The 144,179-nt window shown below is 55.2% G+C and overlaps 1 long non-coding RNA gene across 1 annotated transcript; it reads left to right on the forward strand.

Annotated features, from left to right (window-relative positions):
• Nucleotides 1–17,976: 17,976 nt before the first annotated feature.
• LOC148133989 (uncharacterized) lies at nucleotides 17,977–85,075 on the forward strand. The gene is made up of 4 exons (XR_015755967.1): nucleotides 17,977–18,087; nucleotides 24,651–24,745; nucleotides 25,649–25,756; nucleotides 85,009–85,075. It is a non-coding gene; the product is annotated as an uncharacterized LOC148133989 (long non-coding RNA).
• Nucleotides 85,076–144,179: the final 59,104 nt, after the last annotated feature.

A 144,179-nucleotide genomic window follows, 5' to 3' on the forward strand; every position in this document is an offset into this window, starting at 1 on the left:
GACACTATGGGACAATTTCCCACGGCGAATCCACCCTAACCTGCACATCCCTGGGCACTATGGGACAATTTCCCATGGCCAATCCACCCTAACCTACATATCCCTGGGCACTATGGGACACTTCCCCATGGCCAATCCACCCTAACCTGCACATCCCTGGGCACTATGGACAATTTCCCATGGCCAATCCACCCTAACCTGCACATCCCTGGGCACTATGGGACAATTTCCCATGGCCAATCCACCCTAACCTGCAAATCCCTGGGCACTATGGGACACTTCCCCATGGCCAATCCACCCTAACCTGCACATCCCTGGGCACTATGGACAATTTCCCATGGCCAATCCCACCCTAACCTGCACATCCCTGGGCACTATGGGACAATTTCCCATGGCCAATCCACCCTAACCTGCACATCCCTGGGCACTATGGGACAATTTCCCATGGCCAATCCACCCTAACCTGCACATCCCTGGGCACTATGGGACAATTTCCCATGGCCAATCCACCCTAACCTGCACATCCCTGGGCACTATGGGACAATTCCCCATGGCCAATCCACCCTAACCTGCACATCCCTGGGCACTATGGGACAATTTCCCATGGCCAATCCACCCTAACCTGCACATCCCTGGGCACTGTGGGACAATTTCCCATGGCCAATCCACCCTAACCTGCACATCCCTGGGCACTATGGGACAATTCCCCATGGCCAATCCCACCCTAACCTGCACATCCCTGGGCACTATGGGACAATTTCCCATGGCCAATCCCACCCTAACCTGCACATCCCTGGGCACTATGGGACAATTTCCCATGGCCAATCCACCCTAACCTGCACATCCCTGGGCACTATGGGACAATTCCCCATGGCCAATCCCACCCTAACCTGCACATCCCTGGGCACTATGGGACAATTTCCCATGGCCAATCCACCCTAACCTGCACATCCCTGGGCACTATGGGACAATTTCCCATGGCCAATCCCACCCTAACCTGCACATCCCTGGGCACTATGGGACAATTCCCCATGGCCAATCCCACCCTAACCTGCACATCCCTGGGCACTATGGGACAATTTCCCATGGCCAATCCCACCCTAACCTGCACATCCCTGGGCACTATGGGACAATTCCCCAAGGCCAATCCCACACTAACCTGCACATCCCTGGGCACTATGGGACAATTTCCCATGGCCAATCCACCCTAACCTGCACATCCCCGGGCACTATGGGACAATTTCCCATGGCCAATCCACCCTAACCTGCACATCCCTGGGCACTATGGGACAATTTCCCATGGCCAATCCACCCTAACCTGCACATCCCTGGGCACTACGGGACAATTCCCCATGGCCAATCCCACCCTAACCTGCACATCCCTGGGCACTATGGGACAATTTCCCATGGCCAATCCCACCCTAACCTGCACATCCCTGGGCACTATGGGACAATTTCCCATGGCCAATCCCACCCTAACCTGCACATCCCTGGGCACTATGGGACAATTTCCCATGGCCAATCCCACCCTAACCTGCACATCCCTGGGCACTATGGGACAATTTCCCATGGCCAATCCCACCCTAACCTGCACATCCCTGGGCACTATGGGACAATTTCCCATGGCCAATCCCACCCTAACCTGCACATCCCTGGGCACTATGGGACAATTTCCCATGGCCAATCCCACCCTAACCTGCACATCCCTGGGCACTATGGGACAATTTCCCATGGCCAATCCCACCCTAACCTGCACATCTTTGGACTGTGGGAGGAATCCCTTGCAGACTCAGGGGGGGGGGAAGGACAATGTCCATACTCCACACAGACAGTCGGCCGAGAGTGGGATCGAACCCGGGTCCTTGGTGCTGGGAGGCAGAAGTGCTAACCACTGAGCCACCGTGCCACCCAATGTCTTGGGCAGTTTTCGACATACAGAACAGCAATATCCATGCGCCAGCCCACATTAATCTGGGTCAGCGCCTCACATTCTCACTCTCTCTCTCTCTCTCTTTCTGTCTTTCTCTAATGCAGGATTGGCCATTTATTATCCAAATGACATATACCTTCCAAACACAGGACATGCTCTATTACATCGTGGACTACACTGCAGGTAAGACAGAGGACAGTCACATTGCCACGGCACAACGGGCAGTGTCAGAATTTCAAACCTCACAAAGACTCAAAACTTCAGATATTTCCTCGAGAGAGAGAAACAGGACAGTCAGTGTACAGATATCTCCCTGAGAGAGAGAGGGGACTGAGAGACACCAGTCAGTGTACAGATATCTCCCTGAGAGAGAGAGGGGACTGAGAGACACCAGTCAGTGTACAGATATCTCCCTGAGAGAGAGAGAGAGGGGACTGAGAGACACCAGTCAGTGTACAGATATCTCCCTGAGAGAGAGGGGACTGAGAGACACCAGTCAGTGTACAGATATCTCCCTGACAGAGAGGGGACTGAGAGACACCAGTCAGTGTACAGATATCTCCCTGAGAGAGAGGGGACTGAGAGACACCAGTCAGTGTACAGATATCTCCCTGAGAGAGAGAGGAGACTGAGAGACACCAGTCAGTGTACAGATATCTCCCTGAGAGAGAGGGGACTGAGAGACACCAGTCAGTGTACAGATATCTCCCTGAGAGAGAGAGGAGACTGAGAGACAGCAGTCAGTGTACAGATATCTCCCTGAGAGAGAGAGAGAGGGGACTGAGAAACACCAGTCAGTGTACAGATATCTCCCTGAGAGAGAGAGAGGGGACTGAGAGACACCAGTCAGTGTACAGATATCTCCCTGAGAGAGAGAGAGAGGGGACTGAGAGACACCAGTCAGTGTACAGATATCTCCCTGAGAGAGAGAGAGGGGGGACTGAGAGACACCAGTCAGTGTACAGATATCTCCCTGAGAGAGAGAGAGAGGGGACTGAGAGACACCAGTCAGTGTACAGATATCTCACTGAGAGAGAGAGAGGGGACTGAGAGACAGCAGTCAGTGCACAGATATCTCCCTGAGAGAGAGAGAGGGGGGACTGAGAGACACCAGTCAGTGTACAGATATCTCCCTGAGAGAGAGAGAGAGGGGACTGAGAGACACCAGTCAGTGTACAGATATCTCACTGAGAGAGAGAGAGGGGACTGAGAGACAGCAGTCAGTGCACAGATATCTCCCTGAGAGAGAGAGGGAGGACTGAGAGACACCAGTCAGTGTACAGATATCTCCCTGAGAGAGAGAGAGGGGACTGAGAGACACCAGTCAGTGTACAGATATCTCCCTGAGAGAGAGAGGGGACTGAGGGACACCAGTCAGTGTACAGATATCTCCCTGAGAGAGACAGAGAGGGGACTGAGAGACACCAGTCAGTGTACAGATATCTCCCTGAGAGAAAGAGAGAGAGGGGACTGAGAGACACCAGTCAGTGTACAGATATCTCCCTGAGAGAGAGAGAGAGGGGACTGAGAGACACCAGTCAGTGTACAGATATCTCCCTGAGAGAGAGAGAGAGGGGACTGAGAGACACCAGTCAGTGTACAGATATCTCCCTGAGAGAGAGAGAGGGGGGACTGAGAGACACCAGTCAGTGTACAGATATCTCCCTGAGAGAGAGAGAGAGGGGACTGAGAGACACCAGTCAGTGTACAGATATCTCCCTGAGAGAGAGAGAGGGGACTGAGAGACAGCAGTCAGTGCACAGATATCTCCCTGAGAGAGAGAGGGGGGACTGAGAGACACCAGTCAGTGTACAGATATCTCCCTGAGAGAGGAGAGAGGGGACTGAGAGACACCAGTCAGTGTACAGATATCTCCCTGAGAGAGAGAGAGGGAACTGAGAAACACTAGTCAGTGTACAGATATCTCCCTGAGTGAGAGAGAGGGGACTGAGAGACACCAGTCAGTGTACAGATATCTCCCTGAGAGAGAGAGAGGGGACTGAGAGACACCAGTCAGTGTACAGATATCTCCCTGAGAGAGAGAGTGGGGACTGAGAGACACCAGTCAGTGTACAGATATCTCCCTGAGAGAGAGAGAGGGGACTGAGAGACACCAGTCAGTGTACAGATATCTCCCTGAGAGAGACAGAGAGGGGACTGAGAGACACCAGTCAGTGTACAGATATCTCACTGAGAGAGAGAGAGGGGACTGAGAGACAGCAGTCAGTGCACAGATATCTCCCTGAGAGAGAGAGGGAGGACTGAGAGACACCAGTCAGTGTACAGATATCTCCCTGAGAGAGAGAGAGAGGGGACTGAGAGACACCAGTCAGTGTACAGATATCTCCCTGAGAGAGAGAGAGGGGGGTCTGAGAGACACCAGTCAGTGTACAGATATCTCCCTGAGAGAGAGAGAGAGGGGACTGAGAGACACCAGTCAGTGTACAGATATCTCCCTGAGAGAGAGAGAGGGGACTGAGAGACAGCAGTCAGTGCACAGATATCTCCCTGAGAGAGAGAGGGGGGACTGAGAGACACCAGTCAGTGTACAGATATCTCCCTGAGAGAGGAGAGAGGGGACTGAGAGACACCAGTCAGTGTACAGATATCTCCCTGAGAGAGAGAGAGGGAACTGAGAAACACTAGTCAGTGTACAGATATCTCCCTGAGTGAGAGAGAGGGGACTGAGAGACACCAGTCAGTGTACAGATATCTCCCTGAGAGAGAGAGAGGGGACTGAGAGACACCAGTCAGTGTACAGATATCTCCCTGAGAGAGAGAGTGGGGACTGAGAGACACCAGTCAGTGTACAGATATCTCCCTGAGAGAGAGAGAGGGGACTGAGAGACACCAGTCAGTGTACAGATATCTCCCTGAGAGAGACAGAGAGGGGACTGAGAGACACCAGTCAGTGTACAGATATCTCCCTGAGAGAGAGAGAGAGGGGACTGAGAAGCACCAGTCAGTGTACAGATATCTCCCTGAGAGAGACAGAGAGGGGACTGAGAGACACCAGTCAGTGTACAGATATCTCCCTGAGAGAGGGGGGACTGAGAGACACCAGTCAGTGTACAGATATCTCCCTGAGAGAGGAGAGAGGGGACTGAGAGACACCAGTCAGTGTACAGATATCTCCCTGAGAGAGAGAGAGGGAACTGAGAGACACTAGTCAGTGTACAGATATCTCCCTGAGTGAGAGAGAGGGGACTGAGAGACACCAGTCAGTGTACAGATATCTCCCTGAGAGAGAGAGAGGGGACTGAGAGACACCAGTCAGTGTACAGATATCTCCCTGAGAGAGAGAGGGGGGAACTGAGAGACACCAGTCAGTGTACAGATATCTCCCTGAGAGAGAGAGAGGGGACTGAGAGTCACCAGTCAGTGTACAGATATCTCCCTGAGAGAGAGAGGGGACTGAGAGACACCAGTCAGTGTACAGATATCTCCCTGAGAGAGAGAGAGAGAGGGGACTGAGAGACACCAGTCAGTGTACAGATATCTCCCTGAGAGAGAGAGAGGGGGGACTGAGAGACACCAGTCAGTGTACAGATATCTCCCTGAGAGAGAGAGAGGGGACTGAGAGACACCAGTCAGTGTACAGATATCTCCCTGAGTGAGAGAGAGGGGACTGAGAGACACCAGTCAGTGTACAGATATCTCGCTGAGAGAGAGAGAGGGGACTGAGAGACAGCAGTCAGTGCACAGATATCTCCCTGAGAGAGAGAGGGGGGACTGAGAGACACCAGTCAGTGTACAGATATCTCCCTGAGAGAGGAGAGAGGGGACTGAGAGACACCAGTCAGTGTACAGATATCTCCCTGAGAGAGAGAGAGGGAACTGAGAAACACTAGTCAGTGTACAGATATCTCCCTGAGTGAGAGAGAGGGGACTGAGAGACACCAGTCAGTGTACAGATATCTCCCTGTGAGAGAGAGAGGGGACTGAGAGACACCAGTCAGTGTACAGATATCTCCCTGAGAGAGAGAGTGGGGACTGAGAGACACCAGTCAGTGTACAGATATCTCCCTGAGAGAGAGAGAGGGGACTGAGAGACACCAGTCAGTGTACAGATATCTCCCTGAGAGAGACAGAGAGGGGACTGAGAGACACCAGTCAGTGTACAGATATCTCGCTGAGAGAGAGAGAGGGGACTGAGAGACACCAGTCAGTGTACAGATATCTCCCTGAGAGAGACAGAGAGGGGACTGAGAGACACCAGTCAGTGTACAGATATCTCCCTGAGAGAGGGGGGACTGAGAGACACCAGTCAGTGTACAGATATCTCCCTGAGAGAGGAGAGAGGGGACTGAGAGACACCAGTCAGTGTACAGATATCTCCCTGAGAGAGAGAGAGGGAACTGAGAGACACTAGTCAGTGTACAGATATCTCCCTGAGTGAGAGAGAGGGGACTGAGAGACACCAGTCAGTGTACAGATATCTCCCTGAGAGAGAGAGAGGGGACTGAGAGACACCAGTCAGTGTACAGATATCTCCCTGAGAGAGAGAGGGGGGAACTGAGAGAGACCAGTCAGTGTACAGATATCTCCCTGAGAGAGAGAGAGGGGACTGAGAGTCACCAGTCAGTGTACAGATATCTCCCTGAGAGAGAGAGGGGGGAACTGAGAGACACCAGTCAGTGTACAGATATCTCACTGAGAGAGAGAGGGGACTGAGAGACACCAGTCAGTGTACAGATATCGCCCTGAGAGAGAGAGAGGGGACTGAGAGACACCAGTCAGTGTACAGATATCTCCCTGAGAGAGAGAGAGGGAACTGAGAGACACTAGTCAGTGTACAGATATCTCCCTGAGTGAGAGAGAGGGGACTGAGAGACACCAGTCAGTGTACAGATATCTCCCTGAGAGAGAGAGAGGGGACTGAGAGACACCAGTCAGTGTACAGATATCTCCCTGAGAGAGAGAGGGGGGAACTGAGAGACACCAGTCAGTGTACAGATATCTCCCTGAGAGAGGAGAGAGGGGACTGAGAGACACCAGTCAGTGTACAGATATCTCCCTGAGAGAGAGAGAGAGAACTGAGAAACACTAGTCAGTGTACAGATATCTCCCTGAGTGAGAGAGAGGGGACTGAGAGACACCAGTCAGTGTACAGATATATCCCTGAGAGAGAGAGAGGGGACTGAGAGACACCAGTCAGTGCACAGATATCTCCCTGAGAGAGAGAGGGGGGACTGAGAGACACCAGTCAGTGTACAGATATCTCCCTGAGAGAGACAGAGAGGGGACTGAGAGACACCAGTCAGTGTACAGATATCTCCCTGAGAGAGAGAGAGAGGGGACTGAGAAACACCAGTCAGTGTACAGATATCTCCCTGAGAGAGACAGAGAGGGGACTGAGAGACACCAGTCAGTGTACAGATATCTCCCTGAGAGAGGGGGGACTGAGAGACACCAGTCAGTGTACAGATATCTCCCTGAGAGAGGAGAGAGGGGACTGAGAGACACCAGTCAGTGTACAGATATCTCCCTGAGAGAGAGAGAGGGAACTGAGAGACACTAGTCAGTGTACAGATATCTCCCTGAGTGAGAGAGAGGGGACTGAGAGACACCAGTCAGTGTACAGATATCTCCCTGAGAGAGAGAGAGGGGACTGAGAGACACCAGTCAGTGTACAGATATCTCCCTGAGAGAGAGAGGGGGGAACTGAGAGACACCAGTCAGTGTACAGATATCTCCCTGAGTGAGAGAGAGGGGACTGAGAGACACCAGTCAGTGTACAGATATCTCCCTGAGAGAGAGAGAGGGGACTGAGAGACACCAGTCAGTGTACAGATATCTCCCTGAGAGAGAGAGTGGGGACTGAGAGACACCAGTCAGTGTACAGATATCTCCCTGAGAGAGAGAGAGGGGACTGAGAGACACCAGTCAGTGTACAGATATCTCCCTGAGAGAGACAGAGAGGGGACTGAGAGACACCAGTCAGTGTACAGATATCTCGCTGAGAGAGAGAGAGGGGACTGAGAGACACCAGTCAGTGTACAGATATCTCCCTGAGAGAGACAGAGAGGGGACTGAGAGACACCAGTCAGTGTACAGATATCTCCCTGAGAGAGGGGGGACTGAGAGACACCAGTCAGTGTACAGATATCTCCCTGAGAGAGGAGAGAGGGGACTGAGAGACACCAGTCAGTGTACAGATATCTCCCTGAGAGAGAGAGAGGGAACTGAGAGACACTAGTCAGTGTACAGATATCTCCCTGAGTGAGAGAGAGGGGACTGAGAGACACCAGTCAGTGTACAGATATCTCCCTGAGAGAGAGAGAGGGGACTGAGAGACACCAGTCAGTGTACAGATATCTCCCTGAGAGAGAGAGGGGGGAACTGAGAGACACCAGTCAGTGTACAGATATCTCCCTGAGAGAGAGAGAGGGGACTGAGAGTCACCAGTCAGTGTACAGATATCTCCCTGAGAGAGAGAGGGGGGAACTGAGAGACACCAGTCAGTGTACAGATATCTCACTGAGAGAGAGAGGGGACTGAGAGACACCAGTCAGTGTACAGATATCGCCCTGAGAGAGAGAGAGGGGACTGAGAGACACCAGTCAGTGTACAGATATCTCCCTGAGAGAGAGAGAGGGAACTGAGAGACACTAGTCAGTGTACAGATATCTCCCTGAGTGAGAGAGAGGGGACTGAGAGACACCAGTCAGTGTACAGATATCTCCCTGAGAGAGAGAGAGGGGACTGAGAGACACCAGTCAGTGTACAGATATCTCCCTGAGAGAGAGAGGGGGGAACTGAGAGACACCAGTCAGTGTACAGATATCTCCCTGAGAGAGGAGAGAGGGGACTGAGAGACACCAGTCAGTGTACAGATATCTCCCTGAGAGAGAGAGAGGGAACTGAGAAACACTAGTCAGTGTACAGATATCTCCCTGAGTGAGAGAGAGGGGACTGAGAGACACCAGTCAGTGTACAGATATCTCCCTGAGAGAGAGAGAGGGGACTGAGAGACACCAGTCAGTGCACAGATATCTCCCTGAGAGAGAGAGGGGGGACTGAGAGACACCAGTCAGTGTACAGATATCTCCCTGAGAGAGGAGAGAGGGGACTGAGAGACACCAGTCAGTGTACAGATATCTCCCTGAGAGAGAGAAAGGGAACTGAGAAACACTAGTCAGTGTACAGATATCTCCCTGAGTGAGAGAGAGGGGACTGAGAGACACCAGTCAGTGTACAGATATCTCCCTGAGAGAGAGAGAGGGGACTGAGAGACACCAGTCAGTGTACAGATATCTCCCTGAGAGAGGGGGAACTGAGAGACACCAGTCAGTGTACAGATATCTCCCTGAGAGAGAGAGTGGGGACTGAGAGACACCAGTCAGTGTACAGATATCTCCCTGAGAGAGAGAGAGGGGACTGAGAGACACCAGTCAGTGTACAGATATCTCCCTAAGAGAGACAGAGAGGGGACTGAGAGACACCAGTCAGTGTACAGATATCTCGCTGAGAGAGAGAGAGGGGACTGAGAGACACCAGTCAGTGTACAGATATCTCTCTGAGAGAGACAGAGAGGGGACTGAGAGACACCAGTCAGTGTACAGATATCTCCCTGAGAGAGGGGGGACTGAGAGACACCAGTCAGTGTACAGATATCTCCCTGAGAGAGGAGAGAGGGGACTGAGAGACACCAGTCAGTGTACAGATATCTCCCTGAGAGAGAGAGAGGAAACTGAGAGACACTAGTCAGTGTACAGATATCTCCCTGAGTGAGAGAGAGGGGACTGAGAGACACCAGTCAGTGTACAGATATCTCCCTGAGAGAGAGAGAGGGGACTGAGAGACACCAGTCAGTGTACAGATATCTCCCTGAGAGAGAGAGGGGGGAACTGAGAGACACCAGTCAGTGTACAGATATCTCCCTGAGAGAGAGAGAGGGGACTGAGAGTCACCAGTCAGTGTACAGATATCTCCCTGAGAGAGAGAGGGGGGAACTGAGAGACACCAGTCAGTGTACAGATATCTCACTGAGAGAGAGAGGGGACTGAGAGACACCAGTCAGTGTACAGATATCGCCCTGAGAGAGAGAGAGGGGACTGAGAGACACCAGTCAGTGTACAGATATCTCCCTGAGAGAGAGAGAGAGAGAGAGAGAGGGGACTGAGAGACACCAGTCAGTGTACAGATATCTCCCTGAGAGAGAGAGGGGACTGAGAGACACCAGTCAGTGTACACATATCTCCCTGAGAGAGAGAGAGCGGACTGAGAGACACCAGTCAGTGTACAGATATCTCCCTGAGAGCGAGCGAGAGGGGACTGAGATACACCAGTCAGTGTACAGATATCTCCCTGAGAGAGAGAGAGAGAGGGGACTGAGAGACACCAGTCAGTGTACAGATATCCCCCTGACAGAGAGAGAGAGAGGGGACTGAGAGACACCAGTCAGTGTACAGATATCTCCCTGAGAGAGAGAGAGAGGGGACTGAGAGACACCAGTCAGTGTACAGATATCTCCCTGAGAGAGAGAGGGGACTGACAGACATCAGTCTGTGTGCAGATATCTCCCTGAGAGAGAGGGGAGACTGAGAGACACCAGTCAGTGTACAGATATCTCCCTGAGAGAGAAGGGACTGAGAGACACCAGTCAGTGTACAGATATCACCCTGAGAGAGAGAGAGGGGGGACTGAGAGATACCAGTCAGTGAACAGATATCTCCCTGAGAGAGGGGGGACAGAGACACCAGTCAGTGTACAGATATCACCCTGAGAGAGAGAGGGGACTGAGAGACACCAGTCAGTGCACAGATATCTCCCTGAGAGAGAGAGGGGACAGAGAGACACCAGTCAGTGTACAGATATCTCCCTGAGAGAGAGAGGGGGGAACTGAGAGACACCAGTCAGTGTACAGATATCTCACTGAGAGAGAGAGGGGACTGAGAGACACCAGTCAGTGTACAGATATCGCCCTGAGAGAGAGAGAGGGGACTGAGAGACACCAGTCAGTGTACAGATATCTCCCTGAGAGAGAGAGAGGGAACTGAGAGACACTAGTCAGTGTACAGATATCTCCCTGAGTGAGAGAGAGGGGACTGAGAGACACCAGTCAGTGTACAGATATCTCCCTGAGAGAGAGAGAGGGGACTGAGAGACACCAGTCAGTGTACAGATATCTCCCTGAGAGAGAGAGGGGGGAACTGAGAGACACCAGTCAGTGTACAGATATCTCCCTGAGAGAGGAGAGAGGGGACTGAGAGACACCAGTCAGTGTACAGATATCTCCCTGAGAGAGAGAGAGAGAACTGAGAAACACTAGTCAGTGTACAGATATCTCCCTGAGTGAGAGAGAGGGGACTGAGAGACACCAGTCAGTGTACAGATATATCCCTGAGAGAGAGAGAGGGGACTGAGAGACACCAGTCAGTGCACAGATATCTCCCTGAGAGAGAGAGGGGGGACTGAGAGACACCAGTCAGTGTACAGATATCTCCCTGAGAGAGACAGAGAGGGGACTGAGAGACACCAGTCAGTGTACAGATATCTCCCTGAGAGAGAGAGAGAGGGGACTGAGAAACACCAGTCAGTGTACAGATATCTCCCTGAGAGAGACAGAGAGGGGACTGAGAGACACCAGTCAGTGTACAGATATCTCCCTGAGAGAGGGGGGACTGAGAGACACCAGTCAGTGTACAGATATCTCCCTGAGAGAGGAGAGAGGGGACTGAGAGACACCAGTCAGTGTACAGATATCTCCCTGAGAGAGAGAGAGGGAACTGAGAGACACTAGTCAGTGTACAGATATCTCCCTGAGTGAGAGAGAGGGGACTGAGAGACACCAGTCAGTGTACAGATATCTCCCTGAGAGAGAGAGAGGGGACTGAGAGACACCAGTCAGTGTACAGATATCTCCCTGAGAGAGAGAGGGGGGAACTGAGAGACACCAGTCAGTGTACAGATATCTCCCTGAGTGAGAGAGAGGGGACTGAGAGACACCAGTCAGTGTACAGATATCTCCCTGAGAGAGAGAGAGGGGACTGAGAGACACCAGTCAGTGTACAGATATCTCCCTGAGAGAGAGAGTGGGGACTGAGAGACACCAGTCAGTGTACAGATATCTCCCTGAGAGAGAGAGAGGGGACTGAGAGACACCAGTCAGTGTACAGATATCTCCCTGAGAGAGACAGAGAGGGGACTGAGAGACACCAGTCAGTGTACAGATATCTCGCTGAGAGAGAGAGAGGGGACTGAGAGACACCAGTCAGTGTACAGATATCTCCCTGAGAGAGACAGAGAGGGGACTGAGAGACACCAGTCAGTGTACAGATATCTCCCTGAGAGAGGGGGGACTGAGAGACACCAGTCAGTGTACAGATATCTCCCTGAGAGAGGAGAGAGGGGACTGAGAGACACCAGTCAGTGTACAGATATCTCCCTGAGAGAGAGAGAGGGAACTGAGAGACACTAGTCAGTGTACAGATATCTCCCTGAGTGAGAGAGAGGGGACTGAGAGACACCAGTCAGTGTACAGATATCTCCCTGAGAGAGAGAGAGGGGACTGAGAGACACCAGTCAGTGTACAGATATCTCCCTGAGAGAGAGAGGGGGGAACTGAGAGACACCAGTCAGTGTACAGATATCTCCCTGAGAGAGAGAGAGGGGACTGAGAGTCACCAGTCAGTGTACAGATATCTCCCTGAGAGAGAGAGGGGGGAACTGAGAGACACCAGTCAGTGTACAGATATCTCACTGAGAGAGAGAGGGGACTGAGAGACACCAGTCAGTGTACAGATATCGCCCTGAGAGAGAGAGAGGGGACTGAGAGACACCAGTCAGTGTACAGATATCTCCCTGAGAGAGAGAGAGGGAACTGAGAGACACTAGTCAGTGTACAGATATCTCCCTGAGTGAGAGAGAGGGGACTGAGAGACACCAGTCAGTGTACAGATATCTCCCTGAGAGAGAGAGAGGGGACTGAGAGACACCAGTCAGTGTACAGATATCTCCCTGAGAGAGAGAGGGGGGAACTGAGAGACACCAGTCAGTGTACAGATATCTCCCTGAGAGAGGAGAGAGGGGACTGAGAGACACCAGTCAGTGTACAGATATCTCCCTGAGAGAGAGAGAGGGAACTGAGAAACACTAGTCAGTGTACAGATATCTCCCTGAGTGAGAGAGAGGGGACTGAGAGACACCAGTCAGTGTACAGATATCTCCCTGAGAGAGAGAGAGGGGACTGAGAGACACCAGTCAGTGCACAGATATCTCCCTGAGAGAGAGAGGGGGGACTGAGAGACACCAGTCAGTGTACAGATATCTCCCTGAGAGAGGAGAGAGGGGACTGAGAGACACCAGTCAGTGTACAGATATCTCCCTGAGAGAGAGAAAGGGAACTGAGAAACACTAGTCAGTGTACAGATATCTCCCTGAGTGAGAGAGAGGGGACTGAGAGACACCAGTCAGTGTACAGATATCTCCCTGAGAGAGAGAGAGGGGACTGAGAGACACCAGTCAGTGTACAGATATCTCCCTGAGAGAGGGGGAACTGAGAGACACCAGTCAGTGTACAGATATCTCCCTGAGAGAGAGAGTGGGGACTGAGAGACACCAGTCAGTGTACAGATATCTCCCTGAGAGAGAGAGAGGGGACTGAGAGACACCAGTCAGTGTACAGATATCTCCCTGAGAGAGACAGAGAGGGGACTGAGAGACACCAGTCAGTGTACAGATATCTCGCTGAGAGAGAGAGAGGTGACTGAGAGACACCAGTCAGTGTACAGATATCTCCCTGAGAGAGACAGAGAGGGGACTGAGAGACACCAGTCAGTGTACAGATATCTCCCTGAGAGAGGGGGGACTGAGAGACACCAGTCAGTGTACAGATATCTCCCTGAGAGAGGAGAGAGGGGACTGAGAGACACCAGTCAGTGTACAGATATCTCCCTGAGAGAGAGAGAGGAAACTGAGAGACACTAGTCAGTGTACAGATATCTCCCTGAGTGAGAGAGAGGGGACTGAGAGACACCAGTCAGTGTACAGATATCTCCCTGAGAGAGAGAGAGGGGACTGAGAGACACCAGTCAGTGTACAGATATCTCCCTGAGAGAGAGAGGGGGGAACTGAGAGACACCAGTCAGTGTACAGATATCTCCCTGAGAGAGAGAGAGGGGACTGAGAGTCACCAGTCAGTGTACAGATATCTCCCTGAGAGAGAGAGGGGGGAACTGAGAGACACCAGTCAGTGTACAGATATCTCACTGAGAGAGAGAGGGGACTGAGAGACACCAGTCAGTGTACAGATATCGCCCTGAGAGAGAGAGAGGGGACTGAGAGACACCAGTCAGTGTACAGATATCTCCCTGAGAGAGAGAGAGAGAGAGAGAGAGGGGACTGAGAGACACCAGTCAGTGTACAGATATCTCCCTGAGAGAGAGAGGGGACTGAGAGACACCAGTCAGTGTACACATATCTCCCTGAGAGAGAGAGAGCGGACTGAGAGACACCAGTCAGTGTACAGATATCTCCCTGAGAGCGAGCGAGAGGGGACTGAGATACACCAGTCAGTGTACAGATATCTCCCTGAGAGAGAGAGGGGACTGAGAGACACCAGTCAGTGTACAGATATCCCCCTGACAGAGAGAGAGAGAGGGGACTGAGAGACACCAGTCAGTGTACAGATATCTCCCTGAGAGAGAGAGGGGACTGACAGACATCAGTCTGTGTGCAGATATCTCCCTGAGAGAGAGGGGAGACTGAGAGACACCAGTCAGTGTACAGATATCTCCCTGAGAGAGAAGGGACTGAGAGACACCAGTCAGTGTACAGATATCACCCTGAGAGAGAGAGAGGGGGGACTGAGAGATACCAGTCAGTGAACAGATATCTCCCTGAGAGAGGGGGGACAGAGACACCAGTCAGTGTACAGATATCACCCTGAGAGAGAGAGGGGACTGAGAGACACCAGTCAGTGCACAGATATCTCCCTGAGAGAGAGAGGGGACAGAGAGACACCAGTCAGTGCACAGATATCTCCCTGAGAGAGAGGGGGGACTGAGAGACACCAGTCAGTGTACAGATAATCTCCCTGAGACAGAGAGAGAGAGGGGACTGAGAGACACCAGTCAGTGTACAGATATCTCCCTGAGAGAGAGAGAGGGGGGACAGAGAGACACCAGTCAGTGTACAGATATCTCCCTGAGAGAGAGAGAGGGGGGACTGAGAGAAACCAGTCAGTGTACAGATATCTCCCTGAGAGAGAGAGGGGACTGAGAGACATCAGTCAGTGTACAGATATCTCCCTGACAGAGAGAGAGAGAGGGGACGGAGAGACACCAGTCAGTGTACAGATATCTCCCTGAGAGAGAGAAGGGACTGAGAGACACCAGTCAGGGTACAGATATCTCCCTGAGAGAGAGAGAGAGAGGGGGGACTGAGAGACACCAGTCAGTGTACAGATATCACCCTGAGAGAGAGAGGGGACTGAGAGACACCAGTCAGTGCACAGATATCTCCCTGAGAGAGAGAGGGGACAGAGAGACACCAGTCAGTGCACAGATATCTCCCTGAGAGAGAGGGGGTCTGAGAGACACCAGTCAGTGTACAGATATCTCGCTGAGAGAGAGAGGGGACTGAGAGACACCAGTCAGTGTACAGATATCTCCCTGTGAGAGAGGGGACTGAGAGACACCAGTCAGTGTACAGATATCTCCCTGAGAGAGAGAGGGGACTGAGAGGCACCAGTCAGTGTACAGATATCTCCCTGAGAGAGAGAGAAGGGACTGAGAGACACCAGTCAGTGTACAGATATCTCCCTGAGAGAGAGGGGGGACTGAGAGACACCAGTCAGTGTACAGATATCTCCCTGAGAGAGAGAGGGGACTGAGAGACACCAGTTAGTGTGCAGATATCTCCCTGAGAGAGAGAGGGGGGACTGAGAGACACCAGTCAGTGTACAGATATCTCCCTGAGAGAGAGAGAGGGGACTGAGAGACACCAGTCAGTGTACAGATATCTCCCTGAGAGAGAGAGGGGACTGAGAGACACCAGTCAGTGTACAGATATCTCCCTGAGAGAGAGAGAGGGGACTGAGAGACACCAGTCAGTGTTCAGATATCTCCCTGAGAGAGAGGGGGGGGAACTGAGAGACACCAGTCAGTGTACAGATATCTCACTGAGAGAGAGAGGGGACTGAGAGACACCAGTCAGTGTACAGATATCGCCCTGAGAGAGAGAGAGGGGACTGAGAGACACCAGTCAGTGTACAGATATCTCCCTGAGAGAGAGAGGGGACTGAGAGACACCAGTCAGTGTACAGATATCTCCCTGAGAGAGAGAGGGGACTGAGAGACACCAGTCAGTGTACAGATATCTCCCTGAGACAGAGAGAGGGGACTGAGAGACACCAGTCAGTGTACAGATATCTCCCTGAGAGAGAGAGAGAGAGGGGACTGAGAGACACCAGTCAGTGTACAGATATCTCCCTGAGAGAGAGAGAGAGGGGACTGAGAGACACCAGTCAGTGTACAGATATCTCCCTGAGAGAGAGAGAGCGGACTGAGAGACACCAGTCAGTGTACAGATATCTCCCTGAGAGCGAGCGAGAGGGGACTGAGATACACCAGTCAGTGTACAGATATCTCCCTGAGAGAGAGAGGGGACTGAGAGACACCAGTCAGTGTACAGATATCCCCCTGACAGAGAGAGAGAGAGGGGACTGAGAGACACCAGTCAGTGTACAGATATCTCCCTGAGAGAGAGAGGGGACTGAGAGACACCAGTTAGTGTACAGATATCTCCCTGAGAGAGAGGGGAGACTGAGAGACACCAGTCAGTGTACAGATATCTCCCTGAGAGAGAAGGGACTGAGAGACACCAGTCAGTGTTCAGATATCTCCCTGAGAGAGAGAGAGGGGGGACAGAGAGATACCAGTCAGTGAACAGATATCTCCCTGAGAGAGGGGGGACTGAGAGACACCAGTCAGTGTACAGATATCTCCCTGAGAGAGAGAGGGGACTGAGAGACACCAGTCAGTGTACAGATATCTCCCTGATTGAGAGGGGGGACTGAGAGACACCAGTCAGTGAACAGATATCTCCCTGAGAGAGAGAGAGAGAGGGGACTGAGAGACACCAGTCAGTGTACAGATATCTCCCTGAGAGAGGAGAGAGGGGACTGAGAGACACCAGTCAGTGTACAGATATCTCCCTGAGAGAGAGAGAGGGGACTGAGAGACACCAGTCAGTGTACAGATATCTCCCTGAGAGAGAGAGGGGGGAACTGAGAGACACCAGTCAGTGTACAGATATCTCCCTGAGAGAGAGAGGGGACTGAGAGGCACCAGTCAGTGTACAGATATCTCCCTGAGAGAGAGAGAAGGGACTGAGAGACACCAGTCAGTGTACAGATATCTCCCTGAGAGAGAGGGGGGACTGAGAGACACCAGTCAGTGTACAGATATCTCCCTGAGAGAGAGAGGGGACTGAGAGACACCAGTCAGTGTACAGATATCTCCCTGAGAGAGAGAGGGGACTGAGAGACACCAGTCAGTGTACAGATATCTCCCTGAGACAGAGAGAGGGGACTGAGAGACACCAGTCAGTGTACAGATATCTCCCTGAGAGAGAGAGGGGACTGAGAGACACCAGTCAGTGTACAGATATCTCCCTGAGAGAAAGAGAGAGAGGGGACTGAGAGACACCAGTCAGTGTACAGATATCTCCCTGAGAGAGAGAGAGGGGACTGAGAGACACCAGTCAGTGTACAGATATCTCCCTGAGAGAGAGAGAGAGGGGACTGAGAGACACCAGTCAATGTACAGATATCTCCCTGAGAGAGAGAGGGGACTGAGAGACACCAGTCAGTGTACAGATATCTCCCTGAGAGCGAGAGAGAGGGGACTGAGAGACACCAGTCAGTGTACAGATATCTCCCTGAGAGAGAGGGGACTGAGAGACACCAGTCACTGTACAGATATCTCGCTGTGAGAGAGGGGACTGAGAGACCCCAGTCAGTGTACCGATATCTCCACCCGAGTGGGGGATGTGATTATCTGTGGGTATGTTTTCTGTGATTAGGTGGGGACCTGCACACTCTAACCAAAGACATTCATTTGTTGGAAGTGGAGGCTCGGTTTTATGCAGCAGAGATCATCCTGGGATTGGAGTATATTCACAAACACTCCATCGTGTACAGGGACCTCAAGGTAAAGGGGCCTTCACTGTCTTCCATTGGATACAGAGGGCCATGGTGGGATTACACTGGGTACGCAGGGTCAGTGCTGAGGGAGGGGGCACTGTCGGAGGGTCCATGCTGAGGGAGTGGGCACTGTCGGAGGGTCCGTGCTGAGGGAGTGGGCACTGTCGGAGGGTCAGTGCTGACGGAGGGGGCACTGTCGCAGGGTCAGTGCTGAGGGAGTGGGCACTGTCGCAGGGTCAGTGCTGAGGGAGTGGGCACTGTCGCAGGGTCAGTGCTGAGGGAGAGGGCACTGTCGGAGGGTCAGTGCTGAGGGAGTGGGCACTGTCGCATGATCAGTGCTGAGGGAGTGGGCACTGTCGCAGGGTCAGTGCTGAGGGAGAGGGCACTGTCGGAGGGTCAGTGCTGAGGGAGTGGGCACTGTCGCAGGGTCAGTGCTGAGGGAGTGGGCACTGTCGGAGGGTCGGTGCTGAGGGAGTGGGCACTGTCCGAGGGTCAGTGCTGAGGGAGAGGACACTGTCGGAGGGTCGGTGCTGAGGGAGTGGGCACTGTCCGAGGGTCAGTGCTGACGGAGGGGGCACTGTCGCAGGGTCAGTGCTGAGGGAGTGGGCACTGTCGGAGGGTCAGTGCTGAGGGAGTGGGCACTGTCGGAGGGTCGGTGCTGAGGGAGTGGGCACTGTCCGAGGGTCAGTGCTGACGGAGGGGGCACTGTCGCAGGGTCAGTGCTGAGGGAGTGGGCACTGTCGGAGGGTCAGTGCGGAGGGAGTGGGCACTGTCCGAGGGTCAGTGCTGACGGAGGGGGCACTGTCGGAGGTTCAGTGCTGAGGGAGTGGGCACTGTCGGAGGGTCAGTGCTGAGGGAGAGGGCACTGTCGGAGGGTCAGTGCTGAGGGAGTGGGCCCTGTCGGGGGGTCAGTGCTGAGGGAGTGGGCACTGTCGGGGGGTCAGTGCTGAGGGCGTGGGCACTGTCGGAGGGTCAGTGCTGAGGGAGTGGGCACTGTCGGAGGGTCAGTGCTGAGGGAGTGGGCCCTGTCGGGGGGTCAGTGCTGAGGGAGTGGGCACTGTCGGGGGGTCAGTGCTGAGGGAGTGGGCACTGACGGGGGGTCAGTGCTGAGGGAGTGGGCACTGTCGGAGGGTCAGTGCTGAGGGAGTGGGCACTGTCGGAGGGTCAGTGCTGTGGGAGTGGGTCTGTCGGAGGGTCAGTGCTGAGGGAGTGGGCACTGTCGGAGGGTCAGTGCTGAGGGAGTGGGCCCTATCGGAGGGTCAGTGCTGAGGGAGGGGGCCCTGTCGGAGGGTCAGTGCTGAGGGAGTGGGCCCTGTCGGAGGGTCAGTGCTGAGGGAGTGGGCACTGTCGGAGGGTCAGTGCTGAGGGAGTGGGCACTGTCCGGGGGTCAGTGCTGAGGGAGTGGGCACTGTCGGGGGGTCAGTGCTGAGGGAGTGGGTCTGTCGGAGGGTCAGTGCTGAGGGAGTGGGCACTGTCGGAGGGTCAGTGCTGAGGGAGTGGGCACTGTCCGGGGGTCAGTGCTGAGGGAGTGGGCACTGTCGGGGGGTCAGTGCTGAGGGAGTGGGTCTGTCGGAGGGTCAGTGCTGAGGGAGTGGGCACTGTCGGAGGGTCAGTGTTAAGTTAGGGGCACTGTCGGAGGGTCAGTGCTGTGGGAGTGGGTCTGTCGGAGGGTCAGTGCTGAGGGAGTGGGCACTGTCGGGGGGTCAGTGCTGAGGGAGTGGGCTCTGTCCGGGGGTCAGTGCTGAGGGAGTGGGCACTGTCGGGGGGTCAGTGCTGAGGGAGTGGGCACTGTCGGGGGGTCAGTGCTGAGGGAGTGGGCACTGTCGGGGGGTCAGTGCTGAGGGAGTGGGCACTGTCGGGGGGTCAGTGCTGAGGGAGTGGGCACTGTCGGGGGGTCAGTGCTGAGGGAGTGGGCTCTGTCCGGGGGTCAGTGCTGAGGGAGTGGGCACTGTCGGGGGGTCAGTGCTGAGGGAGTGGGCACTGTCGGGGGGTCAGTGCTGAGGGAGGGGGCCTGTCGGAGGGTCAGTGCTGAGGGAGTGGGCCCTGTCGGGGGGTCAGTGCTGAGGGAGTGGGCACTGTCGGAGGGTCAGTGCTGAGGGAGTGGGCACTGTCGGAGGGTCAGTGCTGAGGGAGTGGGCCCTATCGGGGGGTCAATGCTGAGGGAGTGGGCACAGTCGGAGGGTCAGTGCTGAGGGAGTGGGACCTGTCGGAGGGTCAGTGCTGAGGGAGTGGGCCCTGTCGGGGGGTCAGTGCTGAGGGAGTGGGCACTGTCAGAGGGTCTGTGCTGAGGGAGCGGGCACTGTCGGAGGGTCAGAGCTGAGGGAGTGGGCACTGTCGGAGGGTCAGTGCTGAGGGAGGGGTCACTGTCGGAGGGTCAGTGCTGAGGGAGTGGGCCCTGTCGGGGGGTCAGTGCTGAGGGAGTGGGCACTGTCGGAGGGTAAGTGCTGAGGGAGTGGGCCCTGTCGGAGATTCAGTGCTGAGGGAGTGGGCACTGTCGGAGGGTCAGTGCTGAGGGAGTGGGCACTGTCGGAGGGTCAGTGCGGAGGGAGTGGGCACTGTCGGAGGGTCAGTGCTGAGGGAGTCGGTCTGTCGGAGGGTCAGTGCTGAGGGAGCGGGCACTGTGGGAGGGTCAGTGCTGAGGGAGTGGGTCTGTCGGAGGGTCAGTGCTGAGGGAGAGGGCACTGTCGGAGGGTCAGTGCTGAGGGAGTGGGCACTGTCAGAGGGTCAGTGCTGAGGGAGTGGGCACTGTCGGAGGGTCAGTGCTGAGGGAGTGGGTCTGTTGGAGGGTCAGTGCTGAGGGAGTGTGCACTGTCGGAGGGTCAGTGCTGAGGGAGTGGGCCCTGTCGGAGGGTGAGTGCTGAGGGAGTGGGCACTGTCGGAGGGTCAGTGCTGAGGGAGTGGGTCTGTTGGAGGGTCAGTGCTGAGGGAGTGGGCACTGTCGGAGGGTCAGTGCTGAGGGAGTGGGTCTGTCGGAGGGTCAGTGCTGAGGGAGTGGGCCCTGTCGGAGGGTCAGTGCTGAGGGAGTGGGCACTGTCGGAGGGTCAGTGCTGAGGGAGTGGGCCCTGTCGGAGGGTCAGTGCTGAGGGAGTGGGTCTGTCGGAGGGTCAGCGCTGAGGGAGTGGGCCCTGTCGGAGGGTCAGTGCTGAGGGAGTGGGCACTGTCGGAGGGTCAGTGCTGAGGGAGTGGGCACTGTCGGAGGGTCAGTGCGGAGGGAGTGGGCACTGTTGGAGGGTCAGTGCTGAGGGAGTCGGTCTGTCGGAGGGTCAGTGCTGAGGGAGCGGGCACTGTGGGAGGGTCAGTGCTGAGGGAGTGGGTCTGTCGGAGGGTCAGTGCTGAGGGAGAGGGCACTGTCGGAGGGTCAGTGCTGAGGGAGTGGGCACTGTCGGAGGGTCAGTGCTGAGGGAGTGGGTCTGTTGGAGGGTCAGTGCTGAGGGAGTGTGCACTGTCGGAGGGTCAGTGCTGAGGGAGTGGGCCCTGTCGGAGGGTGAGTGCTGAGGGAGTGGGCACTGTCGGAGGGTCAGTGCTGAGGGAGTGGGTCTGTTGGAGGGTCAGTGCTGAGGGAGTGGGCACTGTCGGAGGGTCAGTGCTGAGGGAGTGGGTCTGTCGGAGGGTCAGTGCTGAGGGAGTGGGCACTGTCGGAGGGTCAGTGCTGAGGGAGTGGGCCCTGTCGGAGGGTCAGTGCTGAGGGAGTGGGTCTGTCGGAGGGTCAGCGCTGAGGGAGTGGGCCCTGTCGGAGGGTCAGTGCTGAGGGAGTGGGCCCTGTCGGAGGGTCAGTGCTGAGGGAGTGGGCCCTGTCGGAGGGTCAGTGCTGAGGGGGTGGGCACTGTCGGAGGGTCAGTGCTGAGGGAGTGGGCCCTATCGGGGGGTCAATGCTGAGGGAGTGGGCACTGTCGGAGGGTCAGTGCTGAGGGAGTGGGCACTGTCGGGGGGTCAGTGCTGAGGGGGTGGGCACTGTCGGAGGGTCAGTGCTGAGGGAGTGGGCACTGTCCGAGGGTCAGTGCTGAGGGAGTGGGCCCTGTCGGGGGGTCAGTGCTGAGGGAGTGGGCCCTAACGGAGGGTCAGTGCTGAGGGAGTGGGCCCTGTCGGAGGGTCAGTGCTGAGGGAGTGGGCACTGTCGGAGGGTCAGTGCTGAGGGAGTGGGCACTGTCGGAGGGTCAGTGCTGAGGGGGTGGGCACTGTCGGAGGGTCAGTGCTGAGGGAGTGGGCCCTATCGGGGGGTCAATGCTGAGGGAGTGGGCACTGTCGGAGTGTGTGACAGTGATGTCCTCCTGCTGTTCCCTGAGGGAGTGGGACCTGTCGGAGGGTCAGTGCTGAGGGAGTGGGCCCTGTCGGGGGGTCAGTGCTGAGGGAGTGGGCACTGTCAGAGGGTCTGTGCTGAGGGAGCGGGCACTGTCGGAGGGTCAGTGCTGAGGGAGTGGGCACTGTCAGAGGGTCAGTGCTGAGGGAGGGGTCACTGTCGGAGGGTCAGTGCTGAGGGAGTGGGCCCTGTCGGGGGGTCAGTGCTGAGGGAGTGGGCACTGTCGGAGGGTCAGTGCTGAGGGAGTGGGCCCTGTCGGAGGGTCAGTGCTGAGGGAGTGGGCACTGTCGGAGGGTCAGTGCTGAGGGAGTGGGCACTGTCGGAGGGTCAGTGCGGAGGGAGTGGGCACTGTCGGAGGGTCAGTGCTGAGGGAGTCGGTCTGTCGGAGGGTCAGTGCTGAGGGAGCGGGCACTGTGGGAGGGTCAGTGCTGAGGGAGTGGGTCTGTCGGAGGGTCAGTGCTGAGGGAGAGGGCACTGTCGGAGGGTCAGTGCTGAGGGAGTGGGCACTGTCAGAGGGTCAGTGCTGAGGGAGTGGGCACTGTCGGAGGGTCAGTGCTGAGGGAGTGGGTCTGTTGGAGGGTCAGTGCTGAGGGAGTGTGCACTGTCGGAGGGTCAGTGCTGAGGGAGTGGGCCCTGTCGGAGGGTGAGTGCTGAGGGAGTGGGCACTGTCGGAGGGTCAGTGCTGAGGGAGTGGGTCTGTTGGAGGGTCAGTGCTGATGGAGTGGGCACTGTCGGAGGGTCAGTGCTGAGGGAGTGGGTCTGTCGGAGGGTCAGTGCTGAGGGAGTGGGCCCTGTCGGAGGGTCAGTGCTGAGGGAGTGGGCACTGTCGGAGGGTCAGTGCTGAGGGAGTGGGCCCTGTCGGAGGGTCAGTGCTGAGGGAGTGGGTCTGTCGGAGGGTCAGCGCTGAGGGAGTGGGCCCTGTCGGAGGGTCAGTGCTGAGGGAGTGGGCACTGTCGGAGGGTCAGTGCTGAGGGAGTGGGCACTGTCGGAGGGTCAGTGCGGAGGGAGTGGGCACTGTCGGAGGGTCAGTGCTGAGGGAGTCGGTCTGTCGGAGAGTCAGTGCTGAGGGAGCGGGCACTGTGGGAGGGTCAGTGCTGAGGGAGTGGGTCTGTCGGAGGGTCAGTGCTGAGGGAGAGGGCACTGTCGGAGGGTCAGTGCTGAGGGAGTGGGCACTGTCGGAGGGTCAGTGCTGAGGGAGTGGGTCTGTTGGAGGGTCAGTGCTGAGGGAGTGTGCACTGTCGGAGGGTCAGTGCTGAGGGAGTGGGCCCTGTCGGAGGGTGAGTGCTGAGGGAGTGGGCACTGTCGGAGGGTCAGTGCTGAGGGAGTGGGTCTGTTGGAGGGTCAGTGCTGAGGGAGTGGGCACTGTCGGAGGGTCAGTGCTGAGGGAGTGGGTCTGTCGGAGGGTCAGTGCTGAGGGAGTGGGCACTGTCGGAGGGTCAGTGCTGAGGGAGTGGGCCCTGTCGGAGGGTCAGTGCTGAGGGAGTGGGTCTGTCGGAGGGTCAGCGCTGAGGGAGTGGGCCCTGTCGGAGGGTCAGTGCTGAGGGAGTGGGCCCTGTCGGAGGGTCAGTGCTGAGGGAGGGGGCCCTGTCGGAGGGTCAGTGCTGAGGGGGTGGGCACTGTCGGAGGGTCAGTGCTGAGGGAGTGGGCCCTATCGGGGGGTCAATGCTGAGGGAGTGGGCACTGTCGGAGGGTCAGTGCTGAGGGAGTGGGCACTGTCGGGGGGTCAGTGCTGAGGGGGTGGGCACTGTCGGAGGGTCAGTGCTGAGGGAGTGGGCACTGTCCGAGGGTCAGTGCTGAGGGAGTGGGCCCTGTCGGGGGGTCAGTGCTGAGGGAGTGGGCCCTAACGGAGGGTCAGTGCTGAGGGAGTGGGCCCTGTCGGAGGGTCAGTGCTGAGGGAGTGGGCCCTGTCGGAGGGTCAGTGCTGAGGGAGTGGGCACTGTCGGAGGGTCAGTGCTGAGGGGGTGGGCACTGTCGGAGGGTCAGTGCTGAGGGAGTGGGCCCTATCGGGGGGTCAATGCTGAGGGAGTGGGCACTGTCGGAGGGTCAGTGCTGAGGGGGTGGGCACTGTTGGAGGGTCAGTGCTGAGGGAGGGGGCCCTGTCGGAGGGTCAGTGCTGAGGGAGTGGGCACTGTCGGAGGGTCAGTGCTGAGGGGGTGGGCACTGTTGGAGGGTCAGTGCTGAGGGAGGGGGCCCTGTCGGAGGGTCAGTGCTGTGGGAGTGGGCACTGTCGGAGTGTGTGACAGTGATGTCCTCCTGCTGTTCCCTGGGTACAGCCCTCCAACGTGGCCCTGACCAGGAGCGGCCATGTTAGAATCGCCACCACACACCTGGCATGTGACTTCACCGCAACACCGCCCACCGCCACCGTGTGAGTACAGGGGCCGGGCGGGAAACCCCTCCACACCGCCCCACCCCCACCCCCACAGGACAGGGGCCGGGCGGGAAACCCCTCCACACTGCCCCACCCCCACCCCCACAGGACAGGGGCCGGGCGGGAAACCCCTCCACACTGCCCCACCCCCACCCCCACAGGACAGGGGCCGGGCGGGAAACCCCTCCACACTGCCCCACCCCCACCCCCACAGGACAGGGGCCGGGCGGGAAACCCCTCCACACTGCCCCACCCCCACCCCCACAGGACAGGGGCCGGGCGGGAAACCCCTCCACACTGCCCCACCCCCACCCCCACAGGACAGGGGCCGGGCGGGAAACCCCTCCACACTGCCCCACCCCCACCCCCACAGGACAGGGGCCGGGCGGGAAACCCCTCCACACCGCCCCACCCCCACCCCCACAGGACAGGGGCCGGGCGGGAAACCCCTCCTCACTGCCCCACCCCCACCCCCACAGCACAGGGGCCGGGCGGGAAACCCCTCCACACTGCCCCACCCCCACCCCCACAGGACAGGGGCCGGGCGGGAAACCCCTCCACACTGCCCCACCCCCACCCCCACAGGACAGGGGCCGGGCGGGAAACCCCTCCACACTGCCCCACCCCCACAGGACAGGGGCCGGGCGGGAAACCCCTCCACACCGCCCCACCCCCACCCCCACAGGACAGGGGCCGGGCGGGAAACCCCTCCACACCGCCCCACCCCCACCCCCACAGGACAGGGGCCGGGCGGGAAACCCCTCCACACCTGGTGGGGGTGTGCGGTGGGCGTCCTGTCTGTTGCAGTGAGAAGGGAATTGTATGGCGTGTAGTTTCGGGGGGGGGGGGGGGGGGGGGCGCGACCGCGGTGCTGACCTTTACCCTTTGACCTGGCTGCAGAGGTACGCGTGGATACGTGGCCCCTGAGGTTCTCGAGAAGGGGACGGCCTACACCAGCAGCGCTGATTGGTTCTCCCTGGGCTGCCTTATCTACCATCTCATTGAAGGGTAACTTACCCCACTCCCCGTTACCCCCCCCCCCCCCCCCCCCCCACACTCACATTCCCCACGGACTGGCCTCCCGATATCCCAGAGCACGGTCTGTTACCCCCCTCATAACCCCACTCTCCCCCGTCAGTCCCCACCCCTTTTAATATCCCACCCAGTCTAATCCCACTCTCCCCCCTCACTCCCCACTCCTTTTAATATCCCACCCAGTCTAATCCCACTCTCCCCCCTCACTCCCCACCCCTTTTAATATCCCACCCAGTCTAATCCCACTCTCCCCCCTCACTCCCCACCCCTTTTAATATCCCACCCAGTCTAACCCCACTCTCCCCCCTCACTCCCCACGCCCTTTAATATCCCACCCAGTCTAATCCCACTCTCCCCCTCACTCCCCACCCCCTTTAATATCCCACCCAGTCTAATCCCACTCTCCCCCCTCACTCCCCACGCCCTTTAATATCCCACCCAGTCTAATCCCACTCTCCCCACTCACTCCCCACGCCCTTTAATATCCCACCCAGTCTAATCCCACTCTCCCCCCTCACTCCCCACGCCCTTTAATATCCCACCCAGTCTAACCCCACTCTCCCCCCTCACTCCCCACCCCTTTTAATATCCCACCCAGTCTAATCCCACTCTCCCCCCTCACTCCCCACGCCCTTTAATATCCCACCCAGTCTAATCCCACTCTCCCCCTCACTCCCTGCTCCCTTTAATATCCCACCCAGTCTAATCCCACTCTCCCCCTCACTCCCCGCTCCCTTTAATATCCCACCCAGTCTAATCCGACTCTCCCCCCTCAGTCCCCACTCCCTTTAATATCCCACCCAGTCTAATCCCACTCTCCCCCCTCACTCCCCGCTCCCTTTAATATCCCACCCAGTCTAATCCTACTCTCCCCCCTCACTCCCCGCTCCCTTTAATATCCCACCCAGTCTAATCCCACTCTCCCCCTCACTCCCCGCTCCCTTTAAAATCCCACCCAGTCTAATCCCACTCTCCCCCTCACTCCCCACTCCCTTTAATATCCCACCCAGTCTAATCCCACTCTCCCCCTCACTCCCCACTCCCTTTAATATCCCACCCAGTCTAATCCCACTCTCCCCCCTCACTCCCCACTCCCTTTAATATCCCACCCAGTCTAATCCCACTCTCCCCCCTCACTCCCCACGCCCTTTAATATCCCACCCAGTCTAATCCCACTCTCCCCCCTCACTCCCCACCCCCTTTAATATCCCACCCAGTCTAACCCCACTCTCCCCCCTCACTCCCCGCTCCCTTTAATATCCCACCCAGTGTAATCCTACTCTCCCACCTCACTCCCCACTCCTTTCAATATCCCACCCAGTCTAATCCCACTCTCCCCCCTCACTCCCCACGCCCTTTAATATCCCACCCAGTCTAATCCCACTCTCCCCCCTCACTCCCCACGCCCTTTAATATCCCACCCAGTCTAATCCCACTCTCCCCCCTCACTCCCCAACCCCTTTAATATCCCACCCAGTCTAATCCCACTCTCCCCCCTCACTCCCCACCCCCTTTAATACCCCACCCAGTCTAATCCCACTCTCCCCCCTCACTCCCCAAGCCCTTTAATATCGCACCCAGTCTAATCCCACTCTCCACCCTCACTCCCCGCTCCCTTTAATATCCCACCCAGTCTAATCCCACTCTCCCCCCTCACTCCCCGCTCCCTTTAATATCCCACCCAGTCTAATCCCACTCTCCCCCCTCGCTCCCCGCTCCCTTTAATATCCCACCCAGTCTAATCCCACTCTCTCCCCTCACTCCCCGCTCCCTTTAATATCCCACCCAGTCTAATCCCACTCTCTCCCCTCACTCCCCGCTCCCTTTAATATCCCACCCAGTCTAATCCCACTCTCCCCCCTCACTCCCCGCTCCCTTTAATACCCCACCCAGTCTAATCCCACTCTCCCCCCTCACTCCCCGCTCCCTTTAATATCACACCCAGTCTAATCCCACTCTCCCCCTCACTCCCCGCTCCCTTTAATATCCCACCCAGTCTAATCCCACTCTCCCCCCTCGCTCCCCGCTCCCTTTAATATCCCACCCAGTCTAATCCCACTCTCTCCCCTCGCTCCCCGCTCCCTTTAATATCCCACCCAGTCTAACCCCACTCTCCCCCCTCACTCCCCACCCCTTTTAATATCCCACCCAGTCTAATCCCACTCTCCCCCCTCACTCCCCACGCCCTTTAATATCCCACCCAGTCTAATCCCACTCTCCCCCTCACTCCCTGCTCCCTTTAATATCCCACCCAGTCTAATCCCACTCTCCCCCTCACTCCCCGCTCCCTTTAATATCCCACCCAGTCTAATCCGACTCTCCCCCCTCACTCCCCACTCCCTTTAATATCCCACCCAGTCTAATCCCACTCTCCCCCCTCACTCCCCGCTCCCTTTAATATCCCACCCAGTCTAATCCCACTCTCCCCCCTCACTCCCCGCTCCCTTTAATATCCCACCCAGTCTAATCCCACTCTCCCCCTCACTCCCCGCTCCCTTTAATATCCCACCCAGTCTAATCCCACTCTCCCCCTCACTCCCCACTCCCTTTAATATCCCACCCAGTCTAATCCCACTCTCCCCCTCACTCCCCACTCCCTTTAATATCCCACCCAGTCTAATCCCACTCTCCCCCCTCACTCCCCACTCCCTTTAATATCCCACCCAGTCTAATCCCACTCTCCCCCCTCACTCCCCACGCCCTTTAATATCCCACCCAGTCTAATCCCACTCTCCCCCCTCACTCCCCACCCCCTTTAATATCCCACCCAGTCTAACCCCACTCTCCCCCCTCACTCCCCGCTCCCTTTAATATCCCACCCAGTGTAATCCTACTCTCCCCCCTCACTCCCCACTCCTTTCAATATCCCACCCAGTCTAATCCCACTCTCCCCCCTCACTCCCCACGCCCTTTAATATCCCACCCAGTCTAATCCCACTCTCCCACCTCACTCCCACGCCCTTTAATATCCCACCCAGTCTAATCCCACTCTCCCCCCTCACTCCCCACCCCCTTTAATATCCCACCCAGTCTAATCCCACTCTCCCCCCTCACTCCCCACCCCCTTTAATACCCCACCCAGTCTAATCCCACTCTCCCCCCTCACTCCCCACGCCCTTTAATATCCCACCCAGTCTAATCCCACTCTCCCCCCTCACTCCCCACGCCCTTTAATATCCCACCCAGTCTAATCCCACTCTCCCCCCTCACTCCCCGCTCCCTTTAATATCCCACCCTGCCTAATCCCACTATCCCCCCTCACTCCCTGCTCCCTTTAATATCCCACCCAGTCTAATCCCACTCTCCCCCCTCACTCCCCGCTCCCTTTAATACCCCACCCAGTCTAATCCCACTCTCCCCCCTCACTCCCCGCTCCCTTTAATATCCCACCCAGTCTAATCCCACTCTCCCCCCTCACTCCCCGCTCCCTTTAATATCCCACCCAGTCTAATCCCACTCTCCCCCCTCGCTCCCCGCTCCCTTTAATATCCCACCCAGTCTAATCCCACTCTCTCCCCTCACTCCCCGCTCCCTTTAATATCCCACCCAGTCTAATCCCACTCTCCCCCCTCACTCCCCGCTCCCTTTAATACCCCACCCAGTCTAATCCCACTCTCCCCCCTCACTCCCCGCTCCCTTTAATACCCCACCCAGTCTAATCCTACTCTCCCCCACACTCCCCGCTCCCTTTAATACCCCATCCAGTCTAATCCCACTCTCCCCCTCACTCCCCGCTCCCTTTAATACCCCACCCAGTCTAATCCCACTCTCCCCCTCACTCCCCACGCCCTTTAATACCCCACCCAGTCTAATCCCACTCTCCCCCTCACTCCCCGCTCCCTTTAATATCCCACCCAGTCTAATCCCACTCTCCCCCCTCACTCCCCACTCCCTTTAATATCCCACCCAGTCTAATCCCACTCACCCCCTCACTCCCCATTCCCTTTAATATCCCACCCAGTCAAATATCACTCTCCCCTCACTCCCCGCTCCCTTTAATATCCCACCCAGTCTAATCCCACTCTCCCCCTCGCTCCCCGCTCCCTTTAATATCCCACCCAGTCTAATCCTACTCTCCCCCCTCCCTCCCCGCTCCCTTTAATATCCCACCCAGTCTAATCCCACTCTCCCCCCTCACTCCCCGCTCCCTTTAATATCCCACCCAGTCTAATCCCACTCTCCCCCGTCACTCCCCACTCCCTTTAATATCCCACCCAGTCTAATCCCACACTCCCACGTCACTCCCCACTCCCTTTAATATCCCACCTAGTCTAATCCCACTCTCCCCCCTCGCTCCCCGCTCCCTTTAATATCCCACCCAGTCTAATCCCACTCTCCCCCCTCACTCCCCACTCCCTTTAATGTCCCACCCAGTCTGATCCTACTCTCCCCCCTCACTCCCCACTCCCTTTAATATCCCACCCAGTCTAATCCCACTCTCCCCCCTCGCTCCCCGCTCCCTTTAATATCCCACCCAGTCTAATCTCACTCTCCCCCCTCACTCCCCGCTCCCTTTAATATCCCACCCAGTCTAATCCCACTCTCCCCCCTCACTCCTCGCTCCCTTTAATATCCCACCCAGTCTAATCCTACTCTCCCCCCTCACTCCCCACCCCCTTTAATATCCCACCCAGTCTAATCCCACTCTCCCCCGTCACTCCCCACTCCCTTTAATATCCCACCCAGTCTAATCCCACTCTCCCCCTCACTCCCCACTCCCTTTAATATCCCTCCCAGTCTAATCCCACTCTCCCCCCTCACTCCCCACCCCCTTTAATATCCCAACCAGTCTAATCCCACTCTCCCCCCTCACTCCCCACCCCCTTTAATATCCCACCCAGTCTAATCCCACTCTCCCCCTCACTCCCCGCACCCTTTAATATCCCACCCAGTCTAATCCCTCTCCCCCCTCACTCCCCACCCCCTTTAATATCCCACCCAGTCTAATCCCACTCTCCCCCCTCACTCCCCGCTCCCTTTAATATCCCACCCAGTCTAATCCCACTCTCCCCCCTCACTCCCCACCCCTTTTAATATCCCATCCAGTCAAATCCCACTCTCCCCCTCACTCCCCGCTCCCTTTAATATCCCTCCCAGTCTAATCCCACTCTCCCCCGTCACTCCCCACTCCCTTTAATATCCCTCCCAGTCTAATCCCACTCTCCCCCTCACTCCCCGCTCCCTTTAATATCCCTCCCAGTCTAGTCCCAATCTCCCCCTCACTCCCCACTCCCTTTAATATCCCTCCCAGTCTAATCCCACTCTCCTCCCTCACTCCCCACCCCTTTTAATATCCCATCCAGTCAAATCCCACTCTCCCCCTCACTCCCCGCTTCCTTTAATATCCCACCCAGTCTAATCCCACTCTCCCCCTCACTCCCCGCTCCCTTTAATATCCCACCCAGTCTAATCCCACTCTCCCCCCTCACTCCCCGCTCCCTTTAATATCCCACCCAGTCTAATCCCACTCCCCCACCCTCACTCCCCGCTCCCTTTAATATCCCACCCAGTCTAATCCCTCTCCCCCCTCACTCCCCACTCCCTTTAATATCCCACCCTGTCTAATCCCACTCATCCCCTCACTCCCCACTCCCTTTAATATCCCACCCTGTCTAATCCCACTCTCCCCCCTCACTCCCCACGCCCTTTAATATCCCACCCAGTCTAACCCCACTCTCCCCCCTCACTCCCTGCTCCCTTTAATATCCCACCCAGTGTAATCCTACTCTCCCCCCTCACTCCCCACTCCTTTCAATATCCCACCCAGTCTAATCCCACTCTCCCCCCTCACTCCCCACGCCCTTTAATATCCCGCCCAGTCTAATCCCACTCTCCCCCCTCACTCCCCACGCCCTTTAATATCCCACCCAGTCTAATCCCACTCTCCCCCCTCACTCCCCAGCCCCTTTAATATCCCACCCAGTCTAATCCCACTCTCCCCCCCTCACTCCACACCCCCCTTAATACCCCACCCAGTCTAATCCCACTCTCCCCCCTCACTCCCCACGCCCTTTAATATCCCACCCAGTCTAATCCCACTCTCCCCCCTCACTCCCCGCTCCCTTTAATATCCCACCCAGTCTAATCCCACTCTCCCCCCTCACTCCTCACGACCTTTAATATCCCACCCAGTCTAATCCTACTCTCCCCCCTCACTCCCCTCCCCCTTTAATATCCCACCCAGTCTAATCCCACTCTCCCCCCTCACTCCCCACTCCCTTTAATATCCCACCCAGTCTAATCCCACTCTCCCCCCCTCACTCCCCTCCCCCTTTAATATCCCACCCTGTCTAATCCCACTCTCCCCCCTCACTCCCCATTCCCTTTAATATCCCACCCAGTCTAATCCCACTCTCCCCCTCACTCCTCGCTCCCTTTAATATCCCACCCAGTCTAATCCCACTCTCCCCCCTCACTCCCCGCTCCCTTTAATACCCCACCCAGTCTAATCCCACTCTCCCCCCTCACTCCCCGCTCCCTTTAATATCCCACCCAGTCTAATCCCACTCTCCCCCCTCACTCCCCGCTCCCTTTAATATCCCACCCAGTCTAATCCCACTCTCCCCCCTCGCTCCCCGCTCCCTTTGTTTCCCACCCAGTCTAATCCCACTCTCTCCCCTCACTCCCCGCTCCCTTTAATATCCCACCCAGTCTAATCCCACTCTCCCCCCTCACTCCCCGCTCCCTTTAATACCCCACCCAGTCTAATCCCACTCTCCCCCCTCACTCCCCGCTCCCTTTCATCTCACACCCAGTCTAATCCCACTCTCCCCCCTCGCTCCCCGCTCCCTTTAATATCCCACCCAGTCTAATCCCACTCTCCCCCCTCGCTCCCCGCTCCCTTTAATATCCCACCCAGTCTAATCCCACTCTCTCCCCTCGCTCCCCGCTCCCTTTAATATCCCACCCAGTCTAATCCCACTATCCCCCCTCACACCCCACTCCCTTTAATATCCCACCCAGTCTAATCCCACTCTCCCCCCTCACTCCCCGCTCCCTTTAATATCCCACCCAGTCTACTCCCACTCTCCCCCCTCACTCCCCGCTCCCTTTAATATCCCACCCAGTCTAATCCCACTCTCCCCCCTCATTCCCCGCTCCCTTTAATATCCCACCCAGTCTAATCCCACTCTCCCCCCTCATTCCCCGCTCCCTTTAATATCCCACCCAGTCTAATCCTACTCTCCCCCCTCACTCCCCTCTCCCTTTAATATCCCACCCAGTCTAATCCTACTCTCCCCCCTCACTCCCCGCTCCCTTTAATATCCCACCCAGTCTAACCCCACTATCCCCCCTCACTCCCTACTCCCTTTAATAAACCACCCAGTCTAATCCCACTCTCCCCCCTCACTCCCCACTCCCTTTAATATCCCACCCAGTCTAATCCCACTCTCCCCCCTCATTCCCCGCTCCCTTTAATATCCCACCCAGTGTAACCCTACTCTCCCCCCTCACTCCCCACTCCTTTCAATATCCCACCCAGTCTAATCCCACTCTCCCCCTCACTCCCCACTCCCTTTAATATCCCACCCAGTCTAATCCCACTCTCCCCCCTCATTCCCCGCTCCCTTTAATATCCCACCCAGTCTAATCCCACTCTCCCCCTCACTCCCCACTCCCTTTAATATCCCACCCAGTCTAATCCCACTCTACCCCCTCACTCCCCGCTCCCTTTAATATCCCACCCAGTCTAATCCCACTCTCCCCCTCACTCCCCACTCCCTTTAATATCCCACCCAGTCTAATCCCACTCTCCCCCCTCATTCCCCGCTCCCTTTAATATCCCACCCAGTGTAATCCTACTCTCCCCCCTCACACCCCACTCCTTTCAATATCCCACCCAGTCTAATCCCACACTCCCCCTCACTCCCCACTCCCTTTAATATCCCACCCAGTCTAATCCCACTCTCCCCCCTCACTCCCCGCTCCCTTTAATATCCCACCCAGTCTAATCCCACTCTCCCCCCTCACTCCCCACTCCCTTTAATATCCCACCCAGTCTAATCCCACTCTCCCGCCTCACTCCCCACTCCCTTTAATATCCCACCCTGTCTAATCCCACTCTCCGTCTCACTCCCCACTCCCTTTAATATCCCACCCTGTCTAATCCCACTCTCCCGCCTCACTCCCCACGCCCTTTAATATCCCACCCAGTCTAATCCCACTCTCCCGCCTCACTCCCCGCTCCCTTTAATATCCCACCCAGTCTACTCCCACTCTCCCCCCTCACTCCCCTCTCCCTTTAATATCCCACCCAGTCTAATCCCACTCTCACCCCTCACTCCCCACTCCCTTTAATATCCCACCCAGTCTACTCCCACTCTCCCCCCTCACTCCCCTCTCCCTTTAATATCCCACCCAGTCTAATCCCACTCTCCCCCCTCACTCCCCGCTCCCTTTAATATCCCACCCAGTCTAATCCCACTCTCCTCCTCACTCCCCACTCCCTTTATTATCCCACCCAGTTTAATCCCACTCTCCCCCCTCACTCCCCGCTCCCTTTAATATCCCACCCAGTCTAATCCCACTCTCCCCCCTCACTCCCCGCTCCCTTTAATATCCCACCCAGTCTAATCCCACTCTCCCCCCTCACTCCCCGCTCCCTTTAATATCCCACCCAGTCTAATCCCACTCTCCCCCCTCACTCCCCACTCCCTTTAATATCCCTCCCAGTCTAATCCCACTCTCCCCCCTCACTCCCCACCCCCTTTAATATCCCAACCAGTCTAATCCCACTCTCCCCCCTCACTCCCCACCCCCTTTAATATCCCACCCAGTCTAATCCCACTCTCCCCCTCACTCCCCGCACCCTTTAATATCCCACCCAGTCTAATCCCTCTCCCCCCTCACTCCCCACCCCCTTTAATATCCCACCCAGTCTAATCCCACTCTCCCCCCTCACTCCCCGCTCCCTTTAATATCCCACCCAGTCTAATCCCACTCTCCCCCCTCACTCCCCACCCCTTTTAATATCCCATCCAGTCAAATCCCACTCTCCCCCTCACTCCCCGCTCCCTTTAATATCCCTCCCAGTCTAATCCCACTCTCCCCCGTCACTCCCCACTCCCTTTAATATCCCTCCCAGTCTCATCCCACTCTCCCCCTCACTCCCCGCTCCCTTTAATATCCCTCCCAGTCTAATCCCACTCTCCCCCTCACTCCCCACTCCCTTTAATATCCCTCCCAGTCTAATCCCACTCTCCTCCCTCACTCCCCAACCCTTTTAATATCCCATCCAGTCAAATCCCACTCTCCCCCTCACTCCCCGCTTCCTTTAATATCCCACACAGTCTAATCCCACTCTCCCCCTCACTCCCCGCTCCCTTTAATATCCCACCCAGTCTAATCCCACTCTCCCCCCTCACTCCCCGCTCCCTTTAATATCCCACCCAGTCTAATCCCACTCCCCCACCCTCACTCCCCGCTCCCTTTAATATCCCACCCAGTCTAATCCCTCTCCCCCCTCACTCCCCACTCCCTTTAATATCCCACCCTGTCTAATCCCACTCATCCCCTCACTCCCCACTCCCTTTAATATCCCACCCTGTCTAATCCCACTCTCCCCCCTCACTCCCCACGCCCTTTAATATCCCACCCAGTCTAACCCCACTCTCCCCCCTCACTCCCTGCTCCCTTTAATATCCCACCCAGTGTAATCCTACTCTCCCCCCTCACTCCCCACTCCTTTCAATATCCCACCCAGTCTAATCCCACTCTCCCCCCTCACTCCCCACGCCCTTTAATATCCCGCCCAGTCTAATCCCACTCTCCCCCCTCACTCCCCACGCCCTTTAATATCCCACCCAGTCTAATCCCACTCTCCCCCCTCACTCCCCAGCCCCTTTAATATCCCACCCAGTCTAATCCCACTCTCCCCCCCTCACTCCCCACCCCCCTTAATACCCCACCCAGTCTAATCCCACTCTCCCCCCTCACTCCCCACGCCCTTTAATATCCCACCCAGTCTAATCCCACTCTCCCCCCTCACTCCCCGCTCCCTTTAATATCCCACCCAGTCTAATCCCACTCTCCCCCCTCACTCCTCACGACCTTTAATATCCCACCCAGTCTAATCCTACTCTCCCCCCTCACTCCCCTCCCCCTTTAATATCCCACCCAGTCTAATCCCACTCTCCCCCCTCACTCCCCACTCCCTTTAATATCCCACCCAGTCTAATCCCACTCTCCCCCCCTCACTCCCCTCCCCCTTTAATATCCCACCCTGTCTAATCCCACTCTCCCCCCTCACTCCCCATTCCCTTTAATATCCCACCCAGTCTAATCCCACTCTCCCCCTCACTCCTCGCTCCCTTTAATATCCCACCCAGTCTAATCCCACTCTCCCCCCTCACTCCCCGCTCCCTTTAATACCCCACCCAGTCTAATCCCACTCTCCCCCCTCACTCCCCGCTCCCTTTAATATCCCACCCAGTCTAATCCCACTCTCCCCCCTCACTCCCCGCTCCCTTTAATATCCCACCCAGTCTAATCCCACTCTCCCCCCTCGCTCCCCGCTCCCTTTAATATCCCACCCAGTCTAATCCCACTCTCTCCCCTCACTCCCCGCTCCCTTTAATATCCCACCCAGTCTAATCCCACTCTCCCCCCTCACTCCCCGCTCCCTTTAATACCCCACCCAGTCTAATCCCACTCTCCCCCCTCACTCCCCGCTCCCTTTCATCTCACACCCAGTCTAATCCCACTCTCCCCCCTCGCTCCCCGCTCCCTTTAATATCCCACCCAGTCTAATCCCACTCTCCCCCCTCGCTCCCCGCTCCCTTTAATATCCCACCCAGTCTAATCCCACTCTCTCCCCTCGCTCCCCGCTCCCTTTAATATCCCACCCAGTCTAATCCCACTATCCCCCCTCACACCCCACTCCCTTTAATATCCCACCCAGTCTAATCCCACTCTCCCCCCTCACTCCCCGCTCCCTTTAATATCCCACCCAGTCTACTCCCACTCTCCCCCCTCACTCCCCGCTCCCTTTAATATCCCACCCAGTCTAATCCCACTCTCCCCCCTCATTCCCCGCTCCCTTTAATATCCCACCCAGTCTAATCCCACTCTCCCCCCTCATTCCCCGCTCCCTTTAATATCCCACCCAGTCTAATCCTACTCTCCCCCCTCACTCCCCGCTCCCTTTAATATCCCACCCAGTCTAATCCTACTCTCCCCCCTCACTCCCCGCTCCCTTTAATATCCCACCCAGTCTAACCCCACTATCCCCCCTCACTCCCTACTCCCTTTAATAAACCACCCAGTCTAATCCCACTCTCCCCCCTCACTCCCCACTCCCTTTAATATCCCACCCAGTCTAATCCCACTCTCCCCCCTCATTCCCCGCTCCCTTTAATATCCCACCCAGTGTAATCCTACTCTCCCCCCTCACTCCCCACTCCTTTCAATATCCCACCCAGTCTAATCCCACTCTCCCCCTCACTCCCCACTCCCTTTAATATCCCACCCAGTCTAATCCCACTCTCCCCCCTCATTCCCCGCTCCCTTTAATATCCCACCCAGTCTAATCCCACTCTCCCCCTCACTCCCCACTCCCTTTAATATCCCACCCAGTCTAATCCCACTCTCCTCCCTCACTCCCCGCTCCCTTTAATATCCCACCCAGTCTAATCCCACTCTCCCCCTCACTCCCCACTCCCTTTAATATCCCACCCAGTCTAATCCCACTCTCCCCCCTCATTCCCCGCTCCCTTTAATATCCCACCCAGTGTAATCCTACTCTCCCCCCTCACTCCCCACTCGTTTCAATATCCCACCCAGTCTAATCCCACTCTCCCCCTCACTCCCCACTCCCTTTAATATCCCACCCAGTCTAATCCCACTCTCCCCCCTCACTCCCCGCTCCCTTTAATATCCCACCCAGTCTAATCCCACTCTCCCCCCTCACTCCCCACTCCCTTTAATATCCCACCCAGTCTAATCCCACTCTCCCACCTCACTCCCCACTCCCTTTAATATCCCACCCTGTCTAATCCCACTCTCCGTCTCACTCCCCACTCCCTTTAATATCCCACCCTGTCTAATCCCACTCTCCCGCCTCACTCCCCGCTCCATTTAATATCCCACCCAGTCTAATCCCACTCTCCCGCCTCACTCCCCGCTCCCTTTAATATCCCACCCAGTCTACTCCCACTCTCCCCCCTCACTCCCCTCTCCCTTTAATATCCCACCCAGTCTAATCCCACTCTCACCCCTCACTCCCCACTCCCTTTAATATCCCACCCAGTCTACTCCCACTCTCCCCCCTCACTCCCCTCTCCCTTTAATATCCCACCCAGTCTAATCCCACTCTCCCCCCTCACTCCCCGCTCCCTTTAATATCCCACCCAGTCTAATCCCACTCTCCTCCTCACTCCCCACTCCCTTTATTATCCCACCCAGTTTAATCCCACTCTCCCCCCTCACTCCCCGCTCCCTTTAATATCCCACCCAGTCTAATCCCACTCTCCCCCCTCACTCCCCGCTCCCTTTAATATCCCACCCAGTCTAATCCCACTCTCCCCCCTCACTCCCCGCTCCCTTTAATATCCCTCCCAGTCTAATCCCACTCTCCCCCTCACTCCCCACTCCCTTTAATATCCCTCCCAGTCTAATCCCACTCTCCTCCCTCACTCCCCAACCCTTTTAATATCCCATCCAGTCAAATCCCACTCTCCCCCTCACTCCCCGCTTCCTTTAATATCCCACACAGTCTAATCCCACTCTCCCCCTCACTCCCCGCTCCCTTTAATATCCCACCCAGTCTAATCCCACTCTCCCCCCTCACTCCCCGCTCCCTTTAATATCCCACCCAGTCTAATCCCACTCCCCCACCCTCACTCCCCGCTCCCTTTAATATCCCACCCAGTCTAATCCCTCTCCCCCCTCACTCCCCACTCCCTTTAATATCCCACCCTGTCTAATCCCACTCATCCCCTCACTCCCCACTCCCTTTAATATCCCACCCTGTCTAATCCCACTCTCCCCCCTCACTCCCCACGCCCTTTAATATCCCACCCAGTCTAACCCCACTCTCCCCCCTCACTCCCTGCTCCCTTTAATATCCCACCCAGTGTAATCCTACTCTCCCCCCTCACTCCCCACTCCTTTCAATATCCCACCCAGTCTAATCCCACTCTCCCCCCTCACTCCCCACGCCCTTTAATATCCCGCCCAGTCTAATCCCACTCTCCCCCCTCACTCCCCACGCCCTTTAATATCCCACCCAGTCTAATCCCACTCTCCCCCCTCACTCCCCAGCCCCTTTAATATCCCACCCAGTCTAATCCCACTCTCCCCCCCTCACTCCCCACCCCCCTTAATACCCCACCCAGTCTAATCCCACTCTCCCCCCTCACTCCCCACGCCCTTTAATATCCCACCCAGTCTAATCCCACTCTCCCCCCTCACTCCCCGCTCCCTTTAATATCCCACCCAGTCTAATCCCACTCTCCCCCCTCACTCCTCACGACCTTTAATATCCCACCCAGTCTAATCCTACTCTCCCCATTCACTCCCCTCCCCCTTTAATATCCCACCCAGTCTAATCCCACTCTCCCCCCTCACTCCCCACTCCCTTTAATATCCCACCCAGTCTAATCCCACTCTCCCCCCCTCACTCCCCTCCCCCTTTAATATCCCACCCTGTCTAATCCCACTCTCCCCCCTCACTCCCCATTCCCTTTAATATCCCACCCAGTCTAATCCCACTCTCCCCCTCACTCCTCGCTCCCTTTAATATCCCACCCAGTCTAATCCCACTCTCCCCCCTCACTCCCCGCTCCCTTTAATACCCCACCCAGTCTAATCCCACTCTCCCCCCTCACTCCCCGCTCCCTTTAATATCCCACCCAGTCTAATCCCACTCTCCCCCCTCACTCCCCGCTCCCTTTAATATCCCACCCAGTCTAATCCCACTCTCCCCCCTCGCTCCCCGCTCCCTTTAATATCCCACTCAGTCTAATCCCACTCTCTCCCCTCACTCCCCGCTCCCTTTAATATCCCACCCAGTCTAATCCCACTCTCCCCCCTCACTCCCCGCTCCCTTTAATACCCCACCCAGTCTAATCCCACTCTCCCCCCTCACTCCCCGCTCCCTTTCATCTCACACCCAGTCTAATCCCACTCTCCCCCCTCGCTCCCCGCTCCCTTTAATATCCCACCCAGTCTAATCCCACTCTCCCCCCTCGCTCCCCGCTCCCTTTAATATCCCACCCAGTCTAATCCCACTCTCTCCCCTCGCTCCCCGCTCCCTTTAATATCCCACCCAGTCTAATCCCACTATCCCCCCTCACACCCCACTCCCTTTAATATCCCACCCAGTCTAATCCCACTCTCCCCCCTCACTCCCCGCTCCCTTTAATATCCCACCCAGTCTACTCCCACTCTCCCCCCTCACTCCCCGCTCCCTTTAATATCCCACCCAGTCTAATCCCACTCTCCCCCCTCATTCCCCGCTCCCTTTAATATCCCACCCAGTCTAATCCCACTCTCCCCCCTCATTCCCCGCTCCCTTTAATATCCCACCCAGTCTAATCCTACTCTCCCCCCTCACTCCCCGCTCCCTTTAATATCCCACCCAGTCTAATCCTACTCTCCCCCCTCACTCCCCGCTCCCTTTAATATCCCACCCAGTCTAACCCCACTATCCCCCCTCACTCCCTACTCCCTTTAATAAACCACCCAGTCTAATCCCACTCTCCCCCCTCACTCCCCACTCCCTTTAATATCCCACCCAGTCTAATCCCACTCTCCCCCCTCATTCCCCGCTCCCTTTAATATCCCACCCAGTGTAATCCTACTCTCCCCCCTCACTCCCCACTCCTTTCAATATCCCACCCAGTCTAATCCCACTCTCCCCCTCACTCCCCACTCCCTTTAATATCCCACCCAGTCTAATCCCACTCTCCCCCCTCATTCCCCGCTCCCTTTAATATCCCACCCAGTCTAATCCCACTCTCCCCCTCACTCCCCACTCCCTTTAATATCCCACCCAGTCTAATCCCACTCTCCTCCCTCACTCCCCGCTCCCTTTAATATCCCACCCAGTCTAATCCCACTCTCCCCCTCACTCCCCACTCCCTTTAATATCCCACCCAGTCTAATCCCACTCTCCCCCCTCATTCCCCGCTCCCTTTAATATCCCACCCAGTGTAATCCTACTCTCCCCCCTCACTCCCCACTCGTTTCAATATCCCACCCAGTCTAATCCCACTCTCCCCCTCACTCCCCACTCCCTTTAATATCCCACCCAGTCTAATCCCACTCTCCCCCCTCACTCCCCGCTCCCTTTAATATCCCACCCAGTCTAATCCCACTCTCCCCCCTCACTCCCCACTCCCTTTAATATCCCACCCAGTCTAATCCCACTCTCCCACCTCACTCCCCACTCCCTTTAATATCCCACCCTGTCTAATCCCACTCTCCGTCTCACTCCCCACTCCCTTTAATATCCCACCCTGTCTAATCCCACTCTCCCGCCTCACTCCCCGCTCCATTTAATATCCCACCCAGTCTAATCCCACTCTCCCGCCTCACTCCCCGCTCCCTTTAATATCCCACCCAGTCTACTCCCACTCTCCCCCCTCACTCCCCTCTCCCTTTAATATCCCACCCAGTCTAATCCCACTCTCACCCCTCACTCCCCACTCCCTTTAATATCCCACCCAGTCTACTCCCACTCTCCCCCCTCACTCCCCTCTCCCTTTAATATCCCACCCAGTCTAATCCCACTCTCCCCCCTCACTCCCCGCTCCCTTTAATATCCCACCCAGTCTAATCCCACTCTCCTCCTCACTCCCCACTCCCTTTATTATCCCACCCAGTTTAATCCCACTCTCCCCCCTCACTCCCCGCTCCCTTTAATATCCCACCCAGTCTAATCCCACTCTCCCCCCTCACTCCCCGCTCCCTTTAATATCCCACCCAGTCTAATCCCACTCTCCCCCCTCACTCCCCGCTCCCTTTAATATCCCACCCAGTCTAATCCCACTCTCCCCCCTCACTCCCCGCTCCCTTTAATATCCCACCCAGTCTAATCCCACTCTCCCCCCTCACTCCCCACTCCGTTTAATATCCCACCCAGTCTAATCCCACTCACCCCCTCACTCCCCATTCCCTTTAATACCCCACCCAGTCTAATCCCACTCTCCCCCTCACTCCCCGCTCCCTTTAATACCCCATCCAGTCTAATCCCACTCTCCCCCTCACTCCCCGCTCCCTTTAATACCCCACCCAGTCTAATCCCACTCTCCCCCTCACTCCCCGCTCCCTTTAATACCCCACCCAGTCTAATCCCACTCTCCCCCTGACTCCCCGCTCCCTTTAATATCCCACCCAGTCTAATCCCACTCTCCCCCCTCACTCCCCACTCCCTTTAATATCCCACCCAGTCTAATCCCACTCACCCCCTCACTCCCCATTCCCTTTAATATCCCACCCAGTCTAATATCACTCTCCCCTCACTCCCCGCTCCCTTTAATATCCCACCCAGTCTAATCCCACTCTCCCCCGTCACTCCCCACTCCCTTTAATATCCCACCCAGTCTAATCCCACTCTTCCCCCTCGCTCCCCACTCCCTTTAATATCCCACCCAGTCTAATCCCACTCTCCCCCCTCGCTCCCCGCTCCCTTTAATATCCCACCCAGTCTAATCCTACTCTCCCCCCTCCCTCCCCGCTCCCTTTCATATCCCACCCAGTCTAATCCCACTCTCCCCCCTCACTCCCCGCTCCCTTTAATATCCCACCCAGTCTAATCCCACTCTCCCCCGTCACTCCCCACTCCCTTTAATATCCCACCCAGTCTAATCCCACACTCCCCCGTCACTCCCCACTCCCTTTAATATCCCACCTAGTCTAATCCCACTCTCCCCCCTCGCTCCCCGCTCCCTTTAATATCCCACCCAGTCTAATCCCACTCTCCCCCCTCACTCCCCGCTCCCTTTAATATCCCACCCAGTCTGATCCTACTCTCCCCCCTCACTCCCCACTCCCTTTAATATCCCACCCAGTCTAATCCCACTCTCCCCCCTCGCTCCCCGCTCCCTTTAATATCCCACCCAGTCTAATCTCACTCTCCCCCCTCACTCCCCGCTCCCTTTAATATCCCACCCAGTCTAATCCTACTCTCCCCCCTCACTCCTCGCTCCCTTTAATATCCCACCCAGTCTAATCCTACTCTCCCCCCTCACTCCCCACCCCCTTTAATATCCCACCCAGTCTAATCCCACTCTCCCCCGTCACTCCCCACTCCCTTTAATATCCCACCCAGTCTAATCCCACTCTCCCCCTCACTCCCCACTCCCTTTAATATCCCTCCCAGTCTAATCCCTCTCCCCCCTCACTCCCCACCCCCTTTAATATCCCACCCAGTCTAATCCCACTCTCCCCCCTCACTCCCCGCTCCCTTTAATATCCCACCCAGTCTAATCCCACTCTCCCCCCTCACTCCCCACCCCTTTTAATATCCCACCCAGTCTAATCCCACTCTCCCCCCTCACTCCCCGCTCCCTTTAATATCCCACCCAGTCTAATCCCACTCTCCCCCCTCACTCCCCACTCCCTTTAATATCCCACCCAGTCTAATCCCACTCTCCCACCTCACTCCCCACTCCCTTTAATATCCCACCCTGTCTAATCCCACTCTCCGTCTCACTCCCCACTCCCTTTAATATCCCACCCTGTCTAATCCCACTCTCCCGCCTCACTCCCCGCTCCATTTAATATCCCACCCAGTCTAATCCCACTCTCCCGCCTCACTCCCCGCTCCCTTTAATATCCCACCCAGTCTACTCCCACTCTCCCCCCTCACTCCCCTCTCCCTTTAATATCCCACCCAGTCTAATCCCACTCTCACCCCTCACTCCCCACTCCCTTTAATATCCCACCCAGTCTACTCCCACTCTCCCCCCTCACTCCCCTCTCCCTTTAATATCCCACCCAGTCTAATCCCACTCTCCCCCCTCACTCCCCGCTCCCTTTAATATCCCACCCAGTCTAATCCCACTCTCCTCCTCACTCCCCACTCCCTTTATTATCCCACCCAGTTTAATCCCACTCTCCCCCCTCACTCCCCGCTCCCTTTAATATCCCACCCAGTCTAATCCCACTCTCCCCCCTCACTCCCCGCTCCCTTTAATATCCCACCCAGTCTAATCCCACTCTCCCCCCTCACTCCCCGCTCCCTTTAATATCCCACCCAGTCTAATCCCACTCTCCCCCCTCACTCCCCGCTCCCTTTAATATCCCACCCAGTCTAATCCCACTCTCCCCCCTCACTCCCCACTCCGTTTAATATCCCACCCAGTCTAATCCCACTCACCCCCTCACTCCCCATTCCCTTTAATACCCCACCCAGTCTAATCCCACTCTCCCCCTCACTCCCCGCTCCCTTTAATACCCCATCCAGTCTAATCCCACTCTCCCCCTCACTCCCCGCTCCCTTTAATACCCCACCCAGTCTAATCCCACTCTCCCCCTCACTCCCCGCTCCCTTTAATACCCCACCCAGTCTAATCCCACTCTCCCCCTCACTCCCCGCTCCCTTTAATATCCCACCCAGTCTAATCCTACTCTCCCCCCTCACTCCCCTCCCCCTTTAATATCCCACCCAGTCTAATCCCACTCTCCCCCCTCACTCCCCACTCCCTTTAATATCCCACCCAGTCTAATCCCACTCTCCCCCCCTCACTCCCCTCCCCCTTTAATATCCCACCCTGTCTAATCCCACTCTCCCCCCTCACTCCCCATTCCCTTTAATATCCCACCCAGTCTAATCCCACTCTCCCCCTCACTCCTCGCTCCCTTTAATATCCCACCCAGTCTAATCCCACTCTCCCCCCTCACTCCCCGCTCCCTTTAATACCCCACCCAGTCTAATCCCACTCTCCCCCCTCACTCCCCGCTCCCTTTAATATCCCACCCAGTCTAATCCCACTCTCCCCCCTCACTCCCCGCTCCCTTTAATATCCCACCCAGTCTAATCCCACTCTCCCCCCTCGCTCCCCGCTCCCTTTAATATCCCACCCAGTCTAATCCCACTCTCTCCCCTCACTCCCCGCTCCCTTTAATATCCCACCCAGTCTAATCCCACTCTCCCCCCTCACTCCCCGCTCCCTTTAATACCCCACCCAGTCTAATCCCACTCTCCCCCCTCACTCCCCGCTCCCTTTCATCTCACACCCAGTCTAATCCCACTCTCCCCCCTCGCTCCCCGCTCCCTTTAATATCCCACCCAGTCTAATCCCACTCTCCCCCCTCGCTCCCCGCTCCCTTTAATATCCCACCCAGTCTAATCCCACTCTCTCCCCTCGCTCCCCGCTCCCTTTAATATCCCACCCAGTCTAATCCCACTATCCCCCCTCACACCCCACTCCCTTTAATATCCCACCCAGTCTAATCCCACTCTCCCCCCTCACTCCCCGCTCCCTTTAATATCCCACCCAGTCTACTCCCACTCTCCCCCCTCACTCCCCGCTCCCTTTAATATCCCACCCAGTCTAATCCCACTCTCCCCCCTCATTCCCCGCTCCCTTTAATATCCCACCCAGTCTAATCCCACTCTCCCCCCTCATTCCCCGCTCCCTTTAATATCCCACCCAGTCTAATCCTACTCTCCCCCCTCACTCCCCGCTCCCTTTAATATCCCACCCAGTCTAATCCTACTCTCCCCCCTCACTCCCCGCTCCCTTTAATATCCCACCCAGTCTAACCCCACTATCCCCCCTCACTCCCTACTCCCTTTAATAAACCACCCAGTCTAATCCCACTCTCCCCCCTCACTCCCCACTCCCTTTAATATCCCACCCAGTCTAATCCCACTCTCCCCCCTCATTCCCCGCTCCCTTTAATATCCCACCCAGTGTAATCCTACTCTCCCCCCTCACTCCCCACTCCTTTCAATATCCCACCCAGTCTAATCCCACTCTCCCCCTCACTCCCCACTCCCTTTAATATCCCACCCAGTCTAATCCCACTCTCCCCCCTCATTCCCCGCTCCCTTTAATATCCCACCCAGTCTAATCCCACTCTCCCCCTCACTCCCCACTCCCTTTAATATCCCACCCAGTCTAATCCCACTCTCCTCCCTCACTCCCCGCTCCCTTTAATATCCCACCCAGTCTAATCCCACTCTCCCCCTCACTCCCCACTCCCTTTAATATCCCACCCAGTCTAATCCCACTCTCCCCCCTCATTCCCCGCTCCCTTTAATATCCCACCCAGTGTAATCCTACTCTCCCCCCTCACTCCCCACTCGTTTCAATATCCCACCCAGTCTAATCCCACTCTCCCCCTCACTCCCCACTCCCTTTAATATCCCACCCAGTCTAATCCCACTCTCCCCCCTCACTCCCCGCTCCCTTTAATATCCCACCCAGTCTAATCCCACTCTCCCCCCTCACTCCCCACTCCCTTTAATATCCCACCCAGTCTAATCCCACTCTCCCACCTCACTCCCCACTCCCTTTAATATCCCACCCTGTCTAATCCCACTCTCCGTCTCACTCCCCACTCCCTTTAATATCCCACCCTGTCTAATCCCACTCTCCCGCCTCACTCCCCGCTCCATTTAATATCCCACCCAGTCTAATCCCACTCTCCCGCCTCACTCCCCGCTCCCTTTAATATCCCACCCAGTCTACTCCCACTCTCCCCCCTCACTCCCCTCTCCCTTTAATATCCCACCCAGTCTAATCCCACTCTCACCCCTCACTCCCCACTCCCTTTAATATCCCACCCAGTCTACTCCCACTCTCCCCCCTCACTCCCCTCTCCCTTTAATATCCCACCCAGTCTAATCCCACTCTCCCCCCTCACTCCCCGCTCCCTTTAATATCCCACCCAGTCTAATCCCACTCTCCTCCTCACTCCCCACTCCCTTTATTATCCCACCCAGTTTAATCCCACTCTCCCCCCTCACTCCCCGCTCCCTTTAATATCCCACCCAGTCTAATCCCACTCTCCCCCCTCACTCCCCGCTCCCTTTAATATCCCACCCAGTCTAATCCCACTCTCCCCCCTCACTCCCCGCTCCCTTTAATATCCCACCCAGTCTAATCCCACTCTCCCCCCTCACTCCCCGCTCCCTTTAATATCCCACCCAGTCTAATCCCACTCTCCCCCCTCACTCCCCACTCCGTTTAATATCCCACCCAGTCTAATCCCACTCACCCCCTCACTCCCCATTCCCTTTAATACCCCACCCAGTCTAATCCCACTCTCCCCCTCACTCCCCGCTCCCTTTAATACCCCATCCAGTCTAATCCCACTCTCCCCCTCACTCCCCGCTCCCTTTAATACCCCACCCAGTCTAATCCCACTCTCCCCCTCACTCCCCGCTCCCTTTAATACCCCACCCAGTCTAATCCCACTCTCCCCCTGACTCCCCGCTCCCTTTAATATCCCACCCAGTCTAATCCCACTCTCCCCCCTCACTCCCCACTCCCTTTAATATCCCACCCAGTCTAATCCCACTCACCCCCTCACTCCCCATTCCCTTTAATATCCCACCCAGTCTAATATCACTCTCCCCTCACTCCCCGCTCCCTTTAATATCCCACCCAGTCTAATCCCACTCTCCCCGTCACTCCCCACTCCCTTTAATATCCCACCCAGTCTAATCCCACTCTTCCCCCTCGCTCCCCACTCCCTTTAATATCCCACCCAGTCTAATCCCACTCTCCCCCCTCGCTCCCCGCTCCCTTTAATATCCCACCCAGTCTAATCCTACTCTCCCCCCTCCCTCCCCGCTCCCTTTCATATCCCACCCAGTCTAATCCCACTCTCCCCCCTCACTCCCCGCTCCCTTTAATATCCCACCCAGTCTAATCCCACTCTCCCCCGTCACTCCCCACTCCCTTTAATATCCCACCCAGTCTAATCCCACACTCCCCCGTCACTCCCCACTCCCTTTAATATCCCACCTAGTCTAATCCCACTCTCCCCCCTCGCTCCCCGCTCCCTTTAATATCCCACCCAGTCTAATCCCACTCTCCCCCCTCACTCCCCGCTCCCTTTAATATCCCACCCAGTCTGATCCTACTCTCCCCCCTCACTCCCCACTCCCTTTAATATCCCACCCAGTCTAATCCCACTCTCCCCCCTCGCTCCCCGCTCCCTTTAATATCCCACCCAGTCTAATCTCACTCTCCCCCCTCACTCCCCGCTCCCTTTAATATCCCACCCAGTCTAATCCTACTCTCCCCCCTCACTCCTCGCTCCCTTTAATATCCCACCCAGTCTAATCCTACTCTCCCCCCTCACTCCCCACCCCCTTTAATATCCCACCCAGTCTAATCCCACTCTCCCCCGTCACTCCCCACTCCCTTTAATATCCCACCCAGTCTAATCCCACTCTCCCCCTCACTCCCCACTCCCTTTAATATCCCTCCCAGTCTAATCCCTCTCCCCCCTCACTCCCCACCCCCTTTAATATCCCACCCAGTCTAATCCCACTCTCCCCCCTCACTCCCCGCTCCCTTTAATATCCCACCCAGTCTAATCCCACTCTCCCCCCTCACTCCCCACCCCTTTTAATATCCCACCCAGTCTAATCCCACTCTCCCCCCTCACTCCCCGCTCCCTTTAATATCCCACCCAGTCTAATCCCACTCTCCCCCCTCACTCCCCACTCCCTTTAATATCCCACCCAGTCTAATCCCACTCTCCCACCTCACTCCCCACTCCCTTTAATATCCCACCCTGTCTAATCCCACTCTCCGTCTCACTCCCCACTCCCTTTAATATCCCACCCTGTCTAATCCCACTCTCCCGCCTCACTCCCCGCTCCATTTAATATCCCACCCAGTCTAATCCCACTCTCCCGCCTCACTCCCCGCTCCCTTTAATATCCCACCCAGTCTACTCCCACTCTCCCCCCTCACTCCCCTCTCCCTTTAATATCCCACCCAGTCTAATCCCACTCTCACCCCTCACTCCCCACTCCCTTTAATATCCCACCCAGTCTACTCCCACTCTCCCCCCTCACTCCCCTCTCCCTTTAATATCCCACCCAGTCTAATCCCACTCTCCCCCCTCACTCCCCGCTCCCTTTAATATCCCACCCAGTCTAATCCCACTCTCCTCCTCACTCCCCACTCCCTTTATTATCCCACCCAGTTTAATCCCACTCTCCCCCCTCACTCCCCGCTCCCTTTAATATCCCACCCAGTCTAATCCCACTCTCCCCCCTCACTCCCCGCTCCCTTTAATATCCCACCCAGTCTAATCCCACTCTCCCCCCTCACTCCCCGCTCCCTTTAATATCCCACCCAGTCTAATCCCACTCTCCCCCCTCACTCCCCGCTCCCTTTAATATCCCACCCAGTCTAATCCCACTCTCCCCCCTCACTCCCCACTCCGTTTAATATCCCACCCAGTCTAATCCCACTCACCCCCTCACTCCCCATTCCCTTTAATACCCCACCCAGTCTAATCCCACTCTCCCCCTCACTCCCCGCTCCCTTTAATACCCCATCCAGTCTAATCCCACTCTCCCCCTCACTCCCCGCTCCCTTTAATACCCCACCCAGTCTAATCCCACTCTCCCCCTCACTCCCCGCTCCCTTTAATACCCCACCCAGTCTAATCCCACTCTCCCCCTCACTCCCCGCTCCCTTTAATATCCCACCCAGTCTAATCCCACTCTCCCCCCTCACTCCCCACTCCCTTTAATATCCCACCCAGTCTAATCCCACTCACCCCCTCACTCCCCATTCCCTTTAATATCCCACCCAGTCTAATATCACTCTCCCCTCACTCCCCGCTCCCTTTAATATCCCACCCAGTCTAATCCCACTCTCCCCCGTCACTCCCCACTCCCTTTAATATCCCACCCAGTCTAATCCCACTCTTCCCCCTCGCTCCCCACTCCCTTTAATATCCCACCCAGTCTAATCCCACTCTCCCCCCTCGCTCCCCGCTCCCTTTAATATCCCACCCAGTCTAATCCTACTCTCCCCCCTCCCTCCCCGCTCCCTTTCATATCCCACCCAGTCTAATCCCACTCTCCCCCCTCACTCCCCGCTCCCTTTAATATCCCACCCAGTCGAATCCCACTCTCCCCCGTCACTCCCCACTCCCTTTAATATCCCACCCAGTCTAATCCCACACTCCCCCGTCACTCCCCACTCCCTTTAATATCCCACCTAGTCTAATCCCACTCTCCCCCCTCGCTCCCCGCTCCCTTTAATATCCCACCCAGTCTAATCCCACTCTCCCCCCTCACTCCCCGCTCCCTTTAATATCCCACCCAGTCTGATCCTACTCTCCCCCCTCACTCCCCACTCCCTTTAATATCCCACCCAGTCTAATCCCACTCTCCCCCCTCGCTCCCCGCTCCCTTTAATATCCCACCCAGTCTAATCTCACTCTCCCCCCTCACTCCCCGCTCCCTTTAATATCCCACCCAGTCTAATCCTACTCTCCCCCCTCACTCCTCGCTCCCTTTAATATCCCACCCAGTCTAATCCTACTCTCCCCCCTCACTCCCCACCCCCTTTAATATCCCACCCAGTCTAATCCCACTCTCCCCCGTCACTCCCCACTCCCTTTAATATCCCACCCAGTCTAATCCCACTCTCCCCCTCACTCCCCACTCCCTTTAATATCCCTCCCAGTCTAATCCCTCTCCCCCCTCACTCCCCACCCCCTTTAATATCCCACCCAGTCTAATCCCACTCTCCCCCCTCACTCCCCGCTCCCTTTAATATCCCACCCAGTCTAATCCCACTCTCCCCCCTCACTCCCCACCCCTTTTAATATCCCACCCAGTCTAATCCCACTCTCCCCCCTCACTCCCCGCTCCCTTTAATATCCCACCCAGTCTAATCCCACTCTCCTCCTCACTCCCCACTCCCTTTAATATCCCACCCAGTCTAATCCCACTCTCCCCCCTCACTCCCCGCTCCCTTTAATATCCCACCCAGTCTAATCCCACTCTCCCCCCTCACTCCCCGCTCCCTTTAATATCCCACCCAGTCTAATCCCACTCTCCCCCCTCACTCCCCACTCCCTTTAATATCCCACCCAGTCTAATCCCACTCTCCCCCCTCACTCCCCACTCCCTTTAATATCCCACCCAGTCTAATCCCACTCTCCCCCTCACTCCCCACTCCCTTTAATATCCCACCCAGTCTAATCCCACTCACCCCCTCACTCCCCATTCCCTTTAATACCCCACCCAGTCTAATCCCACTCTCCCCCTCACTCCCCGCTCCCTTTAATACCCCATCCAGTCTAATCCCACTCTCCCCCTCACTCCCCGCTGCCTTTAATACCCCACCCAGTCTAATCCCACTCTCCCCCTCACTCCCCGCTCCCTTTAATACCCCACCCAGTCTAATCCCACTCTCCCCCTCACTCCCCGCTCCCTTTAATATCCCACCCTGTCTAATCCCACTCTCCCCCCTCACTCCCCACTCCCTTTAATATCCCACCCAGTCTAATCCCACACTCCCCCTCACTCCCCATTCCCTTTAATATCCCACCCAGTCTAATATCACTCTCCCCTCACTCCCCGCTCCCTTTAATATCCCACCCAGTCTAATCCCACTCTCCCCGTCACTCCCCACTCCCTTTAATATCCCACCCAGTCTAATCCCACTCTTCCCCCTCGCTCCCCACTCCCTTTAATATCCCACCCAGTCTAATCCCACTCTCCCCCCTCGCTCCCCGCTCCCTTTAATATCCCACCCAGTCTAATCCTACTCTCCCCCCTCCCTCCCCGCTCCATTTAATATCCCACCCAGTCTAATCCCACTCTCCCCCCTCACTCCCCGCTCCCTTTAATATCCCACCCAGTCTAAGCCCACTCTCCCCCGTCACTCCCCACTCCCTTTAATATCCCACCCAGTCTAATCCCACACTCCCCCGTCACTCCCCACTCCCTTTAATATCCCACCTAGTCTAATCCCACTCTCCCCCCTCGCTCCCCGCTCCCTTTAATATCCCACCCAGTCTAATCCCACTCTCCCCCCTCACTCCCCGCTCCCTTTAATATCCCACCCAGTCTGATCCTACTCTCCCCGCTCACTCCCCACGCCCTTTAATATCCCACCCAGTCTAATCCCACTCTCCCCCCTCGCTCCCCGCTCCCTTTAATATCCCACCCAGCCTAATCCCACTCTCCCCCCTCACTCCCCGCTCCCTTTAATATCCCACCCAGTCTAATCCTACACTCCCCCCTCACTCCTCGCTCCCTTTAATATCCCACCCAGTCTAATCCTACTCTCCCCCCTCACTCCCCACCCCCTTTAATATCCCACCCAGTCTAATCCCACTCTCCCCCGTCACTCCCCGCTCCCTTTAATATCCCACCCAGTCTAATCCCACTCTCCCCCTCACTCCCCACTCCCTTTAATATCCCTCCCAGTCTAATCCCACTCTCCCCCCTCACTCCCCACCCCCTTTAATATCCCAACCAGTCTAATCCCACTCTCCCCCCTCACTCCCCGCTCCCTTTAATATCCCAGCCAGTCTAATCCCACTCTCCCCCTCACTCCCCGCTCCCTTTAATATCCCACCCAGTCTAATCCCTCTCCCGCCCTCACTCCTCACTCCCTTTAATATCCCACGCAGTCTAATCCCCCTCTCCCCCTCACTCCCCGCTGCCTTTAATATCCCACCCAGTCTAATCCCACTCTCCCCCCTCACTCCCCACTCCCTTTAATATCCCACCCAGTCTAATCCCACTCTCCCCCTCACTCCGCGCTCCCTTTAATATCCCACCCAGTCTAATCCCACTCCCCCCCCCCCTCACTCCCCGCTCCCTTTAATATCCCACCCAGTCTAATCCCTCTCCCCCCCTCACTCCCCGCTCCCTTTAATATCCCACCCAGTCTAATCCCTCTCCCCCCCTCACTCCCCACTCCCTTTAATATCCCACCCAGTCTAATCTCTCTCCCCCCATCACTCCCCGCTCCCTTTAATATCCCACCCAGTCTAATCCCACTCTCCCCCCTCGCTCCCCGCTCCCTTTAATATCCCACCCAATCTAATCCCACTCTCCCCCCTCACTCCCCACTCCCTTTAATATCCCACCCAGTCTAATCCCACTCTCCCCCTCACTCCCCACTCCCTTTAATATCCCACCCAGTCTAATCCCACTCTCCCCCTCACTCCCCACTCCCTTTAATATCCCACCCAGTCTAATCCCACTCCCCGCCTCACTCCCCACTCCCTTTAATATCCCACCCAGTCTAATCCCACTCTACCCCCTCACTCCCCGCTCCCTTTAATATCCCACCCAGTCTAATCCCACTCTCCCCCCTCGCTCCCCGCTCCCTTTAATATCCCACCCAGTCTAATCTCACTCTACCCCCTCACTCCCCGCTCCCTTTAATATCCCACCCAGTCTAATCCTACTCTCCCCCCTCACTCCTCGCTCCCTTTAATATCCCACCCAGTCTAATCCCACTCTTCCCCCTCGCTCCCCACTCCCTTTAATATCCCACCCAGTCTAATCCCACTCTCCCCCCTCGCTCCCCTTAATATCCCACCCAGTCTAATCCTACTCTCCCCCCTCCCTCCCCGCTCCCTTTAATATCCCACCCAGTCTAATCCCACTCTCCCCCCTCACTCCCCGCTCCCTTTAATATCCCACCCAGTCTAATCCCACTCTCCCCCGTCACTCGCCACTCCCTTTAATATCCCACCTAGTCTAATCCCACTCTCCCCCCTCGCTCCCCGCTCCCTTTAATATCCCACCCAGTCTAATTCCACTCTCCCCCCTCACTCCCCGCTCCCTTTAATATCCCACCCAGTCTAATCCCACTCTCCCCCCTCACTCCCCGCTCCCTTTAATATCCCACCCAGTCTAATCCCACTCTCCCCCCTCACTCCCCACTCCGTTTAATATCCCACCCAGTCTAATCCCACTCACCCCCTCACTCCCCATTCCCTTTAATACCCCACCCAGTCTAATCCCACTCTCCCCCTCACTCCCCGCTCCCTTTAATACCCCATCCAGTCTAATCCCACTCTCCCCCTCACTCCCCGCTCCCTTTAATACCCCACCCAGTCTAATCCCACTCTCCCCCTCACTCCCCGCTCCCTTTAATACCCCACCCAGTCTAATCCCACTCTCCCCCTCACTCCCCGCTCCCTTTAATATCCCACCCAGTCTAATCCCACTCTCCCCCCTCACTCCCCACTCCCTTTAATATCCCACCCAGTCTAATCCCACTCACCCCCTCACTCCCCATTCCCTTTAATATCCCACCCAGTCTAATATCACTCTCCCCTCACTCCCCGCTCCCTTTAATATCCCACCCAGTCTAATCCCACTCTCCCCCGTCACTCCCCACTCCCTTTAATATCCCACCCAGTCTAATCCCACTCTTCCCCCTCGCTCCCCACTCCCTTTAATATCCCACCCAGTCTAATCCCACTCTCCCCCCTCGCTCCCCGCTCCCTTTAATATCCCACCCAGTCTAATCCTACTCTCCCCCCTCCCTCCCCGCTCCCTTTCATATCCCACCCAGTCTAATCCCACTCTCCCCCCTCACTCCCCGCTCCCTTTAATATCCCACCCAGTCGAATCCCACTCTCCCCCGTCACTCCCCACTCCCTTTAATATCCCACCCAGTCTAATCCCACACTCCCCCGTCACTCCCCACTCCCTTTAATATCCCACCTAGTCTAATCCCACTCTCCCCCCTCGCTCCCCGCTCCCTTTAATATCCCACCCAGTCTAATCCCACTCTCCCCCCTCACTCCCCGCTCCCTTTAATATCCCACCCAGTCTGATCCTACTCTCCCCCCTCACTCCCCACTCCCTTTAATATCCCACCCAGTCTAATCCCACTCTCCCCCCTCGCTCCCCGCTCCCTTTAATATCCCACCCAGTCTAATCTCACTCTCCCCCCTCACTCCCCGCTCCCTTTAATATCCCACCCAGTCTAATCCTACTCTCCCCCCTCACTCCTCGCTCCCTTTAATATCCCACCCAGTCTAATCCTACTCTCCCCCCTCACTCCCCACCCCCTTTAATATCCCACCCAGTCTAATCCCACTCTCCCCCGTCACTCCCCACTCCCTTTAATATCCCACCCAGTCTAATCCCACTCTCCCCCTCACTCCCCACTCCCTTTAATATCCCTCCCAGTCTAATCCCTCTCCCCCCTCACTCCCCACCCCCTTTAATATCCCACCCAGTCTAATCCCACTCTCCCCCCTCACTCCCCGCTCCCTTTAATATCCCACCCAGTCTAATCCCACTCTCCCCCCTCACTCCCCACCCCTTTTAATATCCCACCCAGTCTAATCCCACTCTCCCCCCTCACTCCCCGCTCCCTTTAATATCCCACCCAGTCTAATCCCACTCTCCTCCTCACTCCCCACTCCCTTTAATATCCCACCCAGTCTAATCCCACTCTCCCCCCTCACTCCCCGCTCCCTTTAATATCCCACCCAGTCTAATCCCACTCTCCCCCCTCACTCCCCGCTCCCTTTAATATCCCACCCAGTCTAATCCCACTCTCCCCCCTCACTCCCCACTCCCTTTAATATCCCACCCAGTCTAATCCCACTCTCCCCCCTCACTCCCCACTCCCTTTAATATCCCACCCAGTCTAATCCCACTCTCCCCCTCACTCCCCACTCCCTTTAATATCCCACCCAGTCTAATCCCACTCACCCCCTCACTCCCCATTCCCTTTAATACCCCACCCAGTCTAATCCCACTCTCCCCCTCACTCCCCGCTCCCTTTAATACCCCATCCAGTCTAATCCCACTCTCCCCCTCACTCCCCGCTGCCTTTAATACCCCACCCAGTCTAATCCCACTCTCCCCCTCACTCCCCGCTCCCTTTAATACCCCACCCAGTCTAATCCCACTCTCCCCCTCACTCCCCGCTCCCTTTAATATCCCACCCTGTCTAATCCCACTCTCCCCCCTCACTCCCCACTCCCTTTAATATCCCACCCAGTCTAATCCCACACTCCCCCTCACTCCCCATTCCCTTTAATATCCCACCCAGTCTAATATCACTCTCCCCTCACTCCCCGCTCCCTTTAATATCCCACCCAGTCTAATCCCACTCTCCCCGTCACTCCCCACTCCCTTTAATATCCCACCCAGTCTAATCCCACTCTTCCCCCTCGCTCCCCACTCCCTTTAATATCCCACCCAGTCTAATCCCACTCTCCCCCCTCGCTCCCCGCTCCCTTTAATATCCCACCCAGTCTAATCCTACTCTCCCCCCTCCCTCCCCGCTCCATTTAATATCCCACCCAGTCTAATCCCACTCTCCCCCCTCACTCCCCGCTCCCTTTAATATCCCACCCAGTCTAAGCCCACTCTCCCCCGTCACTCCCCACTCCCTTTAATATCCCACCCAGTCTAATCCCACACTCCCCCGTCACTCCCCACTCCCTTTAATATCCCACCTAGTCTAATCCCACTCTCCCCCCTCGCTCCCCGCTCCCTTTAATATCCCACCCAGTCTAATCCCACTCTCCCCCCTCACTCCCCGCTCCCTTTAATATCCCACCCAGTCTGATCCTACTCTCCCCGCTCACTCCCCACGCCCTTTAATATCCCACCCAGTCTAATCCCACTCTCCCCCCTCGCTCCCCGCTCCCTTTAATATCCCACCCAGCCTAATCCCACTCTCCCCCCTCACTCCCCGCTCCCTTTAATATCCCACCCAGTCTAATCCTACACTCCCCCCTCACTCCTCGCTCCCTTTAATATCCCACCCAGTCTAATCCTACTCTCCCCCCTCACTCCCCACCCCCTTTAATATCCCACCCAGTCTAATCCCACTCTCCCCCGTCACTCCCCGCTCCCTTTAATATCCCACCCAGTCTAATCCCACTCTCCCCCTCACTCCCCACTCCCTTTAATATCCCTCCCAGTCTAATCCCACTCTCCCCCCTCACTCCCCACCCCCTTTAATATCCCAACCAGTCTAATCCCACTCTCCCCCCTCACTCCCCGCTCCCTTTAATATCCCAGCCAGTCTAATCCCACTCTCCCCCTCACTCCCCGCTCCCTTTAATATCCCACCCAGTCTAATCCCTCTCCCGCCCTCACTCCTCACTCCCTTTAATATCCCACGCAGTCTAATCCCCCTCTCCCCCTCACTCCCCGCTGCCTTTAATATCCCACCCAGTCTAATCCCACTCTCCCCCCTCACTCCCCACTCCCTTTAATATCCCACCCAGTCTAATCCCACTCTCCCCCTCACTCCGCGCTCCCTTTAATATCCCACCCAGTCTAATCCCACTCCCCCCCCCCTCACTCCCCGCTCCCTTTAATATCCCACCCAGTCTAATCCCTCTCCCCCCCTCACTCCCCGCTCCCTTTAATATCCCACCCAGTCTAATCCCTCTCCCCCCCTCACTCCCCACTCCCTTTAATATCCCACCCAGTCTAATCTCTCTCCCCCCATCACTCCCCGCTCCCTTTAATATCCCACCCAGTCTAATCCCACTCTCCCCCCTCGCTCCCCGCTCCCTTTAATATCCCACCCAATCTAATCCCACTCTCCCCCCTCACTCCCCACTCCCTTTAATATCCCACCCAGTCTAATCCCACTCTCCCCCTCACTCCCCACTCCCTTTAATATCCCACCCAGTCTAATCCCACTCTCCCCCTCACTCCCCACTCCCTTTAATATCCCACCCAGTCTAATCCCACTCCCCGCCTCACTCCCCACTCCCTTTAATATCCCACCCAGTCTAATCCCACTCTACCCCCTCACTCCCCGCTCCCTTTAATATCCCACCCAGTCTAATCCCACTCTCCCCCCTCGCTCCCCGCTCCCTTTAATATCCCACCCAGTCTAATCTCACTCTACCCCCTCACTCCCCGCTCCCTTTAATATCCCACCCAGTCTAATCCTACTCTCCCCCCTCACTCCTCGCTCCCTTTAATATCCCACCCAGTCTAATCCCACTCTTCCCCCTCGCTCCCCACTCCCTTTAATATCCCACCCAGTCTAATCCCACTCTCCCCCCTCGCTCCCCTTAATATCCCACCCAGTCTAATCCTACTCTCCCCCCTCCCTCCCCGCTCCCTTTAATATCCCACCCAGTCTAATCCCACTCTCCCCCCTCACTCCCCGCTCCCTTTAATATCCCACCCAGTCTAATCCCACTCTCCCCCGTCACTCGCCACTCCCTTTAATATCCCACCTAGTCTAATCCCACTCTCCCCCCTCGCTCCCCGCTCCCTTTAATATCCCACCCAGTCTAATTCCACTCTCCCCCCTCACTCCCCGCTCCCTTTAATATCCCACCCAGTCTAATCCTACTCTCCCCCCTCACTCCCCACTCCCTTTAATATCCCACCCTGTCTAATCCCACTCTCCCCCCTCACTCCCCACTCCCTTTAATATCCCACCCAGTCTAATCCCACTCATCCCCTCACTCCCCACTCCCTTTAATATCCCACCCAGTCTAATCCCACTCACCCCCTCACTCCCCATTCCCTTTAATACCCCACCCAGTCTAATCCCACTCTCCCCCTCACTCCCCGCTCCCTCTAATACCCCATCCAGTCTAATCCCACTCTCCCCCTCACTCCCCGCTCCCTTTAATACCCCACCCAGTCTAATCCCACTCTCCCCCTCACTCCCCGCTCCCTTTAATACCCCTCCCAGTCTAATCCCACTCTCCCCCTCACTCCCCGCTCCCTTTAATATCCCACCCAGTCTAATCCCACTCTCCCCCGTCACTCCCCACTCCCTTTAATATCCCACCCAGTCTAATCCCACTCTTCCCCCTCGCTCCCTACTCCCTTTAATATCCCACCCAGTCTAATCCCACTCTCCCCCCTCGCTCCCCTTAATATCCCACCCAGTCTAATCCTACTCTCCCCCCTCCCTCCCCGCTCCCTTTAATATCCCACCCAGTCTAATCCCACTCTCCCCCCTCACTCCCCGCTCCCTTTAATATCCCACCCAGTCTAATCCCACTCTCCCCCGTCACTCCCCACTCCCTTTAATATCCCACCCAGTCTAATCCCACACTCCCCCGTCACTCCCCACTCCCTTTAATATCCCACCTAGTCTAATCCCACTCCCCCCCCTCGCTCCCCGCTCCCTTTAATATCCCACCCAGTCTAATCCCACTCTCCACCCTCACTCCCCGCTCCCTTTAATATCCCACCCAGTCTAATCCTACTCTCCCCCCTCACTCCCCACTCCCTTTAATATCCCACCCAGTCTAATCCCACTCTCCCCCCTCGCTCCCCGCTCCCTTTAATATCCCACCCAGTCTAATCTCACTCTCCCCCCTCACTCCCCGCTCCCTTTAATATCCCACCCAGTCTAATCCCACTCTCCCTCCTCACTCCCCGCTCCCTTTAATATCCCACCCAGTCTAATCCCACTCTCCCCCCTCACTCTCCACTCCCTTTAATATCCCACCCAGTCTAAACCCACTCTCCCCCCTCACTCCCCACTCCCTTTAATATCCCACCCAGTCTAATCCCACTCTCCCCCCTCACTCCCCACTTCCTTTAATATCCCACCCAGTCTAATCCCACTCACCCCCTCACTCCCCATTCCCTTTAATACCCCACCCAGTCTAATCCCACTCTCCCCCTCACTCCCCGCTCCCTTTAATACCCCATCCAGTCTAATCCCACTCTCCCCCTCACTCCCCGCTCCCTTTAATACCCCACCCAGTCTAATCCCACTCTCCCCCTCACTCCCCGCTCCCTTTTATACCCCACCCAGTCTAATCCCACTCTCCCCCTCACTCCCCGCTCCCTTTAATATCCCACCCAGTCTAATCCCACTCTCCCCCCTCACTCCCCACTCCCTTTAATATCCCACCCAGTCTAATCCCACTCACCCCCTCACTCCCCATTCCCTTTAATATCCCACCCAGTCTAATATCACTCTCCCCTCACTCCCCGCTCCCTTTAATATCCCACCCAGTCTAATCCCACTCTCCCCCGTCACTCCCCACTCCCTTTAATATCCCACCCAGTCTAATCCCACTCTTCCCCCTCGCTCCCCACTCCCTTTAATATCCCACCCAGTCTAATCCCACTCTCCCCCCTCGCTCCCCTTAATATCCCACCCAGTCTAATCCTACTCTCCCCCCTCCCTCCCCGCTCCCTTTAATATCCCACCCAGTCTAATCCCACTCTCCCCCCTCACTCCCCGCTCCCTTTAATATCCCACCCAGTCTAATCCCACTCTCCCCCGTCACTCCCCACTCCCTTTAATATCCCACCCAGTCTAATCCCACACTCCCCCGTCACTCCCCACTCCCTTTAATATCCCACCTAGTCTAATCCCACTCTCCCCCCTCGCTCCCCGCTCCCTTTAATATCCCACCCAGTCTAATTCCACTCTCCCCCCTCACTCCCCGCTCCCTTTAATATCCCACCCACTCTAATCCTACTCTCCCCCCTCACTCCCCACTCCCTTTAATATCCCACCCTGTCTAATCCCACTCTCCCCCCTCGCTCCCCGCTCCCTTTAATATCCCACCCAGTCTAATCCCACTCTCCCCCCTCACTCCCCACTCCCTTTAATATCCCACCCAGTCTAATCTCTCTCTACCCCCTCACTCCCCGCTCCCTTTAATATCCCACCCAGTCTAATCCTACTCTCCCCCCTCACTCCTCGCTCCCTTTAATATCCCACCCAGTCTAATCCTACTCTCGCCCCTCACTCCCCACCCCCTTTAATATCCCACCCAGTCTAATCCCACTCTCCCCCGTCACTCCCCACTCCCTTTAATATCCCACCCAGTCTAATCCCACTCTCCCCCGTCACTCCCCACTCCCTTTAATATCCCTCCCAGTCTAATCCCACTCTCCCCCTCACTCCCCGCTCCCTTTAATATCCCTCCCAGTCTAATCCCACTCTCCCCCTCACTCCCCACTCCCTTTAATATCCCTCCCAGTCTAATCCCACTCTCCTCCCTCACTCCCCACCCCTTTTAATATCCCATCCAGTCAAATCCCACTCTCCCCCTCACTCCCCGCTTCCTTTAATCTCCCATCCAGTCTAATCCCACTCTCCGCCTCACTCCCCGCTCCCTTTAATATCCCACCCAGTCTAATCCCACTCTCCCCCCTCACTCCCCGCTCCCTTTAATATCCCACCCAGTCTAATCCCACTCCCCCACCCTCACTCCCCGCTCCCTTTAATATCCCACCCAGTCTAATCCCTCTCCCCCCTCACTCCCCACTCCCTTTCATATCCCACCCTGTCTAATCCCACTCATCCCCTCACTCCCCACTCCCTTTAATATCCCACCCTGTCTAATCCCACTCTCCCCCCTCACTCCCCGCTCCCTTTAATATCCCAGCCAGTCTAATCCCACTCTCCCCCTCACTCCCCGCTCCCTTTAATATCCCACCCAGTCTAATCCCTCTCCCGCCCTCACTCCCCACTCCCTTTAATATCCCACGCAGTCTAATCCCCCTCTCCCCCTCACTCCCCGCTCCCTTTAATATCCCAGCCAGTCTAATCCCACTCTCCCCCTCACTCCCCGCTCCCTTTAATATCCCACCCAGTCTAATCCCTCTCCCGCCCTCACTCCCCACTCCCTTTAATATCCCACGCAGTCTAATCCCCCTCTCCCCCTCACTCCCCGCTCCCTTTAATATCCCACCCAGTCTAATCCCACTCTCCCCCCTCACTCCCCACTCCCTTTAATATCCCACCCAGTCTAATCCCACTCTCCCCCCTCACTCCCCACTCCCTTTAATATCCCACCCAGTCTAATCCCACTCTCCCCCCTCACTCCCCACTCCCTTTAATATCCCACCCAGTCTAATCCCACTCACCCCCTCACTCCCCATTCCCTTTAATACCCCACCCAGTCTAATCCCACTCTCCCCCTCACTCCCCGCTCCCTTTAATACCCCATCCAGTCTAATCCCACTCTCCCCCTCACTCCCCGCTCCCTTTAATACCCCACCCAGTCTAATCCCACTCTCCCCCTCACTCCCCGCTCCCTTTAATACCCCACCCAGTCTAATCCCACTCTCCCCCTCACTCCCCGCTCCCTTTAATATCCCACCCAGTCTAATCCCACTCACCCCCCTCACTCCCCACTCCCTTTAATATCCCACCCAGTCTAATCCCACTCACCCCCTCACTCCCCATTCCCTTTAATATCCCACCCAGTCTAATATCACTCTCCCCTCACTCCCCGCTCCCTTTAATATCCCACCCAGTCTAATCCCACTCTCCCCCGTCACTCCCCACTCCCTTTAATATCCCACCCAGTCTAATCCCACTCTTCCCCCTCGCTCCCCACTCCCTTTAATATCCCACCCAGTCTAATCCCACTCTCCCCCCTCGCTCCCCTTAATATCCCACCCAGTCTAATCCTACTCTCCCCCCTCCCTTTAATATCCCACCCAGTCTAATCCCACTCTCCCCCCTCACTCCCCGCTCCCTTTAATATCCCACCCAGTCTAATCCCACTCTCCCCCGTCACTCCCCACTCCCTTTAATATCCCACCCAGTCTAATCCCACACTCCCCCGTCACTCCCCACTCCCTTTAATATCCCACCTAGTCTAATCCCACTCTCCCCCCTCGCTCCCTTTAATATCCCACCCAGTCTAATCCCACTCTCCCCCCTCACTTCCCGCTCCCTTTAATATCCCACCCAGTCTAATCCTACTCTCCCCCCTCACTCCCCACTCCCTTTAATATCCCACCCAGTCTAATCCCACTCTCCCCCCTCGCTCCCCGCTCCCTTTAATATCCCACCCAGTCTAATCTCACTCTACCCCCTCACTCCCCGCACCCTTTAATATCCCACCCAGTCTAATCCTACTCTCCCCCCTCACTCCTCGCTCCCTTTAATATCCCACCCAGTCTAATCCTACTCTCCCCCCTCACTCCCCACCCCCTTTAATATCCCACCCAGTCTAATCCCACTCTCCCCCGTCACTCCCCACTCCCTTTAATATCCCACCCAGTCTAATCCCACTCTCCCCCTCACTCCCCACTCCCTTTAATATCCCTCCCAGTCTAATCCCACTCTCCCCCCTCACTCCCCACCCCCTTTAATATCCCAACCAGTCTAATCCCACTCTCCCCCCTCACTCCCCACCCCCTTTAATATCCCACCCAGTCTAATCCCACTCTCCCCCCTCACTCCCCGCTCCCTTTAATATCCCACCCAGTCTAATCCCACTCTCCCCCTCACTCCCCACCCCTTTTAATATCCCATCCAGTCAAATCCCACTCTCCCCCTCACTCCCCGCTCCCTTTAATATCCCTCCCAGTCTAATCCCACTCTCCCCCGTCACTCCCCACTCCCTTTAATATCCCTCCCAGTCTAATCCCACTCTCCCCCTCACTCCCCGCTCCCTTTAATATCCCTCCCAGTCTAATCCCACTCTCCCCCTCACTCCCCACTCCCTTTAATATCCCTCCCAGTCTAATCCCACTCTCCTCCCTCACTCCCCACCCCTTTTAATATCCCATCCAGTCAAATCCCACTCTCCCCCTCACTCCCCGCTTCCTTTAATATCCCACCCAGTCTAATCCCACTCTCCCCCTCACTCCCCGCTCCCTTTAATATCCCACCCAGTCTAATCCCACTCTCCCCCCTCACTCCCCGCTCCCTTTAATATCCCACCCAGTCTAATCCCACTCTCCCCCCTCACTCCCCGCTCCCTTTAATATCCCACCCAGTCTAATCCCACTCTCCCCCGTCACTCCCCACTCCCTTTAATATCCCACCCAGTCTAATCCCACACTCCCCCGTCACTCCCCACTCCCTTTAATATTCCACCTAGTCTAATCCCACTCCCCCCCCTCGCTCCCCGCTCCCTTTAATATCCCACCCAGTCTAATCCCACTCTCCACCCTCACTCCCCGCTCCCTTTAATATCCCACCCAGTCTAATCCTACTCTCCCCCCTCACTCCCCACTCCCTTTAATATCCCACCCAGTCTAATCCCACTCTCCCCCCTCGCTCCCCGCTCCCTTTAATATCCCACCCAGTCTAATCTCACTCTCCCCCCTCACTCCCCGCTCCCTTTAATATCCCACCCAGTCTAATCCCACTCTCCCTCCTCACTCCCCGCTCCCTTTAATATCCCACCCAGTCTAATCCCACTCTCCCCCCTCACTCTCCACTCCCTTTAATATCCCACCCAGTCTAAACCCACTCTCCCCCCTCACTCCCCACTCCCTTTAATATCCCACCCAGTCTAATCCCACTCTCCCCCCTCACTCCCCACTCCCTTTAATATCCCACCCAGTCTCATCCCACTCACCCCCTCACTCCCCATTCCCTTTAATACCCCACCCAGTCTAATCCCACTCTCCCCCTCACTCCCCGCTCCCTTTAATACCCCATCCAGTCTAATCCCACTCTCCCCCTCACTCCCCGCTCCCTTTAATACCCCACCCAGTCTAATCCGACTCTCCCCCTCACTCCCCGCTCCCTTTTATACCCCACCCAGTCTAATCCCACTCTCCCCCTCACTCCCCGCTCCCTTTAATATCCCACCCAGTCTAATCCCACTCTCCCCCCTCTCTCCCCACTCCCTTTAATATCCCACCCAGTCTAATCCCACTCACCCCCTCACTCCCCATTCCCTTTAATATCCCACCCAGTCTAATATCACTCTCCCCTCACTCCCCGCTCCCTTTAATATCCCACCCAGTCTAATCCCACTCTCCCCCGTCACTCCCCACTCCCTTTAATATCCCACCCAGTCTAATCCCACTCTTCCCCCTCGCTCCCCAATCCCTTTAATATCCCACCCAGTCTAATCCCACTCTCCCCCCTCGCTCCCCTTAATATCCCACCCAGTCTAATCCTACTCTCCCCCCTCCCTCCCCGCTCCCTTTAATATCCCACCCAGTCTAATCCCACTCTCCCCCCTCACTCCCCGCTCCCTTTAATATCCCACCCAGTCTAATCCCACTCTCCCCCGTCACTCCCCACTCCCTTTAATATCCCACCCAGTCTAATCCCACACTCCCCCGTCACTCCCCACTCCCTTTAATATCCCACCTAGTCTAATCCCACTCTCCCCCCTCGCTCCCCGCTCCCTTTAATATCCCACCCAGTCTAATTCCACTCTCCCCCCTCACTCCCCGCTCCCTTTAATATCCCACCCACTCTAATCCTACTCTCCCCCCTCACTCCCCACTCCCTTTAATATCCCACCCTGTCCAATCCCACTCTCCCCCCTCGCTCCCCGCTCCCTTTAATATCCCACCCAGTCTAATCCCACTCTCCCCCCTCACTCCCCACTCCCTTTAATATCCCACCCAGTCTAATCTCTCTCTACCCCCTCACTCCCCGCTCCCTTTAATATCCCACCCAGTCTAATCCTACTCTCCCCCCTCACTCCTCGCTCCCTTTAATATCCCACCCAGTCTAATCCTACTCTCGCCCCTCACTCCCCACCCCCTTTAATATCCCACCCAGTCTAATCCCACTCTCCCCCGTCACTCCCCACTCCCTTTAATATCCCACCCAGTCTAATCCCACTCTCCCCCGTCACTCCCCACTCCCTTTAATATCCCTCCCAGTCTAATCCCACTCTCCCCCTCACTCCCCGCTACCTTTAATATCCCTCCCAGTCTTATCCCACTCTCCCCCTCACTCCCCACTCCCTTTAATATCCCTCCCAGTCTAATCCCACTCTCCTCCCTCACTCCCCACCCCTTTTAATATCCCATCCAGTCTAATCCCACTCTCCGCCTCACTCCCCGCTCCCTTTAATATCCCACCCAGTCTAATCCCACTCTCCCCCCTCACTCCCCGCTCCCTTTAATATCCCACCCAGTCTAATCCCACTCCCCCACCCTCACTCCCCGCTCCCTTTAATATCCCACCCAGTCTAATCCCTCTTCCCCCTCACTCCCCACTCCCTTTCATATCCCACCCTGTCTAATCCCACTCATCCCCTCACTCCCCACTCCCTTTAATATCCCACCCTGTCTAATCCCACTCTCCCCCCTCACTCCCCGCTCCCTTTAATATCCCAGCCAGTCTAATCCCACTCTCCCCCTCACTCCCCGCTCCCTTTAATATCCCACCCAGTCTAATCCCTCTCCCGCCCTCACTCCCCACTCCCTTTAATATCCCACGCAGTCTAATCCCCCTCTCCCCCTCACTCCCCGCTCCCTTTAATATCCCACCCAGTCTAATCCCACTCTCCCCCCTCACTCCCCACTCCCTTTAATATCCCACCCAGTCTAATCCCACTCTCCCCCCTCACTCCCCACTCCCTTTAATATCCCTCCCAGTCTAATCCCACTCTCCCCCCTCACTCCCCACTCCCTTTAATATCCCACCCAGTCTAATCCCACTCACCCCCTCACTCCCCATTCCCTTTAATACCCCACCCAGTCTAATCCCACTCTCCCCCTCACTCCCCGCTCCCTTTAATACCCCATCCAGTCTAATCCCACTCTCCCCCTCACTCCCCGCTCCCTTTAATACCCCACCCAGTCTAATCCCACTCTCCCCCTCACTCCCCGCTCCCTTTAATACCCCACCCAGTCTAATCCCACTCTCCCCCTCACTCCCCGCTCCCTTTAATATCCCACCCAGTCTAATCCCACTCACCCCCCTCACTCCCCACTCCCTTTAATATCCCACCCAGTCTAATCCCACTCACCCCCTCACTCCCCATTCCCTTTAATATCCCACCCAGTCTAATATCACTCTCCCCTCACTCCCCGCTCCCTTTAATATCCCACCCAGTCTAATCCCACTCTCCCCCGTCACTCCCCACTCCCTTTAATATCCCACCCAGTCTAATCCCACTCTTCCCCCTCGCTCCCCACTCCCTTTAATATCCCACCCAGTCTAATCCCACTCTCCCCCCTCGCTCCCCTTAATATCCCACCCAGTCTAATTCTACTCTCCCCCCTCCCTTTAATATCCCACCCAGTCTAATCCCACTCTCCCCCCTCACTCCCCGCTCCCTTTAATATCCCACCCAGTCTAATCCCACTCTCCCCCGTCACTCCCCACTCCCTTTAATATCCCACCCAGTCTAATCCCACACTCCCCCGTCACTCCCCACTCCCTTTAATATCCCACCTAGTCTAATCCCACTCTCCCCCCTCGCTCCCTTTAATATCCCACCCAGTCTAATCCCACTCTCCCCCCTCACTCCCCGCTCCCTTTAATATCCCACCCAGTCTAATCCTACTCTCCCCCCTCACTCCCCACTCCCTTTAATATCCCACCCAGTCTAATCCCACTCTCCCCCCTCGCTCCCCGCTCCCTTTAATATCCCACCCAGTCTAATCTCACTCTACCCCCTCACTCCCCGCACCCTTTAATATCCCACCCAGTCTAATCCTACTCTCCCCCCTCACTCCTCGCTCCCTTTAATATCCCACCCAGTCTAATCCTACTCTCCCCCCTCACTCCCCACCCCCTTTAATATCCCACCCAGTCTAATCCCACTCTCCCCCGTCACTCCCCACTCCCTTTAATATCCCACCCAGTCTAATCCCACTCTCCCCCTCACTCCCCACTCCCTTTAATATCCCTCCCAGTCTAATCCCACTCTCCCCCCTCACTCCCCACCCCCTTTAATATCCCACCCAGTCTAATCCTACTCTCCCCCCTCACTCCTCGCTCCCTTTAATATCCCACCCAGTCTAATCCTACTCTCCCCCCTCACTCCCCACCCCCTTTAATATCCCACCCAGTCTAATCCCACTCTCGCCCGTCACTCCCCACTCCCTTTAATATCCCACCCAGTCTAATCCCACTCTCCCCCTCACTCCCCACTCCCTTTAATATCCCTCCCAGTCTAATCCCACTCTCCCCCCTCACTCCCCACCCCCTTTAATATCCCAACCAGTCTAATCCCACTCTCCCCCCTCACTCCCCACCCCCTTTAATATCCCACCCAGTCTAATCCCACTCTCCCCCCTCACTCCCCGCTCCCTTTAATATCCCACCCAGTCTAATCCCACTCTCCCCCTCACTCCCCACCCCTTTTAATATCCCATCCAGTCAAATCCCACTCTCCCCCTCACTCCCCGCTCCCTTTAATATCCCTCCCAGTCTAATCCCACTCTCCCCCGTCACTCCCCACTCCCTTTAATATCCCTCCCAGTCTAATCCCACTCTCCCCCTCACTCCCCGCTCCCTTTAATATCCCTCCCAGTCTAATCCCACTCTCCCCCTCACTCCCCACTCCCTTTAATATCCCTCCCAGTCTAATCCCACTCTCCTCCCTCACTCCCCATCCCTTTTAATATCCCATCCAGTCAAATCCCACTCTCCCCCTCACTCCCCGCTTCCTTTAATATCCCACCCAGTCTAATCCCACTCTCCCCCTCACTCCCCGCTCCCTTTAATATCCCACCCAGTCTAATCCCACTCTCCCCCCTCACTCCCCGCTCCCTTTAATATCCCACCCAGTCTAATCCCACTCTCCCCCCTCACTCCCCGCTCCCTTTAATATCCCACCCAGTCTAATCCCACTCTCCCCCGTCACTCCCCACTCCCTTTAATATCCCACCCAGTCTAATCCCACACTCCCCCGTCACTCCCCACTCCCTTTAATATCCCACCTAGTCTAATCCCACTCCCCCCCCTCGCTCCCCGCTCCCTTTAATATCCCACCCAGTCTAATCCCACTCTCCACCCTCACTCCCCGCTCCCTTTAATATCCCACCCAGTCTAATCCTACTCTCCCCCCTCACTCCCCACTCCCTTTAATATCCCACCCAGTCTAATCCCACTCTCCCCCCTCGCTCCCCGCTCCCTTTAATATCCCACCCAGTCTAATCTCACTCTCCCCCCTCACTCCCCGCTCCCTTTAATATCCCACCCAGTCTAATCCCACCCTCCCTCCTCACTCCCCGCTCCCTTTAATATCCCACCCAGTCTAATCCCACTCTCCCCCCTCACTCTCCACTCCCTTTAATATCCCACCCAGTCTAAACCCACTCTCCCCCCTCACTCCCCACTCCCTTTAATATCCCACCCAGTCTAATCCCACTCTCCTCCCTCACTCCCCACTCCCTTTAATATCCCACCCAGTCTAATCCCACTCACCCCCTCACTCCCCATTCCCTTTAATACCCCACCCAGTCTAATCCCACTCTCCCCCTCACTCCCCGCTCCCTTTCATACCCCATCCAGTCTAATCCCACTCTCCCCCTCACTCCCCGCTCCCTTTAATACCCCACCCAGTCTAATCCCACTCTCCCCCTCACTCCCCGCTCCCTTTTATACCCCACCCAGTCTAATCCCACTCTCCCCCTCACTCCCCGCTCCCTTTAATATCCCACCCAGTCTAATCCCACTCTCCCCCCTCACTCCCCACTCCCTTTAATATCCCACCCAGTCTAATCCCACTCACCCCCTCACTCCCCATTCCCTTTAATATCCCACCCAGTCTAATATCACTCTCCCCTCACTCCCCGCTCCCTTTAATATCCCACCCAGTCTAATCCCACTCTCCCCCGTCACTCCCCACTCCCTTTAATATCCCACCCAGTCTAATCCCACTCTTCCCCCTCGCTCCCCACTCCCTTTAATATCCCACCCAGTCTAATCCCACTCTCCCCCCTCGCTCCCCTTAATATCCCACCCAGCCTAATCCTACTCTCCCCCCTCCCTCCCCGCTCCCTTTAATATCCCACCCAGTCTAATCCCACTCTCCCCCCTCACTCCCCGCTCCCTTTAATATCCCACCCAGTCTAATCCCACTCTCCCCCGTCACTCCCCACTCCCTTTAATATCCCACCCAGTCTAATCCCACACTCCCCCGTCACTCCCCACTCCCTTTAATATCCCACCTAGTCTAATCCCACTCTCCCCCCTCGCTCCCCGCTCCCTTTAATATCCCACCCAGTCTAATTCCACTCTCCCCCCTCACTCCCCGCTCCCTTTAATATCCCACCCACTCTAATCCTACTCTCCCCCCTCACTCCCCACTCCCTTTAATATCCCACCCTGTCTAATCCCACTCTCCCCCCTCGCTCCCCGCTCCCTTTAATATCCCACCCAGTCTAATCCCACTCTCCCCCCTCACTCCCCACTCCCTTTAATATCCCACCCAGTCTAATCTCTCTCTACCCCCTCACTCCCCGCTCCCTTTAATATCCCACCCAGTCTAATCCTACTCTCCCCCCTCACTCCTCGCTCCCTTTAATATCCCACCCAGTCTAATCCTACTCTCGCCCCTCACTCCCCACCCCCTTTAATATCCCACCCAGTCTAATCCCACTCTCCCCCGTCACTCCCCACTCCCTTTAATATCCCACCCAGTCTAATCCCACTCTCCCCCGTCACTCCCCACTCCCTTTAATATCCCTCCCAGTCTAATCCCACTCTCCCCCTCACTCCCCGCTCCCTTTAATATCCCTCCCAGTCTAATCCCACTCTCCCCCTCACTCCCCACTCCCTTTAATATCCCTCCCAGTCTAATCCCACTCTCCTCCCTCACTCCCCACCCCTTTTAATATCCCATCCAGTCAAATCCCACTCTCCCCCTCACTCCCCGCTTCCTTTAATCTCCCATCCAGTCTAATCCCACTCTCCGCCTCACTCCCCGCTCCCTTTAATATCCCACCCAGTCTAATCCCACTCTCCCCCCTCACTCCCCGCTCCCTTTAATATCCCACCCAGTCTAATCCCACTCCCCCACCCTCACTCCCCGCTCCCTTTAATATCCCACCCAGTCTAATCCCTCTCCCCCCTCACTCCCCACTCCCTTTCATATCCCACCCTGTCTAATCCCACTCATCCCCTCACTCCCCACTCCCTTTAATATCCCACCCTGTCTAATCCCACTCTCCCCCCTCACTCCCCGCTCCCTTTAATATCCCAGCCAGTCTAATCCCACTCTCCCCCTCACTCCCCGCTCCCTTTAATATCCCACCCAGTCTAATCCCTCTCCCGCCCTCACTCCCCACTCCCTTTAATATCCCACGCAGTCTAATCCCCCTCTCCCCCTCACTCCCCGCTCCCTTTAATATCCCACCCAGTCTAATCCCACTCTCCCCCCTCACTCCCCACTCCCTTTAATATCCCACCCAGTCTAATCCCACTCTCCCCCCTCACTCCCCACTCCCTTTAATATCCCACCCAGTCTAATCCCACTCTCCCCCCTCACTCCCCACTCCCTTTAATATCCCACCCAGTCTAATCCCACTCACCCCCTCACTCCCCATTCCCTTTAATACCCCACCCAGTCTAATCCCACTCTCCCCCTCACTCCCCGCTCCCTTTAATACCCCATCCAGTCTAATCCCACTCTCCCCCTCACTCCCCGCTCCCTTTAATACCCCACCCAGTCTAATCCCACTCTCCCCCTCACTCCCCGCTCCCTTTAATACCCCACCCAGTCTAATCCCACTCTCCCCCTCACTCCCCGCTCCCTTTAATATCCCACCCAGTCTAATCCCACTCACCCCCCTCACTCCCCACTCCCTTTAATATCCCACCCAGTCTAATCCCACTCACCCCCTCACTCCCCATTCCCTTTAATATCCCACCCAGTCTAATATCACTCTCCCCTCACTCCCCGCTCCCTTTAATATCCCACCCAGTCTAATCCCACTCTCCCCCGTCACTCCCCACTCCCTTTAATATCCCACCCAGTCTAATCCCACTCTTCCCCCTCGCTCCCCACTCCCTTTAATATCCCACCCAGTCTAATCCCACTCTCCCCCCTCGCTCCCCTTAATATCCCACCCAGTCTAATCCTACTCTCCCCCCTCCCTTTAATATCCCACCCAGTCTAATCCCACTCTCCCCCCTCACTCCCCGCTCCCTTTAATATCCCACCCAGTCTAATCCCACTCTCCCCCGTCACTCCCCACTCCCTTTAATATCCCACCCAGTCTAATCCCACACTCCCCCGTCACTCCCCACTCCCTTTAATATCCCACCTAGTCTAATCCCACTCTCCCCCCTCGCTCCCTTTAATATCCCACCCAGTCTAATCCCACTCTCCCCCCTCACTCCCCGCTCCCTTTAATATCCCACCCAGTCTAATCCTACTCTCCCCCCTCACTCCCCACTCCCTTTAATATCCCACCCAGTCTAATCCCACTCTCCCCCCTCGCTCCCCGCTCCCTTTAATATCCCACCCAGTCTAATCTCACTCTACCCCCTCACTCCCCGCACCCTTTAATATCCCACCCAGTCTAATCCTACTCTCCCCCCTCACTCCTCGCTCCCTTTAATATCCCACCCAGTCTAATCCTACTCTCCCCCCTCACTCCCCACCCCCTTTAATATCCCACCCAGTCTAATCCCACTCTCCCCCGTCACTCCCCACTCCCTTTAATATCCCACCCAGTCTAATCCCACTCTCCCCCTCACTCCCCACTCCCTTTAATATCCCTCCCAGTCTAATCCCACTCTCCCCCCTCACTCCCCACCCCCTTTAATATCCCAACCAGTCTAATCCCACTCTCCCCCCTCACTCCCCACCCCCTTTAATATCCCACCCAGTCTAATCCCACTCTCCCCCCTCACTCCCCGCTCCCTTTAATATCCCACCCAGTCTAATCCCACTCTCCCCCTCACTCCCCACCCCTTTTAATATCCCATCCAGTCAAATCCCACTCTCCCCCTCACTCCCCGCTCCCTTTAATATCCCTCCCAGTCTAATCCCACTCTCCCCCGTCACTCCCCACTCCCTTTAATATCCCTCCCAGTCTAATCCCACTCTCCCCCTCACTCCCCGCTCCCTTTAATATCCCTCCCAGTCTAAACCCACTCTCCCCCTCACTCCCCACTCCCTTTAATATCCCTCCCAGTCTAATCCCACTCTCCTCCCTCACTCCCCACCCCTTTTAATATCCCATCCAGTCAAATCCCACTCTCCCCCTCACTCCCCGCTTCCTTTAATATCCCACCCAGTCTAATCCCACTCTCCCCCTCACTCCCCGCTCCCTTTAATATCCCACCCAGTCTAATCCCACTCTCCCCCCTCACTCCCCGCTCCCTTTAATATCCCACCCAGTCTAATCCCACTCCCCCACCCTCACTCCCCGCTCCCTTTAATATCCCACCCAGTCTAATCCCTCTCCCCCCTCACTCCCCACTCCCTTTAATATCCCACCCTGTCTAATCCCACTCATCCCCTCACTCCCCACTCCCTTTAATATCCCACCCTGTCTAATCCCTCTCCCGCCCTCTCTCCCCACTCCCTTTAATATCCCACGCAGTCTAATCCCCCTCTCCCCCTCACTCCCCGCTCCCTTTAATATCCCACCCAGTCTAATCCCACTCTCCCCCCTCACTCCCCACTCCCTTTAATATCCCACCCAGTCTAATCCCACTCTCCCCCTCACTCCCCGCTCCCCTTAATATCCCACCCAGTCTAATCCCACTCCCCCCCCTCACTCCCCGCTCCCTTTAATATCCCACCCAGTCTAATCCCACTCTCCCCCCTCACTCCCCGCTCCCTTTAATATCCCACCCAGTCTAATCCCTCTCCCCCCCTCACTCCCCACTCCCTTTAATATCCCACCCAGTCTAATCTCTCTCCCCCCATCACTCCCCGCTCCCTTTAATATCCCACCCAGTCTAATCCCTCTCCCCCCCTCACTCCCCGCACCCTTTAATATCCCACCCAGTCTAATCCCACTCCCCCCCTCACTCCCCACTCCCTTTAATATCCCACCCAGTCTAATCCCACTCCCCCCTCACTCCCCGCTCCCTTGAATATCCCACCCAGTCTAATCCCACTCCCCCCCTCACTCCCCACTCCCTTTAATATCCCACCCAGTCTAATCCCACTCCCCCCTCACTCCCCATTCCCTTTAATATCCCACCCAGTCTTATTCCACTCTCCCCCCCTCACTCCCCACTCCCTTTAATTTCCCACGCAGTCTAATCCCACTCCCCCCCTCACTCCCCACTCCCTTTAATATCCCACCCAGTCTAATCCCTCTCCCCCCCTCACTCCCCGCATCCTTTAATATCCCACCCAGTCTAATCCCACTCCCCCCCTCAGTCCCCACTCCCTTGAATATCCCACCCAGTCTAATCCCACTCTCCCCCCTCGCTCCCCACTCCCTTTAATATCCCACCCAGTCTAATCCCACTCTCCCCCGTCACTCCCCGCTCCCTTTAATATCCCACCCAGTCTAATCCCACTCTCCCCCCTCACTCCCCACTCCCTTTAATATCCCACCCAGTGTTCTCCCACTCTCCCCCTCACTCCCCACTCCCTTTAATAAACCACCCAGTCTAATCCAACTCTCCCCCCTCAGTCCCCGCTCCCTTTAATATCCCACCCAGTCTAATCCCACTCTCCCCCCTCACTCCCCGCTCCCTTTAATATCCCACTCAGTCTAATCCCACTCTCCCCCCTCACTCCCCCCTCCCTTAAATATCCCACCCAGTCTAATCCAACTCTCCCCCCTCACTCCCCGCTCCCTTGAATATCCCACCCAGTCTAATCCCACTCTCTCCCCTCACTCCCCCCTCCCTTTAATATCCCACCCAGTCTAATCCCACACTCCCCCTCACTCCCCGCTCCCTTTAATATCCCACCCAGTCAGAACCCACTCTCCCCCCTCACTCCCCCCTCCCTTTAATATCCCACCCAGTCTAATCCCACACTATCCCTCAATCCCCGCTCCCTTTAATATCCCACCCAGTCTAATCCCACTCCCCCCTCACTCCCCGCTCCCTTTAATATCCCACCCAGTCTAATCCCACTCCCCCCTCACTCCCCGCTCCCTTTAATATCCCACCCAGTCTAATCCCACTCCCCCCTCACTCCCCGCTCCCTTTAATATCCCACCCCGTCTAATCCCACTCTCCCCCCTCACTCCCCGCTCCCTTTAATATCCCACCCAGTCTAATCCCTCTCCCCCCCTCACTCCCCGCACCCTTTAATATCCCACCCAGTCTAATCCCATTCCCCCTCTCAGTCCCCACTCCCTTTAATATCCCACCCAGTCTAATCCCACTCTCCCCCCTCACTCCCCACTCCCTTTAATATCCCACCCAGTCTAATCCCACTCATCCCCTCACACCCCGCTCCCTTTAATATCCCACCCAGTCTAATATCACTCTCCCCCCTCACTCCCCGCTCCCTTTAATATCCCACCCAGTCTAATCCCACTCTCCCCCCTCACTCCCCATTCCCTTTAATATCCCACCCAGTGTAATCCCACTCTCCCCTCTCATTCCCCGCTCCCTTTAATATCCCACCCAGTCTAATCCCACTCTCCCCCTCACTCCCCACTCCCTTTAATAAACCACCCAGTTTAATCCCACTCTCCCCCCTCACTCCCCGCTCCCTTTAATATCCCACCCAGTCTAATCCCACTCTCCTCCCTCAGTCCCCGCTCCCTTTAATATCCCACCCAGTCTAATCCCACTCTCCCCCCTCACTCCCCACTCCCTTTAATATCCCACTCAGTCTCATCCAACTCTCCCCCCTCAGTCCCCGCTCCCTTTAATATCCCACCCAGTCTAATCCCACTCTCCCCCCTCACTCCCCGCTCCCTTTAATATCCCACCCAGTCTAATCCCACTCTCCCCCCTCGCTCCCCCCTCCCTTTAATATCCCACCCAGTCTAATCCCACTCTCCTCCCTCAGTCCCCGCTCCCTTTAATATCCCACCCAGTCTAATCCTACTCTCCCCCCTCACTCCCCACTCCCTTTAATATCCCACTCAGTCTCATCCAACTCTCCCCCCTCACTCCCCGCTCCCTTTAATATCCCACCCAGTCTAATCCCACACTCCCCCTCACTCCCCGCTCCCTTTAATATCCCACCCAGTCTAATCCCACTCTCCCCCCTCACTCCCCCCTCCCTTTAATATCCCACCCAGTCTAATCCCACACTCCCCCTTCCCTTTAATATCCCACCCAGTCTAATCCCACTCTCCCCCCTCGCTCCCCACTCCCTTTAATATCCCACCCAGTCTAATCCCACTCTCTCCCCTCACTCCCCGCTCCCTTTCATATCCCACCCAGTCTAATCCCACTCTCTCCCCTCACTTTAATATCCCACCCAGTCTAAATCCACTCTCCCCCCTCACTTTAATATCCCACCCAGTCTAATCCCACACTCCCCCTCCATCCCCGCTCCCTTTAATATCCCACCCAGTCTAATCCCACTCCCCCCTCACTCCCCGCTCCCTTTAATATCCCACCCAGTCTCATCCCACTCCCCCCTCACTCCCCCCTCCCTTTAATATCCCACCCAGACTAATCCCACTCTCCCCCCTCACTACCCGCTCCCTTTAATATCCCACCCAGTCTAATCCCACTCCCCCCTCACTCCCCGCTCCCTTTAATATCCCACCCAGTCTCATCCCACTCCCCCCTCACTCCCCCCTCCCTTTAATATCCCACCCAGACTAATCCCACTCTCCCCCCTCAGTTCCCGCTCCCTTTAATATCCCACCCAGTCTAATCCCACACTCCCCCTCCATCCCCGCTCCCTTTAATATCCCACCCAGTCTAATCACACTCTCCCCCCGCACTCCCCGCTCCCTTTAATATCCCACCCAGTCTAATCCCACTCTCCCCCTCACTCCCCGCACCCTTTAATATCCCACCCAGTCTAATCCCACTCCCCCCTCACTCCCCACCCCCTTTAATATCCCACCCAGTCTAATCCCACTCTGCCCTCACACCCTTTAATATCCCACCCAGTCTAATCCCACTCCCCCCTCACTCCCCACTCCCTTTCATATCTCACCCAGTCTAATCCCACTCTCCCCCTCACTCCCCACTCCCTTTAATATCTCACCCAGTCTAATCCCACTCTCCCCCCGCACTCCCCGCTTCCTTTAATATCCCTCCCACTCTAATCGCACACTCCCCCCTCACTCCCCACCCCCTTTAATATCCCACCCAGTCTAATCCCAATCTCCCCCTCACTCCCCACTCCCTTTAATATCCCACCCAGTCTGATCCCACTCTCCCCCCTCACTCCCCACTCCCTTTAATATCCCACCCAGTCTAATCCCACTCCCCCCTCACTCCCCGCTCCCTTTAATATCCCACCCAGTCTAATCCCACTCCCCCCTCACTCCCCGCTCCCTTTAATATCCCACCCAGTCTAATCCCACTCCCCCCTCACTCCCCGCTCCCTTTAATATCCCACCCCGTCTAATCCCACTCTCCCCCCTCACTCCCCGCTCCCTTTAATATCCCACCCAGTCTAATCCCTCTCCCCCCCTCACTCCCCGCACCCTTTAATATCCCACCCAGTCTAATCCCATTCCCCCTCTCAGTCCCCACTCCCTTTAATATCCCACCCAGTCTAATCCCACTCTCCCCCCTCACTCCCCACTCCCTTTAATATCCCACCCAGTCTAATCCCACTCATCCCCTCACACCCCGCTCCCTTTAATATCCCACCCAGTCTAATATCACTCTCCCCCCTCACTCCCCGCTCCCTTTAATATCCCACCCAGTCTAATCCCACTCTCCCCCCTCACTCCCCATTCCCTTTAATATCCCACCCAGTGTAATCCCACTCTCCCCTCTCATTCCCCGCTCCCTTTAATATCCCACCCAGTCTAATCCCACTCTCCCCCTCACTCCCCACTCCCTTTAATAAACCACCCAGTTTAATCCCACTCTCCCCCCTCACTCCCCGCTCCCTTTAATATCCCACCCAGTCTAATCCCACTCTCCTCCCTCAGACCCCGCTCCCTTTAATATCCCACCCAGTCTAATCCCACTCTCCCCCCTCACTCCCCACTCCCTTTAATATCCCACTCAGTCTCATCCAACTCTCCCCCCTCAGTCCCCGCTCCCTTTAATATCCCACCCAGTCTAATCCCACTCTCCCCCCTCACTCCCCGCTCCCTTTAATATCCCACCCAGTCTAATCCCACTCTCCCCCCTCGCTCCCCCCTCCCTTTAATATCCCACCCAGTCTAATCCCACTCTCCTCCCTCAGTCCCCGCTCCCTTTAATATCCCACCCAGTCTAATCCTACTCTCCCCCCTCACTCCCCACTCCCTTTAATATCCCACTCAGTCTCATCCAACTCTCCCCCCTCACTCCCCGCTCCCTTTAATATCCCACCCAGTCTAATCCCACACTCCCCCTCACTCCCCGCTCCCTTTAATATCCCACCCAGTCTAATCCCACTCTCCCCCCTCACTCCCCCCTCCCTTTAATATCCCACCCAGTCTAATCCCACACTCCCCCTTCCCTTTAATATCCCACCCAGTCTAATCCCACTCTCCCCCCTCGCTCCCCACTCCCTTTAATATCCCACCCAGTCTAATCCCACTCTCTCCCCTCACTCCCCGCTCCCTTTCATATCCCACCCAGTCTAATCCCACTCTCTCCCCTCACTTTAATATCCCACCCAGTCTAAATCCACTCTCCCCCCTCACTTTAATATCCCACCCAGTCGAATCCCACACTCCCCCTCCATCCCCGCTCCCTTTAATATCCCACCCAGTCTAATCCCACTCCCCCCTCACTCCCCGCTCCCTTTAATATCCCACCCAGTCTCATCCCACTCCCCCCTCCCTTTAATATCCCACCCAGACTAATCCCACTCTCCCCCCTCACTACCCGCTCCCTTTAATATCCCACCCAGTCTAATCCCACTCCCCCCTCACTCCCCACTCCCTTTAATATCCCACCCAGTCTAATCACACTCTCCCCCCGCACTCCCCGCTCCCTTTAATATCCCACCCAATCTAATCCCACTCTCCCCCTCACTCCCCGCACCCTTTAATATCCCACCCAGTCTAATCCCACTCCCCCCTCACTCCCCACCCCCTTTAATATCCCACCCAGTCTAATCCCACTCTGCCCTCACACCCTTTAATATCCCACCCAGTCTAATCCCACTCCCCCCTCACTCCCCACTCCCTTTAATATCCCACCCAGTCTAATCCCACTCCCCCCTCACTCCCCACACCCTTTAATATCCCACCCAGTCTAATCCCCCTCTCCCCCTCACTCCCCACTCCCTTTCATATCCCACCCAGTCTAATCCCACTCTCCCCCTCACTCCCCACTCCCTTTAATATCTCACCCAGTCTAATCCCACTCTCCCCCCGCACTCCCCGCTTCCTTTAATATCCCTCCCACTCTAATCGCACACTCCCCCCTCACTCCCCACCCCCTTTAATATCCCACCCAGTCTAATCCCAATCTCCCCCTCACTCCCCACTCCCTTTAATATCCCACCCAGTCTGATCCCACTCTCCCCCCTCACTCCCCACTCCCTTTAATATCCCATACAGTCTAATCCCAATCTCCCCCTCACTCCCCACTCCCTTTAATATCCCACCCAGTCTACTCCCACTCTCCCCCCTCACTTCCCGTTCCCTTTAATATACCACCCAGTCTAATCCCACTCTCCCCCCTCACTCCCCGCTCCCTTTTATCTCCCACCCAGTCTAATCCCACTCACCCCCTCACTCCCCACTCCCTTTAATCTCCCACCCAGTCTAATCCCACTCTCCCCCTCACTCCCCACAATATCCCACCCAGTCTAATCCCACTCTCCCCCCACACTCCCCACTCCCTTTAATATCCCACCCAGTCTAATCCCACCCTCCCCCTCACTCTCCGCTCCCTTTAATATCCCACCCAGTCTAATCCCACTCTCCCCCCTCACTCCCCACTCCCTTTAATATCCCACCCAGTCTAATCCCACTCTCCCCCCTCACTCCCCACTCCCTTTAATATCCCACCCAGTCTAATCCCACTTTCCCCCCCCTCACTCCTCACGACCTATAATATCCCACCCAGTGTAATCCCACTCTCCCCCCTCACTCCCCACTCCCTTTAATATCCCACCCAGTCTATTCCTACTCTCCCCCCTCACTCCCTTTAATATCCCACCCAGTCTAATCCCACTCTCCCCCCTCATTCCTCGCTCCCTTTCATATCACACCCAGTCTAATCCCACTCTCCCCCATCACTCCTCACTCCCTTTAATATCCCACCCAGTCTAATCCCACTCTCCCCCCTCCCTTTAATATCCCACCCAGTCTAATCCCACTCTCCCCCTCATTCCTCACTCCCTTTAATATCCCACCCAGTCTAATCCCACTCTCCCCCCTCACTCCCCACTCCCTTTAATATCCCACCCAGTCTAATCCCACTCTCCCCCCTCACTCCCCACGACCTTTAATATCCCACCCAGTCTAATTCCACCCTCCCCCTCACTCCCTGCTCCCTTTAATATCCCACCCAGTCTAATCCCACTCTACCCCCTCACTCATTGAAAGATCCCACCCAGTCTAATCCCACTCTCCCACCTCCCTTTAATATCCCACCCAGTCTAATTCCACCCTCCCCCTCACTCCCTGCTCCCTTTAATATCCCACCCAGTCTAATCCCACTCTACCCCCTCACTCATTGAAAGATCCCACCCAGTCTAATCCCACTCTCCCACCTCCCTTTAATATCCCACCCAGTCTAATCCCACTCTCCCCTCTCACTCCCCACTCCCTTTAATATCCCACCCAGTCTAACCCCACTCTCCCCCCTCACTCCCCGCTCCCTTTAATACCCCACCCAATCTAATCCCACTCTCCCCCCTCACTCCCCACGACCTTTAATATCCCACCCAGTCTACTCCCACTCTCCCCCCTCACTCCCCGTTCCCTTTAATATCCCACCCAGTCTAATCCCACTCTCCCCCCTCACTCCCCACTCCCTTTAATATCCCACCCAGTCTAATCCCACTCATCCCCTCACACCCCGCTCCCTTTAATATCCCACCCAGTCTAATATCACTCTCCCCCCTCACTCCCCGCTCCCTTTAATATCCCACCCAGTCTAATCCCACTCTCCCCCCTCACTCCCCATTCCCTTTAATATCCCACCCAGTGTAATCCCACTCTCCCCTCTCATTCCCCGCTCCCTTTAATATCCCACCCAGTCTAATCCCACTCTCCCCCTCACTCCCCACTCCCTTTAATAAACCACCCAGTTTAATCCCACTCTCCCCCCTCACTCCCCGCTCCCTTTAATATCCCACCCAGTCTAATCCCACTCTCCTCCCTCAGTCCCCGCTCCCTTTAATATCCCACCCAGTCTAATCCCACTCTCCCCCCTCACTCCCCACTCCCTTTAATATCCCACTCAGTCTCATCCAACTCTCCCCCCTCAGTCCCCGCTCCCTTTAATATCCCACCCAGTCTAATCCCACTCTCCCCCCTCACTCCCCGCTCCCTTTAATATCCCACCCAGTCTAATCCCACTCTCCCCCCTCGCTCCCCCCTCCCTTTAATATCCCACCCAGTCTAATCCCACTCTCCTCCCTCAGTCCCCGCTCCCTTTAATATCCCACCCAGTCTAATCCTACTCTCCCCCCTCACTCCCCACTCCCTTTAATATCCCACTCAGTCTCATCCAACTCTCCCCCCTCACTCCCCGCTCCCTTTAATATCCCACCCAGTCTAATCCCACACTCCCCCTCACTCCCCGCTCCCTTTAATATCCCACCCAGTCTAATCCCACTCTCCCCCCTCACTCCCCCCTCCCTTTAATATCCCACCCAGTCTAATCCCACACTCCCCCTTCCCTTTAATATCCCACCCAGTCTAATCCCACTCTCCCCCCTCGCTCCCCACTCCCTTTAATATCCCACCCAGTCTAATCCCACTCTCTCCCCTCACTCCCCGCTCCCTTTCATATCCCACCCAGTCTAATCCCACTCTCTCCCCTCACTTTAATATCCCACCCAGTCTAAATCCACTCTCCCCCCTCACTTTAATATCCCACCCAGTCTAATCCCACACTCCCCCTCCATCCCCGCTCCCTTTAATATCCCACCCAGTCTAATCCCACTCCCCCCTCACTCCCCGCTCCCTTTAATATCCCACCCAGTCTCATCCCACTCCCCCCTCCCTTTAATATCCCACCCAGACTAATCCCACTCTCCCCCCTCACTACCCGCTCCCTTTAATATCCCACCCAGTCTAATCCCACTCCCCCCTCACTCCCCACTCCCTTTAATACCCCACCCAGTCTAATCACACTCTCCCCCCGCACTCCCCGCTCCCTTTAATATCCCACCCAATCTAATCCCACTCTCCCCCTCACTCCCCGCACCCTTTAATATCCCACCCAGTCTAATCCCACTCCCCCCTCACTCCCCACCCCCTTTAATATCCCACCCAGTCTAATCCCACTCTGCCCTCACACCCTTTAATATCCCACCCAGTCTAATCCCACTCCCCCCTCACTCCCCACTCCCTTTCATATCCCACCCAGTCTAATCCCACTCTCCCCCTCACTCCCCACTCCCTTTAATATCTCACCCAGTCTAATCCCACTCTCCCCCCGCACTCCCCGCTTCCTTTAATATCCCTCCCACTCTAATCGCACACTCCCCCCTCACTCCCCACCCCCTTTAATATCCCACCCAGTCTAATCCCAATCTCCCCCTCACTCCCCACTCCCTTTAATATCCCACCCAGTCTGATCCCACTCTCCCCCCTCACTCCCCACTCCCTTTAATATCCCATACAGTCTAATCCCAATCTCCCCCTCACTCCCCACTCCCTTTAATATCCCACCCAGTCTACTCCCACTCTCCCCCCTCACTTCCCGTTCCCTTTAATATACCACCCAGTCTAATCCCACTCTCCCCCCTCACTCCCCGCTCCCTTTTATCTCCCACCCAGTCTAATCCCACTCACCCCCTCACTCCCCACTCCCTTTAATCTCCCACCCAGTCTAATCCCACTCTCCCCCTCACTCCCCACAATATCCCACCCAGTCTAATCCCACTCTCCCCCCACACTCCCCACTCCCTTTAATATCCCACCCAGTCTAATCCCACCCTCCCCCTCACTCTCCGCTCCCTTTAATATCCCACCCAGTCTAATCCCACTCTCCCCCCTCACTCCCCACTCCCTTTAATATCCCACCCAGTCTAATCCCACTCTCCCCCCTCACTCCCCACTCCCTTTAATATCCCACCCAGTCTAATCCCACTTTCCCCCCCCTCACTCCTCACGACCTATAATATCCCACCCAGTGTAATCCCACTCTCCCCCCTCACTCCCCACTCCCTTTAATATCCCACCCAGTCTATTCCTACTCTCCCCCCTCACTCCCTTTAATATCCCACCCAGTCTAATCCCACTCTCCCCCCTCATTCCTCGCTCCCTTTCATATCACACCCAGTCTAATCCCACTCTCCCCCATCACTCCTCACTCCCTTTAATATCCCACCCAGTCTAATCCCACTCTCCCCCCTCCCTTTAATATCCCACCCAGTCTAATCCCACTCTCCCCCTCATTCCTCACTCCCTTTAATATCCCACCCAGTCTAATCCCACTCTCCCCCCTCACTCCCCACTCCCTTTAATATCCCACCCAGTCTAATCCCACTCTCCCCCCTCACTCCCCACGACCTTTAATATCCCACCCAGTCTAATTCCACCCTCCCCCTCACTCCCTGCTCCCTTTAATATCCCACCCAGTCTAATCCCACTCTACCCCCTCACTCATTGAAAGATCCCACCCAGTCTAATCCCACTCTCCCACCTCCCTTTAATATCCCACCCAGTCTAATTCCACCCTCCCCCTCACTCCCTGCTCCCTTTAATATCCCACCCAGTCTAATCCCACTCTACCCCCTCACTCATTGAAAGATCCCACCCAGTCTAATCCCACTCTCCCACCTCCCTTTAATATCCCACCCAGTCTAATCCCACTCTCCCCTCTCACTCCCCACTCCCTTTAATATCCCACCCAGTCTAACCCCACTCTCCCCCCTCACTCCCCGCTCCCTTTAATACCCCACCCAGTCTAATCCCACTCTCCCCCCTCACTCCCCACGACCTTTAATATCCCACCCAGTCTACTCCCACTCTCCCCCCTCACTCCCCGTTCCCTTTAATATCCCACCCAGTCTAATCCCACTCTCCCCCCTCACTCCCTTTAATATCCCACCCAGTCTAACCCCACTCTCCCCCCTCACTCCCCGCTCCCTTTAATATCCCACCCAGTCTAATCCCACTCTCCCCCCTCACTCCCTTTAATATCCCACCCAGTCTAACCCCACTCTCCCCCCTCACTCCCCGCTCCCTTTAATATCCCACCCAGTCTAATCCCACTCTCCCCCTCACTCCCCACTCCCTTTAATATTCCACCCAGTCTAATCCCACTCTCCCCCCTCACTCCCCACGACCTTTAATATCCCACCCAGTCTACTCCCACTCTCCCCCCTCACTCCCCGTTCCCTTTAATATCCCACCCAGTCTAATCCCACTCTCCCCCCTCACTCCCTTTAATATCCCACCCAGTCTAACCCCACTCTCCCCCCTCATTCCCCACTCCCTTTAATATCCCACCCAGTGTAATCCCACACTCCCCCTCACTCCCCGCTCCCTTTAATATCCCACCCAGTGTAATCCCACTCTCCCCCCTCACTCCCCACTCCCTTTAATATCCTACCCAGTCTAATCGCACTCTCCCCCCTCACTCCCCACTCCCTTTAATATCCCACCCAGTCGAATCCCACTCTCCCCCCTCACTACTCGCTCCCTTTAATATCCCACCCAGTCTAATCCCACTCTCCCCCCTCACTCCCAGCTCCCTTAATATCCCACCCAGTCTAATCCCACTCTCCCCACTCACTCATTGAAAGATCCCACCCAGTCTAACCCAATCTCTCCCCCCTCACCCCCCCACTCCCTTTAATATCCCTCCCAGTCTAATCCCCCTCTCCCCCCTCACTCCCCACTCCCTTTAATATCCCACCCAGTCTAATCCCACTCTCCCCTCTCACTCCCCACTCCCTTTAATATCCCACCCAGTGTAATCCCACTCTCCCCTCTCATTCCCTACTCCTTTTAATATCCCACCCAGTCTAATCCCTCTCTCCCCACTCCGTTTAATATCCCACCCAGTCTAATCCTACTCTCCCCCCTCACTCCCCACTCCCTTTAATATCCCACCCAGTCTAATCCCACTCTCCCCCCTCACTCATTGAAAGATCCCACCCAGTCTAATCCCACTCTCCCCCCTCACTCCCCACTCCCTTTAATATTCCTCCCAGTCTAATCCCACTCTCCCCCCTCCCTCCCCACTCCCTTTAATATCCCACCCAGTCTAATCCCACTCTCCCCCCTCACTCCCCACTCCCTTTAATATTCCTCCCAGTCTAATCCCACTCTCCCCCCTCACTCCCCACTCCCTTTAATATCCCACCCAGTCTAATCCCACTCTCCCCCCTCACTCCCCACTCCCTTTTCCATCCGGCGATGTCTGAATCCTAAACACTGGAGTGTTCGGTGTTAGATGTTGTTGCTTGTATATCCACTCGAACAGAAATCTCTCTCTTTCCCTTTCCCTGTGCATCAGTCACTCTCCTTTCCATCAGAAGGCATCCGAGGGGATCAGAAAACATGGACTACAGCCGGGGCCGATGGTAACACCTGTCAGCGGAATCCCCTTCCCGTTCCCTCCCACTCCCCTGAATCCCAATGGACCCAAACCCCTTCCCATTCCCCCTCCCACTCTCCTCGACCCCAATGGACCCAAACGCCTTCCCATTCCCCCTCCCACTCTCTTCGAACCCAATGGACCCAAACCCCTTCCCATTCCTTCCCACTCTCCTCGACCCCAATGGACCCAAACCCCTTCCTTTTCTATCCCACTCTCCTCAATCCCATTCCCTCCCACTCTCAATCCCAATGGATCCAAACCCCTTCCCATTCCCTCCCACTCTCCACAATCCCAATGGACCCAATCCCCTTCCCATTCCCCCACCCACGCTCCTCGATCCCAATGGACCCATTCCCCTTCCCATTCCCCTACCCACTCTCCTCGATCCCAATGGACCCAAATCCCTTCCCATCCACCCGCACTCGCCACAATCCCAATGGACCCAAACCCCTTCCCACTCTCCTCAATCCCAATGGACCCAAACCCCTTCCCGTTCCCACCCACTCTCCTCAATCCCAATGGACCCAATCCCCTTCCCACTCCCTCCCACTCTCCAGAATCCCAATGGACCCAAACCCCTTCCCGTTCCCACCCACTCTCCTCAATCCCAATGGACCCAATCCCCTTCCCATTCCCTCCCACTCTCCTCAATAGCAATGGACCCAAACCCCTTCCCATTCCCTCCCACTCTCCTCAATCCCAGTGGACCCAATCCCCTTCCCATTCCCTCCCACTCTCCTCAATCCCAATGGACTCAATCCACTTCCCATTCCCTCCCACTCTCAATCCCAATGGATCTAAACCCCTTCCCATTCCCCCACCCACTCTCCACAATCCCAATGGACCCAAACCCCTTCCCATTCCCTCCCACTCTCCACGTTCCCAATGGATCCAAACCCCTTCCCATTCCCTCCCACTCTCCACAATTGCAATGGACCCAACCCCCTTCCCATTCCCTCCCACCCTCCACAATCCCAATGGACCCAAACCCCTTCCCATTCCCTCCCAATCTCCACAATCGCAATGGACCCAAACCCCTTCCCATTCCCTCCCACTCTCCACAATCCCAATGGACCCAAAACCCTTCCCATTCCCTCCCACTCTCCAGAATCCCAATGGACCCAAACCCCTTCCCTTCCCCCTTCCCCTCCCCCCAATCTCTCAATCCCTATGGATCTAATTCCCTTCCCATCCCATCCCACTCTAATGCTCCCAATGGACCCAGTTCCCTTCCCATCCACTCCCACTCTCCAGAATCCCAGTGGACACAAACCCCTTCCCATTCCCTCCCACTCTCCTCAGTCACAATGGACCCAAACCCCTTCCCGTTCACTCCCACTCTCCTCAATCCCAATGGACCCAAACCCCTTCCCATTCCCTCCCTCTTTCCACAATCCCAATGGACCCAATCCCCTTCCCATTCCCTCCCACTCTCAGTCCCAATAGACCCAAAACCCTTCCCATTCCCCCACCAACTCTCCTCGATCCCAATGGACCCAATCCCCTACCCATTCCCCCACCCACTCTCCTCGATCCCAATGGAAACAATCCCCTTCCCATTCCTTCCCACCCTCCTCAATCCGAATGGACCCAAACCCCTTCCCATTCCCACCCACACTCCACAATCCCAATGGACCCAATCCCCTTCCCATTCCCTCCCACTCTCCTCAATCCCAATGGACCCAAACCCCTTACCATTCCCGCCCACACTCCACAATCCTAATGAACTCAATCCCCTTCCCATTCCCTCCCACTCTCAATCTCACTGGATCCAAAACCCTTCCCATTCCCCACCCACTCACCACAATCCCAATGGACCCAAACCCCTTCCCATTCTCCCACCCACTCTCCTCGATCCCAATGGACCTAATCCCCTTCCCATTCCCTCCCACTCTCCTCAATCCCAATGGACCCAAACCCCTTCCCATTCCCGCCCACACTCCACAATCCCAATGGACCCAATCCCCTTCCCATTCTCTCCCACTCTCCTCAATCCGAATGGACCCAAACCCCTTACCATTCCCTCCCACTCTCCTCAATCCCAATGGACCCAAACCCCTTACCATTCCCTCCCACTCTCCACAATCCCAATGAGCTCAATCCCCTTCCCATTCCCTCCCACTCTCAATCTCAATGGATCCAAAACCCTTCCCATTCCCCACCCACTCACCACAATCCCAATGGACCCAAACCCCTTCCCATTCTCCCACACACTCTCCTCGATCCCAATGGACCCAATCCCCTTCCCATTCCCTCCCACTCTCCTCAATCCCAATGGACCCAAACCCCTTCCCATTCCCGCTCACATTCCACAATCCCAATGGACCCAATCCCCTTCCCATTGCTTCCCACTCTCCACAATCCCAATGGACCCAATCCCCTTCCCATTCCCCCACCCACGCTCCTCGATCCCAATGGACCCATTCCCCTTCCCATTCCCCCACCCACTCTCCTCGATTCCAATGGACCCAAACTCCTTCCCATTCCCTCCCACTCTCCTCAATCCCAATGGACCCAAACTCCTTCCCATTCCCACCCACTCTCCTCAATCCCAATGGACCCAAACCCCTTCCCATTCCCACCCACTCTCCTCAATCCCAATGGACGCAATCCCTTTCCCATTCCATCCCACCCTCCACAATCCCAATGGACCCAACCCCCTTCCCATTCCCTCCCACTCTCCACAATCCCAATGGACCCAAACCCCTTCCCTTCCACCACCCACTCTCCTCAATCCCAATGGACCCAAACCCCTTCCCATTCCCTCCCACTCTCCACAATTCCAATGGACCCAAACCCCTTCCCATTCCCCCACCCACTCTCCTCGATCCCAATGGACCCAAACCCCTTCCTGTTCCCTCCCACTCTCCTCAATCCCAATGGACTCAAACCCCTTCCTGTTCCCTCCCACTCTCCTCAATCCCAATGGACACAAACCCCTTCCCATTCCCTCCCACTCTCCTCAATCCCAATGGACCCAAACCCCTTCCCATTCCCTCCCACTCTCCTCAATCCCAATAGACCCAAACCCCTTACCATTCCCCCACCCACTCTTCTTGATCCCAATGGACCCAAACCCCTTCCCATTCCCTCCCACTCTCCTCGATCCCAATGCACCCAAACCCCTTCCCATTCCCTCCCACTCTCCTCAATCCCAATGGACTCAAACCCCTTCCTGTTCCCTCCCACTCTCCTCGAACCCAATGGACCCAAACCCCTTCCCATTCCCTCCCACTCTCCTCAATCCCAATGGACCCAAACCCGTTCCCATTCCCTCCCACTCTCCTCGACCCCAATGGACCCAAACCCCTTCCCATTCCCTCCCACTCTCCTCGATCCCAATGGACCCAAACCCCTTCCCATTCCCTCCCACTCACCTCAATCCCAATGGACCCAAACCCCTTCCCATTCCCTCCCACTCTCCTCAATCCCAATGGACCAAAACCCTTCCCATTCCTGCCCACACTCCACAATCCCAATGGACCCAGTCCCCTTCACATTCCCTCCCACTCTCCACAATCCCAATGGACCCAAACCCCTTCCCATTCCCCCACCAACGCTCCTCGATTCCAATGGGCCCAAATCCCTTCCCATTCCCTCCCACTCTCCTCAATCCCAATGGACCCAAACCCCTTCCCATTCCCTCCCACTCACCACAATCCCAATGGACCCAAACCCCTTAGCATTGCCACCCACTCTCCTCAATCCCAATGGACCCAATCCTTTTCCCATTCCATCCCACTCTCCACAATCCCAATGGACCCAAACCACTTCCCATTCCCTCCCACTCTCCACAATCCCAAAGGACCCAAACCCCTTCCCATTCCCTCCCACTCTCCACAATCCCAATGGACCCAAATCGCTTCCCATTCCCTCCCACTCTCCACGATCCCAATGGACCCAAACCCCTTCCCATTCCCTCCCACTCTCCTCGATCCCAATGGACACAAACCCCTTCCCATTCCCTCCCACTCTCCTCAACCCCAATGGACCCAAACCCCTTCCTGTTCCCTCCCACTCTCCTCAATCCCAATGGACCCAAACCCCTTCCCATTCCCTCCCACTCTCCTCAATCCCAATGGACCAAAACCCCTTCCCATTCCCACCCACACTCCACAATCCCAATGGACCTAATCCCCTGCCCATTCCCTCCCACTCTCCACAATCCCAATGGCCCCAATCCCCTTCCCATTCACCCACCCACGCTCCTCGATCCCAATGGACCCAATCCCCTTCCCATTCCCCCACCCACTCTCCTCGATTCCAATGGACCCAAACCCCTTCCCATTCCCTCCCACTCTCCTCAATCCAAGTGGACCCAAACCCCTTCCCATTCCCTCCCACTCACCACAATCCCAATGGACCCAAACCCCTTCGCATTCCCACCTACTCTCCTCAATCCCAATGGACACAATCCCTTTCCTATTCCATCCCACACTCCACAATCCCAATGGACCCAAACCCCTTCCCATTCCCTCCCACACTCCACAATCCTAATGGACCCAAACCCCTTCCCATTCCCTCCCACTCTCCTCAATCCCAATGGACCAAAACCCCTTCCCATTCCCTCCCTCTTTCCACAATCCCAATGGACCCAATCCCCTTCCCATTCCCTCCCACTCTCAGTCCCAATAGACCCAAAACCCTTCCCATTCCCCCACCAACTCTCCTCGATCCCAATGGACCCAATCCCCTACCCATTCCCCCACCCACTCTCCTCGATCCCAATGGAAACAATCCCCTTCCCATTCCTTCCCACCCTCCTCAATCCGAATGGACCCAAACCCCTTCCCATTCCCACCCACACTCCACAATCCCAATGGACCCAATCCCCTTCCCATTCCCTCCCACTCTCCTCAATCCCAATGGACCCAAACCCCTTACCATTCCCGCCCACACTCCACAATCCTAATGAACTCAATCCCCTTCCCATTCCCTCCCACTCTCAATCTCAATGGATCCAAAACCCTTCCCATTCCCCACCCACTCACCACAATCCCAATGGACCCAAACCCCTTCCCATTCTCCCACCCACTCTCCTCGATCCCAATGGACCCAATCCCCTTCCCATTCCCTCCCACTCTCCTCAATCCCAATGGACCCAAACCCCTTCCCATTCCCGCCCACACTCCACAATCCCAATGGACCCAATCCCCTTCCCATTCTCTCCCACTCTCCTCAATCCGAATGGACCCAAACCCCTTACCATTCCCTCCCACTCTCCTCAATCCCAATGGACCCAAACCCCTAACCATTCCCTCCCACTCTCCACAATCCCAATGAGCTCAATCCCCTTCCCATTCCCTCCCACTCTCAATCTCAATGGATCCAAAACCCTTCCCATTCCCCACCCACTCACCACAATCCCAATGGACCCAAACCCCTTCCCATTCTCCCACACACTCTCCTCGATCCCAATGGACCCAATCCCCTTCCCATTCCCTCCCACTCTCCTCAATCCCAATGGACCCAAACCCCTTCCCATTCCCGCTCACATTCCACAATCCCAATGGACCCAATCCCCTTCCCATTGCTTCCCACTCTCCACAATCCTAATGGACCCAATCCCCTTCCCATTCCCCCACCCACGCTCCTCGATCCCAATGGACCCATTCCCCTTCCCATTCCCCCACCCACTCTCCTCGATTCCAATGGACCCAAACTCCTTCCCATTCCCTCCCACTCTCCTCAATCCCAATGGACCCAAACTCCTTCCCATTCCCACCCACTCTCCTCAATCCCAATGGACCCAAACCCCTTCCCATTCCCACCCACTCTCCTCAATCCCAATGGACGCAATCCCTTTCCCATTCCATCCCACCCTCCACAATCCCAATGGACCCAACCCCCTTCCCATTCCCTCCCACTCTCCACAATCCCAATGGACCCAAACCCCTTACCTTCCACCACCCACTCTCCTCAATCCCAATGGACCCAAACCCCTTCCCATTCCCTCCCACTCTCCACAATTCCAATGGACCCAAACCCCTTCCCATTCCCCCACCCACTCTCCTCGATCCCAATGGACCCAAGCCCCTTCCTGTTCCCTCCCACTCTCCTCAATCCCAATGGACTCAAACCCCTTCCTGTTCCCTCCCACTCTCCTCAATCCCAATGGACACAAACCACTTCCCATTCCCTCCCACTCTCCTCAATCCCAATGGACCCAAACCCCTTCCCATTCCCTCCCACTCTCCTCAATCCCAATAGACCCAAACCCCTTACCATTCCCCCACCCACTCTTCTTGATCCCAATGGACCAAAACCCCTTCCCATTCCCTCCCACTCTCCTCGATCCCAATGGACCCAAACCCCTTCCCATTCCCTCCCACTCTCCTCAATCCCAATGGACTCAAACCCCTTCCTGTTCCCTCCCACTCTCCTCGCACCCAATGGACCCAAACCCCTTCCCATTCCCTCCCACTCTCCTCAATCCCAATGGACCCAAACCCATTCCCATTCCCACCCACTCTCCTCGACCCCAATGGACCCAAACCCCTTCCCATTCCCTCCCACTCTCCTCGATCCCAATGGACCCAAACCCCTTCCCATTCCCTCCCACTCACCTCAATCCCAATGGACCCAAACCCCTTCCCATTCCCTCCCACTCTCCTCAATCCCAATGGACCAAAACCCTTCCCATTCCTGCCCACACTCCACAATCCCAATGGACCCAGTCCCCTTCACATTCCCTCCCACTCTCCACAATCCCAATGGACCCAAACCCCTTCCCATTCCCCCACCAACGCTCCTCGATTCCAATGGGCCCAAATCCCTTCCCATTCCCTCCCACTCTCCTCAATCCCAATGGACCCAAACCCCTTCCCATTCCCTCCCACTCACCACAATCCCAATGGACCCAAACCCCTTAGCATTGCCACCCACTCTCCTCAATCCCAATGGACCCAATCCTTTTCCCATTCCATCCCACTCTCCACAATCCCAATGGACCCAAACCCCTTCCCATTCCCTCCCACTCTCCACAATCCCAAAGGACCCAAACCCCTTCCCATACCCTCCCACTCTCCACAATCCCAATGGACCCAAATCCCTTCCCATTCCCTCCCACTCTCCACGATCCCAATGGACCCAAACCCCTTCCCATTCCCTCCCACTCTCCTCGATCCCAATGGACACAAACCCCTTCCCATTCCCTCCCACTCTCCTCAACCCCAATGGACCCAAACCCCTTCCCATTCCCTCCCACTCTCCAGAATCCCAATGGACCAAAACCCCTTCCCATTGCCCCACCCACTCTCCTCGATCCCAATGGACCCAAACCCTTTCCCATTCCCTCCCACTCTCCTCGATCCCAATGGACACAAACCCCTTCCCATTCCCTCCCACTCTCCTCAACCCCAATGGACCCAAACCCCTTCCCATTCCCTCCCACTCTCCAGAATCCCAATGGACCAAAACCCCTTCCCATTGCCCCACCCACTCTCCTCGATCCCAATGGACCCAAACCCTTTCCCATTCCCTCCCACTCTCCTCAATCCCAATGGACCCAAACCCCTTCCCGTTCCCACCCACTCTCCTCAATCCCAATGGACCCAAATCCCTTCCCATTCACTCCCACTCGCGACAATCCCAATGGACACAAACCCCTTCCCACTCCCTCTCACTCTCCAGAATCCCAATGGACCCAAACCCCTTCCCATTCCCTCCCACTCTCCGCAATAGCAATGGATCCAAACCCCTTCCCATTCCCTCCCACTCTCCTCAATCCCAATGGACCCAATCCCCTTCCCATTCCCTCCCACTCTCCACAATCCCAATGGACCCAATCCCCTTCCCATTCCCTCCCACTCTCAATCCCAAAGGACCCAAACCCCTTCCCATTCCCTCCCACTCTCCACAATCCCAATGGATCCAAACCCCTTCCCATTCCTTCCCACTCTCCAGAATCCCAATGGACCCAAACCCCTTCCCTTCCCCTCCACGCAATCTCTCAATCCCAATGGATCTAATTCCCTTCACATCCCATCCCACTCTAATGCTCCCAATGGACCCAGTTCCCTTCCAATCCACTCCCACTCTCCAGAATCCCAATGGACACAAACCCCTTCCCATTCCCTCCCACTCTCCTCAGTCACAATGGACCCAAGCCCCTTCCCGTTCTCTCCCAATCTCCTCAATCCCAATGGACCCAAACCCCTTCCCATTCCCTCCCACTCTCCTCAACCCCAATGGACCCAAACCCCTTACTGTTCCCTCCCACTCTCCTCAATCCCAATGGACCCAAACCCCTTCCCATTCCCTCCCACTCTCCTCAATCCCAATGGACCAAAACCCCTTCCCATTCCCACCCACACTCCACAATCCCAATGGACCAAATCCCCTGCCCATTCCCTCCCACTCTCCACAATCCCAATGGACCCACTCCACTTCCCATTACCCCACCCACGCTCCTCGATCCCAATGGACCCAATCCCCTTCCCATTCCCCCACCCACTCTCCTCGATTCCAATGGACCCAAACCCCTTCCCATTCCCTCCCACTCTCCTCAATCCCAGTGGACCCAAACCCCTTCCCATTCTCTCCCACTCACCACAATCCCAATTGACCCAAACCCCTTCGCATTCCCACTCACTCTCGTCAATCCCAATGGACCCAATCCCTTTCCCATTCCATCCCACTCTCCACAATCCCAATGGAACCAAACCCCTTCCCATTCCCTCCCACACTCCACAATCCTAATGGACCCAAACCCCTTCCCATTCCCTCCCACTCTCCTCAATCCCAATGGACCCAAACCCCTTCCCACTCCCTCCCACTCTCCAGAATCCCAATGGACCCAAACCCCTTCCCATTCCCTCCCACTCTCCTCAATAGCAATGGACCCAAACCCCTTCCCATTCCCTCCAACTCTCCTCAATCCCAATGGACCCAATCCCCTTCCCATTCCCTCCCACTCTCCTCAATCCCAATGGACCCAATCCCCTTCCCATTCCCTCCCACTCTCAATCCCAATGGACCCAAACCCCTTCCCATTCCCCCACCCACTCACCACAATCCAAATGGAACCAAACCCCTTCCCATTCGCTCCCATTCTCCTCAATCCCAATGGACCAAAACCCCTTCCGATTCCCTCCCTCTTTCCACAATCCCAATGGACCCAATCCCCTTCCCATTCCCTCCCACTCTCAGTCCCAATAGACCCAAAACCCTTCCCATTCCCCCACCAACTCTCCTCGATCCCAATGGACCCAATCCCCTACCCATTCCCCCACCCACTCTCCTCGATCCCAATGGAAACAATCCCCTTCCCATTCCTTCCCACCCTCCTCAATCCGAATGGACCCAAACCCCTTCCCATTCCCACCCACACTCCACAATCCCAATGGACCCAATCCCCTTCCCATTCCCTCCCACTCTCCTCAATCCCAATGGACCCAAACCCCTTCCCATTCCCGCCCACACTCCACAATCCCAATGGACCCAATCCCCTTCCCATTCTCTCCCACTCTCCTCAATCCGAATGGACCCAAACCCCTTACCATTCCCTCCCACTCTCCTCAATCCCAATGGACCCAAACCCCTAACCATTCCCTCCCACTCTCCACAATCCCAATGAGCTCAATCCCCTTCCCATTCCCTCCCACTCTCAATCTCAATGGATCCAAAACCCTTCCCATTCCCCACCCACTCACCACAATCCCAATGGACCCAAACCCCTTCCCATTCTCCCACACACTCTCCTCGATCCCAATGGACCCAATCCCCTTCCCATTCCCTCCCACTCTCCTCAATCCCAATGGACCCAAACCCCTTCCCATTCCCGCTCACATTCCACAATCCCAATGGACCCAATCCCCTTCCCATTGCTTCCCACTCTCCACAATCCCAATGGACCCAATCCCCTTCCCATTCCCCCACCCACGCTCCTCGATCCCAATGGACCCATTCCCCTTCCCATTCCCCCACCCACTCTCCTCGATTCCAATGGACCCAAACTCCTTCCCATTCCCTCCCACTCTCCTCAATCCCAATGGACCCAAACTCCTTCCCATTCCCACCCACTCTCCTCAATCCCAATGGACCCAAACCCCTTCCCATTCCCACCCACTCTCCTCAATCCCAATGGACGCAATCCCTTTCCCATTCCATCCCACCCTCCACAATCCCAATGGACCCAACCCCCTTCCCATTCCCTCCCACTCTCCACAATCCCAATGGACCCAAACCCCTTCCCTTCCACCACCCACTCTCCTCAATCCCAATGGACCCAAACCCCTTCCCATTCCCTCCCACTCTCCACAATTCCAATGGACCCAAACCCCTTCCCATTCCCCCACCCACTCTCCTCGATCCCAATGGACCCAAACCCCTTCCTGTTCCCTCCCACTCTCCTCAATCCCAATGGACTCAAACCCCTTCCTGTTCCCTCCCACTCTCCTCAATCCCAATGGACACAAACCCCTTCCCATTCCCTCCCACTCTCCTCAATCCCAATGGACCCAAACCCCTTCCCATTCCCTCCCACTCTCCTCAATCCCAATAGACCCAAACCCCTTACCATTCCCCCACCCACTCTTCTTGATCCCAATGGACCCAAACCCCTTCCCATTCCCTCCCACTCTCCTCGAACCCAATGGACCCAAACCCCTTCCCATTCCCTCCCACTCTCCTCAATCCCAATGGACCCAAACCCATTCCCATTCCCTCCCACTCTCCTCGACCCCAATGGACCCAAACCCCTTCCCATTCCCTCCCACTCTCCTCGATCCCAATGGACCCAAACCCCTTCCCATTCCCTCCCACTCACCTCAATCCCAATGGACCCAAACCCCTTCCCATTCCCTCCCACTCTCCTCAATCCCAATGGACCAAAACCCTTCCCATTCCTGCCCACACTCCACAATCCCAATGGACCCAGTCCCCTTCACATTCCCTCCCACTCTCCACAATCCCAATGGACCCAAACCCCTTCCCATTCCCCCACCAACGCTCCTCGATTCCAATGGGCCCAAATCCCTTCCCATTCCCTCCCACTCTCCTCAATCCCAATGGACCCAAACCCCTTCCCATTCCCTCCCACTCACCACAATCCCAATGGACCCAAACCCCTTAGCATTGCCACCCACTCTCCTCAATCCCAATGGACCCAATCCTTTTCCCATTCCATCCCACTCTCCACAATCCCAATGGACCCAAACCCCTTCCCATTCCCTCCCACTCTCCACAATCCCAAAGGACCCAAACCCCTTCCCATACCCTCCCACTCTCCACAATCCCAATGGACCCAAATCCCTTCCCATTCCCTCCCACTCTCCACGATCCCAATGGACCCAAACCCCTTCCCATTCCCTCCCACTCTCCTCGATCCCAATGGACACAAACCCCTTCCCATTCCCTCCCACTCTCCTCAACCCCAATGGACCCAAACCCCTTCCCATTCCCTCCCACTCTCCAGAATCCCAATGGACCCACTCCACTTCCCATTACCCCACCCACGCTCCTCGATCCCAATGGACCCAATCCCCTTCCCATTCCCCCACCCACCCTCCTCGATTCCAATGGACCCAAACCCCTTCCCATTCCCTCCCACTCTCCTCAATCCCAGTGGACCCAAACCCCTTCCCATTCTCTCCCACTCACCACAATCCCAATTGACCCAAACCCCTTCGCATTCCCACTCACTCTCGTCAATCCCAATGGACCCAATCCCTTTCCCATTCCATCCCACTCTCCACAATCCCAATGGACCCAAACCCCTTCCCATTCCCTCCCACACTCCACAATCCTAATGGACCCAAACCCCTTCCCATTCCCTCCCACTCTCCTCAATCCCAATGGACCCAAACCCCTTCCCACTCCCTCCCACTCTCCAGAATCCCAATGGACCCAAACCCCTTCCCATTCCCTCCCACTCTCCTCAATAGCAATGGACCCAAACCCCTTCCCATTCCCTCCAACTCTCCTCAATCCCAATGGACCCAATCCCCTTCCCATTCCCTCCCACTCTCCTCAATCCCAATGGACCCAATCCCCTTCCCATTCCCTCCCACTCTCAATCCCAATGGACCCAAACCCCTTCCCATTCCCCCACCCACTCACCACAATCCAAATGGAACCAAACCCCTTCCCATTCGCTCCCATTCTCCACAATCCCAATGGATCCAAACCCCTTCCCATTCCCTCCCACTCTCCACAATCCCAATGGACCCAACTCGCTTCCCATTCCCTCCCACTCTCCACAATCCCAATGGACCCAAACCCCTTCCCATTCCCTCCCACTCTCCACAATCCCAATGGACCCAAACCCCTTCCCATTCCCTCCCACTCTCCAGAATCCCAATGGACCCAAACCCCTTCCCTTCCCCTCCCCCCAATCTCTCAATCCCAATGGATCTAATTCCCTTCCCATCCCATCCCACTCTAATGCTCCCAATGGACCCAGTTCCCTTCCAATCCACTCCCACTCTCCAGAATCCCAATGGACACAAGCCCCTTCCCGTTCTCTCCCAATCTCCTCAATCCCAATGGACCCAAACCCCTTCCCATTCCCCCACCCATTCTCCTCGATCCCAATGGACTAAATCCCCTTCCCGTTCCCCCACCCACTCTCCTCGATCCCAATGGACCCATTCCCCTTCCCATTCCCCCACCCACTCTCCTCGATTCCAATGGACCCAATCCCCTTCCCATTCCCTCACCCACGCTCCTCGATCCCAGTGGACCCATTCCCCTTCGCATTCCCCCAACCACTCTCCTCGATTCCAATGGACACAAACCCCTTCCCATTCCCCCACCCATTCTCCTCGATCCCAATGGACTAAATCCCCTTCCCGTTCCCCCACCCACTCTCCTCGATCCCAATGGAACCAATCCCCTTCCCATTCCCTCCCACTCTCCTCGATCCCAATGGACCCAATCCCCTTCCCATTCCCCCACTCACTCTCCTCGATCCCAATGGACCCAAACCCCTTCCCATTCCACCACCCACTCTCCTCGATCCCAATGGACTCAAATCCCTTCCCATTCCCTCCCACTCTCCTCGATCCCAATGGACCCAAACCCCTTCCCATTACCTCCCACTCTCCTCAATCCCAATGGACCCAAACCCCTTCCCATTCCCCCACCCACTCTCCTCGATCCCAATGGACCCAAACCCCTTCCCATTCTCTCCCACTATCCTCAATCCCAATGGACCCAAACCCCTTCCCATTCCCTCCCACTCTCATCAATCCCAATGGACCCAAACCCCTTCCTGTTCCCTCCCACTCTCCTCAATCCCAATGGAGCCAAACCCCTTCCCATTCCCTCCCACTCTCCTCAATCCCAATGGACCCAATCCCCTGCCCATTCCCTCCCACTCTCCACAATCCCAATGGACCCAATCCCCTTCCCATTCCCCCACCCACGCTCCTCGATCCCAATGGACCCAATCCCCTTCCCATTCCCCCACCCACTCTCCTCGATTCCAATGGACCCAAACCCCTTCCCATTCCCTCCCACTCACCACAGTCCCAATGGACCCAAACCCCTTCGCATTCCCACCCACTCTCCTGAATCCCAATGGACCCAATCCCTTTCCCATTGCATCCCACTCTCCACAATCCCAATGGACCCAAACCCCTTCCCATTCCCTCCCACTCTCCACAATCCCAATGGACATTAACCCCATCCCATTCCCTCCCACTCTCCTCAATCCCAATGGACCCAAACCCCTTCCCATTACCTCCCACTCTCCTCAATCCCAATGGATCCAAACCCCTTCCCATTCCCCCACCCACTCTCCTCAATCCCAATGGACCCAAACCCCTTCCCATTCCCTCCCACTCTCCTCAATCCCAATGGACCCAAACCCCTTCCCATTCCCGCCCACACTCCACAATCCCAATGGACCCAATCCCCTTCCCATTCTCTCCCACTCTCCTCAATCCGAATGGACCCAAACCCCTTACCATTCCCTCCCACTCTCCTCAATCCCAATGGACCCAAACCCCTAACCATTCCCTCCCACTCTCCACAATCCCAATGAGCTCAATCCCCTTCCCATTCCCTCCCACTCTCAATCTCAATGGATCCAAAACCCTTCCCATTCCCCACCCACTCACCACAATCCCAATGGACCCAAACCCCTTCCCATTCTCCCACACACTCTCCTCGATCCCAATGGACCCAATCCCCTTCCCATTCCCTCCCACTCTCCTCAATCCCAATGGACCCAAACCCCTTCCCATTCCCGCTCACATTCCACAATCCCAATGGACCCAATCCCCTTCCCATTGCTTCCCACTCTCCACAATCCCAATGGACCCAATCCCCTTCCCATTCCCCCACCCACGCTCCTCGATCCCAATGGACCCATTCCCCTTCCCATTCCCCCACCCACTCTCCTCGATTCCAATGGACCCAAACTCCTTCCCATTCCCTCCCACTCTCCTCAATCCCAATGGACCCAAACTCCTTCCCATTCCCACCCACTCTCCTCAATCCCAATGGACCCAAACCCCTTCCCATTCCCACCCACTCTCCTCAATCCCAATGGACGCAATCCCTTTCCCATTCCATCCCACCCTCCACAATCCCAATGGACCCAACCCCCTTCCCATTCCCTCCCACTCTCCACAATCCCAATGGACCCAAACCCCTTCCCTTCCACCACCCACTCTCCTCAATCCCAATGGACCCAAACCCCTTCCCATTCCCTCCCACTCTCCACAATTCCAATGGACCCAAACCCCTTCCCATTCCCCCACCCACTCTCCTCGATCCCAATGGACCCAAACCCCTTCCTGTTCCCTCCCACTCTCCTCAATCCCAATGGACTCAAACCCCTTCCTGTTCCCTCCCACTCTCCTCAATCCCAATGGACACAAACCCCTTCCCATTCCCTCCCACTCTCCTCAATCCCAATGGACCCAAACCCCTTCCCATTCCCTCCCACTCTCCTCAATCCCAATAGACCCAAACCCCTTACCATTCCCCCACCCACTCTTCTTGATCCCAATGGACCCAAACCCCTTCCCATTCCCTCCCACTCTCCTCGATCCCAATGGACCCAAACCCCTTCCCATTCCCTCCCACTCTCCTCAATCCCAATGGACTCAAACCCCTTCCTGTTCCCTCCCACTCTCCTCGAACCCAATGGACCCAAACCCCTTCCCATTCCCTCCCACTCTCCTCAATCCCAATGGACCCAAACCCATTCCCATTCCCTCCCACTCTCCTCGACCCCAATGGACCCAAACCCCTTCCCATTCCCTCCCACTCTCCTCGATCCCAATGGACCCAAACCCCTTCCCATTCCCTCCCACTCACCTCAATCCCAATGGACCCAAACCCCTTCCCATTCCCTCCCACTCTCCTCAATCCCAATGGACCAAAACCCTTCCCATTCCTGCCCACACTCCACAATCCCAATGGACCCAGTCCCCTTCACATTCCCTCCCACTCTCCACAATCCCAATGGACCCAAACCCCTTCCCATTCCCCCACCAACGCTCCTCGATTCCAATGGGCCCAAATCCCTTCCCATTCCCTCCCACTCTCCTCAATCCCAATGGACCCAAACCCCTTCCCATTCCCTCCCACTCACCACAATCCCAATGGACCCAAACCCCTTAGCATTGCCACCCACTCTCCTCAATCCCAATGGACCCAATCCTTTTCCCATTCCATCCCACTCTCCACAATCCCAATGGACCCAAACCCCTTCCCATTCCCTCCCACTCTCCACAATCCCAAAGGACCCAAACCCCTTCCCATACCCTCCCACTCTCCACAATCCCAATGGACCCAAATCCCTTCCCATTCCCTCCCACTCTCCACGATCCCAATGGACCCAAACCCCTTCCCATTCCCTCCCACTCTCCTCGATCCCAATGGACACAAACCCCTTCCCATTCCCTCCCACTCTCCTCAACCCCAATGGACCCAAACCCCTTCCCATTCCCTCCCACTCTCCAGAATCCCAATGGACCCACTCCACTTCCCATTACCCCACCCACGCTCCTCGATCCCAATGGACCCAATCCCCTTCCCATTCCCCCACCCACCCTCCTCGATTCCAATGGACCCAAACCCCTTCCCATTCCCTCCCACTCTCCTCAATCCCAGTGGACCCAAACCCCTTCCCATTCTCTCCCACTCACCACAATCCCAATTGACCCAAACCCCTTCGCATTCCCACTCACTCTCGTCAATCCCAATGGACCCAATCCCTTTCCCATTCCATCCCACTCTCCACAATCCCAATGGACCCAAACCCCTTCCCATTCCCTCCCACACTCCACAATCCTAATGGACCCAAACCCCTTCCCATTCCCTCCCACTCTCCTCAATCCCAATGGACCCAAACCCCTTCCCACTCCCTCCCACTCTCCAGAATCCCAATGGACCCAAACCCCTTCCCATTCCCTCCCACTCTCCTCAATAGCAATGGACCCAAACCCCTTCCCATTCCCTCCAACTCTCCTCAATCCCAATGGACCCAATCCCCTTCCCATTCCCTCCCACTCTCCTCAATCCCAATGGACCCAATCCCCTTCCCATTCCCTCCCACTCTCAATCCCAATGGACCCAAACCCCTTCCCATTCCCCCACCCACTCACCACAATCCAAATGGAACCAAACCCCTTCCCATTCGCTCCCATTCTCCACAATCCCAATGGATCCAAACCCCTTCCCATTCCCTCCCACTCTCCACAATCCCAATGGACCCAACTCGCTTCCCATTCCCTCCCACTCTCCACAATCCCAATGGACCCAAACCCCTTCCCATTCCCTCCCACTCTCCACAATCCCAATGGACCCAAACCCCTTCCCATTCCCTCCCACTCTCCAGAATCCCAATGGACCCAAACCCCTTCCCTTCCCCTCCCCCCAATCTCTCAATCCCAATGGATCTAATTCCCTTCCCATCCCATCCCACTCTAATGCTCCCAATGGACCCAGTTCCCTTCCAATCCACTCCCACTCTCCAGAATCCCAATGGACACAAGCCCCTTCCCGTTCTCTCCCAATCTCCTCAATCCCAATGGACCCAAACCCCTTCCCATTCCCCCACCCATTCTCCTCGATCCCAATGGACTAAATCCCCTTCCCGTTCCCCCACCCACTCTCCTCGATCCCAATGGAACCAATCCCCTTCCCATTCCCTCCCACTCTCCTCGATCCCAATGGACCCAATCCCCTTCCCATTCCCCCACTCACTCTCCTCGATCCCAATGGACCCATTCCCCTTCCCATTCCCCCACCCACTCTCCTCGATTCCAATGGACCCAATCCCCTTCCCATTCCCTCACCCACGCTCCTCGATCCCAGTGGACCCATTCCCCTTCGCATTCCCCCAACCACTCTCCTCGATTCCAATGGACACAAACCCCTTCCCATTCCCCCACCCATTCTCCTCGATCCCAATGGACTAAATCCCCTTCCCGTTCCCCCACCCACTCTCCTCGATCCCAATGGAACCAATCCCCTTCCCATTCCCTCCCACTCTCCTCGATCCCAATGGACCCAATCCCCTTCCCATTCCCCCACTCACTCTCCTCGATCCCAATGGACCCAAACCCCTTCCCATTCCACCACCCACTCTCCTCGATCCCAATGGACTCAAATCCCTTCCCATTCCCTCCCACTCTCCTCGATCCCAATGGACCCAAACCCCTTCCCATTACCTCCCACTCTCCTCAATCCCAATGGACCCAAACCCCTTCCCATTCCCCCACCCACTCTCCTCGATCCCAATGGACCCAAACCCCTTCCCATTCTCTCCCACTATCCTCAATCCCAATGGACCCAAACCCCTTCCCATTCCCTCCCACTCTCATCAATCCCAATGGACCCAAACCCCTTCCTGTTCCCTCCCACTCTCCTCAATCCCAATGGAGCCAAACCCCTTCCCATTCCCTCCCACTCTCCTCAATCCCAATGGACCCAATCCCCTGCCCATTCCCTCCCACTCTCCACAATCCCAATGGACCCAATCCCCTTCCCATTCCCCCACCCACGCTCCTCGATCCCAATGGACCCAATCCCCTTCCCATTCCCCCACCCACTCTCCTCGATTCCAATGGACCCAAACCCCTTCCCATTCCCTCCCACTCACCACAGTCCCAATGGACCCAAACCCCTTCGCATTCCCACCCACTCTCCTGAATCCCAATGGACCCAATCCCTTTCCCATTGCATCCCACTCTCCACAATCCCAATGGACCCAAACCCCTTCCCATTCCCTCCCACTCTCCACAATCCCAATGGACATTAACCCCATCCCATTCCCTCCCACTCTCCTCAATCCCAATGGACCCAAACCCCTTCCCATTACCTCCCACTCTCCTCAATCCCAATGGATCCAAACCCCTTCCCATTCCCCCACCCACTCTCCTCAATCCCATTGGACCCAAACCCCTTCCCATTCCCTCCCAATCTCCTCAATCCCAATGGACCCAAACCCCTTCCCATTCCCTCCCACTCTCCACAATCCCAATGGACCCAAACCCCTTCCCATTCCCTACCACTCTCCTCAATCCCAATGGACCCAAACCCCTTCCCATTCCCTCCCACTCTCCTCAATCCCAATGGACCCAAACCCCTTCCCATTCTCCCACCCACGCTCCTCGATCCCAATGGACCCAATCCCCTTCCCATTCTCCCACCCACTCTCCAGAATCCCAATGAACCCAAACCCCTTCCCATTCCATCCCACTTTCCTCGATCCCAATGGACCCAAATCCCCTTCCCATTCCCTCCCACTCTCCTCGATCCCAATGGACCCAAACCCCTTCCCATTCCCTCCCACTCTCCTCAATCCCAATGGACCCAAACCCCTTCCCATTCCCCACCCACTCTCCTCGAACCCAATGGACCCAAACCCCTTCCCATTCCCTCCCACTCTCCTCGATCCAAATGGACCCAAACCCCTTCCCATTCCCTCCCACTCTCCTCGATCCCAATGGACCCAAACCCCTTCCCATTCCCTCCCACTCTCCTCAATCCCAATGGACCCAAACCCCTTTCCATTCCCTCCCATTCTCCTCAATCCCAATGACCCAAACCCCTTACCATTCCCTCCCACTCTCCTCGATCCCAATAGACCCAATACCCTTCCCATTCCCTCCCACTCTCCACAATCCTAATGGACACAAACCCCTTACCATTCCCTCCCACTCTCCACAATCCCAATGGTCCCAAACCCCTTCCCATTCCCTCTCACTCTCCTCAATCCCAATGGACCCAAACCCCTCCCCATTCCCCCACCCACTCTCCTCAATCCCAATGGACCAAAACCCCTTCCCATTCCCTCCCACTCTCCTCAATCCCAATGGACACAAACCCCTTCCCATTCCCTCCCACTCTCCTCAATCCCAATGGACCCAAACCCCTTCCCATTCCCTCCCACTCTCCTCGATCCCAATGGACCCAAACCCCTTCCCATTCCCCCTCCCACTCTCCTCGATCCCAATGGACCCAAACCCCTTTCCATTCCCCCTCCCACTCTCCTCGATCCCAATGGACCCAAACCCCTTCCCATTCCCTCCCACTCTCCACAATCCCAATGGACCCAAACCCCTTCCCATTCCCTCCCATTCTCCTCGATCCCAATGGACCCAAACGCCTTCCCATTCCCCACCCACTCTCCTCGATCCCAATGGACCCAAACCCCTTCCCATTCCCTCCCACTCTCCTCGATCCTAATGGACCCAAACCCCTTCCCATTCCCTCCCACTCTCCTCGATCCCAATGGACCCAAACCCCTTCCCATTCCCTCCCACTCTCCTCAATCCAAATGGACCCAAACCCCTTTCCATTCCCTCCCATTCTCCTCAATCCCAATGACCCAAACCCCTTCCCATTCCCTTCCACTCTCCTCAATCCCAATGGACCCAATCTCCTTCCCATTCCCTCCCATTCTCCTCGATCCCAATGGACCCAAACGCCTTCCCATTCCCCACCCACTCTCCTCGTTCCCAATGGACCCAAACCCCTTCCCATTCCCTCCCAACCTCCTCGATCCCAATGGACCCAAACCCCTTCCCATTCCCTCCCACTCTCCTCGATCCCAATGGACCCAAACCCCTTCCCATTCCCTCCCACTCTCCACAATCCCAATGGAACCAAACCCCTTCCCATTCCCTCCCATTCTCCTCGATCCCAATAGACCCAAACGCCTTCCCATTCCCCACCCACTCTCCTCGATCCCAACGGACCCAAACCCCTTCCCATTCCCTCCCACTCTCCTCGATCCCAATGGACCCAAACCCCTTCCCATTCCCTCCCACTCTCCTCGATCCCAATGGACCCAAACCCCTTCCCATTCCCTCCCAATCTCCTCAATCCCAATGGACCCAAACCCCTTTCCATTCCCTCGCATTCTCCTCAATCCCAATGACCCAAACCCCTTCCCATTCCCTCCCAATCTCCTCAATCCCAATGGACCCAATCCCCTTCCCATTCCCTCCCACTCTCCACAATCCCAATGGACCCAAACCCCTTACCATTCCCTCCCACTCTCCTCAACCCCAATGGACACAAACCCCTCCCCATTCCCCCACCCACTCTCCTTAATCCCGATGGACCAAAACCCCTTCCCATTCTCTCCCACTCTCCTCAATCCCAATGGACCCAAACCCCTTCCCATTCCCTCCCACTCTCCTCAATCCCAATGGACCCAAACCCCTTCTCATTCCCTCCCATTCTCCTCGATCCCAATGGACACAAACCCCTTCCCATTCCCTCCCACTCTCCTCGATCCCAATGGACCCAAACCCCTTCCCATTCCCTCCCACTCTCCTCAATCCCAATGGACCCAAACCCCTCCCCATTCCCCCACCCACTCTCCTCGATCCCAATGGACCCAAACCCCTTCCCATTTCCCCTCCCACTCTCCTCGATCCCAATGGACCCAAACCCCTTCCCATTCCCTCCCCCTCTCCTCAATCCCAATGGACCCAAACCCCTTCACATTCCCTCCCACTCTCCTCGATCCCAATGGACCCACATCCCTTCCCATTCCCTCCCACTCTCCTCAATCCCAATGGACTCAAACCCCTTCCCATTCCCTCCCACTCTCCTCGATCTCAATGGACCCAAACCCCTTCCCATTCCCTCCCACTCTCCTCGATCCCAATGGACCCAAACCCCTTCCCATTCCCCCCCCCCCACTCTCCTCGATCCCAATGGACCCAAACCCCTTCCCATTCCCCCTCCCACTCTCCTCGGTCCCAATCGACCCAAACCCCTTCCCATTCCCTCTCCCACTCTCCTCGATCCCAATGGACCCAAACCACTTCGCATTCCCCCTCTCACTCTCCTCGATCCCAATGGACCCAAATCCCTTTCCATTCCCCCTCCCACTCTTCTCGATCCCAATGGACCCAAACCCCTTCCCATTCCTTTCCACTCTCCACAATCCCAATGGTCCCAAACCCCTTCCCATTCCCTCCCATTCTCCTTGATCCCAATGGACCCAAACCCCTTCCCATTCCCTCCCACTCTCCTCAATCCCAATGGACCCAAACCCCTTCCCATTCCCTCCCACTCTCCACAATCCCAATGGACCCAAACCCCTTCCCATTCCCTCCCATTCTCCTTGATCCCAATGGACCCAAACCCCTTCCCATTCCCTCCCACTCTCCTCGATCCCAATGGACCCAAACCCCTTCCCATTCCCCCTCCCACTCTCCTCGATCCCAATGGACCCAAACCCCATTCCCTCCCACTCTCCTCGATCCCAATGGACCCAAACCCCTTCCCATTCCCCCTCCCACTCTCCTCGATCCCAATGGACCCAAACCCCTTCCCATTCCCTCCCACTCTCCTCCATCCCAATGGACCCAATCCCCTTCCTGTTCCCTCCCACTCTCCTCGATCCCAATGGACCCAATCCCCTTGCTGTTCCCTCCCACTCTCCTCGATCCCAATGGACCCAATCCCCTTCCTGTTCCCTCCCAATCTCCTCGATCCCAATGGACCCAGTCCCCTTCCTGTTCCCTCCCACTCTCCTCGATCCCAATGGACCTAATCCCCTTCCTGTTCCCTCCCACTCTCTTCGATCCCAATGGACCCAATCCCTTTGCTGTTCCCTCCCACTCTCCTCGATCCCAATGGACCCAATCCCCTTCCCATTCCTCCCACTCTCCTCAATCCCAATGGACCCAAACCTCTTCCCATTCCCTCCCACTCTCCTCGATCCCAATGGACCCAAACTCCTTCCCATTCCTCCCACTCTCCTCAATCCCAATGGACCCAATCCCCTTCCTGTTCCCTCCCACTCTCCACAATCCCAATAGACCCAAACGCCTTCCCATTCCCCACCCACTCTCCTCGATCCCAACGGACCCAAACCCCTTCCCATTCCCTCCCACTCTCCTCGATCCCAATGGACCCAAACCCCTTCCCATTCCCTCCCACTCTCCTCGATCCCAATGGACCCAAACCCCTTCCCATTCCCTCCCAATCTCCTCAATCCCAATGGACCCAAACCCCTTTCCATTCCCTCGCATTCTCCTCAATCCCAATGACGCAAACCCCTTCCCATTCCCTCCCAATCTCCTCAATCCCAATGGACCCAATCCCCTTCCCATTCCCTCCCACTCTCCACAATCCCAATGGACCCAAACCCCTTACCATTCCCTCCCACTCTCCTCAACCCCAATGGACACAAACCCCTCCCCATTCCCCCACCCACTCTCCTTAATCCCGATGGACCAAAACCCCTTCCCATTCCCTCCCACTCTCCTCAATCCCAATGGACCCAAACCCCTTCCCATTCCCTCCCACTCTCCTCAATCCCAATGGACCCAAACCCCTTCTCATTCCCTCCCATTCTCCTCGATCCCAATGGACACAAACCCCTTCCCATTCCCTCCCACTCTCCTCGATCCCAATGGACCCAAACCCCTTCCCATTCCCTCCCACTCTCCTCAATCCCAATGGACCCAAACCCCTCCCCATTCCCCCACCCACTCTCCTCGATCCCAATGGACCCAAACCCCTTCCCATTTCCCCTCCCACTCTCCTCGATCCCAATGGACCCAAACCCCTTCCCATTCCCTCCCCCTCTCCTCAATCCCAATGGACCCAAACCCCTTCACATTCCCTCCCACTCTCCTCGATCCCAATGGACCCACATCCCTTCCCATTCCCTCCCACTCTCCTCAATCCCAATGGACTCAAACCCCTTCCCATTCCCTCCCACTCTCCTCGATCTCAATGGACCCAAACCCCTTCCCATTCCCTCCCACTCTCCTCGATCCCAATGGACCCAAACCCCTTCCCATTCCCCCCCCCCCCACTCTCCTCGATCCCAATGGACCCAAACCCCTTCCCATTCCCCCTCCCACTCTCCTCGGTCCCAATCGACCCAAACCCCTTCCCATTCCCTCTCCCACTCTCCTCGATCCCAATGGACCCAAACCACTTCGCATTCCCCCTCTCACTCTCCTCGATCCCAATGGACCCAAATCCCTTTCCATTCCCCCTCCCACTCTTCTCGATCCCAATGGACCCAAACCCCTTCCCATTCCTTTCCACTCTCCACAATCCCAATGGTCCCAAACCCCTTCCCATTCCCTCCCATTCTCCTTGATCCCAATGGACCCAAACTCCTTCCCATTCCCTCCCACTCTCCTCAATCCCAATGGACCCAAACCCCTTCCCATTCCCTCCCACTCTCCACAATCCCAATGGACCCAAACCCCTTCCCATTCCCTCCCATTCTCCTCGATCCCAATGGACCCAAACCCCTTCCCATTCCCTCCCACTCTCCTCGATCCCAATGGACCCAAACCCCTTCCCATTCCCCCTCCCACTCTCCTCGATCCCAATGGACCCAAACCCCATTCCCTCCCACTCTCCTCGATCCCAATGGACCCAAACCCCTTCCCATTCCCCCTCCCACTCTCCTCGATCCCAATGGACCCAAACCCCTTCCCATTCCCTCCCACTCTCCTCCATCCCAATGGACCCAATCCCCTTCCTGTTCCCTCCCACTCTCCTCGATCCCAATGGACCCAATCCCCTTGCTGTTCCCTCCCAATCTCCTCGATCCCAATGGACCCAGTCCCCTTCCTGTTCCCTCCCACTCTCCTCGATCCCAATGGACCTAATCCCCTTCCTGTTCCCTCCCACTCTCTTCGATCCCAATGGACCCAATCCCTTTGCTGTTCCCTCCCACTCTCCTCGATCCCAATGGACCCAATCCCCTTCCCATTCCTCCCACTCTCCTCAATCCCAATGGACCCAAACCTCTTCCCATTCCCTCCCACTCTCCTCGATCCCAATGGACCCAAACTCCTTCCCATTCCTCCCACTCTCCTCAATCCCAATGGACCCAATCCCCTTCCTGTTCCCTCCCAGTCTCCTCGATCCCAATGGACCCAATCCCCTTCCTGTTCCCTCCCACTCTCCTCGATCCCAATGTACCCAATCCCCTTCCTGTTCCCTCCCACTCTCCTCGATCCCAATGGACCCAATCCCCTTCCTGTTCCCTCCCACTCTCCTCGATCCCAATGGACCCAAACCCCTTCCCATTCCCTCCCACTCTCCACAATCCCAATGGACCAAAACCCCTTCCTGTTCCCTCCCACTCTCCACAATCCCAATGGACCCAAACCCCTTCCTGTTCCCTCCCACTCTCCTCGATCCCAATGGACCCAAACCCCTTCCTGTTCCCTCCCACTCTGCTCGATCCCAATGGACCCAATCCCCTTCCTGTTCCCTCCCACTCTCCTTGATCCCAATGGACCCAATCCCCTTCCTGTTCCCTCCCACTCTCCTCGATCCCAATGGACCCAATCCCCTTCCTGTTCCCTCCCACTCTCCTCGATCCCAATGTACCCAATCCCCTTCCTGTTCCCTCCCACTCTCCTCGATCCCAATGGACCCAATCCCCTTCCTGTTCCCTCCCACTCTCCTCGATCCCAATGGACCCAAACCCCTTCCCATTCCCTCCCACTCTCCACAATCCCAATGGACCAAAACCCCTTCCTGTTCCCTCCCACTCTCCACAATCCCAATGGACCCAAACCCCTTCCCATTCCCCACCCACTCTCCTCGAACCCAATGGACCCAAACCCCTTCCCATTCCCTCCCACTCTCCTCGATCCAAATGGACCCAAACCCCTTCCCATTCCCTCCCACTCTCCTCGATCCCAATGGACCCAAACCCCTTCCCATTCCCTCCCACTCTCCTCAATCCCAATGGACCCAAACCCCTTTCCATTCCCTCCCATTCTCCTCAATCCCAATGACCCAAACCCCTTACCATTCCCTCCCACTCTCCTCGATCCCAATAGACCCAATACCCTTCCCATTCCCTCCCACTCTCCACAATCCTAATGGACACAAACCCCTTACCATTCCCTCCCACTCTCCACAATCCCAATGGACCCAAACCCCTTCCCATTCCCTCTCACTCTCCTCAATCCCAATGGACCCAAACCCCTCCCCATTCCCCCACCCACTCTCCTCAATCCCAATGGACCAAAACCCCTTCCCATTCCCTCCCACTCTCCTCAATCCCAATGGACACAAACCCCTTCCCATTCCCTCCCACTCTCCTCAATCCCAATGGACCCAAACCCCTTCCCATTCCCTCCCACTCTCCTCGATCCCAATGGACCCAAACCCCTTCCCATTCCCCCTCCCACTCTCCTCGATCCCAATGGACCCAAACCCCTTTCCATTCCCCCTCCCACTCTCCTCGATCCCAATGGACCCAAACCCCTTCCCATTCCCTCCCACTCTCCACAATCCCAATGGACCCAAACCCCTTCCCATTCCCTCCCATTCTCCTCGATCCCAATGGACCCAAACGCCTTCCCATTCCCCACCCACTCTCCTCGATCCCAATGGACCCAAACCCCTTCCCATTCCCTCCCACTCTCCTCGATCCTAATGGACCCAAACCCCTTCCCATTCCCTCCCACTCTCCTCGATCCCAATGGACCCAAACCCCTTCCCATTCCCTCCCACTCTCCTCAATCCAAATGGACCCAAACCCCTTTCCATTCCCTCCCATTCTCCTCAATCCCAATGACCCAAACCCCTTCCCATTCCCTTCCACTCTCCTCAATCCCAATGGACCCAATCTCCTTCCCATTCCCTCCCATTCTCCTCGATCCCAATGGACCCAAACGCCTTCCCATTCCCCACCCACTCTCCTCGTTCCCAATGGACCCAAACCCCTTCCCATTCCCTCCCAACCTCCTCGATCCCAATGGACCCAAACCCCTTCCCATTCCCTCCCACTCTCCTCGATCCCAATGGACCCAAACCCCTTCCCATTCCCTCCCACTCTCCACAATCCCAATGGAACCAAACCCCTTCCCATTCCCTCCCATTCTCCTCGATCCCAATAGACCCAAACGCCTTCCCATTCCCCACCCACTCTCCTCGATCCCAACGGACCCAAACCCCTTCCCATTCCCTCCCACTCTCCTCGATCCCAATGGACCCAAACCCCTTCCCATTCCCTCCCACTCTCCTCGATCCCAATGGACCCAAACCCCTTCCCATTCCCTCCCAATCTCCTCAATCCCAATGGACCCAAACCCCTTTCCATTCCCTCGCATTCTCCTCAATCCCAATGGACCCAAACCCCTTCCCATTCCCTCCCACTCTCCTCAATCCCAATGGACCCAAACCCCTTCTCATTCCCTCCCATTCTCCTCGATCCCAATGGACACAAACCCCTTCCCATTCCCTCCCACTCTCCTCGATCCCAATGGACCCAAACCCCTTCCCATTCCCTCCCACTCTCCTCAATCCCAATGGACCCAAACCCCTCCCCATTCCCCCACCCACTCTCCTCGATCCCAATGGACCCAAACCCCTTCCCATTTCCCCTCCCACTCTCCTCGATCCCAATGGACCCAAACCCCTTCCCATTCCCTCCCCCTCTCCTCAATCCCAATGGACCCAAACCCCTTCACATTCCCTCCCACTCTCCTCGATCCCAATGGACCCACATCCCTTCCCATTCCCTCCCACTCTCCTCGATCTCAATGGACCCAAACCCCTTCCCATTCCCTCCCACTCTCCTCGATCCCAATGGACCCAAACCCCTTCCCATTCCCCCCCCCCCCCACTCTCCTCGATCCCAATGGACCCAAACCCCTTCCCATTCCCCCTCCCACTCTCCTCGGTCCCAATCGACCCAAACCCCTTCCCATTCCCTCTCCCACTCTCCTCGATCCCAATGGACCCAAACCACTTCCCATTCCCCCTCTCACTCTCCTCGATCCCAATGGACCCAAATCCCTTTCCATTCCCCCTCCCACTCTTCTCGATCCCAATGGACCCAAACCCCTTCCCATTCCTTTCCACTCTCCACAATCCCAATGGTCCCAAACCCCTTCCCATTCCCTCCCATTCTCCTTGATCCCAATGGACCCAAACCCCTTCCCATTCCCTCCCACTCTCCTCAATCCCAATGGACCCAAACCCCTTCCCATTCCCTCCCACTCTCCACAATCCCAATGGACCCAAACCCCTTCCCATTCCCTCCCATTCTCCTCGATCCCAATGGACCCAAACCCCTTCCCATTCCCTCCCACTCTCCTCGATCCCAATGGACCCAAACCCCTTCCCATTCCCCCTCCCACTCTCCTCGATCCCAATGGACCCAAACCCCATTCCCTCCCACTCTCCTCGATCCCAATGGACCCAAACCCCTTCCCATTCCCCCTCCCACTCTCCTCGATCCCAATGGACCCAAACCCCTTCCCATTCCCTCCCACTCTCCTCCATCCCAATGGACCCAATCCCCTTCCTGTTCCCTCCCACTCTCCTCGATCCCAATGGACCCAATCCCCTTGCTGTTCCCTCCCACTCTCCTCGATCCCAATGGACGCAATCCCCTTCCTGTTCCCTCCCAATCTCCTCGATCCCAATGGACCCAGTCCCCTTCCTGTTCCCTCCCACTCTCCTCGATCCCAATGGACCTAATCCCCTTCCTGTTCCCTCCCACTCTCTTCGATCCCAATGGACCCAATCCCTTTCCTGTTCCCTCCCACTCTCCTCGATCCCAATGGACCCAATCCCCTTCCCATTCCTCCCACTCTCCTCAATCCCAATGGACCCAAACTCCTTCCCATTCCTCCCACTCTCCTCAATCCCAATGGACCCAATCCCCTTCCTGTTCCCTCCCAGTCTCCTCGATCCCAATGGACCCAATCCCCTTCCTGTTCCCTCCCACTCTCCTCGATCCCAATGTACCCAATCCCCTTCCTGTTCCCTCCCACTCTCCTCGATCCCAATGGACCCAATCCCCTTCCTGTTCCCTCCCACTCTCCTCGATCCCAATGGACCCAAACCCCTTCCCATTCCCTCCCACTCTCCACAATCCCAATGGACCAAAACCCCTTCCTGTTCCCTCCCACTCTCCTCGATCCCAATGGACCCAAACCCCTTCCTGTTCCCTCCCACTCTCCTCGATCCCAATGGACCCAATCCCCTTCCTGTTCCCTCCCACTCTCCTTGATCCCAATGGACCCAATCCCCTTCCTGTTCCCTCCCACTCTCCTCGATCCCAATGGACCCAAACCCCTTCCTGTTCCCTCCCATTCCATATCACCCATGGACATCAATCCATCAGTCTCAGTCTTCCTCTTGAACACTGTCCCCACCCTCTGTCACATCACATCACACTTTGTCTCACACTTTCTCACTTTGAGTCTCACTCTCAGTCTCACTATCTCATGTTTCTCTCTCTCTCACGCTTAAACTCACTCTCTCAGTCTCTCTCTCTCCTGAACTCTCACGCACGCTTTCCTTCCTCGCTTTCTTATGCACACGCGCACGCAGACTCTCTCTCTCTCTCACACAAATGCACACACTCTGTCTGTCTCTCTACTCTCTCTCTCACGAATGCACACACTCAGACTCGCTCTCTCTCTCTCACGAATGCACACTCAGACTCACTCTCTACTCTCTCTCTCACGAATGCACACACTCAGACTCTCTCTCCCTCTCACGAATGCACACACTCAGACTCTCTCTCGCTTTCCCTCACACGAATGCACACACTCAGACTCTCCCTCTGTCTGTCTCTCTCTCTCTCTCACACGAATGCACACACTCAGACTCTCTCTCTCTTTCCCACACACGAATGCACACACTCAGACTCTCTCTCTCTCTCTCTCTCTCTCACGAATGCACACACTCAGACTCTCTCTCTCTCCCTCTCACACACGAATGCACACACTCAGGCTCTCTCTCTCTCTCTCTCACACGAATGCACACACTCAGACTCGCTCTCTCTCTCACGAATGCACACACTCAGACTCGCTCTCTGTCTCTCTCTCACGAATGCACACACTCAGACTCTCTCTCTCTCTCTCTCTCTCTCTCTCTCACACGAATGCACACACTCAGACTCGCTCTCTCTCTCACGAATGCACACACTCAGACTCGCTCTCTGTCTCTCTCTCACGAATGCACACACTCAGACTCTCTCTCTCTCTCTCACGAATGCACATACTCAGACTCTCTCTGTCTCTCTGTCTCTCTCTCTCTCACACGAATGCACACACTCAGACTCGCTCTCTCTCTCTCTCTCACGAATGCACACACTCAGACTCGCTCTCTCTCTCTCTCTCACGAATGCACACACTCAGACTCGCTCTCTGTCTCTCTCTCTCACGAATGCACACACTCAGACTCTCTCTCTCTCTCTCTCACGAATGCACACACTCAGACTCTCTCTCTCTCTCTCTCTCACGAATGCACACACTCAGACTCTCCCTCTGTCTCTCTCTCTCACGAATGCACACACTCAGACTCTCTCTGTCTGTCTCTCTCTCTCTCTCTCACGAATGCACACACTCAGACTCGCTCTCTTTCTCTCTCTCTCGCGAATGCACACACTCAGACTCTCTCTCTGTCTCTCTCTCTCGCGAATGCACACACTCAGACTCTTTCTCTGTCTCTCTCTCTCTCGCGAATGCACACACTCAGACTCTCTCTCTGTCTCTCTCTCTCTCTCGCGAATGCACACACTCAGACTCTCTCTCTCTCTCTCTCTCTCTCTCACGAATGCACACACTCAGACTCCCTCTCTGTCTCTCTCTCACGAATGCACACACTCAGACTCTTTCTCTGTCTCTCTCTCTCTCGCGAATGCACACACTCAGACTCTCTCTCTGTCTCTCTCTCTCGCGAATGCACACACTCAGACTCTTTCTCTGTCTCTCTCTCTCGCGAATGCACACACTCAGACTCTCTCTCTCTCTCTCTCTCTCTCTCACGAATGCACACACTCAGACTCGCTCTCTCTCTCTCACGAATGCACACACTCAGACTCTCTCTCTCTCTCTCACGAATGCACACACTCAGACTCTCTCTCTCTCTCTCTCTCTCACGAATACACACACTCAGATTCTCTCTCTGTCTCTCTCTCACGAATGCACACACTCAGACTCTCCCTCTGTCTCTCTCTCTCACGAATGCACACACTCAGACTCTCGCTCTCTCTCTCTCTCTCTCACACGAATGCACACACTCAGACTCTCCCTCTGTCTCTCTCTCTCACGAATGCACACACTCAGACTCTCCCTCTGTCTCTCTCTCTCACGGATGCACACACTTAGACTCTCCCTCTGTCTCTCTCTCTCACGAATGCACACACTCAGACTCTCTCTCTCTCTCTCTCTCTCTCACACGAATGCACACACTCAGACTCGCTCTCTCTCTCACGAATGCACACACTCAGACACGCTCTCTGTCTCTCTCTCACGAATGCACACACTCAGACTCGCTCTCTGTCTCTCTTTCTCACGAATGCACACACTCAGACTCGCTCTCTCTCTCACGAATGCACACACTCAGACTCGCTCTCTCTCTCTCTCTCACGAATGCACACACTCAGACTCGCTCTCTGTCTCTCTTTCTCACGAATGCACACACTCAGACTCTCTCTCTCTCACGAATGCACACACTCAGACTCTCTCTCTCTCTCACACGAATGCACACACTCAGACTCGCTCTCTCTCTCTCTCTCACGAATGCACACACTCAGACTCGCTCTCTCTCTCTCTCTCACGAATGCACACACTCAGACTCGCTCTCTGTCTCTCTTTCTCACGAATGCACACACTCAGACTCTCTCTCTCTCTCACGAATGCACACACTCAGACTCTCTCTCTCTCTCTCACGAATGCACACACTCAGACTCTCCCTCTGTCTCTCTCTCTCACGAATGCACACACTCAGACTCTCTCTGTCTGTCTCTCTCTCTCTCTCTCACGAATGCACACACTCAGACTCGCTCTCTTTCTCTCTCTCTCGCGAATGCACACACTCAGACTCTTTCTCTGTCTCTCTCTCTCTCGCGAATGCACACACTCAGACTCTCTCTCTGTCTCTCTCTCTCTCTCGCGAATGCACACACTCAGACTCTCTCTCTGTCTCTCTCTCTCTCGCGAATGCACACACTCAGACTCTCTCTCTCTCTCTCTCTCTCTCTCACGAATGCACACACTCAGACTCTCCCTCTGTCTCTCTCTCTCACGAATGCACACACTCAGACTCTCCCTCTGTCTCTCTCTCTCACGGATGCACACACTTAGACTCTCCCTCTGTCTCTCTCTCTCACGAATGCACACACTCAGACTCTCTCTCTCTCTCTCTCTCTCTCACACGAATGCACACACTCAGACTCGCTCTCTCTCTCACGAATGCACACACTCAGACTCGCTCTCTGTCTCTCACTCACGAATGCACACACTCAGACTCTCTCTCTCTCTCTCTCTCTCTCACACGAATGCACACACTCAGACTCGCTCTCTCTCTCACGAATGCACACACTCAGACTTGCTCTCTGTCTCTCTCTCACGAATGCACACACTCAGACTCTCTCTCTCTCTCTCACGAATGCACATACTCAGACTCTCTCTGTCTCTCTGTCTCTCTCTCTCTCACACGAATGCACACACTCAGACTCGCTCTCTCTCTCTCTCTCTCACGAATACACACACTCAGACTCGCTCTCTCTCTCTCTCTCACGAATGCACACACTCAGACTCGCTCTCTGTCTCTCTCTCTCACGAATGCACACACTCAGACTCTCTCTCTCTCTCTCTCACGAATGCACACACTCAGACTCTCCCTCTGTCTCTCTCTCTCACGAATGCACACACTCAGACTCTCTCTGTCTGTCTCTCTCTCTCTCTCTCACGAATGCACACACTCAGACTCGCTCTCTTTCTCTCTCTCTCGCGAATGCACACACTCAGACTCTCTCTCTGTCTCTCTCTCTCTCTCTCGCGAATGCACACACTCAGACTCTTTCTCTGTCTCTCTCTCTCTCGCGAATGCACACACTCAGACTCTCTCTCTGTCTCTCTCTCTCTCTCGCGAATGCACACACTCAGACTCTCTCTCTGTCTCTCTCTCTCTCTCGCGAATGCACACACTCAGACTCTCTCTCTGTCTCTCTCTCTCTCTCTCTCTCTCTCGCGAATGCACACACTCAGACTCTTTCTCTGTCTCTCTCTCTCTCTCTCGCGAATGCACACACTCAGACTCTTTCTCTGTCTCTCTCTCTCGCGAATGCACACACTCAGACTATTTCTCTGTCTCTCTCTCTCTCTAACGAATGCACACACTCAGACTCTCTCTCTGTCTCTCTCTCTCTCTCTCGCGAATGCACACACTCAGACTCTCTCTCTGTCTCTCTCTCTCTCTCGCGAATGCACACACTCAGACTCTTTCTCTGTCTCTCTCTCTCTCTCGCAAATGCACACACTCAGACTCTCTCTCTGTCTCTCTCTCTCTCGCGAATGCACACACTCAGACTATTTCTCTGTCTCTCTCACTCTCTCTCGCGAATGCACACACTCAGACTATTTCTCTGTTTCTCTCTCTCTCGCGAATGCACACACTCAGACTCTCTCTCTGTCTCTCTCTCTCTCTCTCGCGAATGCACACACTCAGACTCTTTCTCTGTCTCTCTCTCTCTCTCGCGAATGCACACACTCAGACTCTCTCTCTGTCTCTCTCTCTCTCGCGAATGCACACACTCAGACTCTCTCTCTGTCTCTCTCTCTCTCTCGTGAATGCACACACTCAGACTCTCTCTCTGTCTCTCCCTCGCGAATGCACACACTCAGACTATTTCTCTGTCTCTCTCTCTCTCTCGCGAATGCACACACTCAGACTCTCTCTCTGTCTCTCCCTCGCGAATGCACACACTCAGACTCTCTCTCTGTCTCTCTCTCTCTCTCGCGAATGCACAGACTCAGAATCTCTCTCTGTCTCTCTCTCTCTCTCGCGAATGCACAGACTCAGAATCTCTCTCTGTCTCTCTCTCTCTCTCGCGAATGCACACACTCAGACTCTTTCTCTGTCTCTCTCTCTCTCTCTCGCGAATGCACACACTCAGACTCTTTCTCTGTCTCTCTCTCTCTCTCTCGCGAATGCACACACTCAGACTCTGTCTGTCTCTCTCTCTCTCTCTCACACGAATGCACACACTCAGACTCTCTCTGTCTCTCTCTCTCTCTCTCTCTCTCACACGAATGCACATACTCAGACTCTCTCTCTCTGTCTCTCTGTCTCTCTGACGAATGCACACACTCAGACTCTCTCTCTCTGTCTCTCTCTCTCTCTCGCGAATGCACACACTCAGACTCTCTCTCTGTCTCTCTCTCTCTCTCTCGCGAATGCACACACTCAGACTCTTTCTCTGTCTCTCTCTCTCTCTCTCGCGAATGCACACACTCAGACTCTTTCTCTGTCTCTCTCTCTCGCGAATGCACACACTCAGACTATTTCTCTGTCTCTCTCTCTCTCTAACGAATGCATACACTCAGACTCTCTCTCTGTCTCTCTCTCTCTCTCTCGCGAATGCACACACTCAGACTCTCTCTCTTTCTCTCTCTCTCTCTCGCGAATGCACACACTCAGACTCTTTCTCTGTCTCTCTCTCTCTCTCGCGATTGCACACACTCAGACTCTCTCTCTGTCTCTCTCTCTCTCGCGAATGCACACACTCAGACTCTCTCTCTCTGTCTCTCTCTCTCTCTCGCGAATGCACACACTAAGACTCTCTCTCTGTCTCTCTCTCTCTCGCGAATGCACACACTCAGACTCTTTCTCTGTCTCTCTCTCTCTCTCGCGAATGCACACACTCAGACTGTCTCTCTGTCTCTCTCTCTCTCTCGCGCGAATGCACACACTCAGACTCTCTCTTTGTCTCTCTCTCTCTCTCGTGAATGCACACACTCAGACTCTCTCTCTGTCTCTCCCTCGCGAATGCACACACTCAGACTATTTCTCTGTCTCTCTCTCTCTCTCGCGAATGCACACACTCAGACTCTCTCTCTGTCTCTCCCTCGCGAATGCACACACTCAGACTCTCTCTCTGTCTCTCTCTCTCTCTCGCGAATGCACAGACTCAGAATCTCTCTCTGTCTCTCTCTCTCTCTCGCGAATGCACACACTCAGACTCTTTCTCTGTCTCTCTCTCTCGTGAATGCACACAGTCAGACTATTTCTCTGTCTCTCTCTCTCTCTCGCGAATGCACACACTCAGACTCTTTCTCTGTCTCTCTCTCTCTCTCTCGCGAATGCACACACTCAGACTCTGTCTGTCTCTCTCTCTCTCACACGAATGCACACACTCAGACTCTCTCTGTCTCTCTCTCTCTCTCTCTCTCTCACACGAATGCACATACTCAGACTCTCTCTCTCTGTCTCTCTGTCTCTCTGACGAATGCACACACTCAGACTCTCTCTCTCTGTCTCTCTCTCTCTCTCTCGTGAATGCACACACTCAGACTCTTTCTCTGTCTCTCTCTCTCGTGAATGCACACAGTCAGACTATTTCTCTGTCTCTCTCTCTCTCTCGCGAATGCACACACTCAGACTCTTTCTCTGTCTCTCTCTCTCTCTCTCGCGAATGCACACACTCAGACTCTGTCTCTCTCACGAATGCACACACTCAGACTCGCTCTCTCTCTCTCTCTCTCTCACGAATGCACACTCTCAGACTCTCTCTCTCTCTCTCTCACGAATGCACACACTCAGACTCTCTCTCTCTCTCTCTCTCACGAATGCACACACTCAGACTCGCTCTCTCTCTCTCTCTCTCACGAATGCACAAACTCAGACATACTCTCTGTCTCTCTCTCACGAATGCACACACTCAGACTCGCTCTCTCTCTCTCTCACGAACGCACACACTCAGACTCTCTCTCTCTCTCTCTCACGAATGCACACACTCAGACTCTCTCTCTGTCTCTCTCACGAATGCACACACTCAGACTCTCTCTCTCTCTCTCTCTCACGAATGCACATACTCAGACTCTCTCTCTGTCTCTCTCTCTCTCTCTCAGGAATGCACACACTCAGACTCTCCCTCTCTCTCTCCCTCACACGAATGCACACACTCAGACTCTCTCTGTCTGTCTCTCTCTCTCTCTCTCAGGAATGCACACACTCAGACTCTCCCTCTCTCTCTCCCTCACACGAATGCACACACTCAGACTCTCCCTCTGTCTCTCTCTCTCACGAATGCACACACTCAGACTCTCCCTCTGTCTCTCTCTCTCACGAATGCACACACTCAGACTCTCCCTCTGTCTCTCTCTCTCACGGATGCACACATTCAGACTCTCTCTGTCTGTCTCTCTCTCTCTCAGGAATGCACACACTCAGACTCTCCCTCTCTCTCTCCCTCACACGAATGCACACACTTAGACTCTCTCTCTCTGTCTCTCTCTCTCACGAATGCACACACTCAGACTCTCTCTCTCTCTCTCCCTCACACGAATGCACACACTTAGACTCTCCCTCTGTCTCTCTCTCTCACGAATGCACACACTCAGACTCTCTCTCTCTCTCTCTCACGAATGCCCACACTCAGACTCTCTCTCTCTGTCTCTCTCTCTCACACGAATGCACACACTCAGACTCTCTCTGTCTGTCTCTCTCTCTCTCTCTCAGGAATGCACACACTCAGACTCTCCCTCTCTCTCTCCCTCACACGAATGCACACACTTAGACTCTCTCTCTCTGTCTCTCTCTCTCACGAATGCACACACTCAGACTCTCTCTCTCTCTCTCCCTCACACGAATGCACACACTTAGACTCTCCCTCTGTCTCTCTCTCTCACGAATGCACACACTCAGACTCTCTCTCTCTCTCTCTCACGAATGCACACACTCAGACTCTCTCTCTCTGTCTCTCTCTCTCTCACACGAATGCACACACTCAGACTCGCTCTCTCTCTCACGAATGCACACACTCAGACTCGCTCTCTCTCTCACGAATGCACACACTCAGACTCGCTCTCTGTCTCTCTCTCTCACGAATGCACACACTCAGACTCTCTCTCTCTCTCTCACGAATGCACACACTCAGACTCTCTCTCTCTCTCACGAATGCACACACTCAGACTCTCTCTCTCTGTCTCTCTCTCACGAATGCACACACTCAGACTCTCTCTGTCTCACTGTCTCTCTCTCACTCCCACGAATGCACACACTCAGACTCTCTCTGTCTGTCTCTCTCTCTCTCTCTCACGAATGCACACACTCAGACTCTCCCTCTCTCTCTCCCTCACACGAATGCACACACTCAGACTCTCCCTCTGTCTCTCTCTCTCTCACGAATGCACACACTCAGACTCTCCCTCAGTCTCTCTCTCTCACGAATGCACACACTCAGACTCTCCCTCTGTCTCTCTCTCTCACGAATGCACACACTCAGACTCTCTCTCTCTCTCGCACGAATGCACACACTCAGACTCTCTCTGTCTCTCTCTCACACGAATGCACACACTCAGACTCGCTCTCTCTCTCTCTCTCACGAATGCACACACTCAGACTCGCTCTCTCTCTCTCACGAATGCACACACTCAGACTCGCTCTCTGTCTCTCTCTCTCACGAATGCACACACTCAGACTCTCTCTGTGTCTGTCTCTCTCTCTCACGAATGCACACACTCAGACTCGCTCTCTGTCTCTCTCTCTCACGAATGCACACACTCAGACTCTCTCTGTCTCTCTGTCTCTCTCTCACACGAATGCACACACTCAGACTCGCTCTCTCTCTCTCTCTCACGAATGCACACACTCAGACTCGCTCTCTCTCTCTCACGAATGCACACACTCAGACTCTCCCTCTGTCTCTCTCTCTCACGAATGCACACACTCAGACTCTCTCTGTCTGTCTCTCGCTCACTCTCTCACGAATGCACACACTCAGACTCGCTCTCTTTCTCTCTCTCTCACGAATGCACACACTCAGACTCTCTCTGTCTGTCTCTCTCTCTCTCTCACGAATGCAGACACTCAGACTCGCTCTCTCTCTCTCTCTCTCTCACGAATGCACACACTCAGACTCTTTCTCTGTCTCTCTCTCTCACGAATGCACACACTCAGACTCTCTCTCTCTGTCTCTCTCTGTCTCTCACGAATGCACACACTCAGACTCTCTCTCTGTCTCTCACACGAATGCACACACTCAGACTCTCCCTCTGTCTATCTCTCTCTCTCTCGCGAATGCACACACTCAGACTCTCTCTCTCTCTCTCGCTCGCGAATGCACACACTCCGACTATTTCTCTGTCTCTCTCTCTCTCTCGCGAATGCACACACTCAGACTCTCTCTCTGTCTCTCTCTCTCTCTCTCGCGAATGCACACACTCAGACTCTTTCTCTGTCTCTCTCTCTCACGAATGCACACACTCAGACTCGCTCTCTGTCTCTCTCTCTCACGAATGCACACACTCAGACTCTCTCTCTCTCTCTCACGAATGCACACACTCAGACTCTCTCTCTCTCTCACGAATGCACACACTCAGACTCTCTCTCTCTGTCTCTCTCTCACGAATGCACACACTCAGACTCTCTCTGTCTCACTGTCTCTCTCTCACTCCCACGAATGCACACACTCAGACTCTCTCTGTCTGTCTCTCTCTCTCTCTCTCACGAATGCACACACTCAGACTCTCCCTCTCTCTCTCCCTCACACGAATGCACACACTCAGACTCTCCCTCTGTCTCTCTCTCTCTCACGAATGCACACACTCAGACTCTCCCTCAGTCTCTCTCTCTCACGAATGCACACACTCAGACTCTCCCTCTGTCTCTCTCTCTCACGAATGCACACACTCAGACTCTCTCTCTCTCTCGCACGAATGCACACACTCAGACTCTCTCTGTCTCTCTCTCACACGAATGCACACACTCAGACTCGCTCTCTCTCTCTCTCTCACGAATGCACACACTCAGACTCGCTCTCTCTCTCTCACGAATGCACACACTCAGACTCGCTCTCTGTCTCTCTCTCTCACGAATGCACACACTCAGACTCTCTCTGTGTCTGTCTCTCTCTCTCACGAATGCACACACTCAGACTCGCTCTCTGTCTCTCTCTCTCACGAATGCACACACTCAGACTCTCTCTGTCTCTCTGTCTCTCTCTCACACGAATGCACACACTCAGACTCGCTCTCTCTCTCTCTCTCACGAATGCACACACTCAGACTCGCTCTCTCTCTCTCACGAATGCACACACTCAGACTCTCCCTCTGTCTCTCTCTCTCACGAATGCACACACTCAGACTCTCTCTGTCTGTCTCTCGCTCACTCTCTCACGAATGCACACACTCAGACTCGCTCTCTTTCTCTCTCTCTCACGAATGCACACACTCAGACTCTCTCTGTCTGTCTCTCTCTCTCTCTCACGAATGCAGACACTCAGACTCGCTCTCTCTCTCTCTCTCTCTCACGAATGCACACACTCAGACTCTTTCTCTGTCTCTCTCTCTCACGAATGCACACACTCAGACTCTCTCTCTCTGTCTCTCTCTGTCTCTCACGAATGCACACACTCAGACTCTCTCTCTGTCTCTCACACGAATGCACACACTCAGACTCTCCCTCTGTCTATCTCTCTCTCTCTCGCGAATGCACACACTCAGACTCTCTCTCTCTCTCTCGCTCGCGAATGCACACACTCCGACTATTTCTCTGTCTCTCTCTCTCTCTCGCGAATGCACACACTCAGACTCTCTCTCTGTCTCTCTCTCTCTCTCTCGCGAATGCACACACTCAGACTCTTTCTCTGTCTCTCTCTCTCACGAATGCACACACTCAGACTCTCTCTCTCTGTCTCTCTCTCTCTCTCACGAATGCAGACACTCAGACTCGCTCTCTCTCTCTCTCTCTCTCTCACGAATGCACACACTCAGACTCTTTCTCTGTCTCTCTCTCTCACGAATGCACACACTCAGACTCTCTCTCTCTGTCTCTCTCTGTCTCTCACGAATGCACACACTCAGACTCTCTCTCTGTCTCTCACACGAATGCACACACTTAGACTCTCCCTCTGTCTCTCTCTCTCACGAATGCACACACTCAGACTCTCTCTCTCTCTCTCTCACGAATGCACACACTCAGACTCTCTCTGTCTGTCTCTCTCTCTCTCTCTCTCTCAGGAATGCACACACTCAGACTCTCCCTCTCTCTCTCCCTCACACGAATGCACACACTTAGACTCTCTCTCTCTGTCTCTCTCTCTCACGAATGCACACACTCAGACTCTCTCTCTCTCTCTCCCTCACACGAATGCACACACTTAGACTCTCCCTCTGTCTCTCTCTCTCACGAATGCACACACTCAGACTCTCTCTCTCTCTCTCTCACGAATGCACACACTCAGACTCTCTCTCTCTGTCTCTCTCTCTCTCACACGAATGCACACACTCAGACTCGCTCTCTCTCTCACGAATGCACACACTCAGACTCGCTCTCTCTCTCACGAATGCACACACTCAGACTCGCTCTCTGTCTCTCTCTCTCACGAATGCACACACTCAGACTCTCTCTCTCTCTCTCACGAATGCACACACTCAGACTCTCTCTCTCTCTCACGAATGCACACACTCAGACTCTCTCTCTCTGTCTCTCTCTCACGAATGCACACACTCAGACTCTCTCTGTCTCACTGTCTCTCTCTCACTCCCACGAATGCACACACTCAGACTCTCTCTGTCTGTCTCTCTCTCTCTCTCTCACGAATGCACACACTCAGACTCTCCCTCTCTCTCTCCCTCACACGAATGCACACACTCAGACTCTCCCTCTGTCTCTCTCTCTCTCACGAATGCACACACTCAGACTCTCCCTCAGTCTCTCTCTCTCACGAATGCACACACTCAGACTCTCCCTCTGTCTCTCTCTCTCACGAATGCACACACTCAGACTCTCTCTCTCTCTCGCACGAATGCACACACTCAGACTCTCTCTGTCTCTCTCTCACACGAATGCACACACTCAGACTCGCTCTCTCTCTCTCTCTCACGAATGCACACACTCAGACTCGCTCTCTCTCTCTCACGAATGCACACACTCAGACTCGCTCTCTGTCTCTCTCTCTCACGAATGCACACACTCAGACTCTCTCTGTGTCTGTCTCTCTCTCTCACGAATGCACACACTCAGACTCGCTCTCTGTCTCTCTCTCTCACGAATGCACACACTCAGACTCTCTCTGTCTCTCTGTCTCTCTCTCACACGAATGCACACACTCAGACTCGCTCTCTCTCTCTCTCTCACGAATGCACACACTCAGACTCGCTCTCTCTCTCTCACGAATGCACACACTCAGACTCTCCCTCTGTCTCTCTCTCTCACGAATGCACACACTCAGACTCTCTCTGTCTGTCTCTCGCTCACTCTCTCACGAATGCACACACTCAGACTCGCTCTCTTTCTCTCTCTCTCACGAATGCACACACTCAGACTCTCTCTGTCTGTCTCTCTCTCTCTCTCACGAATGCAGACACTCAGACTCGCTCTCTCTCTCTCTCTCTCTCACGAATGCACACACTCAGACTCTTTCTCTGTCTCTCTCTCTCACGAATGCACACACTCAGACTCTCTCTCTCTGTCTCTCTCTGTCTCTCACGAATGCACACACTCAGACTCTCTCTCTCTCTCTCACACACGAATGCACACACTCAGGCTCTCTCTCTCTCTCTCACACGAATGCACACACTCAGACTCTTTCTCTGTCTCTCTCTCTCTCTCGCGAATGCACACACTCAGACTCTCTCTCTCTCTCTCGCTCGCGAATGCACACACTCCGACTATTTCTCTGTCTCTCTCTCTCTCTCGCGAATGCACACACTCAGACTCTCTCTCTGTCTCTCTCTCTCTCTCTCGCGAATGCACACACTCAGACTCTCTCTCTGTCTCTCTCTCTCTCACGAATGCACACACTCAGACTCTTTCTCTGTCTCTCTCTCTCTCTCTCGTGAATGCACGCAGTCAGACTCTTTCTCTGTCTCTCTCTCTCTCTCGCGAATGCACACACTCAGACTCTTTCTCTGTCTCTCTCTCTCTCGCGAATGCACACACTCAGACTCTGTCTCTCTCTCTCTCTCACACGAATGCACACACTCAGACTCTCTCTGTCTCTCTCTCTCTCTCTCTCACGAATGCACATACTCAGACTCTCTCTCTCTGTCTCTCTCTCACGAATGCACACACTCAGACTCTCTCTCTGTCTCTCTGTCTCTCTCTCACGAATGCACACACTCAGACTCTCTCTCTCTGTCTCTCTCTCTCTCTCTCACGAATGCACACACTCAGACTCTCTCTGTCTCTCTCATGAATGCACACACTCAGTCTCTCTCCCTCTCTCTGTCTGTCTCTCTCTCACGAATGCACACACTGAGACTCTCTCTCTCTCTCTCTCTCTCTCTCTCACACGAATGCACACACTCAGACTCGCTCTCTCTCTCTCTCTCACGAATGCACACACTCAGACTCTCTCTCTCTCTCTCTCTCTCACGAATGCACACACTCAGACTCTCCCTCTGTCTCTCTCTCTCACGGATGCACACACTCAGACTCTCTCTGTCTCTCTGTCTCTCTCTCTCTCACACGAATGCACACATTCAGACTCTCTCTGTCTGTCTCTCTCTCTCTCTCTCAGGAATGCACACACTCAGACTCTCCCTCTCTCTCTCCCTCACACGAATGCACACACTTAGACTCTCTCTCTCTGTCTCTCTCTCTCACGAATGCACACACTCAGACTCTCTCTCTCTCTCTCCCTCACACGAATGCACACACTTAGACTCTCCCTCTGTCTCTCTCTCTCACGAATGCACACACTCAGACTCTCTCTCTCTCTCTCTCACGAATGCCCACACTCAGACTCTCTCTCTCTGTCTCTCTCTCTCACACGAATGCACACACTCAGACTCTCTCTGTCTGTCTCTCTCTCTCTCTCTCAGGAATGCACACACTCAGACTCTCCCTCTCTCTCTCCCTCACACGAATGCACACACTTAGACTCTCTCTCTCTGTCTCTCTCTCTCACGAATGCACACACTCAGACTCTCTCTCTCTCTCTCCCTCACACGAATGCACACACTTAGACTCTCCCTCTGTCTCTCTCTCTCACGAATGCACACACTCAGACTCTCTCTCTCTCTCTCTCACGAATGCACACACTCAGACTCTCTCTCTGTCTCTCTCTCTCTCTCACGAATGCACACACTCAGACTCTCTCTGTCTCTCTCATGAATGCACACACTCAGTCTCTCTCCCTCTCTCTGTCTGTCTCTCTCTCACGAATGCACACACTGAGACTCTCTCTCTCTCTCTCTCTCTCTCTCTCACACGAATGCACACACTCAGACTCGCTCTCTCTCTCTCTCTCACGAATGCACACACTCAGACTCTCTCTCTCTCTCTCTCTCACGAATGCACACACTCAGACTCTCCCTCTGTCTCTCTCTCTCACGGATGCACACACTCAGACTCTCTCTGTCTCTCTGTCTCTCTCTCTCTCACACGAATGCACACATTCAGACTCTCTCTGTCTGTCTCTCTCTCTCTCTCTCAGGAATGCACACACTCAGACTCTCCCTCTCTCTCTCCCTCACACGAATGCACACACTTAGACTCTCTCTCTCTGTCTCTCTCTCTCACGAATGCACACACTCAGACTCTCTCTCTCTCTCTCCCTCACACGAATGCACACACTTAGACTCTCCCTCTGTCTCTCTCTCTCACGAATGCACACACTCAGACTCTCTCTCTCTCTCTCTCACGAATGCCCACACTCAGACTCTCTCTCTCTGTCTCTCTCTCTCACACGAATGCACACACTCAGACTCTCTCTGTCTGTCTCTCTCTCTCTCTCTCAGGAATGCACACACTCAGACTCTCCCTCTCTCTCTCCCTCACACGAATGCACACACTTAGACTCTCTCTCTCTGTCTCTCTCTCTCACGAATGCACACACTCAGACTCTCTCTCTCTCTCTCCCTCACACGAATGCACACACTTAGACTCTCCCTCTGTCTCTCTCTCTCACGAATGCACACACTCAGACTCTCTCTCTCTCTCTCTCACGAATGCCCACACTCAGACTCTCTCTCTCTGTCTCTCTCTCTCACACGAATGCACACACTCAGACTCTCTCTGTCTGTCTCTCTCTCTCTCTCTCACGAATGCACACACTCAGACTCTCTCTCTCTCTCTCTCACGAATGCACACACTCAGACTCTCTCTCTCTGTCTCTCTCTCTCTCACACGAATGCACACACTCAGACTCGCTCTCTCTCTCACGAATGCACACACTCAGACTCGCTCTCTCTCTCACGAATGCACACACTCAGACTCGCTCTCTGTCTCTCTCTCTCACGAATGCACACACTCAGACTCTCTCTCTCTCTCTCACGAATGCACACACTCAGACTCTCTCTCTCTCTCACGAATGCACACACTCAGACTCTCTCTCTCTGTCTCTCTCTCACGAATGCACACACTCAGACTCTCTCTGTCTCACTGTCTCTCTCTCTCTCCCACGAATGCACACACTCAGACTCTCTCTGTCTGTCTCTCTCTCTCTCTCTCACGAATGCACACACTCAGACTCTCCCTCTCTCTCTCCCTCACACGAATGCACACACTCAGACTCTCCCTCTGTCTCTCTCTCTCTCACGAATGCACACACTCAGACTCTCCCTCAGTCTCTCTCTCTCACGAATGCACACACTCAGACTCTCCCTCTGTCTCTCTCTCTCACGAATGCACACACTCAGACTCTCTCTCTCTCTCGCACGAATGCACACACTCAGATTCTCTCTGTCTCTCTCTCACACGAATGCACACACTCAGACTCGCTCTCTCTCTCTCTCTCACGAATGCACACACTCAGACTCGCTCTCTCTCTCTCACGAATGCACACACTCAGACTCGCTCTCTGTCTCTCTCTCTCACGAATGCACACACTCAGACTCTCTCTGTGTCTGTCTCTCTCTCTCACGAATGCACACACTCAGACTCGCTCTCTGTCTCTCTCTCTCACGAATGCACACACTCAGACTCTCTCTGTCTCTCTGTCTCTCTCTCACACGAATGCACACACTCAGACTCGCTCTCTCTCTCTCTCTCACGAATGCACACACTCAGACTCGCTCTCTCTCTCTCACGAATGCACACACTCAGACTCTCCCTCTGTCTCTCTCTCTCACGAATGCACACACTCAGACTCTCTCTGTCTGTCTCTCGCTCTCTCTCTCACGAATGCACACACTCAGACTCGCTCTCTTTCTCTCTCTCTCACGAATGCACACACTCAGACTCTCTCTGTCTGTCTCTCTCTCTCTCTCACGAATGCAGACACTCAGACTCGCTCTCTCTCTCTCTCTCTCTCACGAATGCACACACTCAGACTCTTTCTCTGTCTCTCTCTCTCACGAATGCACACACTCAGACTCTCTCTCTCTGTCTCTCTCTGTCTCTCACGAATGCACACACTCAGACTCTCTCTCTGTCTCTCACACGAATGCACACACTCAGACTCTCCCTCTGTCTATCTCTCTCTCTCTCGCGAATGCACACACTCAGACTCTCTCTCTCTCTCTCGCTCGCGAATGCACACACTCCGACTATTTCTCTGTCTCTCTCTCTCTCTCGCGAATGCACACACTCAGACTCTCTCTCTGTCTCTCTCTCTCTCTCTCGCGAATGCACACACTCAGACTCTTTCTCTGTCTCTCTCTCTCACGAATGCACACACTCAGACTCTCTCTCTCTGTCTCTCTCTCTCTCTCACGAATGCAGACACTCAGACTCGCTCTCTCTCTCTCTCTCTCTCACGAATGCACACACTCAGACTCTTTCTCTGTCTCTCTCTCTCACGAATGCACACACTCAGACTCTCTCTCTCTGTCTCTCTCTGTCTCTCACGAATGCACACACTCAGACTCTCTCTCTGTCTCTCACACGAATGCACACACTTAGACTCTCCCTCTGTCTCTCTCTCTCACGAATGCACACACTCAGACTCTCTCTCTCTCTCTCTCACGAATGCCCACACTCAGACTCTCTCTCTCTGTCTCTCTCTCTCACACGAATGCACACACTCAGACTCTCTCTGTCTGTCTCTCTCTCTCTCTCTCAGGAATGCACACACTCAGACTCTCCCTCTCTCTCTCCCTCACACGAATGCACACACTTAGACTCTCTCTCTCTGTCTCTCTCTCTCACGAATGCACACACTCAGACTCTCTCTCTCTCTCTCCCTCACACGAATGCACACACTTAGACTCTCCCTCTGTCTCTCTCTCTCACGAATGCACACACTCAGACTCTCTCTCTCTCTCTCTCACGAATGCACACACTCAGACTCTCTCTCTCTGTCTCTCTCTCTCTCACACGAATGCACACACTCAGACTCGCTCTCTCTCTCACGAATGCACACACTCAGACTCGCTCTCTCTCTCACGAATGCACACACTCAGACTCGCTCTCTGTCTCTCTCTCTCACGAATGCACACACTCAGACTCTCTCTCTCTCTCTCACGAATGCACACACTCAGACTCTCTCTCTCTCTCACGAATGCACACACTCAGACTCTCTCTCTCTGTCTCTCTCTCACGAATGCACACACTCAGACTCTCTCTGTCTCACTGTCTCTCTCTCACTCCCACGAATGCACACACTCAGACTCTCTCTGTCTGTCTCTCTCTCTCTCTCTCACGAATGCACACACTCAGACTCTCCCTCTCTCTCTCCCTCACACGAATGCACACACTCAGACTCTCCCTCTGTCTCTCTCTCTCTCACGAATGCACACACTCAGACTCTCCCTCAGTCTCTCTCTCTCACGAATGCACACACTCAGACTCTCCCTCTGTCTCTCTCTCTCACGAATGCACACACTCAGACTCTCTCTCTCTCTCGCACGAATGCACACACTCAGACTCTCTCTGTCTCTCTCTCACACGAATGCACACACTCAGACTCGCTCTCTCTCTCTCTCTCACGAATGCACACACTCAGACTCGCTCTCTCTCTCTCACGAATGCACACACTCAGACTCGCTCTCTGTCTCTCTCTCTCACGAATGCACACACTCAGACTCTCTCTGTGTCTGTCTCTCTCTCTCACGAATGCACACACTCAGACTCGCTCTCTGTCTCTCTCTCTCACGAATGCACACACTCAGACTCTCTCTGTCTCTCTGTCTCTCTCTCACACGAATGCACACACTCAGACTCGCTCTCTCTCTCTCTCTCACGAATGCACACACTCAGACTCGCTCTCTCTCTCTCTCTCACGAATGCACACACTCAGACTCTCTCTGTCTGTCTCTCGCTCTCTCTCTCACGAATGCACACACTCAGACTCGCTCTCTTTCTCTCTCTCTCACGAATGCACACACTCAGACTCTCTCTGTCTGTCTCTCTCTCTCTCTCACGAATGCAGACACTCAGACTCGCTCTCTCTCTCTCTCTCTCTCACGAATGCACACACTCAGACTCTTTCTCTGTCTCTCTCTCTCACGAATGCACACACTCAGACTCTCTCTCTCTGTCTCTCTCTGTCTCTCACGAATGCACACACTCAGACTCTCTCTCTGTCTCTCACACGAATGCACACACTCAGACTCTCCCTCTGTCTATCTCTCTCTCTCTCGCGAATGCACACACTCAGACTCTCTCTCTCTCTCTCGCTCGCGAATGCACACACTCCGACTATTTCTCTGTCTCTCTCTCTCTCTCGCGAATGCACACACTCGGACTCTCTCTCTGTCTCTCTCTCTCTCTCTCGCGAATGCACACACTCAGACTCTCTCTCTGTCTCTCTCTCTCTCACGAATGCACACACTCAGACTCTTTCTCTGTCTCTCTCTCTCTCTCTCGTGAATGCACGCAGTCAGACTCTTTCTCTGTCTCTCTCTCTCTCTCGCGAATGCACACACTCAGACTCTTTCTCTGTCTCTCTCTCTCTCGCGAATGCACACACTCAGACTCTGTCTCTCTCTCTCTCTCACACGAATGCACACACTCAGACTCTCTCTGTCTCTCTCTCTCTCTCTCTCTCACGAATGCACATACTCAGACTCTCTCTCTCTGTCTCTCTCTCACGAATGCACACACTCAGACTCTCTCTCTGTCTCTCTGTCTCTCTCTCACGAATGCACACACTCAGACTCTCTCTCTCTGTCTCTCTCTCTCTCTCTCACGAATGCACACACTCAGACTCTCTCTGTCTCTCTCATGAATGCACACACTCAGTCTCTCTCCCTCTCTCTGTCTGTCTCTCTCTCACGAATGCACACACTGAGACTCTCTCTCTCTCTCTCTCTCTCTCTCTCTCTCACACGAATGCACACACTCAGACTCGCTCTCTCTCTCTCTCTCACGAATGCACACACTCAGACTCTCTCTCTCTCTCTCTCTCTCACGAATGCACACACTCAGACTCTCTCTCTCTCTCTCACACGAATGCACACACTCAGACTCGCTCTCTGTCTCTCTCACGAATGCACACTCAGACTTTCTCTCTCTCTCTCTCTCTCTCACGAATGCACACACTCAGACTCGCTCTCTCTCTCTCACGAATGCACACACTCAGACTCTCTCTCTCTCTCTCACGAATGCACACACTCAGACTCTCTCTCTCTCTCTCTCTCACGAATACTCACACTCAGACTCTCTCTCTGTCTCTCTCTCACGAATGCACACACTCAGACTCTCTCTCTCTCTCTCTCTCACACGAATGCACACACTCAGACTCGCTCTCTCTCTGTCTCTCTCTCTCTCACACAAATGCACACACTCAGACTCTCCCTCTGTCTCTCTCTCTCACGAATGCACACACTCAGACTCTCCCTCTGTCTCTCTCTCTCACGGATGCACACACTTAGACTCTCCCTCTGTCTCTCTCTCTCACGAATGCACACACTCAGACTCTCTCTCTCTCTCTCTCACACGAATGCACACACTCAGACTCGCTCTCTCTCTCACGAATGCACACACTCAGACTCGCTCTCTCTCTCTCTCTCTCACAAATGCACACACTCAGACTCGCTCTCTCTCTCTCTCTCTCACGAATACACACACTCAGACTCTCTCTCTCTCTCTCTCACGAATGCACACACTCAGACTCTCTCTCTCTCTCTCTCACGAATGCACACACTCAGACTCTCTCTCTCTCTCTCTCACAAATGCACACACTCAGACTCGCTCTCTCTCTCTCTCTCTCACGAATACACACACTCAGACTCTCTCTCTCTCTCTCTCACAAATACACACACTCAGACTCTCTCTCTCTCTCTCTCACAAATGCACACACTCAGACTCTCTCTCTCTCTCTCTCTCTCACGAATGCACACACTCAGACTCTCTCTCTGTCTCTCTCACGAATGCACACACTCAGACTCTCTCTCTCTCTCTCTCTCTCACGAATGCACACACTCAGACTCTCTCTCTGTCTCTCTCACGAATGCACACACTCAGACTCTCTCTCTCTCTCTCTCTCTCACGAATGCACACACTCAGACTCTCTCTCTCTCTCTCTCTCTCACGAATACACACACTCAGACTCTCTCTCTGTCTCTCTCTCACGAATGCACACACTCAGACTCGCTCTCTCTCTCTCACGAATGCACACACTCAGACTCGCTCTCTCTCTCTCACGAATGCACACACTCAGACTCTCTCTCTCTCTCTCACGAATGCACACACTCAGACTCTCTCTCTCTCTCTCTCTCTCACGAATACACACACTCAGACTCTCTCTCTGTCTCTCTCTCACGAATGCACACACTCAGACTCTCTCTCTCTCTCTCTCTCTCACACGAATGCACACACTCAGACTCTCTCTCTCTGTCTCTCTGTCTCTCTCTCTCTCACACGAATGCACACACTCAGACTCTCCCTCTGTCTCTCACTCTCACGAATGCACACACTCAGACTCTCCCTCTGTCTCTCTCTCTCACGGATGCACACACTTAGACTCTCCCTCTGTCTCTCTCTCTCACGAATGCACACACTCAGACTCTCTCTCTGTCTCTCTCTCACACGAATGCACACACTCAGACTCGCTCTCTCACGAATGCACACACTCAGACTCGCTCTCTGTCTCTCTCTCTCACGGATGCACACACTTAGACTCTCCCTCTGTCTCTCTCTCTCACGAATGCACACACTCAGACTCGCTCTCTGTCTCTCTCTCACGAATGCACACACTCAGACTCTCTCTCTCTCTCTCTCTCACACGAATGCACACACTCAGACTCGCTCTCTCACGAATGCACACACTCAGACTCGCTCTCTGTCTCTCTCTCACGAATGCACACACTCAGACTCTCTCTCTCTCTCTCACGAATGCACATCCTCAGACTCTCTCTGTCTCTCTGTCTCTCTCTCTCACACGAATGCACACACTCAGACTCGCTCTCTCTCTCTCTCTCTCACGAATGCACACACTCAGACTCGCTCTCTCTCTCTCTCTCACGAATGCACACACTCAGACTCGCTCTCTGTCTCTCTCTCTCACGAATGCACACACTCAGACTCTCTCTGTGTCTGTCTCTCTCTCTCACGAATGCACACACTCAGACTCTCCCTCTGTCTCTCTCTCTCTCACGAATGCACACACTCAGACTCTCTCTCTCTGTCTCTCTGTCTCTCTCTCCCTCACACGAATGCACACACTCAGACTCTCTCTGTCTGTCTCTCTCTCTCTCTCTCACGAATGCACACACTCAGACTCGCTCTCTTTCTCTCTCTCTCGCGAATGCACACACTCAGACTCTCTCTCTGTCTCTCTCTCTCTCTCGCGAATGCACACACTCAGACTCTTTCTCCGTCTCTCTCTCTCTCGCGAATGCACACACTCAGACTCTCTCTCTGTCTCTCTCTCTCTCTCGCGAATGCACACACTCAGACTCTCTCTCTGTCTCTCTCTCTCTCTCGCGAATGCACACACTCAGACTCTCCCTCTGTCTCTCTCTCTCTCTCGCGCGAATACACACACTCAGACTCTTTCTCTGTCTCTCTCTCTCTCTCTCTCGCGAATGCACACACTCAGACTCTTTCTCTGTCTCTCTCTCTCGCGAATGCACACACTCAGACTATTTCTCTGTCTCTCTCTCTCTCTAACGAATGCACACACTCAGACTCTCTCTCTGTCTCTCTGTCTCTCCCTCGCGAATGCACACACTCAGACTCTCTCTCTGTCTCTCTCTCTCTCTCGCGAATGCACACACTCAGAGTCTTTCACTGTCTCTCTCTCTCTCGCGAATGCACACACTCAGACTCTCTCTCTGTCTCTCTCTCTCTCGCGAATGCACACACTCAGACTATTTCTCTGTCTCTCTCTCTCTCTCTCGCGAATGCACACACTCAGACTCTCTCTCTGTCTCTCTCTCTCTCTCGCGAATGCACACAATCAGACTCTTTCTCTGTCTCTCTCTCTCGCGAATGCACACACTCAGACTCTCTCTCTGTCTCTCTCTCTCTCGCGAATGCACACACTCAGACTCTCTCTCTGTCTCTCTCTCTCTCTCGTGAATGCACACACTCAGACTCTCTCTCTGTCTCTCCCTCGCGAATGCACACACTCAGACTATTTCTCTGTCTCTCTCTCTCTCTCGCGAATGCACACACTCAGACTCTCTCTCTGTCTCTCCCTCGCGAATGCACACACTCAGACTCTCTCTCTGTCTCTCTCTCTCTCTCGCGAATACACAGACTCAGAATCTCTCTCTGTCTCTCTCTCTCTCTCGCGAATGCACACACTCAGACTCTTTCTCTGTCTCTCTCTCTCTCTCTCGCGAATGCACACACTCAGACTCTTTCTCTGTCTCTCTCTCTCGTGAATGCACACAGTCAGACTATTTCTCTGTCTCTCTCTCTCTCTCGCGAATGCACACACTCAGACTCTTTCTCTGTCTCTCTCTCTCTCTCTCTCGCGAATGCACACACTCAGACTCTGTCTGTCTCTCTCTCTCTCTCTCACACGAATGCACACACTCAGACTCTCTCTGTCTCTCTCTCTCTCTCTCACACACGAATGCACATACTCAGACTCTCTCTGTCTCTCTGTCTCTCTGACGAATGCACACACTCAGACTCTCTCTCTCTGTCTCTCTCTCTCTCTCTCACGAATGCACACACTCAGACTCTGTCTCTCTCACGAATGCACACACTCAGACTCGCTCTCTCTCTCTCTCTCACGAATGCACACTCTCAGACTCTCTCTCTCTCTCTCTCACGAATGCACACACTCAGACTCTCTCTCTCACGAATGCACACACTCAGACTCGCTCTCTCTCTCTCTCTCTCACGAATGCACACACTGAGACTCCCTCTCTGTCTCTCTCTCACGAATGCACACACTCAGACTCGCTCTCTCTCTCTCTCACGAATGCACACACTCAGACTCTCTCTCTCTCTCTCACGAATGCACACACTCAGACTCTCTCTCTCTCTCACGAATGCACACACTCAGACTCTCTCTCTCTGTCTCTCTCTCACGAATGCACACACTCAGACTCTCTCTCTCTCTCTCTCTCACGAATGCACATACTCAGACTCTCTCTGTCTCTCTGTCTCTCTCTCTCTCTCTCAGGAATGCACACACTCAGACTCTCCCTCTCTCTCTCCCTCACACGAATGCACACACTCAGACTCTCTCTGTCTGTCTCTCTCTCTCTCTCTCAGGAATGCACACACTCAGACTCTCCCTCTCTCTCTCCCTCACACGAATGCACACACTCAGACTCTCCCTCTGTCTCTCTCTCTCACGAATGCACACACTCAGACTCTCCCTCTGTCTCTCTCTCTCACGGATGCACACACTCAGACTCTCTCTGTCTCTCTGTCTCTCTCTCTCTCACACGATGGCACACACTCAGACTCTCTCTGTCTGTCTCTCTCTCTCTCTCTCAGGAATGCACACACTCAGACTCTCCCTCTCTCTCTCCCTCACACGAATGCACACACTTAGACTCTCTCCCTCTCTCACGAATGCACACACTCAGACTCTCCCTCTGTCTCCCTCTCTCACGAATGCACACACTCAGACTCTCTCTCTCTCTCTCTCATGAATGCACACACTCAGACTCTCTCTCTCTGTCTCTCTCTCTCACACGAATGCACACACTCAGACTCGCTCTCTCTCTCTCTCACGAATGCACACACTCAGACTCGCTCTCTCTCTCACGAATGCACACACTCAGACTCGCTCTCTGTCTCTCTCTCTCACGAATGCACACACTCAGACTCTCTCTCTCTCTCTCACGAATGCACACACTCAGACTCTCTCTCTCTCTCTCACGAATGCACACACTCAGACTCTCTCTCTCTGTCTCTCTCTCACGAATGCACACACTCAGACTCTCTCTGTCTCACTGTCTCTCTCTCTCTCCCACGAATGCACACACTCAGACTCTCTCTGTCTGTCTCTCTCTCTCTCTCTCACGAATGCACACACTCAGACTCTCCCTCTCTCTCTCCCTCACACGAATGCACACACTCAGACTCTCCCTCTGTCTCTCTCTCTCTCACGAATGCACACACTCAGACTCTCCCTCTGTCTCTCTCTCTCACGAATGCACACACTCAGACTCTCCCTCTGTCTCTCTCTCTCACGAATGCACACACTCAGACTCTCTCTCTCTCTCGCACGAATGCACACACTCAGACTCTCTCTGTCTCTCTGTCTCTCTCTCTCTCACACGAATGCACACACTCAGATTCGCTCTCTCTCTCTCTCTCTCACGAATGCACACACTCAGACTCGCTCTCTCTCTCTCTCCCTCACGAATGCACACACTCAGACTCGCTCTCTGTCTCTCTCTCTCACGAATGCACACACTCAGACTCTCTCTGTGTCTGTCTCTCTCTCTCACGAATGCACACACTCAGAATCTCCCTCTGTCTCTCTCTCTCACGATTGCACACACTCAGACTCTCTCTCTCTGTCTCTCTCTCCCTCACACGAATGCACACACTCAGACTCTCTCTGTCTGTCTCTCTCTCTCTCTCACGAATGCACACACTCAGACTCTCTCTGTCTCTCTGTCTCTCTCTCTCTCACACGAATGCACACACTCAGATTCGCTCTCTCTCTCTCTCTCACGAATGCACACACTCAGACTCGCTCTCTCTCTCTCTCCCTCACGAATGCACACACTCAGACTCTCTCTCTGTCTCTCTCTCTCACGAATGCACACACTCAGACTCGCTCTCTGTCTCTCTCTCTCACGAATGCACACACTCAGACTCTCTCTGTGTCTGTCTCTCTCTCTCACGAATGCACACACTCAGAATCTCCCTCTGTCTCTCTCTCTCACGATTGCACACACTCAGACTCTCTCTCTGTCTCTCTCTCTCCCTCACACGAATGCACACACTCAGACTCTCTCTGTCTGTCTCTCTCTCTCTCTCACGAACGCACACACTCAGACTCGCTCTCTTTCTCTCTCTCTCACGATTGCACACACTCAGACTCTCTCTGTCTGTCTCTCTCTCTCTCACGAATGCAGACAGTCAGACTCGCTCTCTCTCTCTCTCTCTCTCACGAATGCACACACTCAGACTCTTTCTCTGTCTCTCTCTCTCACGAATGCACACACTCAGACTCTCTCTCTGTCTCTCTCTGTCTCTCACGAATGCACACACTCAGACTCTCTCTCTCTCTCTCATACACGAATGCACACACTCAGGCTCTCTCTCTGTCTCTCTCTCTCTCGCGAATGCACACACTCAGACTCTCCCTCTGTCTCTCTCTCTCTCTCGCGAATGCACACACTCAGACTCTCTCTCTGTCTCTCTCTCTCTCTCGCGAATGCACACACTCAGACTCTCTCTCTGTCTCTCGCTCGCGAATGCACACACTCAGACTATTTCTCTGTCTCTCTCTCTCTCTCTCGTGAATGCACGCAGTCAGACTCTTTCTCTGTCTCTCTCTCTCTCTCTCGCGAATGCACACACTCAGACTCTTTCTCTGTCTCTCTCTCTCTCTCGCGAATGCACACACTCAGACTCTGTCTCTCTCTCTCTCTCTCACACGAATGCACACACTCAGACTCTCTCTGTCTCTCTCTCTCTCTCTCTCTCTCACGAATGCACATACTCAGACTCTCTCTCTCTGTCTCTCTCTCACGAATGCACACACTCAGACTCTCTCTCTGTCTCTCTGTCTCTCTCTCACGAATGCACACACTCAGACTCTCTCTCTCTGTCTCTCTCTCTCTCTCTCACGAATGCACACACTCAGACTCTCTCTGTCTCTCTCATGAATGCACACACTCAGTCTCTCTCCCTCTCTCTGTCTGTCTCTCTCTGACGAATGCACACACTGAGACTCTCTCTCTCTGTCTCTCTCTCTCTCTCTCTCTCTCACGAATGCACACACTCAGACTCGCTCTCTCTCTCTCTCTCACGAATGCACACACTCAGACTCTCTCTCTCTCTCTCTCTCTCTCACGAATGCACACACTCAGACTCTCTCTCTGTCTCTCTCTCTCTCTCACGAATGCACACACTCAGACTCTCTCTCTCTCTCTCTCACACGAATGCACGCACTCAGACTCGCTCTCTCTCTCTCTCACGAATGCACACACTCAGACTCGCTCTCTCTCTCTCTCTCACGAATGCACACACTCAGACTCTCTCTCTCTCTCTCTCTCTCTCACGAATGCACACACTCAGACTCTCTCTCTCTCTCTCTCACACGAATGCACGCACTCAGACTCGCTCTCTCTCTCTCTCACGAATGCACACACTCACACTCTCTCTCTCTGTCTCTCTCTCACGAATGCACACACTCAGACTCGCTCTCTCTCTCTCTCTCACGAATGCACACACTCAGACTCTCTCTCTCTCTCTCACGAATGCACACACTCACACTCTCTCTCTCTGTCTCTCTCTCACGAATGCACACACTCAGACTCTCTCTCTCTCTCTCTCACGAATGCACATACTCAGACTCTCTCTGTCTCTCTCTCTCTCACACGAATGCACACACTCAGACTCTCTCTGTCTGTCTCTCTCTCTCTCTCTCACGAATGCACACACTCAGACTCTCCCTCTCTCTCTCCCACACACGAATGCACACACTCAGACTCTCCCTCTGTCTCTCTCTCTCACGGATGCACACACTCAGACTCTCTCTCTCTGTCTCTCTGTCTCTCTCTCTCTCACACTAATGCACACACTCAGACTCGCTCTCTCTCTCTCTCACGAATGCACACACTCAGACTCGCTCTCTCTCTCTCTCACGAATGCACACACTCAGACTCTCCCTCTGTCTCTCTCTCTCACGAATGCACACACTCAGACTCTCCCTCTGTCTCTCTCTCTCACGGATGCACACACTTAGACTCTCCCTCTGTCTCTCTCTCTCACGAATGCACACACTCAGACTCTCTCTCTCTCTCTCTCACGAATGCACACACTCACACTCTCTCTCTCTGTCTCTCTCTCTCACGAATGCACACACTCAGACTCTCTCTCTCTCTCACGAATGCACACACTCAGACTCTCTCTCTCTCTCACGAATGCACACACTCACACTCTCTCTCTCTGTCTCTCTCTCTCACGAATGCACACACTCAGACTCTCTCTCTCTGTCTCTCTCTCTCACGAATGCACGCACTCAGACTCGCTCTCTCTCTCTCTCACGAATGCACTCACTCAGACTCGCTCTCTCTCTCTCTCACGAATTCACACACTCAGACTCTTTCTCTGTCTCTCTCTCTCGCGAATGCACACACTCAGACTCGCTCTCTCTCTCTCTCTGACGAATGCACACACTCAGACTCGCTCTCTCTCTCTCTCGCGCGAATTCACACACTCAGACTCTTTCTCTGTCTCTCTCTCTCTCTCGCGAATGCACACACTCAGACTCTCTCTCTCTCTCTCTCTCTCGCGCATGCACACACAGACTCTTTCTCTGTCTCTCTCTCTCTCGCGAATGCACACACTCAGACTCTTTCTCTGTCTCTCTCTCTCTCTCGCGAATGCACACACTCAGACTCTCTCTCACTCTCTCTCTCTCGCGCATGCACACACAGACTCTTTCTCTGTCTCTCTCTCTCTCGCGAATGCACACACTCAGACTCTTTCTCTGTCTCTCTCTCTCTCTCTCGCGAATGCACACACTCAGACTCTCTCTCTGTCTCTCTCTCTCTCTCGCGAATGCACACACTCAGACTCTCTCTCTGTCTCTCTCTCTCTCTCTCGCGAATGCACACACTCAGACTCTTTCTCTGTCTCTCTCTCTCTCTCGCGAATGCACACACTCAGACTCTCTCTCTGTCTCTCTCTCTCTCGCGCGAATGCACACACTCAGACTCTTTCTCTGTCTCTCTCTCTCTCACACGAATACACACACTCAGACTCTCTCTCTGTCTCTCTCTCTCTCTCTCTCGCGAATGCACACACTCAGACTCTTTCTCTGTCTCTCTCTCTCGCGCGAATGCACACACTCAGACTCTCTCTGTCTCTCTCTCTCTCTCGCGCGAATGCACACACTCAGACTCTCTGTCTCTCTCTCTCTCTCGCGAATGCACACACTCAGACTCTCTCTCTGTCTCTCTCTCTCTCTCGCGAATGCACACACTCAGACTCTCTCTCTGTCTCTCTCTCTCTCTCTCTCGCGAATGCACACACTCAGACTCTCTCTGTCTCTCTCTCTCTCTCTCGCGAATGCACACACTCAGACTCTCTCTGTCTCTCTCTCTCTCGCGCGAATGGACACACTCAGACTCTCTCTCTGTCTCTCTCTCTCTCTCTCGCGAATACACACACTCAGACTCTCTCTCTCTCTCTCTCTGTCTCTGTCGCTCTCTCTCACGAATGCACACACTCAGACTCTCTCTCTCTCACGAATGCACACACTCAGACTCTCTCTCTCTCTCTCTCTCTCACGAATGCACACACTCAGACTCTCTCTCTCTGTCTCTCTCTCACGACTGCACACACTCAGACTCTCTCTCTCTCTCTCACGAATGCACACACTCAGACTCTCTCTGTCTCACTGTCTCTCTCTCTCTCTCACGAATGCACACACTCAGACTCTCCCTCTGTCTCTCTCTCTCACGAATGCACACACTCAGACTCTCCCTCTGTCTCTCTCTCTCACGAATGCACACACTCAGACTCTCCCTCTGTCTCTGTCTCTCACGAATGCACACACTCAGACTCTCTCTCTCTCTCTCACGAATGCACACACTCAGACTCTCTCTGTCTCACTGTCTCTCTCTCTCTCTCACGAATGCACACACTCAGACTCTCTCTCTCTGTCTCTCTCTCTCTCACACGAATGCACACACTCAGACTCGCTCTCTCTCTCTCTCTCACGAATGCACACACTCAGACTCGCTCTCTCTCTCTCTCACGAATGCACACACTCAGACTCGCTCTCTGTCTCTCTCTCTCACGAATGCACACACTCAGACTCTCTCTCTGTCTGTCTCTCTCTCTTCCGAATGCACACACTCAGACTCTCCCTCTGTCTCTCTCTCTCACGAATGCACACACTCAGACTCTCTCTCTCTGTCTCTCTCTCCCTCACACGAATGCACACACTCAGACTCTCTCTGTCTGTCTCTCTCTCTCTCTCTCACGAATGCACACACTCAGACTCGCTCTCTCTCTCTCTCTCTCACGAATGCACACACTCAGACTCTCTCTCTGTCTCTCTCTCACGAATGCACACACTCAGACTCTCTCTCTCTATCTCTCTCTCTCTCTCACGAATGCACACACTCAGACTCTCTCTCTCTCTCTCACACACGAATGCACACACTCAGGCTCTCTCTCCCTCTCTGTCTCTCTCACACGAATGCACACACTCAGGCTCTCTCTCTGTCTCTCTGTCTCTCTCACGAATGCACACACTCAGACTCTCTCTCTGTCTCTCTCTCTCTCGCGAATGCACACACTCAGACTCTCTCTCTGTCTCTCTCTCTCTCACGAACGCACACACTCAGACTCTCTCTCTGTCTCTCTCTCTCTCTCATGAATGCACACACTCAGACTCTTTCTCTGTCTCTGTCTCTCTCGCGAATGCACACACTCAGACTCTCTCTCTCTCTCTCTCTGTCTCTCTCTCTCACACGAATGCACACACTCAGACTCTCTCTGTCTCTCTCTCTCACACGAATGCACACACTCAGACTCTCTCTGTCTGTCTCTCTCTCTCTCTCTCTCTCTCGCGAATGCACACACGCAGACTCTTTCTCTATCTCTCTCTCTCTCACACGAATGGACACACTCAGACTCTCTCTGTCTCTCTCTCTGTCTCTCTCTCTCTCACGAATACACACACTCAGACTCTCTCTGTCTGTCTGTCTCTCTCTCTCTTTCGCGAATGCAGACACTCAGACTCTCTCTCTGTCTCTCTCTCTCTCTCACGAATGCACACACTCAGACTCTCTCTCTGTCTCTCTCTCTCTCTCGCGAATGCACACACTCAGACTCTCTGTCTCTCTCTCTCTCGCGAATGCACACACTCAGACTCTTTCTCTGTCTCTCTCTCTCTCTCGCGAATGCACACACTCAGACTCTCTCTCTGTCTCTCTCTCTCTCTCGCGAATGCACACACTCAGACTCTCTCTCTGTCTCTCTCTCTCTCACGAATGCACACACTCAGACTCTTTCTCTGTCTCTCTCTCTCTCTCTCGCGAATGCACACACTCAGACTCTTTCTCTGTCTCTCTCTCTCTCGCACGAATACACACACTCAGACTCTCTCTCTGTCTCTCTCTCTCTCTCTCTCTCGCGAATGCACACACTCAGACTCTTTCTCTGTCTCTCTCTCTCTCGCGCGAATGCACACACTCAGACTCTCTCTG

This window comes from Chiloscyllium plagiosum, unplaced genomic scaffold (assembly GCF_037043375.1).
Source record: "Chiloscyllium plagiosum isolate Xiang-an unplaced genomic scaffold, Cpla_swu_hap1 HiC_scaffold_147, whole genome shotgun sequence".
Classification (NCBI taxonomy): domain Eukaryota; kingdom Metazoa; phylum Chordata; class Chondrichthyes; order Orectolobiformes; family Hemiscylliidae; genus Chiloscyllium; species Chiloscyllium plagiosum.